At 44.2% G+C, this 144,179-nt stretch overlaps 1 long non-coding RNA gene across 1 annotated transcript; it reads right to left on the bottom strand.

The window, feature by feature from the left end:
- Positions 1 to 32,847: 32,847 nt before the first annotated feature.
- On the bottom strand, positions 32,848 to 113,842 carry LOC138302065 (uncharacterized). The gene is made up of 4 exons (XR_011205253.1): positions 113,806 to 113,842; positions 113,036 to 113,093; positions 68,721 to 68,804; positions 32,848 to 35,628 (listed from the first exon to the last, which is right to left on the bottom strand). It is a non-coding gene; the product is annotated as an uncharacterized lncRNA (long non-coding RNA).
- Positions 113,843 to 144,179: the final 30,337 nt, after the last annotated feature.

Here is a 144,179-nt window from a genome sequence, read left to right on the forward strand (position 1 = left end):
TATCTACATCCACAACCACCTCAGGAGAAGAAGGCACTGCAAAGAGGCAAACATCATCAAAACAACATCCACCTACCGCCACTTCTTCAGACATTGGCAGTGGTCTTAGTGTTTGAAACTTGACCACCCCAGTTTGGGACTTTTTTATGGTTAGTTAAAAGGAGCCAAACATTGCCATTTGCTCCATTTGCCGAGCAAGTGTTAGGGTTAGTTTGGTACAAACTACAGAACGGGAGGCCAAATGACCCATTTGAGAAAACACAACGCAATCCACAGAAAGGCGCACCTTAGTGGCCAAAAGCCTGCAACTGGTGTTAGTGAAGGTGTTGAAAGGAGGGAATCAGATCAAATCATCATGGAAGATAAAGGTGAAGAAGAAGGTGAAATTTTTGTTGCAGAGATCAGCCTTGTCCCCAGCAGTGCAGTATTATCGTCGCCCACATCAGTAACATCATAATGGCACAGGAAGACTCAGAATCAGGTTGAAACACCAAGGCAAGAACATACAGTGACTGCACCAGAGATGCACATTGAGCCTACCACCACCTTCTAAGTCACCTGCATCAGTGGCACCAGCAAAAAAAAAAAAGAAATCCAGGCTACTATTACTGCCATGTTTCGCCAGGAGGGGCAGTACGAACGCAACCATTCAATGGCACATTTGTACAACAGGAAGCTGGCTAAAATGTTAGCATTGGACCTCCTCCCTTTTTCTGTGGAAGGAGTGAGTTTTCTAGAATATGTGGTGGTTATCTGCCTGAAATGGAAGATTCCCAGCTGGACCTATTTTGCCAGAGTTGGTGTTCCAGCGCTGCATCGCGATGTACTGGAATTGGTTGGACAAGCTTTGCAGTAGAGTTTATTATTGGATTTATTTCCATTGACAATTGCACTACTATAGTCAAGGCCATGTCAGATGGTGGCTATTTCAGGGTCCTGTGTTTGGTATACTACATAAACATCATTGTACAGGACTTTATCGAAAAAGAACTCCAAGTCAGCAACTTACTGTTCACATGCAGAAGAATCTGCACTCATTTTACCCATTTGTTCGTTGAGGATTATCCAGCATGATAGTAGAAAGCCGGTTAAAGCCCTCATACAGGAGGTGCCAATACATTGGAATTCTACTTATTACATGTTACTGTTTGAGCAGTATAGATCAATCAATGAATATGTCATGCAAAGAGGGGATGCACCTGTAAAACACATGATCATTCAGAATGACCAATGGGACCTGGTCTAAAAGTAAAAGAGCTAGACAAGGTGGAGCTTCAATTACTATTGAGAGAATGGTCCAGGCCTATCTTGATGACCCAACAGAGGTCTATCTGGATCAAAACCCATTGGTGTATTGGTATTGAAAGAGGTGCCAATGACCAGTGCACAGTAGCCTGGCAGTAACGTATGTGGCTTGCCCTGTAGCCATGGTGTCTGCCGAGCGTGTGTTCAGTGCAGCTGGTGCGGTTGTCACAGTGAGAAGAACCAGTCTCTCACCCCAAAACATAGAGAGATTGACCATGATCAAAATTAATCAGCACTTTATACCGCCAAATTACAGCATACCTGAAGTACAACAGCGGGTGGATGAGGGTGATGATTGGTCAGACTCATGTCATGGTAGTGTGTTAGCTGATCAATTTCAAGGCAAACCACCAAAGTTTGAGGATGAACTCCACTTCCCTGACTAGGCCTGTCGCACCATAGAACTTTCTACTTTCTACTATTGATGAACTGCTTTGAGAAATAAAATAGCTAGCTGGGGAATCTAATTATTTTAAATTGTTTATTTCTGTCTAAATGACTAATGAACCACAACTGTTTCAGGCACATGTATGGCCGAATTGAATTTTGACCCGTGTGCATTGAAGAAGACCCCTAATCCCCCCCAAATCACTTCAAGGAAATTTGAGAGACAATGCCTGCCTCCATTCTGTGCCTATCTGTCTTTTTTGGCCACTAGCAGGACTACCCCAGATATTTGATTCACAAATCACTGGCCAATGTATGTTTCATTTCCTGAAGTGAAGAGGATGAGCAATGTGTCACTATGCTTGATTGGAACAGGTAAGTAATGCTTATGCCTCAATGATTGATATGAGAGATACTTGTTTCAATGTTGAGAATTGAGATGGTTCATGTGACTCATGTCTAGTGGTGGTAGATAGTGAGAGTGGGTGTTTATATTGTTTACATTTATTACACTGGCTTGTGTTTGTGTATTGATCGATTTACGATGTTGGTGTCACGACTACCTTAGTTTGATTCCCTCAGGAATAGATGATTGGTCCTTAGTCCCTACCTAGACTACCCTCAACGGATGAAGTTCTCCATTTTGAGACCCCCCGGGGGGAAAGAGGAAGGGATAAAAGAGGAAACTCATGGGCCAAGCTACTGCATCCTCTGTCTGATAAGACAATATAAATGCCACCTTGGACTTGTCTTCGGAAACAATTACTGGTCTAGACAAAAAATGCAAAGAACATTGGGCCACATGTATGATGCTTTTTGTACCTCGCAAACAGTGAATCTGGCTGTTTGTGACATGCAAAAAGCACTTTCCAATGCACAAACCCAGTTTTGCGATTCAGCAACATTGTTACTGAATCGCAAAACGGGTTTGCGACTCGCAATTAGGAAGGGGTGTTCCCTTCCTAATAGCGACTCGCAATGCGATGTAGGATTGTTTTGTGACCGTAAACGCGGTCGCAAAGCAATCGCAGTTACCATCAGTATCACACTGGTGGTAACACATTCGCAAACAGGAAGTGGTCCCCCTGGGCCCCCTTCCCCTTTGTGAATGTCACTGAAAACATTTTTTCAGAGCAGGCAGTGCACCAAACGTTTAATTTTTTGTTTTTCTAATGCATCTCATTTTCCTTTCAGGAAAATGGGCTGTATTACAAAAAAATAAAAACTGCTTTATTGAAAAGCAGTCACAGGCATGGTGGTCCGCTGTCTCCAGCAGGCCACCATCCCTGTGAGGGCCGCCATTCCCAAGGGGGTCGCAAATTGCGACCTTCCTCATGAATATTCATGAGGTGGACATTTGCGACCCCCTTGCGAGTCGCAATTAGTGTCAAGGACACTACCCTACATTCGGATTTGCGACTCTCTGACTCGCAATTTGCCAGTCGCAAATCAGAACTTTGCTACATGTGGCCCATTGTGTCAAAATAATTTGCACCTTATGTGGATCCCCACTAAAACCTCAGGCTGTGCAAGGAGAATTATGGGGGAGAGAGCATGAATCATTAGTATGGATACACCTGTAGTTTGTGGAGGACTAGGGACCTCTGAAAACACTTGTTCATTGGACTTGGGGGTGGCCACAAGCTCATCCACCCTTTATTTGATCTGTACTGTCTCTTGAGTGGATCTCCCTCAATACCTTGTTCTCGTCCACAGTGTTGTTTATCTGTTTTTGCAGCCCTTCCAAAATGGTAGTTAAGGCCTTTACATCAATTCCTCAGCCATTCTTCTGAAGAGGTAATCTATATTCCCAGTAAATACTGGGTGGCATTTCAATCTGTCACGATTACCTTAGTTTGATTCCCTCAGGAGTAGATGATTGGTCCTCAGACTCCACCTAGGCTACCCACAACAGATGAAGTTCTCAGTTTCAAGCAACCCCAGGGTAGGGAAGAGGAATGGAGTAAAAGAGAGACTCCCTCAGAGGTCTGCTTCTTCTTCAGCTCTGCATGTCAGACTCATCTCAAGTTACCTTTGAAGCATCACCTAAAAGGATTACAAATATAATTGCTAGGGACACACAGCTTTCTACATTCCTACAAACATTCAACTAATAACGTCTATGTTTACCTCTGTTTTTACTCTAAAACCCTTTCCCTGATATTTCTGAGAAATTAGCTTCTCTCTTATTTGTAAGAATGTCACTATTGGTAGTAGGTAAGTAAGTAGCTCAGAATGTTGTTCTTTACTCTTGTTGGTTTCTTGTGACTCCTCGCAGATTTATTTAGTCAGTTTATTTTACCTTCACTTTCTACGTTATTAATTGTTGCTCTATAGATAGATATATATATATATATATATGAGTTGTATACAACCTCTTGACTTATAAAGATGTTGCTTATGACTGCCAGCCTTTTTTTCCATTAGATGTAATCAAGCACAAATATCCTGGTACTCCTTGCACAAGTGTTTAAGAAACACCTTTCTCTGGTTCTTCAGTTTACTATGCCGTCTGCACTAGTTTTAATATATATTCTCAAACTTGCTCTGGTTTCTCATGCTCTAGCTCAGAAGGGATGCACCTTCCTAAGACTCTTGAAGATCTGCCCTATTACTGTAGAAAGATGCTATCCTCTGATTGTCGGACGATAGCACTGTTTTTTAGGAAAGACACTACTCTCATGCTCTATGAATATGTCTGAAGAAACACTATTTCCTGTTTCACTGAATGTTCTTATTCTCATGTGCAGTTAGAAGACACTGATCGCCGACTCCTTAAGTTTGTTTTGTCTTTCAAAAAGAATAGCTCCCCCGAATACTTTAAATCTTTTTAACAACTTTGAAAATGAACAAACTATTGTCTGTGACTTACTTGCGTCCTTCCTGTAATTGTAGAGTAAGCAGGAACTTTACTGGAATTTTTACCTCACGTAATGCGCTCTCTCAGAACACTACCAGATTTCAGTTAGAACACAGTTGAAGTGCACAGCACAGTATTAGTGCACGCGCATTAACCATCTTTACAAATCTAAAGAATATAAACACTTGGCCAGTGAACTTGTAACTGTACAACCTGGCGGCCATCTTGGATTTCTCTTGCTGTTTATTCCTTGCAGTTTCTGTTCTAGAATTCTAAGAACTATCTTCCAATAAGGACATCACTTTTCCACTGTGAATACTTCTTGACCATCAGGTATTTTGTTTTTCTTTTATGCCCTAGCAGCTGGTATGGAGTTGGACATAATAATCTTTAATAAGAGTCTAGAAGATGATGTAAAGATTCAGAGCGTGATTTGACAACTTAAACAACTGCCTGAAGAAGGAAGTTATCAACTTCATGAAAATCAACATGGATGATGTGAGGATGAGTTTAAGTCTAAGACGCCTACCCTAATCTGTGGGCTGGTGGTAACAAGTGCATCATTTAATTGATTTTGTAAATGCAATACTGCTGTCTGTGTCTACTGGCTGGGTCAAACTTGAAACCATGCGTTTGGGTGGGGAGTCTGTTGTAGAAAAACTGGAGGAAATAGACATGTGATGGACGATAATGCCGCATTATGCAGTGCTCTAGGCTCAATGTTAGGATGAGCATGACAGTTGAGAGATTGATCATCCCGATACATGCTGACACTTGTCTGTGATTGTTGGTGAATGATCGCACTCCTGCTCTGTCACCTCTGAGTCTTCTTGGTACACTACTCCTCGTGAAGGTTACCTTCCATTCCATTTTCTTGATTCCTCAATATCATGATAATCATTTCTGTTTTACAATCTGCAGGCCTTCTCTTCTTAGCACCATAAAACACATGCTTATCTTATCGGATTGCTTCAGGCAGGCACCCAAGAAGATTGACGGGGCAATCCCAGAAGATTGCAGATTCTCCATCTAATTTGCCAATACAGACTAGTATAGTTTTTCTTTCAATATTCGCTTTTTACAACTGTGTGTGTTAGCCCCAAGATTAATTATATGTATTATTTTGCAAACGTAGGGGACCAAACATTTTTAGGTATATACAACTTGGGTCTCACTAGGGCTTACAGAATGTAACATTATTTGTGTCATACATATTCATGTTTTTCTATTCCTCCCACAACAGGCTTCTGAAAATTTCCCAGATGAATATTATGTTTGTATAGTGTTTGTCTTTTTGTCACTCCTTCCCCATCCATTCATTCATCAAATCCCTAACCCTCTTCTCCTCGAGCTGTGTGACTTATTGAGGTGTTACTTAATGATTTACACCATTGATTAATCACACACTTGGTGGGACTGATGTGGTAGAAGCAACCTCAGCTCAGTGTGCAGGTTGTTCCATTGAGTTCACGTAGGCAGAGTGGAACCTCGCATCTGATGCCTTCACTGTTAGTGTGCTAGCATGCTACTATAAGACCTTGATGGTACCTTGAGAACCCAAGCAGCCCTTGATTCATCCATTCAGGTGAGAGAATTATGGAGTAATGTTTTACTTTTAGTTTAGGCAATATAATTGGCAATGGCGAATCTCTCCACCCCACTCCTTTTGGATCAAAGTTTGCAGAATGCACTCTAGAGACTAGAAGAGTGTTAGGACAAGGTTACCTAATCCCATAAATGATTGCTATACACTATCAGCAGATTTGTAAAACATACTGCGCTAAAAGGAATACACTATCAGCTCAGCTGATTTTATAAACACACTGCGTAAAGGCAACAGCCAAAGTAAAACACTCCAAAAAAGATTTTAGGTGTAAAGAACTGCAAATAACTATTTATTTTACCCTGTCGCTAACAAAAAGAATAAATACCCACCCATTCTACCCACAACTGGCCCACCCCATCCCCCAAAAAAAATTCCTTTCCCCAGCCAGTGTTCCCAAAAAAAAAAAAACACCTGTCAATTTGTCCATGTTGGATAGTAACAAAATAAAAGTCCCACAAACAAATTACCAACCTCTCCACCGACAACAAGTATCACCCTCCAAAATACAAAGTTAAAAAAGGGGCAGAGGAGTGCCCTAAAGGTGGGCAAGGATTCTTCTAAGGAGCCCCTCCACATGTGCCTGATGGGCTTCTAAGTGTGCCAGCCTCCGAAGGACATGGGGTTGGAACATGGTCTCTGAGGGAGGCAGCAGGGATGATACAACGCTAGGAGGCAGCTCTGGCACTTTGGCCGAGGTGTTGCTGGGCTGCAGCTGCTGGGGCCTGGCTGGGACCATGAGTACTGGCAGCAACTGCTGCTGCATCATCTTCCTCAAGGATCAGCAGCCGCTAGTACTCGGCCCGATTGGCCTCCAGCTTCATCCTCCACAGCCGGGCTGCTATTTCTGGCCATGATGGTGGACCAGCAGGAATAGCTATATCACGAAGGAAAAAAGAGAAATTGTAAGCAATGATCTGAGCAAAGCACTTGTCTAAAGTCATGTAGTGTAGTGGCGCAGTAGCAGTACATTTGGTGGTCACCTCAGGATATACAATTTTAAGGTGCTAACGGTCACAGTCATAATATGCACTATGAAGTACAACTATTCCTCTCTCTCCTTTTGTGCTAAATTAATGGTGGCATTGCTAGCTCAACTGGTGCCCTGGCCATACTTGTTACTGTCTGCAGCTGGGGCAGCTGTACTACAAAAGTATTTTATTCCAATATCCCTTTTCTTCTTTGTATCTGGACCACAAGGTCGATGAATACTAAGAAATAAACATGCCACATAGTATAATATAATCAATCATGCTGAAATCCTGTCTGCCATATGCAGGTGGGGGAAAAGCGATGCTCTGCAGTACAGGGAAAGGATTAAGGAATTGGAAATATATTGTATTTGGTGCACTCACATTGTCACAGACTATCCCATTCAGGAAAATCAAGGTACTTACTTATGGACCACTTTACTCATTGCCCTCATGCCCCTACTCCACCATACTTTGTAATAACTTTTTATTTCCAAAATAATAAATTTGATTGCAGTAAGGAAAGGAATCTTCTTAACGTAGGATAAGGCAGAGGGAATTAGGATGGGTAAGTAGAGTACACACTTTACAGATCAATAAATTCCTCATCATCATCATGTGCCTAATGTTTGGCTAATACTGTGACTCACTGTGGTAGGCAAATGTTGAAAGGGAAAAATTAGAACAGAAGTAAATCCATTATGGAAGCTATAATGAATTCTATTTATCACTTGACTTGAAAAATGAGCCGCAAGTAAAGATTGGATGATTTAAAATATTCAGACGTCAGGACAGAACTTAAGAAAGATTAAAGGAGTGAAGTACTAGGGAGTAACTGACACAGTGGGCACAGGGAGGAAAGGGAAACACACCTTATTTTTGCATTGTTTGACACATTAACTTAACTTAAGCTGACAGACGCACATTGCATAGCCAACATTGAAGTACTGATTCCGCCAAATTGAACCATGCAGCTGTTAGGTCATCATGGGTAGCAGTGGTGAAAGTCCATACCTATTACCTGCTTCGCTTGAAAAATACTGTGAGTCAAGTGAATATTCTGAAATACCATCCAAACCTTTGCATCAAAGCTTTGATAAAAAAACATTCCAAGCAAGTAAAGTAGGTGAGAAGAATGCCCCTATCCAGAAGGGCTTCCTTGTTTCTTCCTTCCAAGCATTTATCTTTTCATCATTCCAAATGTGTTCTTATAGTACTCTTATTCTTCACCCTTGACTTTGATACACACCATTTAAGATAAGCTTTACATTTTCTCATGCAATCTTTCACCAATCAAAACCATCCAAATAGCAACCATAGCTCTCTCACTAGCCTTTGACCAACATCAATTTACTCATTAACCACCCATGCATCCTTTCACCCATTCACCCATCCAAAAGATTTAACCTACCCGAGAAGTCTGTTCATCCACCCAGGCATGGAATCCTTTCACCCACACCATTTCACCCACCTGGGCTGGCACCCTTTCATCCATTCCTCATTCACTCATGCATCCTATCATCCTCCTCATCACCTACCTATATGATTATTATTATGTACCCTTTCATCCACACACATCCTTTCACTCATATTATATTTCACCCATCCATTCTGCTGCCATCCTTCTTTCAATTTTCTAAAACACATCATGGTTCAAGCTCATTTTATAAACCTTAGTCTGCTGAGTTGCAGATAGAAGAGGCCATTGCATCTGCTAAAGCAGGGTGTTGAGGAGCCAGTCAACAACACTAGTACACCCTTGTAGTGACTATATTACTAATTGTCAATAAGCAAACAATAGGACTTACCACCGCCCGCCACTGCCGCTGCAGAGACTCCCCCCTCATCAACTCCTTCTGGCCCCGGCACTGGTGGACAGTGCAGCTAGAATGAAGCATTACACAGCTTAGATGCCACATACTCCTCCCCAATTATTTTTTTTGTAATAGCAAAATACAACCACAATACATCACTATACTTCCGTTACAGATTCTCTTCTATCAAAATATTAGGTGGGCATTTTGTTGGTTGGCAATTTTTTAAAAAACAGGTAGTCAAGGAAAAAAAACGGTAATTGAGGGGGCAGAACTAACTATTGATGAATCTGAGTTTTTCAAGAGAAATAAAGGGGTGCAAGAATTGGTCAATGAAGGAGTCTTGGTTGGCTGTTGCAATGGGGCCATCCTCCTCATACTTCCAACAATGGTGCACGGTCATCAACTACTAGTACACTGATAATACATACACAACATTGGAGGGTACAAACAATTACATGACCATGTTCAAAAACAACTTTTTTCCCTTTTTTTAATGATTGAACTGGAGCCTGGATCACACAAAATGTGTAGAATAGCTTCCATGGGCATGTAATCTTCAGTACATGTGTTTTCTGAGTCTTACCACTACTCGATCAGCTAAGATACATGAGTGGAGAGGGAAAGCTCACTGACAAAGCAGAAGAAAGGAAGCTACAGACAGGCTAGTACAGCCAGACAGTTTGAAGTGAAGAAATTTGAAATATAGAAAATAAGTCAAGAGGATAATGCAGGGATAAGAAGAATTTACGGAATAGATAAATCGAAATGGAGTTGGAAAAAAATTAGGAGACAGGCACAGTAAAAGGTTTTTTAAAATGTGGAGTGGTAAAAGTTAGGGAAATAAATATTAGTATTAACAACAACAGGAGGACATACCTGGGCCGGCAGAATCATCTGCACCAGCACTTGTGGAGGGGGAGCACCTTCAGCTCCCTCACCCAGCTCGTCACCACTAGCCCTCTACCCATCTCTGGATGCTGGATGATGTAAGAAATAAAAATTAGAAAAGATTAGTGGTAGTGTTAATACATATTCTCTCCAAGAATAAGATTTTATTTTTTAAAGGGAAAGGCGGATGCAGTAACATTTCTACATCAGAGGTTCAAAGCGGCTGTATAATAATAATACTAGTATCATCGACCATCCTATTCCAAATTTCTTAACCCTATTCCAAATTTCCTAAACGACATGTTCTTAGCTATTTACTAATAAATTGCTATGAATGCACAGTTCTCATCTCATTCTCAATCTCTCAATGCATAGATTGGATGTGTGCAAAACCACTAAACATCACTGGGAAATTGCTTGGCAGTTGGCACTGTACGAGTTACAAAAAATAAAGGCACAGAGAAGTGAGAGAGCATGCAAACTCACTAATTCTAGTATTAACAATGACTATCTTAGATAGGGCACAGGAGGAGTCTCTGCATTACTTCTTAAATAGCCTAGGCAGGCGCCATAAACAAGTACAATTAGGTTGCGCCGGGCTCTTGACTGGATGACGATCACATAATATTATATTTGTAACATAAAGTTAACTTACTGCATGTGAACAGCATGCTTGCTATTTGGGAATAAACTATTAGCTTAGAACACAACTAATAATTTATTATTACTCACTGGGCCCTGCAACCTTGGAGCCTAGCAGGTCGAACAGGATTGTCTCCTGATCTAGAATATCGGCACACTGGTGTTTTAGCTGTTGCTGGGTGCCCCAGACCCCAGAGCTGAGCTGTGGTGACAGCCCGGCGCACCCTCTCCCAGCATTGCTGGTGCTCCAGGAGGCCATACCCAGACCCAGACCCAGGCCTGCTGCCAAGGCTGCAGGGCTACACTCCTTGATGTTCCTGCCACCCGCAAGGAAGGCAGCTGGCGCTCGTGGTTGGGGGTCTGATGCTGCTGCTCCCCTGCAGTGCCATCGTGCCGGGGACTTAGTAGGGAAGAGATAAGAAAGGATTAGGAAAAAGGAAGGGAAATAAGTTAAACAAAGAATTGAAAAAGCAAACAACGTGCAAAAGAAAAAAAACACAAAAAATTAGGAGAAAAGTTAAAATATAAAAAGAGAAAGAGAAAAGGTAATATAATAAAAATAAACTAGGGTTAATAGGTTTTAAAACAGAGAGATGGGAGGGATAGAAAGGGATAGAAAAGTAGGCCCCAGCACCAGCACCATAGCAAGCAAAAAAAACAAGATGGCCACACCCTTGCAAACCTTGTTGTGCCGTTCATGCTAGAATTCCAATGCGAGGACGTATTTCGTGTTACCAGTGACATTAAACGTCACACAAATGGGTGTGGCAAGAAACTCCGCTTACTAGTGGAATTCCATGTAGCGCAGAAGAGCTTTTTTTTTACTTCATGGAGTTGCGCGTAGCGCGGCTATGAGAACTCCGCCCAGTAAATGTACTTTTTGTGAATATAACTGCGAGTCACGTAACATACTTAGGGGGTCATTTTGACCTCGGCGGTCTTTTGTAAAGACCGCCGAGGGACCGCCGTGCGGAAGACCTTTTACGGACGGAGAGCCGCCAACAGCCATACTGGCGGGAGGCGGGGAAGTGGAGGTTGCTCCACCTCCACCGCCACGCCAACAGAACACCGCCCAGCGAATCACGTCCTGTGATTCGCCGTGGCGGTGTTCTGTTTGTGGTGTGGTGTCAGCGGAGCTGCCCCCATGGCTCCCGTCCCCTCCATAGGATCGTCGGACCAGGTAAGTCGATCGTCCGTGAGGGTACGGGGGTGGGAGGGTGTTGTGTGTTGTGTGCATGCATGGGGGTGTGTGTATGTAGAGGGGGTGTGTGAGTGCGTGTATGCCTGCGGGGGCGTTGTGTGTATGGGAATGAGTGCGTGTAGGTCTGTGGGTATGTCTGTATGGATGTGTGCGTGTATGTTTGAATGTGGTTGTGCGTGTAGGACTGTGTGTGTGGATGTAGGCATGTATGTCGGTGTGTGTGCGTGTAAGTATGTAGATGGTGCCTGCGTGCGCATCGTGTGGGTATGGGTGAAGTGATGTTGGGGGTCGGGGTGGGGAGGAGGGCCCTGCCACCTTTGGGGGGGCAGGGGTGGTGGGGGCATTAGGGGAGGGAGTCGGGGTGGGGGCGGGGGAGACCCCTATCAGTGCCAGGGAAGGAGTTCCCTGGCACTGATAGTGCTTACCGCCATGGATTTCATGGCGGTTCAAACTGCTGGAAATCCACAGCGGTAAGCCGGGTCCAAATACCGCCGGCGGTATAGTGGCGGCCGGCGGGCTGGAGACCCAGGTCTCCAGCCCGGCGCGCGGAACGGAGAACCGGCAGATGACCATGGCGGTAACCGCCATGGTCATAATTCCACAAAGTAAGACCTCCAGCCAGGAGGGTAATGCTGACCGGGTTTTTTATCCTATTTCCCACTTCCCACCTGGATAGATGCACTGGTTGTACTGATGTGGCACTTCAGTCACCTCATCTCACTGTGGACATCATCCTCAACAGACACTGCTAGCACTCCATCAATGTGCAGCCTGTGTGTGATGCCAGTGGCTGCTTTACCGATGTGTGTGCTCTCTCCCCAGGCAGCACATACAACATCTTAGTTTTCCACAGAACACCTATTCTACTCCTCTTTTTAGCAAGTACATTTGGGAACATGTGGCTCCTAAGTAAGTACACACCTTCAATATTCATAAATGTTAGTTATGTGTGTACAACAATACTAAATTAACAATACTCATACCATAAACATGACACTACCTGACAGTGCATGTAGCTTTCTATACATAGTGTTCAATACAGTCAAGAGAGGGTCATTTACAATGTTTCATAGTTTTACCCTTCAGGTGATGCAGCATGTGTGCTCTCTTCTCCTCTCCTCACACAGTTCAGATGTGTGACCGCTGTATTTCAGCGGAGGTACAATAGGGCCCACACAAGTACATGAGCCATCATTGATCGCACTTTTGGCCTCCTACAATTGTGATTCAGATGTCTTGACTGTAGGGAGGGGTGCAACTGTACTCCCCTTAAGTTGTGTGCAAGACAATAATAGTCTACTGTGTCTTGCACAACATTGCAGTAAGACAAGGCTTACACATACCTCTAAACCATAACCAGTGTCAAAATCCAGGAAACTGGGGTGTTGTACACAACTTTGGGAGGGTAAGCAGGTACATTGCCAGTTGGTTTATGTATTTTTATTCTTGAGCTTCTAGGTGTATTACAGCCTTTATGTGGTTTCAAAGTCTGTTGTCGATGGTTAGTGGGTATTTACAACCTTATCCATAAATTCCATATTGAGACCATTTAGTTAAAAGTTTGTCCATGCAAAGCATTTGTTGGATGTGTTTGTAGTCCCTCAGGGCTACAGAGTTAAGGTCTTCTCTGCCTTTGTGGATTTCAAGTTTCTCAAGTTTTGAGATATTCCCTCACAGAGTGGACATCTCTAGCATTCTCTACAATAGCCGTCATGATGAACCATGTCTATGCATTGAGTGAGTGAGATGGAGCCTTACAGGTTTGTAACCATTTTTTTTTGTCACTTTAATTGAGAAGTTTCATTGTAGAATTATAATGTTATAAAAAAAAATAAAAAAAATCATGCAGCCCCATGAGTTTTAGGTGTATATTGTTGTGCATGATACCTTTTAGGTGAATCACATGCTCTATAAATGCTAATAATAATAACAATAATAATAATAATAATAATAATGTTGTGTGCCTCATTTTTTCATTTTCACAGGCCGTTACAAAAAATGTTACATGAGTGTGACATAAAGTGAAGCGTTCACATTGGTCCACATTATGGGGGTCATTCTTACTTTGGCGGGCGGCGGAGGCCGCCCGCCAAAGTAACCCCGTCAGAACACCGCACGGCGGTCGAAAGACCGCTGCGGTGATTCTGAGATTTGCCCTGGGCTGGCGGGCGGCCGCCAAAAGGCCGCCTGCCAGCCCAGGGCAAATCAACCTTCCCACGAGGACGCCGGCTCAGAATTGAGCCGGCGTAGTGGGAAGGTGCGACAGGTGCAGTGGCACCCGTCGCGTATTTCAGTGTCTGCATAGCAGACACTGAAATACTTTGCGGGGCCCTCTTACGGGGGCCCCTGCAGTGCCCATGCCAATATGGCATGGGCACTGCAGGGGCCCCGCGGCACCCCCTACCGCCATCCTGTTCATGGCGGGTTTCCCGCCATGAACAGGATGGCGGTAGGGGGTGTCTGAATCCCCATGGCGGCGGAGCGCGCTCCGCCGCCATGGAGGATTCAGAAGGGCAGCGGTAAACCGGCGGGTGACCGCCGGTTTACCCTTTCTGACCGCGGCTGAACCGCCGCGGTCAGAATGCCCTTCGGAGCACCGCCGGTCTGTCGGCGGTGCTCCCGTGGCCGGTGACCCTGGCGGTCACCGGCCGCCAGGGTCAGAATCAGGCCCTATATGCTCAACAAATGCAAAAAGCTCACGTGGAACTTACTGATCCACTGAACTTAATGTCAGCAGTGGAGATGAAGTAGTCTCTGCTGCTGATCTAATAAGGCCATGGATGAGGAAACATCAGGAGGCATGAGCATATGTTTTTTGGACAGGGTAGTAAAACAGGTAGTATATAATTGATGTCACAAACTACCCTTTCTGTTAACCTCTAATGGGAATATGTAATATACCCTGACAGAACTGAACTCAGCAAGATAACTTGCTGTGCTGAATTTTGGGATAGGAATAGCACTCAAAAATACATATTTGTACTGGACAGGTAACATAAATATTATCTTCATGTGCTGCTGCTCTTGCGGCAGTTTAGCTATAATGCTGACAGCCTCGAACCATGTAGTAAGTATTTCTGTGTTCTGACCAGGAATGTGTCTGAGCAGTAAGGGGCACCTTCCTGCACCCAACAAAAAAGTAAAATAATAGTACTGTTTGTGTGTGTGCTCACAACACATATACAAATGATAAGTAATATGAATCAATAGCTGAGTGACTCCTCCTCTCTATTTTGGGGATGATTAAATACTTACTGACGAGGCAGATGGACATTGATATGTTAATCTGGGATTGTGGCAAAATACATGGGTGGATGCATGGGAACACCCCTGGTCCACCCACGAAAGTACTGCAGATTGTTAGTAAAGGCAAAGCATCTCTATGTGATCTTTGTCAAACATTTATTTGGTCACATTGGCATACAAGGTGGTGAAATAATCCCCTGTGGGGCACTGTAAATAGCAGTCAATGCTTGAGTCAGCTTGCATTCCCAATGCAAGCAAAATATCATCCTACGATCAAGTACACATGCAATGTGAAAGATTATCATATTATGTATGCATAATTGTGCACAGACATAATTTATCTTCCAGGTGTAGAGCATAATGTCCTGCAAGATTTGGTCATGTGCTACATTGCTCAACTGGGTTTCATGGCCCCTATGAAACTGGGGGTTCTTCGCAAGCACCCCACAACTAATCATCTTTATTTCACTCTTGATGAAGGGGTGACTTTTCATGTAGACGCTCAGCAATGTTAGGGGTAGGATAAATAAACAGAGCAGGAGGATGAATGAGGATGCTTCTCTGAGGAGAGCATGGCACAGAAGGACCTCAAAATGGCTAACTCCGTCTTCCTGAATGTCATTTCCTATATGTCATATCCTGTATGCCATTTCCTATATTGTAGTCAGGGTGGACATCAAAACAAGTACACAGGAATTTACATACATTAAATATTAGTTTGGGAATTATTATGAAACCCTCAACCTACATAAATAGGAAGTTTGCCTTTGTAAATATTGTGGACAATACTGACCATGTCTGTCAAATTCTAGAATATGACATGAAAGCCAAATCGCATCTAATATTTTTTAAAATCGCATATTGCTTACTTAGATCAAGGTAAAAGAATGTGAGTGATTACCTTATCTTTTTTAACTTTGTGCTTTGAAAGTACTCAACATCTACATGATTGTTCATTTGCATTTTTCAGTAGACCAGACTGGACAAGAGATATCACTACAGGACCAGGGGCAGACCAGTAGATTCTTGGCTCGTAGAAAGACACTTCTTCTCAACACCACCTGCAAGGAGGAAGAGAGGGAACAACACCCAGCAGATGTAGTGTGCCCACGTGGAGACTGATAAGACCATCAGAAAAAAAATCTGGGTGGAAGATGAGAAAGTTAAAGATGAGGGGCCTGAAAGGGACACCGCCAGCCAGGGGGAGGAAGAAGTTGGTTCTCCTCCTGACCCACAACATGACCCATTTGCAATGGTGTCCCCAGAGCAGGCCCCAACAACATCTGAGCCTTCACCTGCTCCTCCCTAAATCCTGAGGCCCCCATTCTGTGCAGGCTTCTAGCTGCACCTGCAACCCTACTCCTCCTCCAAGTGCCCACTAAGAAGAGCAAGATTTGAGGGAGACATCTGCCCTTGACACCACTAATGTCTGTGGCTGCACACCACTGTGTTCTCTTGGTGCATTCAGGAACTCCTGATGCTCTGAGAGGCACAGACTAGGCAGCTTGATTCAATCAATGTCTCCAGGATCAACTTGAGTGCATCTATGTTGTCTGCATTGTCTTCAAGACTCACTCACACCTACTGTTGTTGAGTCTTTAAGTTTGTCAGCCTTCTCTGTTTGGCCTGCTACCCCTTATGTTGTCTCTTCCAGTGGAATGCATAGTCCTGCACCAGCCATCCAAAATGCAAACACATCAGAGGAGGATTTTCACATCATAGTGAAAGACGAGAGTGAAGATGGCCAGTGACTATGTTCCCCTAAGCCTGGACCCTACTTGCAAGGGAACAGTGACTTGGGGGGACAGACATAGGGCCTGATTACAACTTTGGAGGAGGTGTTAATCCGTCCCAAAAGTGACGGTACAGTGACGGATATACCACCAGCCGTATTACGAGTTCCATAGAATATAATGGACTCGTAATACGGCTGGTGGTATATCCGTCACTTTACCGTCACTTTTGGGATGGATTAACACCTCCTCCAAAGTTGTAATCAGACCCATTGTTCTTTAAGTTAACTGTTGACTCTTGTGTTTGGACAATGTTTTAACTCTGGACTATTTTGTTTGACACCTAGCACACAGACTGGTTTCCCTGATGCTTCTTAGAGTGTTTTTAATATGTTGCTCCACCACATCCTAGTTCCCTTGCACAATCTGCCTGAAGACTTTATTTGTGTTTTTTTTATATATGTTTATGAATATTACCTTCACTAAACCTCTCTGTCATTTATTTACCATAATGTGTGTTGCATAAGATCTGGTTAATTGTGAATATGTAGATGCCTTCAATATTTTGCCTTGAAGCACAGATGACCCTACATGTCAACTTATAGTACTCAAAAACTGTTATATACAAATATGTTCCTACAAATAGATTAGTCATTTAAAAAACATCAAAATCAACTCAGTGTAGAAGCTTTGATTGGTGCACATATTTGTATTTAAATACATGTTGAGTTAAAAACATATTTACAATAGTCAGTGGGATGTCTCCTGTGGGGATGAGAATCTTTGTGAGTGTGTGCGCATTCTGGGTGCATGCAAAGTTTGTGTGCATGTTTGCCGGCTGTACAGGTTGGGGAGGTTTTGGCTGTACAGACGAGGTGGTTGTAGAGGTGGGGTGCAGGTGGCTGTACAGGTAGGGAAGAAGAGGCTGTGCGGGTTGGGGTAAAGATGGTTATGCAGTTGGAGGTGCAGGTGGCTGTATCAGTTCTTTTCAAAGTTTTGACCATGAAGTTAGACTTTGGAACATTTTCAACATGTCCTCCATCATCTCATAGCCAAGGCAATGTGCCTTGCACTCTCTTTCCTATATAATTTGATGACCTTGGTGCATCTTCGACATGTCTTGGCAACATTTGATAACATTGTCCAAAGCGTGTGTCTGCCTGTCCAACATCTGAGGGAATCTTTGTAGTGAGTCTGAATTTTCAGACAGAGTAGCCTGTAGTGCACTAATATCCTGCTGCACTTTGGTCTGCTGTTGGGAAAATTCCTCTCCCACTGACCAACATGAGCATCTGCCTTCCTCCTCTGGATGGGACTCCCTCTGATATGACCATCAGGTCAACCAGCACAGGGAGTGGTGGCACTTGGGAGGCTGTGGGGATGAGATTCATGTCTAGGGGATGCCTGTTCCTCACCAGGGGTGTTCTCTCCTTCAGATGTTTGAGAGTAGGCCTGGGATGCACATCCTTCGGAGGAGTTTGTAGGAGAATCTACACATCAACCTATGACGGGAGATTTGTGAGGCAATGATTGTTGTGTCAGGGTTGGTAGACTCTGTGGCTAGTTGGTTGACTGCTGGGGACTGCAATCTTCAGAAGGGAAGTAGGAGGTACAATACTGTCTGGGCATGAAGTAGCCTTCCATCTTTTGGTCAGTGGGGGAACAATGCCTTGCACCACCATCCAACTTTCGACCAGCTTCTGCTCATCTCTTTGCTTCTCATCCTCTTTTCATTGACCAATGCTGACCATAAATATTGCTCTTTGGAGGAGGGTCATATTATTTCCTAATTTTGCATGACTCCATACTCTGGTAGATGGTTCAGCTTCATCAAATGAGTCATTGTCCCCAGTACCTATAAGACTGATATTGCAACAGATAGATTATATATCATAGTAGTCTAATTGCAACAACACTACGAATTAATTCAATACATCTTCTCCTCTGTATTCGGTTACACGTGATATGTGGTTTGTGAAACTCAACATAGAGATTAGCAGTGATGTGATAAACAAACATATAGAATGCAAACTCAAACTCACCAACACCAGACTCAGATCTGTGTGGTTTGGATCTCCTTCGTGAGGATAGCTGCTGAACCTGGCTCCCCGAGGCTTGGATGGATGATGGGTTCATCGATCTAGCAGCTTCATGTATAAGTTTCACCTTCATCAGTTTTCCGCAATATTAATAAGTGGAAATGAACAGCATTTAACATGTCAAACCAAATCATACTAGTTATCATGTAAAAATCAAGTAATGGATGTGAAAAAACATAGCTAAGGATTGTATAAAATTACAGTACAACATGAAACACACTTTCTGTTAGCATATTTACGTACCATTTCTGGCTGATCACTGTGGTTGACCTGGCCCTTTATGTCGATCTACTGCAGGTGCATAGACTTATGCTCTAGCAGAATGATTCTTTCTGGCTCTATGTTGAAATCAAATGGAGCCCATTTTATTGATGTTTATATTCATATATGGACAGAGCTATGTATAACAATACACTATACAGGTATGATGGAAACACAATAATGTAAACTCAATGAGCCAGTTATAATTCATATCTCAAGTCACAGTAGAGGATTTACAAATTTGCTCAAGATGATAATAGAACATCGAATTTGATTTACATAGTATTCTGGGACTTATCCTGTGATTAAGAAAATGAATCATATAAGAGTACCAATCACTATGAGTGATATCATAAATATGAAGTGTCTTCCATAGTCACATTTTCTAATGGTTTAATGCATATTTACATATTGAATGGATCGTCATGCTTCATTTATTACCTGGCTCCCCAATACAACTGTCTGACACAGAGAGGCCTTTTTTGGATGAGATGTGTGGATTCAATATGGCAAACCAACACACTGAACAGCAGTGTTTGTCACCAATATGACTGAGGAGGGGCTCTTTCACCAAGGCTCTAGGCTGGTCTTTCCAACCTGTTTTTTTACCACATTCCAGTCACAAGGTTGTACATCATGATCGCATTTATCACTTGCTGAATGTACCCTTAGTTTCAACTGGTGAGAGGCACAGTGTACCAAATCATCCAACCTCTGATGGTAATCGAGAAACAGATCATCAGTAAAATTCACAAGGACAGCTGAAGGAATGCCAATAATCCTTATGATGATTAACCTTTTGTGGTGTTCATCCTATGCCTTTTTTTAGGGCGATTCTCATGCTGATTAGAACTGGAGGAACAGCAATCTGATGATTTACTTGATGCTGAAGGACACACTGAGTAAATTTTGCATTGTGCTGTTCTATTTTTCCAGTACATCTGATGCTTCAGGATGGTAACTACAAGGAAGTGCTTGGTCTATTTACAGTGCCATGCTTAGCAACCACATAGCGTCATTTTTTGAATCAGTTGTCCGATTCTAAAGATGTCTTGGCTTGGCTTGGTCCTTAATTCAGTCCCATTAACATAATTATGCTCAGAATTATCAATTGAACTTCTTTTGGTTCATTCTTTGGCAAAGGTAAGGGAGTGTCAGGATTCAGGTTATTGGAACATATACTTGAAATGTTCTCTGCCGCCATTCTAATCTGTTCATACTTAGCCAAATGGCTACTTGCTAGATGCTGACTGCATGTATTACTTAGCAATGTCTCAAATAAACGTAGCGCAAACACAAAAAGTTAATAACCCACTTCTATTGTCATACTCTGGCCTACTTGCCAAGACAAAGCAGTAGCTGCTCTGTAACAGGCAAAGCAGTGACTACTGGATCTAGTGTTGCAGAAAAGAATGCAATGGATCAATTCCCTGATCTGTGTACCCTTCTTTTTCAAGACAAAACAAATAAAGTGCTTATCCTAATTAGGCTTCTCAAGCAGAGTGCAGTACACAAACTTTGTCTGAGGTACAGGAAGGGTTTCAAACATTCATCATTGTAGGGCACCACATCATGCCCATAGTTATGTATCAGCTTCTATAGGGGTTTCACAATCAATTAAAGTTAGGCATCCACTGACAACAGCAGCCAACCATTCATCTAAAGATAATCACTTCTCTGTATGTAGTTGGTGGGTTGATTCACCTTCCTCACGTTCTTTTCATTTTGGTATCCCACATGAAAGACTTCCCTCTATCAGTACTGCATTGTAGCAGAGGACATTTTAAGCCTATTTTCATTGAAATAATTTAATAGAGCAATTACATCCAACTTACAGCCGTCTTTTGTTTCAGCAATCATCAAATCATCAATGTACTGAACCAGTAGTGAGTCACAAGGCATGTTTAAACTTTCCAAATCTTTGAGTACTTGTGAAAAAAATTGAGGAACTTACTGTATATCTTTGTGGGATCTACACTGAATAACAACTTTATCTTTATCTCTCAACACAAAACAATATATTCTGACAAAGAGGAAAAGAGAAAAATGTTTGATTCTTATAAATGTCTGTGATTCTGCATTCGCTGGTATTGTAAACAAAACTACTTCTGGAATAGGCCACAATACAACATGGAGTGTCTATATCATTGTTTTTGGGCAAATCCTGTACTATGCAGCATTTGCCACTCAGTTTCTTCAATGCCATTATAGGTGAGTTACAAGGACTTCCTAGTACTTTCTTTGAAATGCTTTGCTCAATCTTTTATCAATACAAAAATTTGATCTCCTCCTCAGCTTCATGAATAAAGCTGTATTGAGGATTGCAGGGATACACTGAATTCAGTTTAACAATGATCTGCACAGGCTCTGCACCTTTTATCAACCCAATTTTTTCTTTCTTATAAAATCCCAAACCTCTTTTTTCAAGTGTGCCTCAGGTTTGGAGCTAAATCTAACCTTTAGCTCTTGTGATTTTCTTTTAACGTCTATGGGGCAGATTTAAGAGTCCCGAGCTCCTCCATGCACCACCTTAGTGTAATTTTTGTTTTTTACGCTAATGTGGGCCAACGAGGCCAAAATAGTTGCACCAAATTTACAAAGTAGCGCAATGCATGCATTGCGCCACTTTGTAACCCTTTACGCTTTTTTATGCCTGTGCCAGGCATAATGTATGAAAAGGGGGTGTTCACCCATTGGGGGGAACAAATTGCGCAAAGAAATCCTCACTTCAGTCATGTCACTAATTACGAACTCATGATTATTAACACAAACCAAATTTTACCACGGCATTTGCTGACAATGTATTAATTTTAAATGCATATAACTTGGACTTCTTTTCTCTAGAGGTTTAGAATAGTAATGGTCTTACTGAGGGTCTGGTAGCACCTGTAGCAATTAAAAATGATACTGGATGGCCATTTACTTCTGCCACAAAAGGACCGTTCTGGGCTACCTTGAGCGTTGCACCAAGCATGCAGTTCTTCTCCCCTCTCAGGCACCTTCATTATTTTGACCCAGGCACATACATCAGTCCTGTAAGAAAGTGATTGGTGGTACAAGTTGTGGAAAATTATAGGTACTTACTGAATGTTTTTTTTAGATTTAAAATGTTGCTAACAATTTGCTGTATTTGTCTGCATAAGCTGTTGTAGAACTGGGGCTAGAGGCATGTTCCCATTGAGCTACTTTGCATTCTGCATCTTCTGCATAGGTGCCAGTAGGACTGAGACCACTGACTGCATCACCCTAGTCTGTGCCATTTGATTCCTATTATGCTGCATTTGAGAAACCATTTGTGACTTATTTTGAAACTGCTTCACACTAAATATGCAAGTTTGTTTCTAGTGACCTTCCGTTCAACAAATGTGACATGGCCCATTTTCTACATGTGCATTGTTCTCTACATTATTTGTGTTAAAATTACTAGTGAATCCTTTATCTCTACTAAAAGGTCCATTATTTCCCCCATGCACAAATTGTACACAATTTGGTGCTAGTGCTTGAAAAGCTCATTGATCACGTTTTTGAAATAACTTTGTCATGCCACCATGAACCTTTTATGCTGTTTCTATTTGTCATCATAACAATAACTGCAATACTTCTCTTCTAATGTTTCTGCTTGCAACACATTACACTCTGCTGCATCTGTTCAATGGTCTCTGGATGCAATTCCAACTCAATAGCCAAAACAAATATCAACATGCATTCTTTAACTGGGTCATTAAACCAACTGTGCTGCCTGTAACTCTGCACCAATCTTCCATAATATGTAAGCCTAGACTCATCTGAACTTGGCATTACTCTAATGATTTTCGACCAGTTGACTGGTTTCTGAGAAACCTTTCCTTTGAAATGTTATATAACCCTTTTAAATTTCTCCATGACAATTGGAGAAGGCTTGCTACTTGGGCTAAATCGCTGTGGTTCTTCCTCAGGCCACTGAACTATAGTCTTTTGTTTCAGCTGCAATCATCAAATCATCAATGTATTGAACCAGTAGCAAGTCACAAGGCAAGCTTAAACTTTCCAAATCTTTCTTGAATATTTGCGAAAAGATTGAGGGACTTACTGTATATCTTTGTGGGGATCTAGACTAAATAAGAACTTTGGGCCAGATGTAGCACACAGTTTGCATGTCGCAAACTGCACTTGGCAATGCACAAAACCCCTTTTGCAATTTGGTAACCTGGTTACCGAATCGCAAAACGGGTTTGCAAGTCGCAATTAGGAAGGGGAGTCCCCTTCCTAATTGCGAGTTGCAGTGCAATGCCAGATTGCTTTGTGACTGAACGCGGTCGTAAAGCAATCGCAGTTAGCATCCATTTCAAATGGGTGCTAACCCATTTGCAAAAAGGAAGGGGTCCCCAGGGGACCCCTTCCCCTTTGTGAATGGCATTAAAAACATTTCATTTTTTAGTTTTGTAATGCATCTCGTTTTCCTTTAAGAAAAATGGGCTGCATTACAACTAAAAAACTGCTTTATTTAAAAGCAGTCACAGACATGGTGGTCTGCTGTCTTCAGCCGGCCACCATCCCTGTGAGTGCTGTGAATCTCAAGGGGGTCGCAAATTGCAACCCACCTCATTAATATTAATGAGGTGGGCCTTTGCGACCCCCTTGCGAGTCGCAGATGGTGTCAGGGACACCATCCTACATTCTGAATTGCGACTCGCAAATTGCGAGTCGCTCTGTCTCGCAATTTGCAGATTGCAATTCAGAATCTACTTACATCTGGCCCTTTATCTTTAACTCTCACCACAAAACAATATAATCTGACATATATTCAGGATAGTCTTAAACTCGGTCCACATATCTTTAGGTACTACAATTGAAAACAATACATTTAGACGCTCTCAAAGCACCTTTTAAATAGTCACAATCGCTTCAATCTCTGTATACCATTTTTCTGTCTCCCCTCTAAGTGTTGAAGGGCTCTTTGTAAAAGTACAGAAGTCACTCTTTGACTAAGGTAATCGACAAATGCTTCTTTAGGCACTTCCCTTAATGGAAAGTCTTTCTCAACAGTCACTTCACATCTAGAAACACTAACACTGTAACTCTTTTTGAATTTCACTTTTCAACAATTGCCCTGTGATGGGTCGCTCCAACCCGACCCACACAATTCCATTGCTTGTGCTGCCTCTGCCACAACTGACCCGGAGGCTACTGGAGATACCGATGCTCTCGTTGGTTGGTGGCAGCAACCGCGGGAACTGCCGCAGGTTAAAGGAGGGGTTTCTCTTCTGCCTGGGAGAGAGGTCGTGGGCTGGAGCCGGAAGATCCCAGAACTTTTGGCAACAGAGGATCAGACGGATTGAGAGGACGCGGAGCCCGGTGTCACAGAGACCACCGTCAGGACGAGTGTGACGACGGGGCAGTCTGGAGCGGAGAAGCCCCAGAGAAGAACCGAAGATTGCTAGCTCCGGAGAGCCTACGCTTGAGCCGCCACGCTTCAGGAGAAGCGAGGCCACTCCAGGTACGGAGACACGAGCGGGGAAAGGAGAAGGGAAGGGAGGCGGGAGGTGGAGAAGAGTGGGGAAGGGAGGGGAAAAGGAAACGGGCACTTTGGGGTGGGGGGGAGAAAAGAAGCACTGATTTGGAGGGGTATGATAACAGGGACACAGAGTAAGAAAACATTATATAGAGGAAAGAAAAAAAAACAGACAGAAAAACAAGGCACCAAGAAGACAGAACAGACGCAAGAGAGAGAAAAGGGATGAAGACAGCAGAGAAGTCTACCTACTTAAGTTATTGTAGAAACCAATAAGAGAGAGAGAGACGGAAAACCACATACAAGAGTAAAGAAGACCTAATCAGGACACAGAAGAGGGAAGTGCAGGAAAGAAGCATTCCAGGAGAAAATCAGAAGAGAAAGAGCAAGGGAAAGAAATAAAGGAATCAAGTGGAAAGACGAGATAGGGGCAAGGAAGGAAAGAAGAAAAGGGAAAAGAGACAAGAAAGAATAACCCTAAACCTCTTCCCCACTTACCGTATCTATTTTTTTTTTGTTTTTCCATGCTCCCCGCGAGGTCCTGGAAGAAAGAAGAGAAGAAGACGAGCTAAGAGGTCAAACAAGAGGATATTACCACAACCAACCTATTCTCAACAACTCTTTCTCTAATACTTACCGTTTATACTGTTTCAAGAACAATAAAAGACAGTTCTCTGAAACCAAAATACTGCCGTCTGGAGTCATAAATCAGCCATCCTGGTACATGCCCCTTCTGGGCAGTCATGTCTATATCACTTCTTATTTTCCTATTTTTAATTTTATTGAGTAACTGTCAGATTCTATTTTAAAAGGTCAATCATCTGTTTCTGTAATTCAGTTTGTGTCAGTTTCATTCTAAAATTCTCTGAAATTCTGTTTATATTCAATTTCACTTTAAAGTCTTCAGTCGATTTTTCAAGCCTTTCAAATGCACAATGAGCATGCTTCAGTGCTTCTGCAACCTCAAATGCCTGTTCACCTTTCTTTTTTTCTAAGTTTTCCATTTAAGTTTCCTGTTTTTTTATGATTTTCAAAACCTCAGTAATTTTGAAATGTAATCTCCACCACTTCCATCTCTCTTCTGAAAGATGGACTAGAGATGTGTTAATCTCTGCTTATACTCGTCTCTCTTGCTCCCAAGTCTTGTCCTTGTGCACGATCCTCATTATATGGGGTAGTCTTGCATCATTCAAAAAATTATCTGTGAGCTCGTCCTCTCTCTCACTGTCATTTTCATTCTCTTAGTTTTCATTCTTTTTTGCATCTTTGATTTTATTTTTGTCATCTTTTGTTTTTTCAGTCTAAAATATAGGTAATCTCAGAATTCACACCCACACTCTCCAGAACATTCCTTCTCCAAGCCTTTTTACATATATGCACTCTCATATCCAACCAACAATTACCAGTTTTTTCAATCAGGCCTTTCACCATTTTGTTATGTGCTTTCTCATGTTTTACATAATCCCACTAATTCATTGTTTCGAACTGGTCTTGGCTGCAGTTTAATCTCAAACATGACACAATTCAAAATTTCTCATTTTTTACATCAAACATACTACACACACACAGGAAATTGGATTTGTTTTCCAAAAATTACAGCACTTTTTTGCCATTATTTAAGCCAAAAACACATACGCATGCATTGGTTGACCCGAATTTCATGGCCGGGTGGACCGACTGGAGGCTTGAATCTCTCCTCTATAAGCAGGAATCTGTAACTTATCCAAAAGCACACTGATTGTAATCACAACCAAGATACACAATATATGTGATACTAACAGAGCCAATCAAAGTACGACTTCAAAGCAAAACACAGCTACTTGATGTTAATAAATGTCAAAACACATAAACCTTTGTTTACCTGTCCGGACCCTGGAAGGCAAACAAACTTACCACAGAACAGAATAGTATGTCCAGGCACTATGAGTCACACTGAGATAGGTTTTCAACTAGCAGCAACCTGTCCTTAGTAGTAGTGGGTCTATGTGCACAGGACACACAGTACTACTCGGGATTAGTTTTCATTCATAAATATACTATCAAGGATCTCATAAAATCAAAATGTCTCTTCATCAAAATACATAACCTTAGACAGCTTTGTAGTTTTTAAAGTTTCTGCAATTCATGCAACATATTACAAAACAACTTTCAATTTTCAGTGCAAGCACATAACACAATATAATTGTCATTACAAAAAAACACATACAAACTCACTAAATCACATCACACCATTGCAAGACAACCCACACTTCACAACACCCTTAACTCTGGCAATATTCAATATACTTCCAGGTTTCTCCAAGCTCTGACACACAAAACCTTTACTAATTAGACTAATTCACTAAGGTTAATTATGTTAATAATATTAATTGACACATTCAATGCATTTTCCACCAAAAATCTGTTCATGCTGTAGTAGACCTGACATCCTTGGTGTGTTGTTGCCCCAAAATCTACCTTCCCCTTCTGTTTCCTGAGTTCATTTTTGTTGGCATTACGTCTCTGTAAACGTAATCATTGCTAACCTGTACTAGGTTGCTTTTGCTCCCTCCCTAAAACATTGTAAAACATTGTAGAACTGGTCTAAACCTGATTGACGCATTAAATTTACTTATAAATCCCTAGTATATGGTACCATAGGCACGCAGGGCCTGTAAATTAAATGCTGCTAGTTGGCCTGCAGCACTCATTGTGCCACCCACAAACGTAGTGCTTTCATGCCTCAGGTCTGCCACTTCAGCCTGTGGTGTAGATTAAAACTTTCATTTTGACTTGCCAAACAATAATTTTCTCAGGCTTAAACATTCCTTCTTAGTGCAAGGTAGGCCTTAAAGGGTCAGGAGGAGCAGGGAGCATTGCACATTTGAAAAGTAGAAGTGGGTTTAGGTTTTACATATCCTGGTAGTGAAAATTCCTAAGTTAGTTTTTCACTATTTAAAGGCCTATATTTCCCATTGCTTAACACTTGGTTACCTTATTGTATTTAACAAGTGCTGTGATATTATGTTTAGACTCAAATCCATTGCAATTTTAAATCCTCTTTTTTATTTATATTTTATGTATATGTATTTATTTTATTTCAGTCGTACTATACATTAAATAGTTTCTCTACAATGAAGCACAAAAGTGAGTAATAAACATAGCAATTTAAAACAGCTAGATGCCACATAAATAGACAAAAATATGGTAAATAAACCTAGTCATTCATAAATTTTCAAATATATTATTAAAAAAATAGAGGTATTTCCAATACAACCATTAGTACAAAAAATAAAATAATTATGGCTAAACATAGTAGCATCTTTTACATATTTATAAAAAAATAGAAGAATTTCTCCTTGTCCAAACATACATTTCAGAAAGTGCAATCATATACAGTAAAACAAATCAGCAAAGAACATGTAAAAAGATAAAAGATAGAGTCGAAAGTGCCAGTGCTTGAATCACCCGGTCTCTCCACAACTTCCCATATCATCATTCTGTGGGAAAAAAGCAGCACCAGCAGCTACTCTTATTTACTCAATTTATTATTCCTTTTTGCATAAGCATTGTCCAGTTGTCTTCACCTAATCATTTTAGCTTGCCATTGAATGAGTAAAGGGCACGTTGTTGATTTCCACAATTGTAAAATGAGTGATCAGGCAATAGAAACAGCTAAGTAAATAAACTTCTGTTCACTTCTCAAAAATGCCCCATCTTTACCCAAAAGTGCAAAAAGGGCTAATAATGAATCTGGTATCACATGTTCCCCTAACTGTGGACTTATAAACCAAAATTAATTTCTGTCCCCAAAATGGTTTTAAAACTGAGCAAGTAAAAAAAATATAGGACCAATCTCCTTTTCCACAGATGTAGTAAATCTAAAACATTTATAAGGGACATTAGAAAAACATTTGTGCAATAATTGGAGGCATAATAAAGCATCCATCCAGCTAATACCTCAAATGTTTTAAAATGTGCTGCTCTAAGCAATTTATACCCAAAAGGAGAAATATCTACCCCCCGATTCTGGGAAAGAACCTTATACGGTTTCAAAGCCTTAACAAATTGTTTAAAAAAATAGGTTAAGGAAATGAAAAGTACAATATTCTACGTCAGGGGTATAATTCTTCAGAAAAAGAGAAATGTGTGCACAACTAAGCCATAGGAGGAACACATTTATTAACCTGAAAAGCTAGCTGTTGCCATTCCGTCTATTTGTTGTTTATTATGAAATCTATTACTATAGTAAATCCTTGCCTTTTTCAGAGCTTAACTAGATGTTCCAGCACAATCAACCCCAAGCTACTACAGTTATGGAATGAAACAAAATTGCAATGAAATTGCTTATATTTTAGAACAATTTTATTTTTACACAAAATCATTTCTTTTAAAATTGAATGTTTATTTTGTGGCATATTTTGGAGTTTTTGAGAAGAGTGATAACTGAAGCCCTGACTCTTTTACCATTGCTTGTAAAGAATAAATTATCAGAAGAAAATTGTTCAATGCTAAAACTAGAACGAGAATCTATACAGACAGCTTGATAGTAAAAATAAAAATCAGGTGTGGCCAACCCCTCCTGCTCTTTATTTAATTGAGTATTGATCACTTGAATACATGTGCACTGATACTTGTATAGAAGCTTCCTGATCAAGCTATCACTCTCATGAAAATAGCTCTTATTAAGGGTAATTGGAACATAAGAAAATACAAATAAAATAGGGAGTGAACCAAAACTTCAAATAAATCATCTACATAAAGGTAAAATATGCCAGTTCTCTAATCATCTCTTAACTTTGACCAGCATTGCCCAATAATTAAACTAATTAATTTTTAAAATATCAGAAGTTATATACATACAAAGGTATCTAATAGTCGAATTGACACCAACTGATAAGTAATTGCAATAGGGATATCTTTTCTTGAGGTGTTTCTGAGAAATTGGATTGTCGGTTGAACCTGGGTGACCCCCTGCACAAGCAATAGCCACAATCCATGTCAGGGTGAACCACAAAATTAACTAAATTAACCTTTGTTTAACTGTGACATGGTTTTTGGTATTAGTGCTGAAAAGATGTCACTTAATATCTGCTTAAAGCTGTATCAGCTTTGTTTTTTATAGCTATCAAGCTGTAGATCTATTTCAGTAGGGCAGTAAATCCTGCGGAAGACTGTGCTGCATTGCAACTACCTACCTAGTTGTTCAGTTGCTGAATGTAAGCTGATTTGCCACAAATATAATATATGCCCTTTACCCTTTGGGCGCCCGGAAAGTAACAGATTAGTCCTGGGCAGCACTGCTCAGGTGCCGAGGACATAATTGTGAAAGCATTTCTCTTCCGATAGGAGGGTGGGGCAGGCAGAGAGACATGACAGGAAAGGAAAGCCATTTCCTTTCATGTTTTTTTTTAGCATTTCTGCAGCCCGACCACAAAAGATAAAACAATCGGGCTGCAGAAATGCCCACTAGACACCGGGGAGTTTTTTTTTTTCTTTATATACAATGAAGGGGAGCGACCCCTTGGACAAGTGTTGCTCCCCTGGGGCAAGCCACTAGGCACCCGGGCTCTTTTTAAAAAACTTTTTTACACATTGTGAGCGATCCATTAGGCAAGGGTTGCTCCCCTGGGGAGGAAATTGTTTTTAGGGCAGATTATTTTTATTGGGCTAATATGCCCCTAGACGACAGGGATTTTTTATTTTTACATCAATTTCACGTAAGCGGAGCAACCCCTTAGGCAAGGGTTGTGCCCCTGGGTTGGGCAAATTTATTTTAGGCCATTTCTGCCGCCCTTGGGGGTAGATCAGCATATTACTAATAGGCCAATCTGCCCCCGGGTGGCAAAAACCACTTAGGCACCAGGGATTGGTGTGTGTTTTTTGTTTGGGGGGCAGTCCCTGGGGCAAAAATCGCTCAAGAGTGACGTTTGCACCTTACTGTTGGCCATTTCTGCCCTCCATGGGGGCAGATTGGCCTATTTTCTTAAGGCCCATCTGCCCCCATGGGTGCAGGAAGCCCACCAGAGACCAGGGAAGGTTTTTTTTTTTTTAAAGAGGGTGGGGGTATGAGCATACCCCCAACTCAAATAAATGGGGACAAAGTTGTTCTTCCCACCTGCTGGGCAGATGGGGCAATTACCCCCGTTCCACTCCCCAGGAGGTCAGAATGCCTACTAGATGCCAGGGAATAAAAATAAATCCCAAATTGTAGGGTGGTGGCTACCAACCAGTATGAGCATGGTTATGCCCCCACCCCAACTAAAGGGGGTAACAGTCTTTCAGCTCTGCCCCCTGCACACTAAAAGATCTTATCCCAATGACAAGCAAGAGGAAATGTGATTATTTTGGGTTTTGGTTTCACATTTGCGCCATGAGAGCTTGTCTAACTCTCAAGATCATCCCATTTGAAATGTTAGGGGCTGCACTTTTTGGACTTTGGGACGCTGCCCTGTAGAAAAATCTAAGAGGCCTTGACACATCTGAAAACTAAACATCTGGGTGAGTCCACGGTGGTGTCCTTCACATGCACCGCACCATTTTCTTATCCACAATGCCCTGCAAACCTTCAACTTTGCTTGAAGTCACACATTTTACCCACATTTTTGTGGATGAACCTTCAGGAATCTGCAGGAATCCCAAAATCCCTACCACCCAGTATTGTTGCATCTATACTGATACAAATTCTGCCCCACTTGTCACCCTAAAATCATTTTTTTTTCAAACTGCCCTTTTGGTTCCTCCCTCAATTTTCACATGTTTTTGTCTCTTCCCTGTCACAGGCACTTGGCCCACCTCCACAAGTGAGGTATTGTTTTTATCGGCAGACTGAGGGGAACGTTGGGTGGTAGGAAATTTGTGCCGATGTGGTGATCCCACACAGAAATGTGGGGAAAATGTAATGTTTTAGCAAAATTTGAGGTGTGTTGTGCTGGGGAAGCCACGGAAGTCACACCTCCCTGGACTCCCTCGGGTGTTCAGTTTTCAGAACTGTCTGGGTGGTAGGTTTTAATAGATAGCTGCTGAACCCAGGACCAAAAATGCAGGTGCCCCCCACAAAAACAGGTAGTTTTGTATTTGATAATTTTGATGTGTCCACGTAGTGTTTGGGGCATTTCCTGTCGCAGGCACTAGGCCTACCCACATAAGTGAGGCACCATTTTTATGTGGGGGATTTCTGGATGGAAGGAAGGTTGTGGCTCCCCTCAGATTCCAGAACTTTGCAGCACTGAAATGTGAGGAAAAGTGTTTTTATTTGCCAATGTTGGTTTGCTGAGGATTCTGGGTAACAGAACCTGGTGAGCACGCCACAAGTTACCCCATCCTGGGTTCCCCTAGTGGTCTAGTTTTCAGAAATGGCTAGGGTTGCATGGTTTTCATAGGTGCCGGATGACCAAAATCCACAGCTAGGCACTTTAAAAAACAGGTCAGTTTTCTTTGGGAAATGTAATGTGTCCATGTTGTGTTTTGGGGCATTTCCTGTCGCGGGCACTAGGCCTACCAGCACAAGTGAGGTACCATTTTTATTGGGAGACTTTGGGGAATACTGGGTGGAAGGAAATTTGTGACTCCTCTCATATTCCAGAACTTTCTATCACCAAAATGTGAGGAAAAAGTGTTTTTTTGCCAAACTTTGAGGTTTGCAAACGATTCTGGGTAACAGAAGCCCCACGTCATCCCATCCTGGATTTCCCTAGGTGTCTAGTTTTAAAAAATGCACAGGTTTGGTAGGATTCCTTAGGTACAGACTGAGCTAGAGGCCAAAATCCACAGCTAGGCACTTTCCAAAAAACACATCAGATTTCAATGTAAAAATGTGTTGTGTCCATGTTGCGTTTCCTATTGTGGGCATTAGGCCTACCCACACAAGTGAGGTACCATTGTTATCGGAAGACTTGGGGAAACACAGAATAGAAGAACAAGTGTTATTGCCCCTTGTCTTTCTCTACATTTTTTCCTTTCAAATGTAAGACAGTGTGTGAAAAATACATCTATTTGAGAAATGCCCTGCAACTCACATGCTAGTATGGGGACCCCAGAATTTAGAGATATGCAAATAACCACTGCTGCTTAACACCTTATCTTGTGCCCATTTTGGAAATACAAAGGTTTCCTTGATACCTATTTTTCACTCTTTATATTTCACCAAATGAATTGCTGTATTCCTGGTATACAATGAAAACCCATTGCAGTGTACAGTTCCTTTACTGGCTCTGGGTACTTAGGGTTCTTAATGAACCTACAAGCCCTATATTTCTCCACAACCAGAAGAGTCTAGCAGATGTAACAGTATATTGCTTAAAAAAATATGCCATAGCTGCAAAAAGGTATTAAAGAGAACGTGGACAGAAATTGCTCTTTTTTTCACATCAATTTCAATATTATTTTATTTTAGCTTTTACTTTCTGTAGGAAAAGCTTGAAGACTGTATGCAAATGACCCCTTGCTGAATTCAGAGTTGTGTCTACTTTCCAGAAATGTCTAGCTGTCCTTGATGCGGCATTGGTTTCACACCCATTTCTGTCGCTAACTGGAAGGAGGCTGAAAGCTCAAAAAATAGTAAAAATGGGGTATGTCCCAGTAAAATACCCAAATTGTGTTGACAAATTTGGCTTTCTGATTCAAGTCTGCTTGTTCCTGAAAGCTGGGGAGATGGTGATTGTAGCACCATAAACACTTTGTTGATGCCATTTTCAGGGAAAAAAAACACAAGCTTTCTTCTGCAGCCCTTTTTCCCATTGTTTTAAAAAAATGAAATGTTAGCTGTATTTTGGCAAATTTTTTGCTCTCCTCCAGGGAAACCTACAACCTTTGGGCACCTCTATAGGATGCTGGAAAAAAAGGATGCAAATTTGGCGTGGGTAGCTTATGTGGATAAAAGGTTATGAGAGCCTAAGCGCAAACTGCCCCAAATAGCTAAAAAAAAAGCTCAGCATCTCAGGGGAAAAGTGCTGGCAGTGAAGGGGTTAACACTAACTTCTAGTGCAACAAAGGCCCTCCCTTTAACTAATTAGCTATGCTCACATTCACTCCATCCCACTACTTTGACAGTCTCATTTCCCTCCTCATCTTATCATGCATAAGATTTCTTTCTTGGCAACATCAACACTTAACCTTAGAGGTGGATCCTCTAGATTTCCATTACCCTTCCCCTAGATTCTGCTTTAACTCTTGTTCTCTCCTTCTCCTTGTCTTGTCTTATTCTTTTATTTAAATGTGGCTACAAAAAATATAACATCTTAACTGATCTTGCAAGTCAATTCATTCATGTGTTTGTTAGTAATGCTCCTGTTATTCACATAAATAAAGAATTTCATCATATACTCATGCTGATCCCTTTGTTTAACCCCCTTCAGTAAGCGATACACATGGTTAGTAGACCACAAATACATATTTCCATCTGTCACAATTAGTACAGCTTCTAAAGGCTTTTCATAATTAGCATAAAACTGTTTATTGGAGTTCTCCTGCTATAATAGATTCAGAAACACACTACAGGAGAAAGAGTAGGTCACAGCTAAGTGGAAATTTGATGATCCTTCCTCTGCAGAGGTTTGAAGGTAAGATAACACAAAACAATTCTCTACCTGCATTATTTTGATAATCAACATTATAACTATACATATTTCATAATGATTGGTATGTGAGATTCTACCTTCATGTATTTGCTTACTAATAGCATATTTTACAGTTACAATTACTGGCGCATGGAAAACATCTCACTCCAGTAGATGAATGCCTACCCAACTATAAAGCAGAAATGACAACTGCCAAAACTACAAGCACAATTACGTAGTGCTGCTGTACCATGTTAGCTCAAATCAGATCAAAAATAGGATCAGTATGTTGACTGAAGATGTTAGTCCTTCTACAGCTACCCTACTATCACTACAGTGTCTAACAATCTGTGATGATTTGTATTCTGCTTCAACTGGAGGCATAAGCCATTGTTGTACTCAGACAGTCACACTATCTATCTGTCCTCCTTGACATCGTCAACAGTGCACACGAGCTGAGTCCCCTTTGCTGCCTTGCTTAATCTATATCAGTCAGATGTTTGTCAGGTTCAATGTCAGTTCTTTCAAAGTACGTCCAATCAAGACCTGAATATTTGTGATGTATCTTTCTTTTCTGGGACTTTTAGTGACCACCAAGGTTTAGGCTCTTTTCACCGGTATCTTGTTGTTTGGAAAGCTCCTGTTCCTCTAATTCACATGCTTCTCTTATTGTCACTGGTTGTTTTGTAACTGCAAATAGTCTGGGTCATATAGTTTTTGTCTTTGGCCAAACCTCTTCCGTCAGTGCCAGATTCTGGGATATACTTGTGCTTCCTGACTCAGATGAAGCTTATTTACTTTCAGAGGAGGAAACACCCTCTTTCAGCATCACTTTTTCTGGTGCTACTGATCCAGGTTAATTCAATCAGTTCACTATAAGCTTTTGCTGTTTTAGAGAAGATGCAGCCAGAGTCCAGAGTATGATGTTTTGGTTGTACTATCATTCTGCACTCACCACGGTTGAGGTTCAGCTATAGGGGATGCTGAATTTTTGGAATGGTCTCCCTCTCCCTTGTCTAATGCCTCAGAAATCTAAAAAATAGATGTACTTATGGAATTAGTGGATGTTGTCTGCTTCCTCCTCTTCTCAAGTCACCCTCTGTGTGTGTGAGGCATGTATCCAGTTTGGCATTACAGCAAATTTCACAGAATTGTTGTTGACCTGGATTACCTGCTTTGGGCTCCTCCAATGTGCTTCCAAGCAAGACTTATAAACATGCTTCCACATGTGAACACAGTTGACAGGGTTCAGATCATGGCATGGAGATTCTTGCTCAGTTGAAGTACCACCATTAACCTGATGAGAGATACAACACACTACATAATCCAATCCCTTGCAGTATTTAAGAACCAGATCATCTGTGGTATTAACAAGAGCAGGAGTTGAAACTGAAGAAATTCTCATGGCTTTGTCCATCAATACCTCGTGAGGAGACAATCCATTTTGCTTGCATGGAGTGCTTTGAATGCTCATCAATACCAGAGGAAATGCATCCGCCCATCTGATTAATTTGTGAACGCAGAGGTTTTGGCCAATTTTGTCTTGATAGTCCTCTTTATTCTTTTGTCAGGACCTGAAGCTTCTGGCCTGAAACAACAATGGAATCTTTGGTCAATCCCTATGTACGTACATAACTGCATCACTTCATGCTTGAATGCATTTCCTGAATTTGATTGAAGCTAAACCAACATCCCAAAACTCATTATCAATTCACACAACAGTGGTTTGGCAACTGTCACCTCTCTGGTGGGATACACCTCCACCCAGTGTGAAAACAGGCATACAATCTGAAGGATATACCTTAAGTGATTACATCTGAGCACCTCCCAAAATCAATTTGGAGATGGTAGAAGGTCCACATAAGACTTATACGGCTCATGGTCCTGCAAACTTTTTGCCAACATTTTGGCCCTCATTCCGACCCTGGCGGTCATAGACCGCCAGGGCCGCGGGTGACGGAAGCACCGCCAACAGGCTGGCGGTGTTTCCCGCCGGATTTCCCCCGGCTGGGCGAATCCGCCATGGCATGGGGATTCTGACCCCCTTACCGCCAGCCTGTTTCTGGCGTTTTTTACCACCAGGAACAGGATGGCGGGAACGGGTGTCCTGGGGCCCCTGGGGGCCCCTGCACTGCCCATGCCTAGCAGACAGTGAAAAGCGCGACGGGTGCAACTGCACCCGTCGCACACCTGCAACACCGCCGGCTCCATTCGGAGCCGGCTTCAGTATTGCAGGCCCCTTTCCCGCTGGGCTGGCGGGCGCTATCTTAGGTAGCGCCCGCCGGCCCAGCGGGAAAGTTGGAATGGCCCCAGCGGTCTTTTGACCGCGGGGCGGCCAAATGGCGGTTCCCTCCAGGCGGGCGGCAACCACCGCCCGCCGGGGTCAGAATGACCCCCTTTGTTTTTGGCAAATTACATAGTGCTGGCACAGATTTTCTTCTATCACACAAAAGTGTGGATTATACCAGAACTGTTAAAATGCAAACACCATCCTGACTCATGCCATATGAGTTGGCACATGCATTTGTAATACCATAGCAGGTAAAATGAAACATGGATTCGTAGGTCTTCGATCACTGGATACCCAAATGTCACTAGCAGCCTTTAGACATCCTATCCATGCCCAACTAGCCTTTTCAGGCTCAGGCGTGGTGTTTTGTAATTCCCTCATCTCACTGGAAGTCTGTACAGTGTTTAGTAGCATGTTTGAAAAATGTTGTTCGTTAGCACTGCATGTTTCATCCATGTGAAAGACTGAAGAGTACAGCTCAAGCAATTTCATCCACATAATGGTTGTCTCTAGTAACCAAATATTTTCTGTACTTGTGTGTAGCACACTTTACCACAGCAATCTTCTTTGACAACTGAAGGGTTTCCAATAGATTGGAGCCACACAGCCCATGCTTTCTTAGTGGGCAAAAGGAGGTCTTGAATCCTCTCTGGGACCACAGCTGGCCAAAGTCATGCACAACACCAAATCCATACTGGCTGTCAGAGTAAAGGGTGACTTGAGAGTCTTCTGAAATACAAGTGACTCAGAAAAGTGTAATCAATTCTCCTACATTTGGAATAGTTACATGGCACAGGTAGGATGCTTCCATGGCCCCACATATGGTAGATATAACATATGCGGCTCTCAAAATGCTGTTTCAGTCTCTCAAACAAGAGCCATCAATAACCATGGTATAGTCAGACATGGTATTGTCAGATTCAAGGAGAGGAACATCCAGTTTGTCTGGTTTTGGCTTTGTGTATAACTAGGCGACACACAATCATGGTCTAAAAGCCCTTCTTCAACTCTGCCTGGGGTAGACAATAAAGAAGAAGCATTTAGGGTGTTGCACCTTCTTATCAGCACATTGTCTGGAGTCAGAATGTTGTTTTCATAGTTGGTCAGATGCGGTGTGCATGAGAATGTCAATGTAATGTGGCATCACCACAATAAGTGGATGACCCTGTTCAATCCTGTTAGTTTGCTATATGCGTATGCCAACTACTGTAAACCCCTTAAAACAAACAGTCAATGATGCGGCTATGGGATCAAGGTTGCTTAAAAGTAGCAAATTGGACATTTTGGGGGTCATTCTGACCCTGGCGGTAAATACCGCCAGGGCCGGGGACCGCGGGAGCACCGCCAACAGGCTGGCGGTGCTCCCTAGGGCATTCTGACCACGGCGGTTCGGCCGCGGTCAGAAGAGGAAAACCGGCGGTCTCCCGCCAGTTTTCCGCTGCCCTGGGAATCCCCCATGGCGGCGCAGCTTGCTGCGCCGCCATGGGGGATTCCGACCCCCTCACCGCCATCCTGTTCCTGGCGGTTCCGCCTGCCAGGAACAGGATGGCGGTGAGGGGTGTCGTGGGGCCCCAATGGCATGGGCACTGCAGGGGCCCCCCTTTGTATTTCAGTGTCTGCATTGCAGACACTGAAATACGCGACGGGTGCCACTGCACCCGTCGCACACCCTCCACTCCGCCGGCTCCATTCGGAGCCGGCCTCCTCATGGAGGGCTGTTTCCCACTGGGCTGGCGGGCGGCCTTTTGGCGGTCGCCCGCCAGCCCAGTGGGAAACCCAGAATGACCGCCGCGGTCTTTTGACCGCGGTACGGTCTTCTGGCGGTTCCCTCCAGGCGGACGGCTCCCGCCGCCCGCCGGGGTCAGAATGACCCCCTTTATCTGTCCACGCTTCAGTGTGAACACAAATAAAGCACACCCATCATGCTGATGGCAAAAGAGTATGAAGTCTTTAGTATGGTTTAGCATTCCAAGAGCGTGTCCCCAAAAACCATGTTTTTGAGCTCCTGCATGTTTATTCCAGCCCTGGGGGTCAATAACTAGTCCTGGAAGGTGCAATTTTAACCCTCCAACTCCATTCAACGATAGCTGGGTCTGTGCAACCATGAATTTCTATTTCAGTCTTCTTCACCTAGCATCTAGCATGTTGCTATAATATTTAGCATACTGTAGAATTTCATCAACATGTTTGCATTGCTAGGAGGGAGCACCATGTGTGATCTGATTGGTAATCTCAGGTTTTAGCCCTTGCATGAAGGAGGCACAAAGTCTCTCATATTGTCTCCAAGTGGCTCATTCAGACCACTATGCTCCCTGTACATCTGTATTAGTATCTCAAAGAATGCATTCACAGATTCTTCAGGCTCATGGGATGTCCAGAAATTCTTTGGCCAATATGTCTATTTTGGGGGAATCTTGGTATTGTAAGCAATGAATGCATCATAATTAGTTTTGACCAATGGTGATGGTGCATTTGTGTTCTCTACTCTAGGGGATTCCTGATTCGGCCAATCAACAGACCTGCTGAAAGGTCCATTGGAACTGCCACTTCAAGCAATACATCCTGGTCCTCCAACAAAACCTGTGAAATGGTCACTATCTTGTTTATCCGGGTGTACCATTTATCAGGATTTTTCCTCAATCTGGGAAAAAAAATTAATGAAGTGGAACAGATCTGCCCGAGACTAGAGAACATTTATATATGTATTCCTCACTGTGGTCTTCATTACAACATTGGCAGTAAATCCCGCTTAACGCTGCGGTGATGGTCGCCAACATACTGCCGCGGTGGCGGATATCCGTTCTCCATATTATGACAAACACACACCAATCCAACACAATACTGCCACATACACAAATCCGCCAGCCCAAAGGTCAGTGCTAAAGTGGTGGAACCAACATCCATACCATTATGCCAACAGAACAACGCCCACCACATCATGACCCACGAATCACCACGGAGGACATTCATTAGTGGTAAACCACTGGCGTTACACACCGGTGCGCTCAGAATGGACACCCAAATACTAAATTACACACCATTGGCCAATACCAAATACACACACCCACAGCACTATAAAACACACACCCACATTACCCACAACCCTTTACGAATACAAATTATTGCCACCAGACTGACACCAAGACCACAGCGACAACTAGACACATATATCACATACAGCCACACATTCCTCACGCACCCCACTTCACCCACCCAACCACAGTACCAAATACCCACACACTTACACACACCACACAACACCCATTTACCCACAAAGGAACCCCCGTTTCATAGATGAGGAGTTGCGCATCATGGTGGATGAAATAGTCAGGGTAGAACCACAGCTGTTCGGAGGACAGGTACAGCAAATCTCCATTGCCAGGAAGATGGAGCTATGGCAGAAGATCGTGGACAGGGTGAACGCTGTGGGACACCATCCAAGAAAAAGGGATGACTTCAGGAAGAGGTGGAATGACCTACGGGGGAAGGTACGTTCTGTGGCAGCAAGGCACCAACTCGCCATACAGAGAACTGGTGGTGGACCCACACCTCCTCCCCCACAGCTCACAGCATGGGAGGAGCAAGTCTTGGCATTACTGAATCCTGAGGGACTCATTGGAGTTGCAGGAGGACTGGACACTGGTGAGTCAACATTTACTACTTATCACCCCTCATACCTGCATGCCATCACAGCACCTCACTGTCACTCCCATCACTCGACTCCATTCCACACACTACACCTACACATATGACTAACCCAAATGCCAAGCCCTGCATGGCATACCAATGCATGGACAGCCCTCCAAGCCCTGCATGGGCACCCATCACAAAAGCATGCACAGCATGGAGAACTTACAATCCTACAATACAACACCATACACATACAAAGGTGGCAGGGCAACAACAACGATAGAGGGGAAGCTAGGGATGTACAATATGTCACAGACATGAAGCATAATACATCACTTACATCCCCACAGGTGCCCCAGCCAATCTCAGCGGAGAGGAGGTGCCACTACTAACCAGTCCCCCAACAGAAGATGCCCCCAGTAATGACAGTAACTCTGCACTACTGGTCAGTCAGTAACTCCAGCCCATTCCCAGTCAACCACAGAGCCTGCCCCATCAGCATCCAACACCACAGCACCCACCAAGCGCACCCACACCTCTGTCCCCAGGACATGTGAATCAGCAGTGTGCCCACCTGTACAGGGACCCCAGTCCACACCTCACACCCAAGACAATCAGGGACCTGGGGTCAGTGGCAGTGGTCACACCCTTCAGGGGACACACACACAGGACAACAGGGACACTGGGAGGACGCTGTGTGCCAGGGGGAGGACAAGCCCAGAGAATCAACTCTCCAGGAGGCACTCACCAATGTCCTCTGGGCCTACCAACAATTCCAGGACATGATGTGCCAGATCCTTAACACCATCAGGATATCAGGGAGGACTTGCAGGCTCTCAACACCACCATGATCTCCATACCAGGGGTGATGGCAGACATGGCCAACATCATGAGGAAATGGTCAGCACAGCAAAGGGCCCCTACCACTAGCCATTCTATTGACCAGCCCTCCACTTACGCTGCAGCAAGTGGTCAGGAGGCCCCACCACAGGACCAACAGGCCACCAGCACCCCTCTCCCTGCAGAAGGTGAACCACCCTGCAGACGTTCCCAGCGACCAAAACAGGTGCCCGAGACACTTGCCAAGACCAAGACCACCGCTGGGAAGTGAGACCCTCCTGAATGTCCTCCTTGTGTCACACACTTGAAAAAACTGTTCAGCAGCTTAATGTGAAGGCAAGTGCTAAGACATAAACAATTCAGTGGCTATAGAAGAAAAGAAAAACCTCATTGATAAGCTTGAGAAACTGGAGAATATTGCAAGGCAGAATTTTAAATGTGGTGAAGGAGCTGGGGTGGGTGACTGGAAGAATGTTGTGAATGAAGCACTGCCACGGGCCACCTCTACAGTTGATCTTATGCATGATCCTCTATCAGCAATAGGGTGATACTAGGTGTCCCCATGATCAGCTTAATTATAAAGAATCACAAGGAGGGCAACTAAAGAGACAGGTGATAAAGCCTGGCCACCTCTGCCTGATCTATGTTGCTATGTGAACAAACTTGGAGTTAAAAGTAAGCAGCTCCAGATTCTGCAATATTTAAAAGAAACTGGGGCACATATAATTCTGTTGCAGTAGACCCACTTACTGAAGTATGAGTGTAGAAATCCCATATTAAAACAGAGATGGATAGAACAGGTGGTGACCACTGATCAGGTGCATTGTACCAAAGGAGTAGCAATTGTTATTAGGGTGAATACAGGCTTTGAGATAGTGAGGTATGAGTCCGATGAGGTAGGGTGGTGGATGTTCACTAAGATTAAACTTCAACAAGATCTCCTCCCCTTGGTCTGGTGAGGGTGAGCAAGGAAGATAATTAAGTGATGAAAAATGGCAAACTCTGTCTTTAGCTATCTGTGAATGGGCAAACCTGGTGAAGATGTCAATATTGCCTAAGCTGACCTACTTGTTTGATAAGATCTCACTCAGTTTTGCAAAAGGGAAGCTTGTCCGGATTCAAGGAAGGGTAGCTACCTTTATTCTGGTTGCAAGGTTGTAAGGCTTTCTTGAAAGAAGTTAAGAAGGAGGCAAGACAAGGGTGGCTTAGCACTCCCCACTGTTCAGTTATACCTTTGGGTTTTCCAAGTGAAGAATTGTAGGATGCTGTTACGTATCCAGATGAAACATGTGTCAGGTCATGTACAGACAATGTTAGAGGGTTTAGCAATAGAGGTCTTCCTCTATTAATTTGGGGGTACTAAGTACTTTAAGCAAGTGAAGCTGAAGTACTTATGGTCGGCAGGTAAGTTGTGGTACAAATTGAGAGCATTAAAAGGTATCCTGTATTATAGTAAGATTTCTCTGATATGGGACTTTCCAATTTCCCCAGAGTGTATGACTGAACACCTTGCCCTTCCCTTCAGAGACAATGGGATAAGTGGATGGGGCAGGTACTGGAGGGAGGCAAGGTGCTGTCCTGGAAATGGCTGGAAAGAGCTTACAAATGAAGCCTTGTCAGGGGCTCAAGTAATGTTAGCCGACTGCATGGTTTAAGACTCAAGACTGAACTAGGTGTGAGCCAAGAATAGTGACAGTGGAGCTTGAAGATGTTCAGCCAAGTAGGAAGGAAGTCTCCAACTGGTATCAACACTTTCTAAGGGAAGCAGAGGAAAACATGTGTCCACCCTATCATACCTGGGAAGGATCTTGCCGTAAGAGCAGTTGGAGGAATTATGACATCTATCTTTGCACATGCTATGCTCCTCAGTTAAATTTGCCTAATTTAAAAAGAATCACTTGTTCACTTTCCTCGGAGTCTATTGGACCCCACAGAAGCTTGCAATATTCAGCAAAAGGGGGAGAGCTGTGAAAGTTTTGGCACAATGTGGGTAAAATGATATCAGATATCATGGGATGGAGTGCAGAGGTAAGACAAACTTTGATATTCTTTGATTTGCTGTGGAAAAGGAGTTGGCAAGATAAGATCAAACTGGATTACGCTAAGCTACGTTTTTACTTTATTCTGCTGGCAAGAAATAAAAAATATGTTGTAAGTGGTCCATAACAGAGCCTCCCACATGGCGCGAACAGTGGAGATCAGCAAAATATGTTCATGAATTGGACAAAAATTTAAGGGGAGGTAAAGGTAAAGCTCTTTTTTGGGGTCCCGTTGAGAAATAGCTAAGAAACAAAGGTGTGGTCAGTGATTATATCTCCAAAACCAGCAACATGATGAGAGTCCTCCTCCAAGAGGTGAGTGGACTGATTCCTGACTGCATTGATCTGCTGAGCACAAGGGCCAGCAACAGTGTATGTATCTGCTCACTTGGTTTGAGGACATCATTTTAAAAAAAAATACCTTGAATATTATATTATAAAGACAGAAGCATCTTGAGCATGGCTTCCTTAAAAGGAAGGCATAATAATACAAATATTATTTTGCATAGGAAGTAACATTATTATGCATAGTAAATAACATCAAAAATTAGGCTTCTATTTTGCTGGTTTTCTGAAATGGAAAAGGGCACAAACACATGCACACATTGAATGCTTGTTCACATAACATTAAACTGCACTTTCTTTTGGCAAATGTGAAATGAATGGCTACGCAAACTGGTTAGGTTAAGGAGTAAAGAGGCAAACTAAAGCACATCTAAATTAAACATTGTTTTACTTATCATTAAAATGTTCCACAACTTGAAATCCTTTGATTTCTTCTGGGTGCAAAATGGGATCAGCATTATAACATTTTCTGTTCAGTCTGAAAATCAAAATACTTTATAAATATTGCACAAATTTACAGTTTTGTCTAACCTTAGATTTCGATCTGAAGCCTCAATAGTGGCCACAGCTTGCTGGTATTTCTAAAAAACAAAGTTTGGATTCTATTCTTTGTTTGTTTGAGCAGAAGGTTTCAATGGATGCCATTTTCTCATGTACTACAACCATCTTTATTGCTCATCACTTCAGTTCTCACTGAAGTTATTTGTTTTCAATAAATGCAGAGGGTGAAAACAGCATTAATGAGAATCAATGAATTGGGTTACAAAGCAAACAGTGCTGGACTTAACTTTTATTCTATTGAGTAGTTCCACAGTGGGCTGAAGCCGTTGGAGAACAACTTTTAAAGCTCAGGGTCACTATTAGTGCCTCTGTGCTTTTCCCTAGTTCTTTGGAGTTAATTGCTGAAGGCACAGGAAGGCTTTGATAGAGGGAAAGACAAGGCAGGAAAGTGGAGAGAAAGAGATCAAATATGGACAGGAAAAAGAAGAGAATGGTGGAGTGAAGATGGACAGAAGTGAGATAGGGAGAGGTGAGAAAGGGAGAGGGTTGGTTTGAGCATTTTTGCCATAGCTGCTACCTGTTCCCCAGTCCAGTCATGATGGCGAATTGTGAAAGAGACAGAGACTGTTGTGACGCCTTGAAGCCTCGGAAAGTTGTGGGCATGTAGGCTTGCAGGCCGCCTTACCCCATTGCCTCCTTACTGTTGTGCCGCCCTCACTGCATTGCCACCTTGTAGGCTGGCAATGTGATGGGGGGTTGGAATTGCACAAAGCACAGAGCGTGGAGTGTTGTGCTATGACCCAGAGTGAGACGGATAGGGTAGGCAGATCAGGTAGGAGCGGCATTGTGGTGTAGTAGCAGCTATCGCAGGGAACAGAGACATGCTGTGCTGAGCCACCCATTGCCTTTCACAGTGGAGCTGTGGACCCTGTTGGGTTCTGCCACAGTCTTGGCTGCTAACTTTCTCATACCTGTTGTGGACCTCTCAGGACCTTAGGTGGGGCTCTGGAGTGTAGCTGAGAACAGTTGCAGTTGAGAGCAGTAGGATGGTGAGACAGTGGAGTCCAGAAGTGAATAGTGAGCATTACAGCCAAACCTTTTCCTGATTGACTACCTTGTACTGTTCTCTGAATTAATTGAAACTATTGAATTTATGTCCTAAAGAATTTTTGAGGTAATAAACAACTGTGTGATTATATGCAGTATTATTCAGGATAATAAGCCAACATAGTTGTTGTGGTTTTGAAGCAACCTTTGGCAATGTGTTGAATTTAAAAATACAGAAACAAAATTGTGAGAATAAATGCAAGAAGTCGAGAGTGTGATGCTTAAGCAGCATATTGTCAGTTTCTAGTCACTACTGCTGGAGGGGAGAGACAGGAGGAAACTGCTTGGCTAGGTCCAGGTGTGGTTTGCAAGCCTGCTGTGTGCTCCCCCGTGCTTGATCAATCCACAAATTAATTGTTGAAATAATCAGTCAAGGAGGTTGGTCAATGAAGTGGAGTAGATCGGAGTAGAGAGACTTTGTTGTTCTCATATTAGTTATAAGCAGTGTGGCGTGGTTGTAGTTTTTAGTTCCTACTGCCAGAGGGTTGAACTGAGAGGGAGAGAAGACTGTCTGGCTAGGGTCAGGTGTGGTTTGCAAGCCCCTAGTGTGTTCCCTAGCCCCTAGTCCAACTATCAGCAAGTCTCCTAGGTCTTTCGAGGTGGCTGAAAATAATGAGGTCTGGTCACTTTCGTGAGAACTCACAGCCACTGAAAAAGAGGAAGAAAATTAAGATTGAATGGCCAGACTGAACTATCAGCTCACCAGTAATTATAAAGGCCCCAACTGGTTCCTTATCCTCAAGCCCTTCAAATTGGCTCTTGAGCAAAATGACTAAGGCAAATATTCCTGAGTGTACAATTATTCAATCCTCCATTGTGGATTATTTTAAACATACAGGGTAAAAAATACAAGTGGATTTAAATTATCCAAGAACCTCAGATCTGAGTCCCCCTAAATAAGCTGCACCTACTGACCATCCCTTAGGCTCCCAGGATATAGTAGTTGGAAACAATTTAATAAATAAGCAAAACATTGATATTTAAGCAAAGAAGCAAATCTTAGATAGTGTTGAAAAGTCAAATATTGATCTAGGCTTTCACAAGATGATTGTAAAGGCGCAAGTCCATTGCTCTAACCTGAAGTCTTGCTCACTAACGTCTCCATTAACAAATACCCTACTTTCAATATATATGACTCAATAAGATCCCCCCACTTTGGTCCTGCCTGACACTAAAAGATAGGAGTACACCTCGTAACATTTCAGTGCAGGATTTATCTAACCTGGACCTAAGTTGTGAGAACACAGACATAGACCCTTTTAGTTCAGTTCCTTCTATAAGTTTCAAAAACTCAGATTCAAAACTGACTCTAACTCTGTTGAAATTAAACTTTGAAAATATATCTCTTAAAAACATCCTTTGAGAGTAAAGTTTAATAATGGTTGAACATATGACTGATCATAGGGATTTTATGAATAATTCAATTGAGTCTGCCAATCTTTCCTTTATGGTAAAATATGATACAATCATCTCTGACTATGCAAAGTCTCCTACGGAGCTTCATCAGGACCCTTCCCGTCCATGGAGAAATTTGCACCATGGAGGCAATAATAGCCGTCCTAAACATCCACTTAGATAAACTGAACATACAGGTGGAGTTGCTCTTTTTGTTGCAGGAATGGATTCCAAATTGCAAAAATTGAGTGCTTTAATAGTAAAAGTTCAATCTGATACAAATAACCAACTAGTAGCATGCACCTGTGCCCACATATTGGATAATATCTCAAATCTTCCAATGATAGTTGCTGCCCTTGTTGATGAAGTTAAATGTATGGCCACCTTGAAAAGGGCAAACCGTGTGGAAAATCGATGTCTAGGCCCACATTTGGGACAAAGTGCCTGTCAAATTCAGGACTCACCAATCATATTAATTGACCATCCAATGTCAATTGTTGGAAGCCTGGCAGAGGAAAATAAAAATACGGCCAATGTCAACAGTTTAATGAGTTGAAAAGGTATCCTCAGAGCATTTGTCATCAAGTGAGGCAATACAGGTGCAAAATATATTGATGTGTCCCAATCCGCAAACATGTTTAACAAAAAGGTTCAGAAATCTAAGAAATAAGTGATAACTACAAGGGTTGATGAGATTATAGATTGCTATCCTGTCTTTAACCCTAAACTCAATAATAGTTGTCATAAAGAGCCAAAATCAGTACCAATTGGTGTTGATTGTTCTAATTGGCACACACTGACTGGTACTAACCAGGCAAATGGTATTAAACCCCAATCCAGGCAAAAGCAATAGGAACGCAAATCCAAGGTAAGATGAAAAAAGGATCATCGCCCTCAGTAAATTATGTCAAATAAAAACATCTGATTTTAAGCCAAAATATTTGTCTGGAGAATTTACAAAATGGAAACCACATTGCATCAGTGCATATTAAAGTTAATCACAAACAAATGCTTGACATTACTTGTGGAGGGGATCATGTTACCCACTTGCTTATTTTTAGTCCAACAGGGAAACCTGAGTAGTTTAATATCAATCGGCCTGTGGCAAGGTATGGCCCATGACAACTGAACACACAAAGATGCTAGATTATTCAATCATGCTACTAATCATGCCAAGCTTATCTTCATTACAATGTATAAAACTAGAGGTCCCTACGACATCCTTAATCAAAGTGTTCTTCTAAAACTATGAGCATTGATATCGAACGTACACATTGAGGCAGTTCCATTTAAGCATGATCCTTCTAATACCTCTTGGGAAACAACCCAAATAAAATTGCAAAAAAGTATTTGCGGAGTGCTGTTCGCAGAGTGGAACACTGAAGTTAAGAAAGGTGACCTCTCAAACTACCCAACAATTCTGATTCCCTCTATGCGTTCAGGAAGAGAAGGGCAGTCTAATACCTAAAAGCAGCCGACTTTCCCTATATGAGATGCTACTGGCCCTTTCTTCAAATAGACAAAAATATCATGCTTTACAACTTCAAACTCAGTTTCTGAACATCGAATTTGTGAACAAACTGCTAAGAAAAAAACCCTAATGGAGAACTGGACTTGGCTCCCGTCTGCCCTATATAAACCAAAAGTGATGACTGATGTGTAGCTAGCTTTGACAAACATCAATTGCCCACGAGAATTTGTTCTTGGTGTGTGTATGGCGTTACAAGGCTTCTGGAAGATCCAGAGGCAATATTATTCCTTCAATGCTTTGGAATACTGATGCTTCAAGAAACATGGAGAGAGCAATGTGCTCCGATCATCGGCCACCCAAAATTTACTATCACTGCCACACATTCATTACATCAAAGTCAAGCTCCACTACAGCTCTATAATTGATTATGCCATCATTTTAAAAGCCTTGCTTGCTTTATGTATAAGACAACCACAAACCACAAGATCTAAGTTTAGATATGACTGTTTGACATATGCAGAAATCCAATGTTTTCTATCAAGTGGCATCTTGCTACTATTTGAACTGCTTGGTTTGGCAGGCTAGCAAATAAGAAGAGATAATGCAGGCAAATTAAAACATTAGTTAGATCTGGCTACTCTTTGGTTGCCACTGAAAACTCCATTGACAAATGGAATTTCCAAAGCAACTCCTTAATCTCAAAATTCAAAGCCAAAAATGTAATAAAGGATAATCTTCTTGTGAATTCTAACAATAAGTGGTATACGTCAAAGCTGTATCAAAAAAGAAGGCTCTGAACACATTGATAAGGACTGTCTCTCCTCAGAAATATATGTTTACTCAATCTCTATTTAAACACAATTTTAAAAGTTTAGGAAGTCATACAAGTAAGCATTATGGAATGGAAAGAACAACTACTACCAGGAGGAATGGAAGAAGTAGTTATCAGCAAGCATGTCAAATAACAGTAAGGCATTCTGGTCAATAATTAATTGTCTTGAAAACAATGCCAACAGGGCTAGTAATGCAAACATCACCAAAAATGCTTGAGTGGTTTATACCTACAACTTGTTTGGAACACAACTGGTAACTATTCTTGAATGAAGGTCCCCTTGGAACATTAAATTGTCCGAGAAACTTGGAGATTAAATGGGAAGCATTTCTCATGAAAACCAGCAAAGTTTGTTCATGGTAGCTAGGTGGGTTGATACATCATCTCACCTTATACAGAGCCATTAAAAAAAGAAGAAACAACAAAACTGGTAAAACGGATTGAGTCAAATGAGGGGCCTGGTCCAAATGGCATCCCAAATGCCATCTTTAGGGTGGATCGGCATCTGTGGGCAAAGATCCTGACTCCTATTCACAACAAGGTCATTCTGATGGAGTCCTGAGTCATGGTGAGGAAGTGCCTTGCAACCCATCTACGAAAGTGGCCCGCCAAACAACAACAAATAATTTCAAGCACTCTACTCTTGTGTTATTAAAAAGTACCAAGGTAAGTCCTCCACTCAGGTAAGTTTCTCTGTTTTTTCACTTGATATTTTCCCTAGGTTTAATAAACGAGCAGCATCTTCACACAAATCAAACTCATGTTTTGTCTGTCAAGCAGGTTTCATTACAGACTTCAAGAGGGCCAAATATATATGTGCAATGTGTAATCCATTGTTTTAAAAAAAGCAACAAATTCCAAAGTTGACCAGCAAACAACATCTACGGTCCTCATGAAATATTGGAAATGCATGATCATGGAGAGTGCTCCATAGTCCACATAGTGTTCCAAAGTAGTAGGCGGCATGGCCTTCCTGATGTTCCTGCAAACTATCAGTTTTCAGTTTTGACTGATGTTGAGACAAAAGTCTTCACCTGTCATCTTTTAGAGGGGATAGAAGAATTGCTAGAAGCAGTTAATTTAATTCCAATGAACCAATCTTGATTTCATAAGGGTCAGTCGACAACTACCAATTTGTTTGCCGTAATGCTGATGGATGAGAGTGCAATACTAAGAAAGCAAACCTGTATATCTGTATTGTCGATCTAAAAGCAGCATTCAACACAGTTCCTTAAGCCTTATTATGGGAAAAGTATGGCTCCAAAACAACTAGACCTCATCATCCTCCTTGATACGAACACCTGGGTTCAGGTTAAGCTGGGTGATGGAACTTGTCTCACACGGAGAATTGAAACATCTAATCACTTAAAACAAGAGTGTGTCCATGTTGTGTGTCTATCTAATATCTTCATGGTGGATTCAAATCAACACCTGGAAACAGAAATGTGACATTCCCCCAAACCTGCAAAAAGTCCTCTAAAATATCTACAAACTGCTGATGATGATACCATTCTACGCAGTCAAACACCCATAGACTTGCAGCACTGAATCAATTCCCTTGTTGAATAATTATCACATAATCTCCTTGAGCTTAAAATTAAGAAAACCAAAGTCATGTCACATTAGGCAACTACAGCCAGATCATGATCCTAGTAAACAGCACTCAAGAGGAAAACCAAATTGGTTAAACAATATTAGTACCTTGGTATTTTGTGTGATAATAAGATCCCCTTTAGAGAGCATTTTGATCGATTAAGATCCAAATTAGTTTCTTCCATTTTTGCCTTCAAGTCTCTTCAAGAGAAATGAATGTGCACTACTTATGATCATCTTGAAAAAATGATGTCAGGGTTTGCTAATGACGGGGTTATTTTCCATTGGAAAGATTCTAAATTATTAGATCAGCTGCAAATTAAGGACCCTAAAGTCTTTCTTCTGCTTTGCTCCTCAAGAATATTGGTCTGAGTGACATTCAATTAGAGTTTGGCCTCCAAGGGCAGGCTTTAGTGTGGCAGGCTGCCTTTTTAAAATGCTTAATTTCTCCGTTTTTATGTGAACCTGGTTCCCTTGCAAATATGTGTCGACAGGAAAACAACAATACTTCCTATACTGGTGTATGGAGGGCCTACTTATCAAGAGCTTATCAAACTTTTAGGTTGCAGTCTTCTAAGACTTTAGAGATGCATATCAACCGTGTTCAAACAGTCATAATGCAATAAGGATGTTAAGTTGGCCTGAATCAAGGTCACAATTGCAATAAGGAAAGATTAATAAAACATATACAATCATCATGTAAACCCAATGAAAACCATTATCAGAAATACAAATTTGGCATTATACTGTGATGCTCAGAATATCCCCTTGAGAACATCACAGTGACAATAACATTTGTAAGAAACATGGTCATGTAACCATATAGTAAGCCCCTAGAGGGCATTATCACATGAAAAGAAAATGTCAAGAATGAATGCACTGTAACCGTATATTTAGCCCCTAGAGGTTAAACTGCATTACACATTTTTAAAACTAGCAAGCCCACTTAGAACAGCCCCTAGAGGACACCACAATAAAAATAGCATTTGTAAGAAACGTGGTTATATAACCATATAGGTAACCCCTAGAGGGCATAACCACAAGAAAAGAAAATGGCAGAAAGTATTGCAGTGTAACCATGTATTCAGCTCATGGGGGGTGTAGTGCATTACACATTTCCTGCAAGGGATTTTTGAAAGGCAAGCTCATGTACAAGTGAAAGGGGTGGGCTTGAGATGGGCCTGGTTAAAAGCCCACAGAATTCTTACAAAAGGTCGAAAAGCGCTTGCATGTTTAACCTAACAAGTTCCTTATTGTTGGTGTTGTGTGTAAACTTATGTTTGATATCACACTTGTTCAACAATGCAAACGTGGAACAGAATCTGTATCACCTTCCCAGAGAACCACCAGTAGGTAGGTGTTAGTCCTGTCAGCTCTTGGCGTGGTTTCCCTGTCTTTTTGGCCTCTGACCTCCTGTCTTTGATCCTGGGCTGAATTTTGTTTTTGCTGGCTTTAAGGCTCTGGGTTCTTTACCACTGCTGACCGGTGCTCAAGTGCAAGTGCTCTCCATCTAAATTGTATTGATAATGTGTTTACCCATGATTGCCATATTTGATTTACTTGTAAGTCCCTAGTAAAGTGTACTATGTGTGCCCAGGGCCAGTAAATCAAATACTATTAGTGGGCCGGCAGCGCTGATTGTGCCACCCACATGAGTAGCCATGTAAACATTTCTCAGACCTGCAACTGCAGTGTCTGTGTGTACAGTTTTAACCTGCCATTTCAACCTAGTAAGTGCACCTAATTGCCAGGCCCAAACCCTCCCTTTTACTACACGTAAGGCCCAAGGTAGCCCCATGGGCAGGTTGAAGTGTATTTAAAAGTAAGACATGTACTGGTGTGTTTTACATGTCCTGTTTTCACTATTGTAAGGCCTATCACTCCCTTTGGGTAACATGGGGATTGCCTTGAAATATCATTTAAGTGCAATTTCCCATTGGGAGAAGATAGAGATTTGGAGTTTGGTATCTCTGAACTCACAATTTAAAAATACATCTTTTGGTGAAGTTGTTTTTTAAATTGTAAATTTGAAAGGCCACTTTTAGGAAGTGGGCATTTTCTTGCTTATCCATTCTCTGCCTCTGCCTGTCTGTGGAAAACACTTATGGGTCAGGATGACAGTTGGGCTGTTTGTGAATTCACTCTAGACAGTCATACAAAGGGATCTGAGGTGTGCCCTGCATATCCTGATGGATCTTCCTAAGCTAGAGTGATGGAAGAAGCTGACACTTCCACCTGAATAGTGTCTGCCCTTACACAAAACAGTCTCCAACCTCCTGGAGTGTGTCTTAGGCCAAGGCAGAGAAGGCAGGAAAGGCAGGGTCTTGTTCACTACAAAGACCTTCCTTTGAGGTTTGCCTACTTCAAAGGCAGAAATGAGTATGAGTACTGGACCTCTGAGATCACAACTTTAGAATCCTTCTGCACCACAGGTGTTCTGCCAGGAAGAAGAACTGGATGCTGTAGGAAGGACTGCCACTCTACTTGTTGCTTTGCTGTGCTGGTCTGCCACTTGCTGCTTCTGTCCTGGGAGTGAAAGGACTGGGCTTTGCTTTAAATCCTGATTCCAAAGGTTCTCCAAGGGATTCGACTGATCTTGCTTCCAGTCTCAGGCACATCAATGACTTCATCTGCCATCACATGGGCTCTCTTGCTGAGAATCCTGACTTGCCAAGTGGTGCTAAATCTAATTCCTCGGTCCGTGAGAGTGAGGTCCAGTGTAAGCATGAAGAAACAAGGCACGTCAACTCCAGAATAACTTTGTAACTTGTACCTTTGTCCTAATCCATGCCGCTGCCTGCACTGGAGCCGTAGTCCCTGCTGAGTGCATTGACAATTGACTGATGTAGCAGGCCCGACGCCAACACTCCTGCAACACCTGTGGCCCCATGGTGTGAATGCAATACCACAAAGTTGACACCTCACCTTTTGACCTGTCAGATTAATCTACCCTGCTGGATCGTAAGGAACCAACGCCGCCTCACCTCCCCTACTCATCAGTAAGGAACAGATGGCTCACCTCCAGGGTAGCAGTAAGGAACTGATGCCACACCGGCTCCAATGATGCCTCACCTCCCTGCATCTGTGCAACATCTTTGTGTCCTTGTTTTCCAAAGGTACTGCACCTGGGGGCCATGCAGCTATGTGGCTGGCCTGCACACACCCGCAAATGGTGTTGGACTGTTAGGAATGACTCTGTCAAGATGTTGTGATAGCTCCAGTTGGAGCTGGTGTGTTTCTAAGCGCTTTACTGAGATTTCATCTTTGAAAATGTGTATCTTTGCTTATGTATGTTGGATGTGTGTAGTTTTGGTCTTGTTTTCTCAGATAAATATTGGCTATTTTTCTAAACTGGTGTGGAGTACTTTTGTGGAGTTTTCACTGTGTTACTGTGTTTGTGTACAAATACTTTACACATTAACTCTGAGATCAGCCTTACTGCTCGTGCCAAGATATCAAGGGAGTGCGCATGGGTTATCGTAGCTGTGTGACTCCCTTACTCTGACTAGAGTGAGGGTCCCTACTTGGACAGGGTGCAAACCACTGTCAACTAGAGACTCCATTTCTAACAGTAATTATAGCAGGGAGCTAGTTTCCATAGAAAAAGTGTTATTTTTTTACTTGACTTCATCTTTGGCACCGTTTGAAGAATCTTTGCAAAAGTTTCCCAAAAACTGCCCTCAAGGGTCTTGTTGTGCATGGAAAGTTTCAAGATGATCCATCAAGTGGGGCACGAGAAAAAGGGGAGTAAAAATTGAATTTCCCATGTTAATTTCCATCGACTCTTTAGACACTCCTGCAGCCCAAACTGCTGGACAGAACTGGCAAGAAGGTAGCTTTTTGTCTGCAGATCACTCTTTTTTAATTTTTGTAATTCTGTTCAGTAGTTTTAGAAAATATTAAAGGGAAAATATATTTGTATGTCTAGGGCTGCGGATCCAGAGGGATCTCCTGCTGATATCTGATTGGCTGCCTACACTTCAAACAAGAAGTGTTGGCATCCATTTTGGGACTTCAGCTGACTTCAGCTGAGGCCCCAAAAAAACATAAAGAGAAAGAAAAAGGGGCAGGCTAACCCCCTAGCCCTGGTCGAGGGGTCCCTCTGGGACCCTGCTAGAACTGTAAAGTAGTTGTTTTTCTTTAAATCACAGAGAAATCAATGGCTGGATCTGTGGATTTTGCTTTGATTTAAAAAAGAAATGTTGTCTTCTATGTTGTCTTCTATGTTTCTAAATGCTTTTGCCCCCGGGTGGTCTAGATTCTGGGGGCATTAGCAAAACATATAAAGGAGGGTGGCACATGGGCCCATGCTACTAGGGCTTATTAAAGCCCTGGGGACCACCACATCCCAGGGACTGAAGGAACTACTATCATGGGGAGTTGCGGATGGGCCACCCTGGCCTCAGGCACAACCACCTCCCTGGGGCAACATTATACTTTGGATGTGGGGCCGTGTGGACCCCCAGGCCCCAGGACCGCCTACTCCATGGGGCCACAAAAACAAATAAAGTGGTGCACCGCACAGACCCCCCTAATCCACGGGGACCAACACCTCTACAGGGTTGCAGTAAAAAAAAAATGCAAAGGCGGGCCATGTGGCCCCTTTGTGCCCTTGGGACGAACACATCCCTGGGGCTAAAACAACATATTTGGGGCTCTGCTGACACCCCGGGCTCCACAGACCACCACCTCCCCATGGCTCACTTAAAATATGATGGGGGTCCATGTGGACCCCCCAGGCCCAGGGATCACCATTTCCCTTGGGCCAATAGCTTGCTTAAAAATATAGGAGAGGGTGCATGGCCCCCATCCTGGACCATATACAGCCCTGGAGACCACCAGCTCCCCAGGGTCATCCCATACTGATGAAAGGAGGGGAACCACATGGGGAGGGTGCATGTTATAGTTACCTTAGAGTATGAGCTATAGTTACTTGAAATAACTCTAACTATAACAGGTGAATTTTTATGGTTTTGTATGTTTAAAATCTGAGCCTAACTATAACACCCCTGTAACCTTTAGTTTATTACGTGAATTTCTATGTTTTTTCAAATTCTATTTCCTAACTATAACATCCCAGTAACCTTTGATTTTTTTCCATCAATTTCAGTTTTTTTCCATGTAAAGCCTTTGGCCATGCATGGCGACGGTAGCCTGTAATGCCTGGCCTGTGGCCAACCCCCTATAACCACCGAACCTCACACCACGCAGGGCGTTCAGCCGTGTGCAGCAGCCAGGCCCTATGGACATATTATATATATCTAGTTAGGACCCAGTGTGTATTGAAAAACCATTGTTTGATTTGGCTATATCTTTGGCGCCGTTTGACAAATCTTACTGAACTTTAAAAAAAAATAGTGTTCCCAATGGTCCTGTTGTACATGGGAAGTTTCAGAGTGATCTGTCAAGTAGGAGGCTGAGAAAAAAGGAGAGGTCATCAAAAAAGTGCATTTCTCATGTTAATTCACATAGGGGTTTTGAACACGGCTACAGCCCAACCCACTGGATGGAATTACAGCAAATTTGGCAGAAGGGTAGCTTTCGGTCCGTAGAGCATGCTTTTTATTATTTGGTATAAATCCTTTCAGTAGTTTTGTAGATATTAAAGGAAAACCAAATTTTTATGTTTAGAGGCGTGAACACTTCACAAATCCTCTGGATCTCTTGCAGATATCTGGTCCTCTGGCAACACTTCAATTAAGAAGTATTGGCAGCAATTATGGGACTTAGCTTCAGCCCAGTCACAAAAAAAAAAGCACAAAAAAAGTAGAAAGGGTAGGAATACCCTGAGCCTCTAACCATGGTCCACCTGGGATCCTGCCAGAACAAAAAAGTATTTAAAAAATAATTTTGCCTCCAGGGTAGGCCATGTCCTGTGGCCATACATATTTTTATTATTAAGGATGGGGGCACAGAGGGCCCCCATCCTAGCTCTGTTAAAGCCCTGTTAACCATCACCTAGGTAACTATAGCTTGTGCCCTTGCCACGCACTGCTAATTACCCCACATATTGCATCACTGATAACATCTATTATGAAATAATTATTAATATCTCCGTAAGATTTTGAGTAAAATTATTGATGAGAAAACTGTGCATGGCGAGTGCATGGTGAGGCACGAGTTACAGTTACCTTAAGGCACGAGTTACAGTTACTTGAGATAACCATAACTATAACTGCTAAATTTCTATGGTTTTGTATGTTTAGAATGTTAGCCTAACTATAATGTGCCTGTAACGTTTGTTTTTTTTAAGTGAATTTCTATGGCTTTTTTTAATGTAATTCTATTTTCTAACTATACCATCCTGTAAACTTTTTTTTCCAATGAAATATATATATATATATATATATATGTGTATATATATATATATATATATATATATATATATATATATATTTATATATATATGTGTTTACTAGATTTTACCTAGATTTACAGCCAGATTTTGCATTATTAATTTGTGTTGCTTTTTAAGAAAAAGCAGGGCAATGCTCTACCTTACTTCACTTTGCATCAGTTAGGCGTTCCATGGGTGTTGCTTAGATGTGTTTGTTGTGCAAATCCATATTTTCAAAGAGATGTAGACATGAGTTTGATGAAATGTTACGGTTGCCTGAGGTTGGCGTAATGAAGAGAAACGTCTATATTTCTTCCTTCTGATTCTGAGGTACACATTCAAAGAGGAAATAGCCTCAAAAGACAGGTTTTGTGTGGGAACTTACCCCTTCCTGTAGAAAATCTAAAGCAGACACCCTTACCCAAGGGCACATGAGACTACATTGGCACTAGACAACCTAAAGTGCACCAGTGCATGGAAAGAGCAGAACTGTGCCATATTTTTTGAAGATATGGTGCAGTTCTGCTCTCTCCAGATGATGAAACAAAGTGAGTCAACTTTGCTGGCTGAATTGAGTTGCTCTACTTCTTTGTAAATCTGGCCCTTAGGTTTAATTTTAAATTAAGTTGTTTTACTTCTCCACTTTTACTTTTCCTATTGTCTTCCATAAGACCTCTTTACTTCACATTGAATGGAGGTCTCCTGCCTTTACCCTGCCTCCATCTCTACACCTTCTCACCCTCAATACATCAGCTATTTAAGATAAACATTAATGCACACTAACTGCTCTGTGTCTGTGCAGTTTTGGAGGAGGAAAGAAGGGATTTATATTTCAGCGAGTGGGATAGCCATCACTGTTGTGACAGAGTAACCCATCCGCCAATATCGAATTAGATCCTGAATTGCAGCTTTCATGACTACCTGTTGTATTAGAAAGGATGAAAGGTAACTAGAGTACTCACTGCATACAGTGTGCAATCATAATTTTTTATAGAGAATCGAATTTGGGTCTAATAAGGTGAATTGTCTTCATTATCCTTTATTTAAGAACTGTGTTTTTGACAACAACAAATTATGCTATCATTCTTTTGTTTTATAAAGAGTATCATGCAGTAGATATTAATACTTATTAATTTGAAGTTGTATTGTCTCATGATTAAATTGCAATATATATACTCTCTTAGTTCATGTTTTGCAACAAAATGTAGTATTATTAAAATCTAAAAACGTGTCTAAATGATGGTTACTCTGGTGACAGTGAATATTTTTTCTAAATTATACCATCTGGGTTAAATGATTTCATAAAATATTTTGGGGCTGATTTACAGTTTGGCGGATTGGGTTACTTCATCACAAACAAGACGAACATCACGTCCACAGTATTACAATTTCATTTTATCATATGGAAAAATGGATGTCAATTCACCGAAATCCCGGCAACAGAATTTACATCAGATGCCCTTTGACCTCCACTTTTAATCACACACATATTTACACATACACACACATCCACACTTAAACACACACTTTCTTATAAACACACTCTGACCCACAAGCACCAACACAACATATATTTGAAAGCACTTTTTACTTACCTCAGCTGCCATGGAAGGGCATATTCCTGGTTTTGTACTCCATTTTCACTACACTAATAGTGAATAATGTATTATTCAATATTAGTGTTAAAAAAAACGACAGAAAACAAAGAATACTGTGCTTCGGGCACTGAATTTGTCTCCTCTGAGGCCAGGGTTCTCAAAGGCAGTGTCAGAGGTAGCAAAGGGCAAGCCAGGGACTCAGCTGCAGCCCTTGGCAACCCCTAAATGACGTCCATTTATGGAAATCATAATACGGCAGATAGCATAACTAATATTTCTCAAAGAATCAAAAATTGAAAGGATGCGGGAAAATCACCTAATTGTCACTCAGGTGAACTCCCTAGGTGAGAATGGCCTGAAAAAAATGAAATTACCACGATAATTGAGTGCGTTGTTCACAATTTAAATAGTAAATCCTCTTTTCTCGAGAGACACAAGGGGACAAATTAGGTGTCCTGTGGTACACTGCAGCATAAAATTGCCAATAGGTATGGTACTGGTAATTTTACGTGCAGGGATATTGATGCCGTAGTCGACACTACATGTAATCAGAGATTAAAAGGCCCATTTATTTTCCAGGTTTTAAGTGTGAGTGCCAACTTATTTAAAAAAATGAAAACCCAGGTTATAGTACGTTAACTATTGGAGTACCCTTAAAATAAATTTAGTTTTAATGTCTTGGGTGTGTGTTTGCAGCACACTTTTAATCAAAAGTCATATAATTTATCGAAGCAATGTAGTTTTCGTTCTGTAACCTAAAAACGTCTAATTTAATTTAACAGCAATGGACTATTAATCGCTAGCTTGTATGAAAAAAAAAATCAATGTCTATAAAAATATGCCACTCTAACTGTATTTCTACCTTAAGATTGCAGAGAGCAGACTGTAGGAAGTTCTCTGTTGGGAAGAAGTAAGTGTATTACATCTGACTCATCATTGAATAAACTATTTATCGGTGACGCTACAGCAATTTGAATTTGGCTACTATGAAAAATGTGGCCATTGGAACCAATGTACGCATGTTTTCGATTCAACAGTCTTAGTTGCAAACAATCATGGCAAAATCAATCTCCCTTTAGTGGCAATGCCGGGTGTTTTATTTTCCTATGTGTTCCTTTTAAGACTACATCTGCCTTGCCGCTAAAGAATGACTTTCAATTATCTGAACAAGTACATTGAAGAAACCTGTTTTTGTGCCTAAAAAAAGGCCAAGGAGGAAGGAGGGTTGCTAGGAGGTGATGGGCAAGGGTAGGCAGAAGGCAGGAAATAATGGGTGGCATGCGGGAGCAGAAAGGGAACATCAAGAAGAAAGTATTGAAAACGAGGGAAAAGAAAGGAGAAAACACCAAAAACGTGGAACAAGCATGGCGAAAGCTGTGAAAAGAGGGAAAAGCAAGGAGAAGACAAAAAATAGGGGCAACATAAGGAGAAGGCACACAAAAAATGGGGAAAAAGCAAGGAGAAAGCAGTGAAAATGAGGAAAAAGCATTGAGTAGGCACACAAAAGTTTTTGAGGGAAAGTGAAGAGAAAACATTGCGAACAAGGGAAAAGCAAGGAGAAAACACTCAAAAAACGGGAAAAAGCAAGAGGACAGGGGCAATAGCGATGCAGCAGTACTAGGAGACCTGGGCCTGGGCCCTGCCAGTAGGCAGTAGTTTGTTCAATTAAGTATGGTGATGTCAGTTTGTGCACTTTCTGAGTTCAGTATATTTGGTTGTCATATTTTGAGAATCAACTACATTCTGTATTCCAAGATGCTTTCTGATTTCATAATGTGGTCCAAAAAAACACAAGCTCAATTTCAGCCCTCAGTGGACGTAAAAAAAAGCAGAACATTAAAGACCAAATCTGATATCTTGTGCAAGGAGGTACACTCACATAGATCTAATTCAATATTCTGCTTCAAAGTGTATTCTTAGAGATGAAGTTGTGTCAGGAACTACTAAAATTAATTTTTGCAAGTATTCTTTTTACAGTGTCCATCCAGTACACATAGTTTACTCTTTGACTGCTGCACATTTAGCTGGCATAACAGCTGTATGTAGAATGCATGCACACAGCAGACTTCTTGTGATTGAGGGAGAGTTATTTACCTCCATGAGCTGTATTATTTAGAAGGTATACTGCCCTGGTATGCACTCAGTACAGATGAGGTCAGTGAACCTTATTACTGTTAACATGCTACCCCCAGTGCAGCTGCAATCCTGTGCTTGCCCTGGGGCAGTGCTTTGGAGAAATGCAGACTGGATGTTTGAAGTAGCTGGTCAAATATTTACTGTTCAAGAGGCAATGCAACCTGTTATTCAAAAGGAGACAATGATCCCTCTGCTGTAGGGTGCACTGAGTAATTGCACCTGCCTACAGAGTGTCTGCAGGGAGACCCCCCAGAACTAATATCTCTCTTTCAATGGGCACTGTTAGACTTTTCATCCTTTTTGTGGTCTCCCTTAACTTTTTGCCTCTGTTCCCCAGGTTGTTGATGTGTGCTGGACTCTGATTTTGCTGGTTTTGTTACTCTGGGCACTTTACCACTGCTAACCAGTGCTAAGGTGCAAGTTCTCCTTTACAAAATGTGTATGTAATTGGTTTATCCATGATTGGCATATTTTATTTACTGGTGAGTCCCTAGTAAAGTGCACTAGAGGAGCCAGGGCCTGTACATCAAATGCTACTAGTGGACCTGCAGCACTGGTTGTGCCACCCACATGAGTAGCTCTGTAATCATGTCTCAGACCTGCCACTGCAGTGTCTGTGTGTGCTGTTTTTAACTGTAAATTCGACTTGGCAAGTGTACCCACTTGCTAGGCCTAAATTTTCCTTTTCTTACTTGTAAGACACCCCTAAGGTAGGCCCTAGGTAGCCCCAAGGGCAGGGTGCAGTGTATGGTTAAGGTAGGACATATAGTAATGTGTTTTATATGTCCTGACCGTGAAATATTGCTAAATTCGTTTTTCACTGTTGCAATGCCTGTCCCTCTCATAGGTTAACATGGGGGCTACCTTTAAATCTGGTTAAAGTGTAGATTCCCTTTGGGAGTGGATGGAAATGTGGAGTTTGGGGTCTCTCAGCTCACAATTTAAAAATACATCTTTTAGTAAAGTTGGTTTTAAGATTGTGTGTTTGAAAATGCCACTTTTAGAAAGTGAGCATTTTCTTGCTTATACCATTTCTGTGACTCTGCCTGTTTGTGGATTCCCTGTCTGGGTCAGTTTGACAGTTGGGCTGGCTGCACCTCACACTAGACAGTGACACAAAGGGATCTAGGGTGTAGTCTGCATTTCCTTATGAGCCATCTGTGCTAGGAGGGAGGGGAGGAGTGGTCACTTACACCGGAAAGGGCTGTGCCTGTCCTCACACAATGCAGTCTCCAACCCCCTGGTGTGTGTCTGGGGCCTGGCCTGGGCAAGGCAGGATTTCACATTCAAAAGAGACTTTACTTTGATGTAGGCCTACTTCAAAGGAGAACTTGGGTATAAGAAGGGCACCCAAAACCACAGACTTTAGAACACTTCTGGAAACAAGAGGAACCTCTACCTGGAGAAGAGCTGAAGAGTTGAGGAGGAAGAGCTGCCCTGCCTGTGACTGTGCTTTGTGGAGCTATCCTGCAGTTGCTGCTTCTGCCAGAGTAAGAGGGCAAAGACTGGACTTTGTGTGCCTTCCATCTTGTGAAGAATTCTTTAAGGGCTTGATTTAGCGCTTGCCTCCTATTGTTTGAAGTCTCAGGGACAGCAAAGACTTCTCTCTACCATCACCTGGAGTCTCCGGAGAGATTCCTGCTCTGACAAATGGTGCCCTATCCAGTCCCTGGGCCCTTGAAAGGATTAGCTGGTGAAAATCCAAGGAAATCGACTTCGGACAACTCCGGACCGACGCTGCTGCTGAATTCAATGACGCCGCCTGCAACCGACTCAGTGATCTTCGCTGGAACGCAACGACCTTCGCAGGCCCGACATCAATGCAGCCCCGCCTAAGTCCGTGACTCCGTGGAAGTCGCTGCACCGTGTCGTGACCAACATCGCTCGAAGTGCACAAATTCAACGATTCGAACGGACACCGCGTATCCTGACTTCGCGCATCGGCTTGTTTTCACTCTTCACACCAAAGGTACTGTACTTGGGGGTCTACGCGACTCCGTGTCCGGCGCCACTGGTGTCGGATTGTTGGGAACGACTCCATCACGATGCCGTGTTAACACCTCATTGAAGCATTTTGTGTTTCTAAGCACTATTTTTGAGTTTGATTTTAAAAAAATCATAACTTGACTTGTGTATGTCAAATCTTTGTCGTTTTGGTCTTGTTTTGTATAGATAAATATTTCCTATTTTTCTAAACTGGTGTTGTGTCATTTTGTAGTGTTTTCATTAATTCACTGTGTGTGTTGGTACAAATACTTTATACCTAGCACTCTGAAGTTAAGCCTATTGTCCTGCCAAGCTACCAAGGGGGTAAGAAGGGGTTAGCTGAGGGTGATTCTCTTTTACCCTGACTAGAGTGAGGGTTCTTGCTTGAATACGGGGTAACCTGACTGTCACCAAAGACCCCATATCTAATAGGCACCCTCAAGAGGTGCACTCATTGTGCGCTACCTTTTCTGGCATAGTGTGTCTCCTACTAGCTCATTTGCCTCTGCTCTCACACCAACAAAGTGGCCCGGGCACAAAGGCAAATAGTTCCTCATCCCCACACAAATGAGGGACCAGCATCTTAGCATCACAGTTGCAATACAGGTACCCCAGCATGATCTTTATAACAGAAGGTGCTGCTCTAGTGTCTGCATCCCATTCTGTAATACTAAAGAGTTCAAATGTTATTGAAGCATGATGGTCTAATTTTCCATTTTTTTTTAGCATTTGTTTAGAACCAGGGAAATACATTTATTTATGTATTTATCTATGTATTTATTTCTTTTAAAAGTTTCATATAGCATGAACATGAGGATGAGGTCCATGAGGATAGGAGAATGCCTTACAAGGGTTCAAAAAGAGACATACAGAACCAACAAAAACAGAAACAAGATCATTTTTCGGAAGTAGCAACTACCTAAAAGTCTGGTCATAACATGCGTGAGATAGACATGGGTGCGATCAACGTGCCAAGACAGGTACAGGGAGAATAATTCAAGGGAACCAGGGCAGAAATGTGTTCATTAGTAGTATTTAACTGTCTTCTTGAAAGATGCAGTTGAAAGATTCAATCTGATTCAGGGGGCAAGGAGTTTCTCGGGGCTATGCCAAATGATCTAAAAGATCAGCAGCCACCAGAAAGTTACAGTTTCTGTGTGAGGTATCTCAGCATATTGAAGTATAGGGCTCTAGGGGTCACGCAGGCAATTGTTAACTGTATTCTTGATTCATAAAGGAGCCAGTTTAGAGATTTGAAAACAGGCGTGATGTGTTGTTTCTTTTAGATCCAATGATGAGCTTTGCAGCTGGGTTAAGAGAAGCGTTTAAAGGGGGAGTCTTAGAGCTGGAAAGTCCGCAAAGGGTTGCACTTCCATAATCCAACCTGGGGAATCACTAGGGCTTGAACAGCAGATATGAAGTCATTGTGTGGGAGGAAGGGTTTTATTTTTCTCAAGATGTTCAATTGGAGGTTTGCTCCTTTGGTGACTGCACTGATGTGCTTCCGCATGTGCAGGTTTTTGTCTAGAGTTATTCCCAGTGATCGTGCTGAATTTATAACAAGTTGCAAGCAATTAAGAGCTGTTGTTGCTTGATCTATTCTTCGATAATGGGTGTCCGTTTGGACGATGCAATTAGTAGAAGTTCAGTTTTGTGAGTATTTAGTTGGAGTTGGAGGTGGTTACATGTCAGCCAATTTTGGGTTTTTTAAAGCGTTAAGTTGATAGCTTCAGGGGAGGAGACTTTCAGGTACAATTATGTGTCATCTATGTATAGGCGATAGTGGATGCTGGATGATCTAAGAATCTTCATTAAAGGCTCCATGAACAGGTGATAGAGCATGGCTGAGAGCGGGATCCCCGTGGAGCCCATAATGTGACAGGAGTGCATCTAGAAAGGGACTGATTAAACTTGAGTCTTTTGGTTCTGCTGTGGAGAAACTAGGCAATCCAGTTTAGGACAGACCCTGATAAACCCATCCCATGTTCCAATAAGTCTAACAGGTTATCATGTTTGATCATATTAAATGCTGATAATAGGTTGGAGAGGATTAGTAGGAAGGATTTGTTCTGATCTAATATTTTTAATGCCTCATCCACTATGTGTGTAAGAACCGATTTAGTGCTGTGACAACGAAGGAAGCTGAATTGGAATTGGTCTAAAAGTTGGAATTTTTCGATGTGGTTAGAGAGTTGGACATGAACACATTTTTCCAGGAGCTTTTCCAGAGTCGGGATGTTGGAGACTGGGCGGAAGTTATTTAGGTCCATGGTATCTGCCGTCTGTTTTTCAAGATGGGGGAACCTTGCCCAGACTTTAGGCAGTCCAGAATAGTGCCTTGAAGTAGAGAGGCATTTACTATCTTGGTCCAAAGTGGGAATACAGATGATTTAAGCTCACTGAAGAAGTTAGGTGATAGAGGGCCGTTAAAAATGTTTGAAAGTTTTAGTTTTCTAGGGTTTTGAGAATGGCTCTTTCTTTGAAAGTTTTAAAAAGATTCCACAAAGCGTTGTTTTTTGGTGTGTGCCCAAGTGGACTTGAATGTCAATAGACTACAATGCCCACTCTTGGACCAACTATAACATAACATATAGATGCAACATTATCAAATACTATTTAAAAAAACTTGTATTATTTACATACAGAATGAAATTAATATATCCACATACAAATACCACTATCACACATTGTGCAAGAAGGACAGAGAAAGGAAGTGTCAAAAGAATAAGTGCTCCTGTTAAAGAAAAAAAGAAGTAAATTTCACACCTAATCTTTAAAATCTTAACATATTGAATCTTCCAGTATAGTTAAAGGAGTATTGAATCCCCAATAAAGTCCTTCTTTCATCCTAAAACCAAAACAGAAAAACACATCCAGGCTCAAAAATCATCGTCGACGTTTCAACCCACTCTGGCTCTCGAGCTAATTCCGGGCTCACCCACGGGTCTTCATCAGGACTAAAAAAAGGGGATAGGGGACCAACTTATTATGCTTCCATTCTTAGGGCCAAAATCCTCTTCAGTAGAACTTCACAACGTCTTAAATCCCAAACACATGGGGATATTCTCCTTTCTTCAAACTGCCACCAAATCTTCAAAAATACATCCTTGCTTATCCAGTATCTTCACTCTTTTCTTCATGCCAAATAATCTATCAATCTGGTTTGGTTGCAGAGTAGGTCCAGATGAGGAAGGGTTGGGTTGACTATCTAATTTGATCCGATCGAAAAGTTTTTGGGTAGTTTCTTAGTTGGATCTAGTTGGATTCTAAAGAAATTTGCTTTCAAACTTCTAATGTGTTTGTAGTATGTGTTCTGCAGTGCTCTCAATGCTTGAGGATTTTGAGGGCTGGTGAGGATCTCTATATACGTTTAGCTAGTCCCAGATTACGTCTTTCGGCATTTAGGCTCCCATTGCACCATGGTTTGGAATCGGATCATGTGCAGTTTTCATGGTGACCTGTTGTTACTTGCAACATCATTGCAAAGATAGTCAGATAGGAATAGTACAGGGGATTGCGATAGTTTAACAGAGAGGCTGTTACGGTGTGTGCAGGTAATGCCTCCAGCAGGTCTATTAGATCTATCTTGTGTAATGATATTGTGGCTAGTGGGGACTAGTATGTAAAGGGTATGTGCGGAGGAATCATTTAGCCAAGTTTCAGTTAGGATTAATAGGTCAACATCATGTGTGAGGATAAGGTTGGCTATGTCTGCTGTGTGTCAAGGAGCAAATCTGCAATTGATTATCATACATTTCAGATGAGGTTTGGAGTCAATGGGGGAATTCTGAGTGAGAGAAACATGCTTAAGGTTGTGCTTATTTATCTTCTTAGGTTGGGCCTAGTTTTTCTGTGTGAGATCACAGGAATAGATTGTATTTGACTCAGATTGTTTGTGTTATCAGAATGTGTTGAGTTACATGACAGGAAGAGGAAGTGGATATCCCTGTCGCATAGTGGATTTTTTTGTCTAATTGGCTAGGTGGGCACGTCGGGGTAGGATATAGCTCCCCAACTAAGGTAAAGATTCTTCAAAGAAGGTAAAATCATGTTGGATGGAGAGTGTGTAGGAAGCCTAGTGAGGTGGCTGGTGGATTGGTCATGATTATGACTAATCTTCCTTGGAGTCATGATTGAACACAGATTGTTATTTGCCTCTGTAGTGATGTAAATGAAGCTTTGTAAGTCTGCGTTGAGTTGTTGTAGGTTTAGTGAGATCTCATCAAGTCTGGATTCTAGTGAGTTATGAGGGAAAGTAGTTGAGTCTCGGAGCTAGGGGCAAGGACCTGGGAGAACCAGAGGCGGGGAGTGGGGATGTAGATGGAGGTAGATTTTATGTGTGCAGATGGAGAGCTCAAGAGCTGTCTGAGGGGAAGAGCTGAGGTCATATGGGACATGTTGCTGGTTGAGAATGAGAGTTTGGGTTTCGGGGTTGACCTCAGTTGACCCATGGGAGGGCTGGGGGTACAGTAGGGGTGAAGGTGTTACTTCTTTGACTTTATGGCTCTGGGATATCTGATGTGGATGTATGCTGAAAGTGTAGTCTAGTTTTGCACTTGATGGATAGAGGCTCGACCCTGATGGGTGATGGTGAATAGATCAAGTTGCATGCTGAGATAGGAGAGCCATGAGAGGGGGCGGATTCAGTATTAGTCACAACTTTTTTGATGAGAGGGAAAATGTCATTGAATATCTCTAGGTTGTGGTCTGATGATTGAATGAGGATAATCCCATTGTTGTAAAGGGAAATAGTTGCTTCCACTCTGTAAATAGATGAGGGGGTAATTGAGAGTTTTAGACCATGAGGAGTTTTCTTGTATGTTGTGACTGAGCACAAATAGCACAGGTCTTTCCTCCATTGTGCTCACCTTTTCTTGTAAAGAATAAAGTCATTAATTATAGCTCCTATATTTGAGCGAAAGCAGGGACAGAAATAAGAGTTCTGGATGGGACTTGAATAGTCTCTATTTTAAGTCCTTGGATGCATTTTTTGTTAAGTTGGGAAAGTAGGTAATTCCATAAGCGTTAAGGCCTGACAGCTCCAATTTGGTGTCCAATGCACTTATTGGGATAGTCTCCATGTCTGAGTGAGATGTAGGTATAGCAGAAGAAGGATGGACAGCGTACACTAGTGGGGACTAGGGTTCCAGGCTTATTCATATAGGGGTGTCAGTTGTTGGTACAGAGAAGACCTACTGAGAAATGTCTCAGTCTGCAGATAGGTACGGGAGCACAAGGAGTTGTAGCCAGAGGAAAGAGCTGACTGGGAATATGTGTTGAGTATTAGACAAGAGTGGTTTAGACCCTGAGGGAAACGTAAAAGATTGCTGGTTGTTAGAAGTTTTGGCATGTAGAAATTTTCATTACTTTCCTTGTATGGTTAAGATGTAAAATGATACAGAATCAAGCGTGGCAGAGAGGAGGAGTCAGCTTAGAACAAGCAGAAACTGATGAGTAAACTCATTAGAGGGAGGCAGCATCATGCATGCTGTTGTAGAGGTTTTTAGCTCAGTGAGAGTGGAGGATATAAAGAGTTAACCCAGTACCAAACCAATCAAAGATGGCCACCCCTGGACGTGCAGAGTCAAAGAGTCCTTTTTTAATTTTATTGTGGAAGATGAGTAGCACAGAAATTCTCCTTTAATTTCTGTGCATTGATGTGGTAGGAGTCCTGTCTGTTTCAGTTCTTTTTAAAGAGCGTGCTGCCATCTTGTAGATGTGATCTCCATGAAGGCAATGGGAAAGAGGCAACCCCAAAATGGAGTGGCGGCTCAAATGAGCCCCCCTAGTAGCCCAAAGAGCCCAAAGACAAAAACTATATGTGAAAAAAAAAAAAAGGATAGGGCACCCAGTCAGTGCCTCTGTGACAATGCCATCAGTTGTGTGTCCTGGGTACTTCTGGTTGCACAGGGGAATTTGGAATGCCAAAGGGGATGTAAGGCATTTCAAACTGACACCTTTGGTGTGAAGGCAGGATGCATTTAAGTGGGCAGGCGAGGGATAAGCAGGACACAATGTGTGCAGGCTGTCACATGGGTCGCAGTGGGTTTGAAGTGCAGTGGTGCTCCCTGGATGATTACTATGGGCACAAATCAGCCCATCAGACCGGTCTCACCTCTGCGCCTCACTGTAGGGTTGCAAGAGGTAGCGAGGGGAAGAGAACAGCGCCTCATGTATAATTCATTTGAATGGCGAGATGGTAAGAGAAGTAGAACAAAACCCACCAGAATCGGCAAACAGAGAAGCTAATGAGGTGATCTGGACAACAGGTAGGACCAAAGCATAGCAGGACTAGTGTCAAATCCAACCTCATTGGGGATGATAGGCCTCTCCCGTGGTCATTGGCAGCAAGATTTATTGTGGTTTACAAAACAGTTGTGTAGGCAGGCAGAGTGGCCACTGGTGTCCGATGAGGCAGTGAGAGCGGGTCTAACCGAGCTATCTTGCGTGGGCGTTGATAGAGTTCAGTCATTGGAGAGAAGTACCTTCCAGCATGGATGAGGTGAGAAAAAGCCAAGTTCTAAAGATGGTAGGGTATAAAGCAGGATATTCACAGATTAGTGATCCTAATAAGACCTACCGTGAGTGATGGTGGGCAATTTTATTAGTGGCTGCAGCAGCTCAGTAACTGGCCAGTTGGTCATTCCGACACGTGGGGTGTAACCTGCAATAAAAGGAAGGACAAAGCAAAGTAGAGAAAACAAGGTTAGAGCACTATTCTTTGTTTCTTGACCACAACAGTTCTACAAATAAAAAAAGGAGTCAAAACTTGTGAATAATCCAGTCATAAGTTTCCCCTGGTATCTGCTGGAAGTTCAAGAGACAACTTGCAAATTTTTAAAGAGAAAAAGAGAATTCAAAATAAAGAACAGTCACATAACAAGAACGCATATGATGTAATATGCTACCAGAGAAAAAACTGTGAACTGTTATCCGAAGCTCATGATAGGAGTGGGAATTTCTATCCCACAAGAACTAAAGGAGTACATTTCTTCTGTGAGTTGTTATAAGCATTTCTGTGTATGTATTTTCATTGTTCCATTGTTATTTGAACTAACATGTTTAGGCATGCCAGTGCTAATATAGTGTGTGTTTTCCTTCCCTTTAGTGGACTCTTCTGCACACCCCGAAAGAGAAACACACTTGGGGCATTCCCAAACAGGATAGCAAGCAAGACACCACTTAGAGGGCACAAGTCTTTGTCTCTTTTATTATTGTGTCCTGACCACCTTCCCTTCTAGGACAGCGCCTTTTTTGAGGGTATCATTCCTTGGTCATGCATTGTGATGGGAGAGTGTAGGGTCCAATATCGTCTCTGTGGACAAGTTCTCCAGGTGAGTGGCCAGTCAATATCGGCACAAAGAATTCCAGGTTAAGTGCAAAGTCTGTAGTGTGGAGTTTTCGCCTAGCTTTTGGATCCATGATAGGTACTCTAGAAATGCTGATACAGATTTGCTAATATTTCACTCCGAGAATCACAACAAATAAAACTGCTGCCAGACATGAAAGAGAAAGAGAAGAACTGCACCATACTTATAAATATATGCAACAGTTATTTTCTCTCCCAGTAATGGCGCACTTGTGGCTGCCTAGGGAGAACACAGGCACCCCTGCTTCATGTTGCAAGTGGCCTGCATTGTAGTCAAGATAAAAAAGACCACAAAAACTATCCTTGAGGCTATTTCCTTTTTGTATGTGTGCTGCAAAAGTAAGCACATTTTGCAATGAGTTAAATATGAGGAGAAATAAAGATATTTTTTCTTGTTACACCAACCAAGAGTCTTATCCCATGTAGGCAGGAAACATGTTTAGTCTCAGCAGACAGCTGCAATCATTCAACAGCATGCAGTAGCAACTTCTGGTTGGAACTTCCCTCTAACATATAGGGAGTAGAATAGCTTGGGAGGGGAAAATGAAGTATCTTGGCTCAGTGCCACAGCTAAAGGTTCAACAAAAAGCGCAAAGAGTGCTGGGGAGAGGGGGCATCCTTGACGCATGCCTCGATGCACTTGCAGGGTTCCTGCTATGCGTGAATTAAAACAAATTTTAGCTTGGGCCTTAGAGTAAAGATTTCACAATGTCTGAATGAATTGTCTAGGAAGCTTGAACTTTGCTAAAATTCTGAAGAGGACCTCTCATTGTACTAAATCAAAAGCTTTCTCTGCATCTAACATTATAATAGCCACTGGTTTGTTATTGTGAGAATAATAATCTATCGCCTGAATTTAAAAATTTGTATTAGTCACTAACAGCCTACCCGGAAGAAAGCCACATTGATCTTCATGAATTAAGTCTTCGGCAACTAAAGCCAGTCTTTGAGCTAGTATCGTTGTTAGAAGCTTGTAGTCTAAATTTAGAAGACTTATTGGGCAATAGTAATCAGGTGACTGAGGTGGCCTATCTTTTTTTAAGAAGCTAATCACTTTGGCCCTTGTGAGGGATGCAAGTACGTCTGCCCCCGAAGCATCTCATTAAAAAGAAAGACTAAACACCCGGCTATTCGATCTATGAGAATTTTACAAACTTCTGCCGGAAGACCATCTTCCCCACAGGCTTTCCTATTCGATGAGGCCATTATTGCCTCCTTCACTTTAAGCAGTGAGATAGATGATATAAGTTTTGCCCTTGAAGACTCGTCTACACTAAGCAGAAACACTGAATCCAGATATTGATTGATCTGATGAGCATTAGTTAGGAGCATGTACAAATACATTTTTGCATAGTGAGACAAAAAGACTCTTTCAATCTCTTCCGGATGACTTGCAAGCTTGCCTACCCCCTCATCAAAGATAGATGTGATAGTGTCTTGATGGGTTTTTAGTTTTTTCACAGACCCAGCCAGAAATTTGACTCCATGTTCACTTTTCCCATACCAACTCTACAGACATGTATGTTGATTGACTAACTCGCAAGATAAAAAGCAATCCCTTAGCTTGGCCGGGGCCTCGCTCCATCTTGTGAATGCCTCTGGGTCTTGGGAGGTCAGAAGGGCTCTCCATGCTTGGTTGAGCCCCAATTGGAGCTCCCTTACCTTTTACCTATTTATTGCCTATAAACACCTTGTAGGATATAGTTTCTACCCTTATGTATGCTTTGAGTGCTTCCCATATGAAAAATGAAGAGGCTGAGTCTTTATTAATCTTGAGGAAATCAGTAAGAGAGGTTTTTGAGAATCTGTGATTGCGAGGCCATAAGCCAATTGAGAATAGCAGTGAACTTAAAATGGTTGTTGGTGCCATTGATATTACAAGAGATAACCCCTAGTTCTCTTAGTGCTCTCCCTGACCCTTCTTTATCAGGCACAGTCATCTTGTACCAGAATCATTGATACCCCCATGCTAACTCTCCCTGTACAGGTTTTTTTGATTTGTTGACTGCTTTGTCATCTGTTCTTTTTTCCCACCCCAGTGCAAAACTCCCCCACCAGACGAGGGATGACCCCCCTTCCCACCTGTCATGGCCCCACTACACTGTGAACCACCCCCCAACCCTAGACCCCCCCCCATACTTTCAGAAAACAGAGTGCACTGTCATGGCAATCCTAGAGCCTTGATCTCAAAGAAGAGCAGAAAGACAGCATGACAGAGGAACAAAGGAACCAAAAAAAACACATAACGCACCATTATGAAATGTGCCCTAATACCGAAATACCATAACAATAAACATTCCCCCCAAACCCTTTCATTGTTTCTCCTTTAAAAGTTCTAAGAAGTTCTTTGCTTCCTGTACCCCCTGGAAGATATGTGCTTGTCCTTTATGGAACACTTTGAGTTTAGCTAGTTGCACAATTCCCGCTGGAGCACCCAGTCTCTTAAACTCATCTCTCCTTCCAACAAATTCATAACCCTGGTGGACAGCTGCAATAGACATATTAGAAAACACAAAAAACTGAAGCTGTCGCCAGAGTTCCTAATTTGTAAGGCTTGAGAGAGGATTTGTTCCTTGATCCTATAATCTCCCAAATTAATCAAAATAGTATGGGGATACTTTGAATTGGGGGAGAACGCATAACTGGTACACTATGTGCCCGCATGATTGAAAGATCCTCCTCAGTTCCTGCCTTGTCCGGAAGGATACACTTATAGATGAGATCCGAGACCACTCTGTTCATGGAAGAAGCTGCTTCAGTCTCTTCCGGGACTCCTATGAAGCTAAGGTTCGAGCGCTGAGACCTGTTCTCCATTTCATCCAGCTTTAATTGAAGTTCCTCGAGTTCCGACTGGATCTGAGATGATGAAGACTCAAATTGCTTTTCTGCATCTTCTATATTTGATAGCCTATGCTCCACTTGAGATACTCATGTAGAGAGATGGGTTAGATGGGTATTTAATTGACCAAGCTGGTCCTTGATCTCCCTACGAGCCTCCTTTTTTGATAGTTTTATTGCTCATAGCTCCTCAAGAATCTGACACATCAGTTCCTCCATCGAGGGAATACCAGTGCCCTACATATTGAACTGGCTGAGTTGGCCGGATCAAAAGTACTAGAGGACGAGCAGAGAGTCTGTGAAAGGGTATTAGTGTTAGATAATGTTGAGTTGGATGCAACCAGGCAGGGGCCTCCTGGAATGGAATTTGAAGCCATGGCAGGGAGTAGACCGCTGCCCATTGCAATTTCTTTATTGGGAGTGATTGCTCTAATTTCTCCTCCCTCTTCTAATTCCTTTAGTGTCCCTTTCAGGTTGCTGTTAAAAGTAGAGAACAAGGGGTAGGCAGGTTTCTCCTTAGGTTGAAGAGTGATTGTAGATAGAGGAAGGGAAGGGGTGCCTGCTGCAGTTGGAAAAGGCGAGGAAGTAGGCAACTCACTGATCAGATTATTCAATAAGGAGGTTGAGCGCTGAGATGATAATTCTGTGAATTGCACTGGGCCCCAGCGGTAGAGACCAGACTGGTGAGACAGGTGATATCAATTCTCTCATAGACCCCCTAGTTCTAGGTGCTGCGAGCTATGTCTTTCCCTTCTCGTGGCAGGAGTCAGAGTAAAAGTCTTGGATTTGGGTCCCTTTGGGATTTTCCCTATTGTGCGCGCTTTAAACCCCGGATCATGTGCCATGAGTTTCACTGTAGAAAAGAGTCTGAGGCAGTACGGTGAATTAAAGTGAGATAGGGTGAGGCAAGAGATGGTAAGAATAGACTGCAGGTGATGCAACTAGCGAGAGAGTCCTGCATTTGAAAAATAGGGGGACAACAAGCTGCATCTGCATTATTGCAAACTGCTTCCGTCACACCCCTATCCCCACAAACATACCTAATATGCTGCCTTGTGCTTCTATAATAGGCTAATTAGACACCTTTTGTCTATGGGCCCCATCGGATTTAAGATTAACCCCGCAGAATCACCAGAGAGCCTCTCACCTTGCAGTGCCTAATATTAAACTTCCAGCTTTTCTGGGCTAGCCACGCAACTAGCTCTGCAAAATTCAGCAGTATTTTAAACAACTATGGTTATAGGTTGTTAATTTAATGCGAGCCCTCCAGCTCTCCGACTCTTCAACTTGTAGAGGTAAGGTGCCTCCACATAAAAGAAAACAAAGTCTCCCACAGTGCAGCCCCTCATGCGCTCCTCAAGCTTTGCAGGGCCTTATAGTGCTAGTTGAGCAGCACTGTGTCCAGCCTGTACGATGGTGTAAAATTAAAATAAGTATCTTCCTCCTCTACCTTCCTTCACGCCCAATCTGCGGTGCCTGCTAGCTCCACATACTCTTGAGACTAAGACACAGACTTCCAGCCCAACCTGACAGTGCACACATAGCCCCCTTTACTTATCTCTTTCTTCTTTTTGTTTCTCTTTCTTCCTGCCGTGATTTGCACTCCATATTCCTAGGCCGGGGGGGACGTGTGGAACACGGTGTTTCAACGCGTCCAGAAAGAGGACTGCCGTACGAGTAAAGAATACTCCTTGCCCCAGCTGCTCCAGCCTCTCTGATAAACCTCACTGCACCGCTCATGTCTTGTAGTGAGCCCGGGTTCACCTGCTGTGAAACTGAGCGATTCCAAAGTGTCAACCGGATTGTCGCTCAGATGGACGTTGCGTTCAAAATGTGGGAGAGAGGCCGCCGAAGTAAGCCACAATGCGGCCGCGCGGCCACAAGCACAGTCCGTCTGCCATCCTGCTGGCTGCTGCTCTGTAGGGCTTTCAGTCACGGAGCATGACGGGAGCTCCACGTGACTTTGACCCTGAAAAAAACCAAAATGCGGATTCTGCTAAAATAATTAAATTCATTATTTTCAAAGCTAAAGGGCACAAGCGTCAGGCCTTTGGCTAAAATAAAGTGCCCTTAAAATGATGCTAAAAAAAACCTCACAACACCCTCGGCTTGGCGTTTCAAAGTATAGATGTCAGCATAAATGTATTAAGATAAAAATAAACAAAAATATGTACATAAATGGCTAAGTTGACATGCAAAACACACTGAAGCAGCCCAAACAAAACAGTCAATTTAGTATTGAGCAATCTTGTGAAAAAGCCGAATATCAGCTTTATATAAAAATTCAGAGTTGTTTTGAAAATCACCATTTATATCCATGACAATTGAATCAAGGAAAGATCCCACTTCGGCAGGTGGTAAATCAAAGAGCACTCATGGTCTCTCCAGCCTCAGCTCTAGCCAAGGCAGCAGCATTCCCTGTACTGCCAGATGTTAAAGTGCCAAGAGCCACTTGATCCATAAAGAGGGGGCTTATAGGAGGCTTCCCGTAGCAAACGCACCCTCAACGTGCATGTCTGGTAATATGCCCTCAGCGAGAACATCAACAGATCAGCATCCAATGAAAGTAAGCACCATGTAGAAAGACACAAATGCAGTGCACATTCAAAAAGGCACCAAAGGCAACACAACAGAAGCTGCACACATTTCTGGAACAGTCTAAATGATAAAGACCAGTTTCACTCCAGTTCATCAAGGAGTGATGCTCTAAAATACTGCATCATGCATTCAAAACACAGTTGCGCTGGTCGAAGCACCATCAGTTCTCCTCGCTGAGATGGGGTGGCCATTACAAATATAAAATAGCAACAGAAAAATGCCACCAATTAAGGCCAAATAAATTGGAAATCCTCCAAAACTGCCCAAAAATATTGAGTTTATGATGGAAGGTAAAATACCAAATATAGGAAAAAAGGTGCTGATGAACCCAGAACCAGCAGCCTTAAAGAACAGTGCAATCCCAGCAGTATTGGATGAGTTGAAAATCTGTTCCACAAGTTCACTGATGTGTCTAGGAAATTTGGTATTGAAAAGGAACTGTGGTGGTCATTATGAACACGGCGGGAAAGACCGGCGACCACCGTGTCGGCAATGAACAGAATCCCACCGTTGGCGATGAATGGAAACCCACCATTTAATGAACGAAAAATCCAACCCCACCAAAAATCACCAGCCTACGACTCCCTGCAATGACTGTCAGCTGGAATCCCGGACCACCCCACCCCGCCACCGCCGAGCACACCCACATCCCGCCCTCCAAATAATGATGCACAAATCACCTTGGTGGACAGTGGAGGCCGGACGACCATATGCGGCTGCGACCGCCACGGGTGGCAAGTGGACTCAGCAGCAAGAAGTGCACACATTGTATAGGCGTTTCACCCACACAACTGACACACATCTAGAACCTCATAAGACACCCCCAGACACCCCCCACAATCCCTTGCAATGAAAGCAGGATGAAAGAAGACGGAGAGCACCAGAGCCAGACAGCGAACGCCAGCATACAGGACACGCACACCAACCCACAAAAGAGCATCCCTACCTCCTTCCCACGGCCGACACCATTCCCCACACTCACCATGTCCCCCCCAAACATCCACGCTTCACCGAAAGGGAGTTAAGGACCATGGTGGACGAGATCTTGATGGTGGAGCCACAAATATTCGGGGCCGAGGTGCAGCACACACCCATCACAAGAAAAATGGAGCTGTGGCAGACCATTGTGATCAAGGTCAATGCAGTGGGACACCATCCACGCACCAGGGACGACATCCGGAAGAGATGGAATGACCTGCGGGGAAGGTCCGGGGCATGGCATCAAGGCACCACATTGCAGTGCAGAAGACTGGGGGAGGACCGCCACCAACACCACCCGACTACACTGACTGGGAGGAAAAGGTACTGGTCATCCTGCACCCAGAGGGACTCACTGGACTCATTGGAGGAATGGACTCGGGTAAGTGATCTACAATTACCCCATATCCACCACATCCCTCCTCCTGTGCACAGTCAACCACCCCTGCACGTACCCACAATGGCACGACACCCCCGACCACAATGCAACACCACACTGGCGCAAAATGCAATGTCAACCTCACAAAGGCACCCTGGCAGGCCACTGAAGTAACACCAACACAAAATAGCCCAGTCCTCTACACCCAAAGGTTAATACAGATGTAACAGACATGTCTATGTCCCCCAACAGACACCACCACCCATGCCACCCTCACGGACAGGACAAGGAGTGCCAGTGCCCCCCCCTGGGGACAGAGGCACCTCACAGCACACAGGTGAAGGATCCCTGGACACAGATGAGCAGGCAGGCCCCTCACTCAGTCCTGGACTCTCACCATGCAGCAGCCCTTCCCAGGAAACCACTGTCACCCCTACCACCCAGTCAAGACCAGCAGCCCAGGGCAGGCATACCCACACCAGTTTAACCAGGACACAGACTGGTGGAACACAGGTACAGAGGCCACAGTCTCCCACTCCCAACATGCAGGAAGGCGAGGGTCCCAGTACAAGTGGTACTGCCAGACCTGTGCAGGGGACACAGGCACAGGGGGCTAGGGCAAGTGCAAGGGTCGCAGTGGGCCATGGGAAGGCCACAGGATGGATGCAGCAAACCAGGACATGATCTGTGAGGTAATGGGGGCCATTACCTCACAACAGGTTGGCACAGATTGTGTCCACCCTGGAGAACAGTCAGAGGATGCAGCCGGAACAACACCAACAAGCCATGGAGCAATGGAAAGAGCACAATGCTACAATGGCCACCATAACAGGAGTACTGCTGCAGGTGGTCAAAACCCAGTCTGACACCCGCACAGGACAGGAGGCCCCCACAACAGCACCGGACAACTAGCATCAGATCACCCCAGCAGAAGGAGAAACATTCCAGGAACTACCCACACAGGAAACACAAGGTCCTACCATGTCATCCCATGAAGCACAACAGCAGGCGCCCAAACTGACCCTCCGGCAATGTTATGGCACTGGAACCCCAGCTAAGAACAAGGCCCCCTCCAACAATTAACTCTGCAACAACTGCAAAGCAACCATCCCACCCAATCACCAACCACACATTGCTGAGAGGCAAGACGAAATACTGTTAGACAAGATGGACCCATTAATACTACCAACAAGGCTGTCACCATGTTGGTCTTGAGGACACCCCACCCTTACGACTTCCGATCACTGTAAATTGCACAATTCACTCACTTCAACCAATAAAACACTTTTCACACCTAAAACACGGTCGCCTGTGTTAAATTGTGAAACAAGTGGAGTATGGAAGCAACTGGCAGAGAACAGCTTTATTGTCGAATCTGTGCACGATGGGAGTCCTGTGTGCCCATATGGTGGCAAGGAGGAAATGCGTGTATTTTTAGTCAGTACCATGCAGAAGTGGGCCATGTTTCGCCTATCATTACCACCCCCCCATATGAATGTTCACACTGACAGTAGTAGTCACTAACCCCAATGACAGGCCTAAGTCCCACACAGTTACTGGAAGTAGAGTTGTATCAGTTGGTTCCTGGAATTGACATCTTCCCCTTCCTCATCATCATCATCATCATCATCATCATCACTCTCCTCGCCTCTCTGAGGTAGCTGATCAGGACCTATAGCACCCTCCACCTCCAGGAGGGGGATAAAATGTCTCACTGCCATGTTGTGCAGCATGCAGCAGGCTACCACTATTCTACATACCTTATCAGGCCCATAGGCCAGGGAACCCCCAGAGATATGTAGACACCTGAATCTAGCCTTCAGGAGACCTATAGTTCGCTCTATTACCCTCCTAGTACGTCCATGGGCTTCATTGTAATTCCTCTCTCCACCTGTCCTGGGATTCCTCACTGGTGTCAGGAGCCAACACAAGTTTGGATAGCCAGAATCACCTAGAGAATGGTGCAATACAGAGTAGTCATTGGTATGACCCTTAGTCAGGCAGGCTGTTTTCTACAATGTGTCAGTTACTGACAGGCACACTTACCTATGATCCACCCTCTGTCCTGCTGGAGTTGTTCCATCTTCTGTGGCTCACTACCGTTCCTCAACACAAAGGAATCATGGACTGAACCTGGGAACATGGCATTCACATGCAAAATGTACTGGTCTGCAGTACATACCAATTGGATATTCATGGAGTGAAAGTTCTTCCTGTTTCTGTACACCTGTTCATTCACTCTTGGGGGGATGATCGGTATGTGGGTGCCATCTATGGCACCTATCACATGGGGTATTTTGGCAAAGGCATAGAATTCAGACTTGGTGGCAGGTAGGTCAGCACTTTGGGGAAACCTCACATAGGACTGCATATGTCAGACAAATGCGTTCAGAAATCTCGTCTCTACCATGCTGAACATTGGCTGTGAAAAACCAGCACCCATGCCCACTGTCACTTGAAATGACCCTGTGGCCAGGAATTGGAGTAGGGAGAGCACATGCACTTCAGTTGGAATGCCATGCTGATAACGATTTCCAGAAGTCAGTGCAGGATCCAGTATTGCACAAAGGTCCTGAATAGTTGCACGGGTGAGTCTGTAAGTTATTATGATCTGACACTCCACCATGGTCCCCATATCCACAAGTGGCCTGTACACCTATGGTACCCTTCATCGCCAAAAGTGTCGGTACCTACGAGGGGTTACAAAAAGGAGTGATGAAGACACGTACATAGGCATACTTCTCATCATTTGTGCACTGCATTGTTCATTGTAGTGTCTCGACAATAACTGCTACCCGACAGATATACATGTACATCATAAGGAGGGAACAGAGTAATTCATGTGTGCTCCTATACTGAATGGACAGAGGCTTAGGTGCTTCATGTGGCTAGTAGTGCCTGCATTGTGAGTAGTAATAAATTCTAGATCCGTAGGTGATGGCAAAATGTCTGCCCACCGTAGATCTGCCCCTTCGTTGTGGAAATGACCTCATACCGCTAGCGGTTGACATCACAGCGTGAGGCGGTGTTTACCGCAAGTCTCACCCTCATTGGCTAACATGGATGCCAATGGGGAATCCTGACGCATCATGATCGCCGGCGGAACATACGCGCGTTCATCATTGTTTGATCACTTGACTCCCTGATCTTGTGCGGACAGGTACTCCACTCTGTGTAGGGAAGGAACTGGAGAAGCTAGTTCACGGGGTCCAGCCCCTGTACGCGAAACTGTACGGACAGCCAGAGGTACAGGTGAGTCTGGGTTTGGGGGGGCACTGTGTGTGTGTGTAATGGATGGTGTTGAATGGACATGTGTGCACCTCTGAGCCTGCATGGGCCATGGTGCATGGCATGCTGTGTGTGACTGTCCTGTAAGTCTGAGAGTACTGTCCGTCCCATAGTGGACAATTAGCCAGCTGTTCCTATTGTGTAAGTGCCTGATCTCTGTCTCTGTCTTCCATTTCTGTGTCGCCCTTTTAGGTCAGCGCCCACCAGAAGAGGGCACGTTGCATGCCATCGCCAAGGAGTTGCGGATATTGGGGGTCTACAACCAGCTGAACACCCACTGTATAAAGAGGTGGGAGGACCTGTGGCGCTGGGCGAGAAAGATCACTGAAGCCCAGCTGGGGAAGTCCTCCCAACTTGGAAGGGGTGCCCGTCGGACACTGACCCCCCCTCATGTGACGGATCATGGCGGTGGCGTACCGAGACCTGGATGGGCGCTTGAAGGCTGCACAGCAGTCACAAGGAGGTGAGTACTTATTTCACATACTTCAGTCTGGAAGGATGTCTGGGTGTGCATTAGGGTTCATGCTGCTTACAGGCATGGACTTTGACTAGTGTCCATGTACTTTATGCTCCCCAAAGGGTGTGGGGGTGTCTTTGTCAGGTCTCCCATACATCGCCTCCTTAGGTAGTCCAGGGGATGGGTGTAGGGCAGTATTCAGGTCAGTAGTGAGGGGCATGGCCATGGGCATTGTGAACGGTGCTGCCTGTTGGGTGTGTCTTCTGGGTGAGTGTAAGTCTGGCCATTATGTACCTGCATTCAGCTCTTTACAAGGGGACCAGTGGGTGGGACGGCGAGGGGAGTTCCGCGGGGGAGGCTACTACCACAGGAGGTAATGACTCTGATACCTCCTCCGATGGGGGCTCCCGGGCAGTGGCGGACCCTAGTGCACACACCACTGCTGTGCCATCTTCCGCCACCCCCCCATTCCATCACTGCCCTCCCTTCTGCTCCCCACCGAGTTGCCCGTGCCCGCACACCCAGAAAGGTGGGCATCTCCTTCGCCCTAGGCACCTCCTCCCCTGCCCCAGTCAGCCCTGCTGCCCTCACAGAGGAGGCTATTGACCTCCTGAGAACCATCTCTGTAGGGCAGACAACCGTTGTCAATGCCATTGAGGGGCTAGTATCAGAGGTGCAGCAGACAAATGCCTATCTGTGTAGCATTCACGGTGCTGTGTCAGCCCTACAGAGATCTTTTCAGGCTCTGGCCTCCTCTGGAACGGCAGCCAGTTTCCCTGGCCATTCCGTCCCCCCTCCAACCTCCTCTACCCCTTCCAGCACCCCACTCCCTTCACCCGTCCAAGGCACACATTCAGACACCCAGTCAAGCACATCAACACACAAGAAACACACCTCAAAACAGAAGCACCACACCTCCCACCACAAGCATTCACACAGCCAACAGACACCTGCACACACAAAAACGTCCACTTCCCCCAGTGTGCCCACCTCTTCTGCCTCCCTGTCTGTCCCCTCTACATGCACACCCTCATGCACTGCACCTTCACTCACTGTTGCTGCTTCTCTTCCTGCACTCACCACAATAGCAGACAGCCATACATGCATCCCATACACCACACCTACACTCACCACCACTACTGTAGTCGACACATGCAGCCCACACACCAGACCCGCGGACACCTACACAAGATACATCCACACTAGCTGTCTGTCTTCTCCCACTGTGTCCACCCCCTCCTCCAAAAACACACAAAAGCACCAAGACACCCACCCAACAGACATCCACCACACGACAGCATACTGAGCAGTCACCTGCACCCACAACACACACACCTACACCACATACATCTACCCCCTCTGCCTCCACTCCCACGCCATCATCCATGCCCACCCTAACTGCTCCACAAAAAACTATTCCTCTCCCGTGGTGACCTCTTCCAACCCACTGGCCCACCCAGTCTTGTCCCCAAACGTGCCCACCTCCTTACCCTTTCTGCTCCTTCCACATCTCAGCCCACCCCTGTCCGCCCTTCACATTCTCGTGCCCCTTCCCCTGATAGGAAAAAGGCCCAGACTGAGCATGGGTCATCTAGCTCCAGCCATTCCATACAGCCCCCACCCCCTTCAGAGGACAAGCCCACCCCCCTTCCAAAAGAAAGTCAAAGGCCCACCCCTCTCGAAAATCCCCAACCCCACCACCCCCTGCCCTCCTTCCGTGAGGTGCCTGGCTGCCCATATGGTGCCCCATGGGGTGGAGTACCACACACTAGTGGGAGTAAGCTTTAAGGCCGTTGTGGTCCATTGCAATAGTCGACACACGAACTGGCCATTGGCCCTGTTTAGACTGTTTGGCTCGTTGAGCTTCATATTAAAGTCTTATGTGGCCTGTGTTTGGGCTGCACGCCATTCAACCCTGGTGTTTTGTTTAATTTGTTATGGGTGTGGGGCATTTGTATGTACTATGGTCATGTTGGATTTGTCTTGTGTCGGGTAAGTACCTCTTGCTGTGGGGTGTATGACCTGTGCTGCTGTGAAGGATTGGGGGGGTGTTGCAGGGTGGGTGGCAAGGGTGGGTATGTAACTGTGCCCTTTCCTCCCTTGTTTCATAGGTTGCAGTACTTACCGTTGTCGTCTTCGTCGCCGTTCTCGGTCGTGGAGGTATATGGCAAGGAGCAGGGCTGGCATGATCTGCAGCTCTCTATCCATGGCTGCCGCAGCGCGTCCGGTGTGTGGTTCCTTATATTTGGTTCATTTCCGCATGGCTTTGGGTGGTGGTGGTTCCCGTCCCGGAACTGACGGCGGAATGGTGGTTAATTATTTGATGGGCAGGTTGGGCCTTTCCGACAGCTTGTGGGCGGACTCTGCTGTCATCGGCGGGACTACTCTTCTTGCGGAGGGTGGTTCACGGGATGCCTGTGTTTTCTTTGGTTCATTATTTGGTGGTCCGGCCCGCTCCTCTGTTGGCGGTTTCTACCGCCACTGCCGGCGGAGTGGAACGGACCGCCATGTTCATAATGAAGGGCTGTATCTCTGCAGATGACCTCGCTACTTGGAGCATATAGGTCTCACGGGCAGATGTCAGCGCTACATGTTTCTGAAACGATTGTCAAAATTTACATGAGAAGTTGCAATAAGAGGCCTAATGTCTGCTACTTTTGTCTGTTGTGTGAGGGGAAAAAGCATGTTACTGCAACAAGTAACAATTTTGGAGGCCAAAACTACATAGATAATTCTGGCTTGCATCCCACAACAACCATCAGTGTTTATAAGCTCATAGCTTCCATTTGAGAGCACCTGGAACGCTGGTTGAATCAATGGGACAGGATCTCCCTTGAGATAAAAAGGCAAATTCACTGCAGAAGCATTACATGATCAGTGAAAGGACAGCTGTTTACAAAGCATTGAATGGCTCAGAGGTCTTGCATTCACCACCAGTAAGAAATACTTCTTTCATGCTATTGAAACATTTGTATGAAAAGGGTAACTCCCACAGCTCATGAATGCAGCTATCTCCTAGCCTTTCACATCTGCCTACTCAAAAGTGTTTCAAGCACAATGTAAACTGTAGTATTGAAATGGGCAACTTGATAACCCCATGAATTAACCATACTGCAGATGGTATTTCTGCCACAGTAAAAGGCAACTTTTCTAACTGTTCAGCATAACATGTTGTTTCTTTCTTAGCCATTATTTGTTGCTGTTGCGTCAAATTAAATGCTGCAAACAGATCTTTTGCTTTAACGTATTGCCATTGAACACAACCACTTTTCAATGTCTGTAGTGTCCAACCCTAACTGCATATTAGACCTAGGTTGACTCTGCCCATGTTGTATAGATTATATATAATTTTGCATAATGTCACTTGCAGAACTAATTATGCTATTAAGAATGTATATGCGGTCAGACAAGGTGCTAATCCCACTATCTTGTCAGAGAGACCACATCCTCGGGGCTGGCGCACGTTCCCAACATGTCCACCACTAGACAGCTCCAACGCTCCGATAGAAATATCACAGAGCCTGAGAGAGTCCAAGTAGGGGAAAAGGGTATTAGGTAGGGAACAGCTGGGAAGGAGACCTGTAGGAAGTAAAAGGTTAAACACAATATCAAGATATAATCACACTGACTTTCAATAGACTACGGTTCTAAGAGTTCTCATACTGTAACCATGGATAACCTAAGAAGTGACTATAACTTGACCTAAAGAAATCTAGGTACCTGGAAAAAAATCAAGAATGGGTTAACACAATGTTTCATATGAGCTTTTTATGAAATATCACATACTGTCTAGAATACGAGAACCTTCTAGAATAATGTTTCAGAACAAACATTGCATTTTTCCATGAGGACAAAAGGCTATCTGAATGATCACGCACACTGTTGCCGATCTGAACATCAAGTTTTACATGCTGGAAATTAATCGCACACACTGCCGATTCGAACAAGAATATGCAAATGCCAGGAAATAATCGCGCACACTGTTGCCGATCTGAACGTCAAGTTTCACATGCTGGAAATGAATCGCGCACACTGCTGATTCGAACAAGAATATGAAAATGCCATGAAATTATCGCGCAAGCTGTTGACGATCTGAACATCAAGTTTTACATGCTGGAGATGAATCGCGCACACTGCCGATTCGAACAAGAATATGCAAATGCCATGAAATTATCGCACAAGCTGTGGCCGATCTGAATGGCAAGGTTTACATGAGAGCAATGAATTGCGCACTCTGAAAGTTTCACAAGTAGGCCCAAAACTCGAGAATCTTTGAGAACGGGGTCGGGGGCCCAGACCGACATCCGCCTTACTGCCCTGCTCAAGGATCACCAATATAATGCGGGGCAGGCCTGGAACATCAAGGTAGGCTTCCGAAACAGGAGCTCAGGAAGTTGCTGCTGCTCTGCACCGGGACCTCTGCATAGTGAGCACGTGGAGCTGAGCCGGCTCCCTTATATAGAGTCTGGCCCAGCCCACAAACCACACCCAGTCATGCTGCAGGGAAAGCTTCTAGACAGTCCTAGAGAGGGACCACACCCTAACACAGTCAGTAAGCCTGCAGCAATACCTTGCAAATGAACAGTTATTGCAAACATCATTAACAGTGTTTTTCAAGGTTAACGTCTCCAATGCAAAAGGTTAACATACTGCATATAAACACAATGCATGAATTATGCTCTTGCATAAAGGCTGAGTTTTTGCATTTGCGTCGCCCGTAGAGCGTGCACTGTCCTGATGTTGACATATCTACAAGACTAATGAATTCTGTAAGTTTTCCTGCCGCCTTGACCAGGCAGTGGCTTCATGTTGCGAAGGTTTTCAAATTTCATTTTAAATTGCATATAAGAAGCGCTTTTTATGTTGTCTTCTGGGGTCTAACAGGAATCTGTTTGATTTTACAAGAGACTGAGGTGTTTTTTTGCAGTGCTTAGTGACGAACTTTTTAACCATTGCTAGCATAACTTTCCTTTCCTACACTCTATGTTTTCACAATACCTGAATGTTCTGATGACACTTAACTAGGGTCTAGTCTGCTCATTCTAAACCCTCCTGTGGAGTTTACAAAATGTGCATGACAACCATTTGTGTCCACTAGCCACAAAAACCACCCACCAGGACTTGAAAGTGTTCTATTAAATGTTCATTTCCCGATCCACCCATAAAGCTGTTCTTTAGTTGCAGTTATCTATTTTTGCCATTTGTAAAATTTTGCGGGACTGGTGATACTGGGGGCATTCAATTATTTCATTTTTGCCAAGCCTAGGCAACGTGTTTGCTGGACGGTGTCATTTAAAAATAACATTTGTAAAGGTATCAGCCATGATCTTACTAAAGTTTAATTCCCTCTCTTTGCTAATTTTTAGTTCCTCAAACACTCTTTAAGTCAATCAACTTCATCCAATATTCATAGCCTACGATAGCTGACCGCGAAACAAAGGAATCAGAATAAATCCATTTTGTGTCCGTTAACAATACATTCTGTATTTCTAATAAAGACAATTCAAAATAATAGGGTCAGAATTCCTAACATTATGCCCAGAAAAATATGTAAACTTTTCCATGTATGTTTTAGAACTCCCCGAGAGTGGGGTATGACAATGTTCTAATTGTGTATAGTTAAAAACAGTCTTTAGGGTACTTTCTCTATGAATGAAACGGTGTCTATAATAATTATAACAAAACATATCACCATAATTGTCTTTTGTTTGGTAAATATCTTCACTTTCAAATACAGTGAAATACCCAAGCTCAGAAAGCATAAAATCAAGTGTTTTTACACCCCAGTCATCAGAAAACAACCCCAGGAGATATCCTATCATTCACTGAATGTTTGAAAACATATGTAATATGTAGAATCTCTGTCAGGCCCAATGTATCTAAACATACTTATACCAAACAATCCCATCAAGAATTGGTATAGCTGAAATGTTCACTAGGGACAAATCTTGACGGACCTTATGTGAGAAAAGATGCAGTTTTAATGACCATGTATGAGTAAGAAAAAGACAATGATAACCCCAATCCAAAGGAGAGAGGCAAGTACAGTTAGTATGAGCCATAGATAGTTCCATGGATGAATAAGATAGTTAATTTTGAGCCAATTTGTCAGCCTACGTGTTCTTGACGATGGTGTCCCGAAGAAGTGGATGAGTCAGTGAAAGAGTCTCTGATGTTGGCAAAATACCCAGAAGCAGTTTGTGCAAAAGCTGGAACCGTGTTTGGAAGTGGAGGACTGGCAGAAGTCTCCCATGGGGCTTCGTAGTAAACAATTCCATCAGTTTGAATTGAATTTGAGTAGTATTGCTCATTGTTTTGGACATTTCTTGTTGCAGATAAAGATAGTGATACTAAACAGTGATCATTTTCCACCCTCCCCAAGCTTGGGGAAGTGTCAGCATTCCTGCTTTAAACCTATAGAGAAATATCCTAGTCTGTAGTGAGAGTGATTTGGGAACGAGCCGAGAGTCTAGGTCTGTTGTATAGGATTGGCCATATGGTATCACAGCCACAACATCTGGAACATATATTTGTGTCCTGAATAGCACCTTATATGGGGTGTGCTCTCCCAGAGACCTTCTAGGCAGATAATTAAGTGCTCTCTGGACTCCATGCAGGTGATAAAGCCAACTACAACCCTTGCCTAATACTCTTGTTGTTAAAGATTGCTGTAAAACTCAATTCTTCCATTCAACTGCACTGTTACACTCGGGATGGTAGGGGGATGAGAAATGTAGTTGGACCCCTTACGAAGCCATGCTAACCATGAATACCCTTGAGGCAAAGGCAGGGCACTTCCAAGTGGGAAGCCACAACTGCATATGTACCGATAAAGATTCACAAATCTTTAATAACAGTTTGAGTGTCAGCTGATCATTGTGGCTATACCTATAGGAATCTGGTGCATGAGTCAACAGCGACTAAAATGCATTTGTGTGCACCATCAGGTGTCAAAGGGCCACAATAGTCCAAATACACACATTGTAGTGCTTTGTTTGAAAGAAGAAGGGGTGCCTGTAGTGGGCGTATGACTGTGGAACTTATTATTTGCAGACAGATGTCACAGCAGAGGATATACTTGTTTGTGTGTTTATATCGCCCTGGACGCCAATAGTGTTTTTGTAGTAAAGAAGTAACTCCCTCATGCTGCTTTTATTAGCTCAGATCTTTGTGCTTGATTGGGGATCACACGATCACTCACTCCTGGTATTGTCACGAAGGCAGTATTCAGACAAATTGTGCAATAGTAATATTTGGCAGGATGTGCTTTTGGTAATGGCTTTCTGTCAGCCGAAGCTTACACTGCAGTCAGTGTTTCATCATCCCCCCCTCATTCATCAATGAGTAATTGCAGCAACATAAGCCATGGCTACTGCTGACTTGGCCACTTCATCAGCCAAGCTATTGCCTGTGATGTGTATTCCTACATGCTGATATCCCAATGTAAGAACTGTATGGGCATTACACAGCATCTCTTTCAGATCTGCTACTTTCCTCCACAGTAACCTGTGTTTGATGGCATTGCCTTTTGAATCTCTGAACCCATTCTGATGTCCATAATGCAGGTATTCATTGAAGGACTCAACATAGTAGTACGAATCATAGACTATTAATGTTAGTTGTTCTAGATCCTTGCATTCCAGTGCCATCTCCAGAGCTTTGAGCTCCACTAGTTGTACAGTACATTCCCCTAAGATCTGTGTGTACATATTTCGTATATGGAATTCACCATCTTTCATGTATCCTCTCACAGCCATGCAAGCGGCAGAGTATTGCTATTTAGTGGTTGGACTGAACCATCAGTATGCATATTTTGTTTTTATATTGATCAATATGCAAAGTGTTTGCTAGGATTGGATATTCCATTTCATACTGAAGGAATTCTTGAGTTTGTAATTTTGAGTCACAAATGTAATATACATCAGTGGCTCTCAGAGATGTTGTCCATTGGATCTAGCTTGGATGTAATGTTTTTGTTTTTAGAATGCAGCGCTTTGTGACAGTTTCAAGGGCAGGGATCGGAGACATGACAATAATGCTTTTCCCCTGAGCCACAGGTCTCTCTTTAATGACAGCCATCTGAACAGCAGCCAGAATCTTTTCTGTGGGAGCAAAGCGTTGTTCTGCTGTGGACTATAAATGTGATTTGTATGCAATAGGGATGGTATCACCCTCAATAAATGTTACATCAGCGAAACAACTAGCACCAGCAATTACTCTGATGACCAAATGTGTTTTGTTGTCCCTTGTATGTGTTTTGCTGCAAGCATGTCTTGTTGCAATTCTCAGAGAATGCTTGTGTGTTTGACTGTTCAATAATTGCTTGAAAAGTTGTGGCATATTAAACAATGTAACGGTTTAATGCATAATCTGTAAAGCAAGTTCTGCCAAGGTTTTAAACACCCAATAGGGACTGGAGCTTTTTTGTGGTATTTGGTGGTTGCAATTGTGCAAATTTTCTAGAAAGTGGGGAGCTAGGCTATTTCCTTCATCTGATATTTCATATCCCAAAAATAGGCCACCTGAGAAAGGCAATTTTTGCTTTCTTAAAGTTGAATTTGTAGTCAAATTTGGCTAACCCTACAACAATGCGGGACACTCATCTTAGATGTTGAATGAGGTCATCATCTGTAAGGTAGATGTCATCTACATAGGACTACGCTTCAGGTTCAATATCCTGTAAAATGTATGTCACAGATGCTGAGAACAGACCAGGACTGTTCTTATACCCTTGTGGGAGGCTATAATTTTTTGCTGCAAGCCTAAAATGCTAAATGCAGTTAGATCCCTACTTTCAGATACTATATTGGCAGAAGAAGCCATTCAGAATATCCAACATTATTTTGTATTTTTTGCGCATTATATTGCTAATAAATGCTGTGCTCTGTGCATTTTGAATAGCAAGGGGATTATTCATTGGTGAGACGCAGGGCTCAATTACACCCTGGTAATCTCTCTCACAGGTGTTTTAACCTCATGCTTAATAGGATATTGAGGTTGGGGCTGTGATTGAGAGCTAAATGAAATTATGCTCTGCATTGTGAAAGAGCTTTCCAACCCCAGCTCCAACGTCAACGACATCCCTCCATCCCAAGAACTCTGCGACGCCCTGTCCACCTTCTTCTACCCAAAAATCATTGACATCCACGACAGCCTCAACACCACGCCCACGACAGACCCCACCCCCGTAAAGTCCAACTGCTCAAACCGCATGACCACCTGGACTAACGTAGACGACTCAGAAACTCGCAAGATCATGAATTCCATCCACTCAGGATCTCCCTCAGACCGATGCCCCCACCACGTCTACAACAAAGCCGACTCTTCCATCGCCCCCCAACTTCGAAAAGTCATATACCTATCCTTCGAAACTGCGACATTCCAGGAAAACTGGAAGCACGCCGAAATCCACGCCCTCCTTAAGAAGATCAAAGCAGACCTCAACGACCTTAAAAACCTCCGACCGATCTCCCTGCTCCCCTTCCCGGCGAAGGTCACCGAGAAGATCGTTAATGCTCAGTTAACCCACCACCTCAAGAGCAACGCCATCCTGGATCCCTCTCAGTCTGGTTTCAGGCGAAACCACAGCACCGAGACTGCCCTCCTCGCCACCACAGACGATGTCAGACAGCTAATGGACAACAGCAAAACATCTGCCCTCATCCTCCTGGACCTATCCGCCGCCTTCGACACGGTCTGCCACCGCACTTTAATAACCCGCCTCCACGAAGCCGGAATTCAGGAAAAAGCCCTCAACTGGATCTCCTCTTTCCTCTCCGGCCGAACCCAGAGAGTACGCCTCCCACCCTTCCACTCCGAGGCCACCAACATCATCTGCGGCGTCCCCCAAGGCTCCTCTCTGAGCCCAACGCTGTTCAATGTCTACATGGCTCCCCTCACTCAACTGGCCCGTCAGCACCACCTCAACATTCTCTCTTACGCCGACGACACCCAGCTCATCCTATCCCTCACCAATGACCCCCACACCGCCAAGACCAACCTCCATGAGGGAATGAAGTCCATCGCCGAATGGATGAGACACAGCCGCCTGAAGTTGAACTCTGACAAGACGGAGGTCGTCATCCTCAGACGCACCCCCTCCGCCTGGGACGACTCCTGGTGGGCCACCTCACTGAGAGCCCCACCAACACCCACCGACCACGCTCGCAACCTGGGCTTCATCCTTGACTCCCCCCTCTCCATGTCCAAACAGGTTAACACAGTCTCTTCCTCCTGCTACCACACCCTCTGCATGCTCCGCAGAATCTACAAATGGATCCCGACAGAAACAAGAAGAACGGTTACCCAGGCCCTCGTCAGCAGCAGGCTAGACTACGGTAACGCACTCTACACAGGCATCTCAGCAAAAAACATACAACGCCTCCAACGCATCCAAAACGCCTCCGCCAGACTGGTCCTCAACGCACCCCACCGTTGCCACATCTCCCATCACCTAAGAAACCTCCACTGGCTTCCCGTGGGCAAGAGGATCACCTTCAAGCTCCTCACCCACGCACACAAAGCACTCCACAACGCTGGTCCAGCATACCTGAACAACAGACTCAACTTCTACACCCCTACCCGCCAACTCCGCTCCACCAACCTCGCCCTAGCCACCGTTCCCCCACATCCAGCGTAAGACCTCCGGCGGCAGATCCTTCTCCTTCCTCGCCGCCGAGATCTGGAACACCCTCCCCACCTACCTACGACAGACCCAGGACCTACACACCTTCAGGAGACTTCTTAAGACCTGGCTCTTCGACCAGTAGCAGCCCCCCCCCCCCTCAGCGCCTTGAAACCCTAACGGGTACGTAGCGCGCTCTACAAATTCTTTGATTGATTGATTGATGTGGTAGGGAGAAGCTTTATCACAACCAACATGATTGCGATACAGCTTGGGGGCTTGTTCCAATGCCCAATCAAATGGGAATGGCTCTCTTAACTACAGGAACCAGGGGTGAGAAAGGAGGCTTAATGTGGGACTTCACAGTCAAATTCTGGTGGCCACTCTTTTTCAGCCAATAAAATGTCATAAATGCCAGTTAGTTGTTTCTAGAATATGATATCAATTGTGCACTCAATGTCTCCCTCTAATTATATTTTAATTTTATACACCTTATTGGGAGGGGAGATACTCATGTCCAGTTTTGACTTCTAAGAAATTGTCAGTTGCTTTCACCTCCAGATGCTATTAAAGATTCCGACAAACTATTGTTACTTCTTCTGCAGTCTAGCAGAGCCAGTGCCCACTTCCTGTTTTTCAATCAAACTTTCATCTTGCAGAAATAGCTGCCACCTTCTTTTTAGATATTGTGATTTCTGTTGTGGAAATGTATCTTCTTTTTTAACTGGAACTTCTGATGAGCGTTGTGAATCTTATTTTGGTTTCACGCACTCTGTTTTTTATTCTGATTGCCCACCTCTCTCACTATGTTTATCCGGTGAGTCCTTAAAGTAATAAGATTGGTGTGTATCAGCATATTGATATCTATCAGGAGTTTTTATATTATCCCTATTCCTTAAGTTATGGTGTCTCTCGGGGGTCTCTGTACGTGGCAATTCTCCCCCTATCTTTTTAAGATGTTTGTATTTTTAGAACTCTCAGCTGCTTGCATGGTAGAATCCTTATTAGATTTACCTTGTTATTGTGGTTTAGTATATCTGGCTCCCAAACTATCCCGACCTGTAATTGAATAGGTTTCGGCAATAAGTTTAGGCAGCTCACGTTCTTGATCCTGTCGAGGAACATCCCAGAGGTAGGTCTGTTGTATAGGACTGGCCATATGGTGTAACTTGACATTAACAATGGAGATAAAGCGGTTTTCTTTTGAACCAGGCAGTGGTGGCAGAATAACAGTTCTGGTACTGTGTATTCCCAGGACTGGAATTGGTGCATGATATGAAGGACCAATCTACTTTTTCATAGCATTCCTTTATTGCACTAGATCTGCAACTTTTGAAATCTAGTTGGGAGATGTTATTGATGCATCCCTTATTCCCAAGGAGGAGGCACAGGCAGCCGAGTTCTCATCATGGAACTGTTGTAATTCATGCAAGACAGTGACACGCTCATTTATGTAAAGAAGGTGTGTCTGCCTCCTCCGCGCCACAGCCACAACATCTGGAACATATATTTTTGTCCTGAATAGCACCTTATATGGGGTGCGCTCTGCCAGAGACCTTCTGGGCAGATGATTAAGTGCTCTCTGGACTCCATGCAGGTGATAAAGCCAACTACAACCCTTGCCTAATACTCTTGTTCTTAAAGATTGCTATAAGTCTCAATTCTTCCATTCAACTACACTGTTACACTCGGGATGGTAGGGGGATGAAAAATGTATTTGGACCCCTTACGAAGCCATGCTAACCATAAATACCCTGGAGGCAAAGGCAGGGCCCTTCCGAGTGGGAAGCCGCAACTGCATATGTACCGATAAAGATTCACAAATCTTTAATAACAGTTTGAGTGTCAGCTGATCGTTGTGGCTATACCTATAGGAATCTGGAGCATGAGTCAACAGCGACTAAAATGTATTTGTGTGCACCATCAGGTATCAAAGGGCCACAATAGTCCAAATACACACATTGTAGTGCTTTGTTTGAAAGAAGAAGGGGTGCCTCTAGTGGGCGTATGACTGTGGAACTTTTTATTTGCAGACAGATATCACAGCAGTGTGTTTGTATAGACCTGGACGCCAATAGTGTTTTTGTAGTGAAGAAGTAACTCCCTCATGCTGCTTTTATCAGCTCAGATCTTTGTGCTTGATTGGGTATCACGTGATCACCCACTCCTGGTATTGTCACTAAGGCAGTATTCGGGCTAGTTATGCAATAGTAATATTTGGCAGGATGTGCCTGTGGAAATGGCTTTCTGTCAGCCGAAGCTTACACTGCAGTCAGTGTGTCATCATCCCGCCTCATTCATCAATGAGTAATTGCAGCAACATAAGCTATGGCTACTGCTGACTTGGCCACTTCATCAGCCAAGCTATTGCCTGTGATGTGTATTCCTACATGCTGATATCCCAATGTAAGAACTATATGGACATTACACAGCATCTCTTTCAGATCTGCTACTTTCCTCCACAGTAACCTGTGTTTGATGGCATTGCCTTTTGAATCTCTGAACCCATTCTGATGTCAGTAATGCAGGTATTCATTGAAGGACTCAACATAGTAGTACGAATCATAGACTATTAATGTTAGTTGTTCTAGATCCTTGCACTCCAGTGCCATCTCCAGAGCTTTGAGCTCCACTAGTTGTACAGTACAGTCCCCTAAGATCTTTGTGTACATATTTTGTATATGGAATTCACCATCTTTCATGTATCCTCTCACAGCCATGCAAGCGGCAGAGTATTGGTGTTTAGTGGTTGGACTGAACCATCAGTGTGCATATTTTGCTTTTATATTGATCAATAGGCAAAGTGTTTGCTAGGATTGGATATTCCATTTCATACTGAAGGAATTCTAGAGTTTCTAATTTTGAGTCACAAATGTAATCTACATCAGTGGCTCTCAGAGATGTTGTCAATTGGATCTAGTTGGATGTAATGTTTTTGTTTTTAGAATGCTGCCCTTTGTGAAAGTTTCAAGGGCAGGGATCGGAGACATGACAATAATGCTTTTCCCCTGAGCCACAGGTCTCTCTTCAATGACAGCCATCTGAACAGCAGTCAGAATCTTTTCTGTGGGAGCAAAGCGTTGTTCTGCTGTGGACTATAAATGTGATTTGTATGCAATAGGGATGGTACCACCCTCAATAAATGTTAAATCAGCGAAACAACTAGCACCAGCAATTACTCTGTGACCAAATGTGTTTTGTTGTCCCTTGTATGTGTGTTGCTGCAAGCATGTCTTGTTGCAATTCTCAGAGAATGCTTGTGTGTTTGACTGTTCAATACTTGCTTGAAAAGTTGTGGCATATTATACAATGTAACGGTTTAATGCATAATCTGTAATGCAAGTTCTGCCAAGGTTTTAAACGGCCAATAGGGACTGGAGCTTTTTTGTGGTATTTGGTGGTTGCAATTGTGCACATTTTTCTAGAAAGTGGGGAGCTAGGCTATTTCCTTCATCTGATATTTCATATCCCAAAAATAGGCCACCTGAGAAAGGCAATTTTTGCTTTCTTAAAGTTGAATTTGTAGTCAAATTTGGCTAACCCTACAACAATGCGGGACACTCATCTTAGATGTTGAATGAGGCCATCATCTGTAAGGTAGATGTCATCTACATAGGACTACGCTTCAGGTTCAATATCCTGTAAAATGTATGTCACAGATGCTGAGAACAGACCAGGACTGTTCTTATACCCTTGTGGGAGGCTACATTTTTTTTTTCTGTAAGCCTAAAGTGCTAAATGCAGTTAGATCCCTACTTTCAGGTACTATATTGGCAGAAGAAGCCATTCAGAATATCCAACATTATTTTGTATTTTTTGTGCATTATATTGTTAATAAATGCTGTGCTCTGTGCATTTTGAATAGCAAGGGGATTATTCATTGGTGAGACGCAGGGCTCAATTACACCCTGGTAATCTCTCTCACAGGTGTTTTAACCTCATGCTTAATAGGACATTGAGGTTGGGGCTGTGATTACGAGCTAAATGGAATTATGCGGTACGGAGAAGCTTTATCACAACTAACATGATTGTGATACAGCTTGGGGGCTTGTTCCAATGCCCAATCAAATGGGTATGGCTCTCTTAACTACAGGAACCAGTGGCGAGAAAGAAGGCTTAATGTGGGACTTCACAGTCAAAAATCTGGTGGCCACTCTTTTTCAGCCAATAAAATGTCATAAATGGCAGTTAGTTGTTTCTAGAATATGATATCAATTGTGTGCTCAATGTCTCCCTCTAATTATATTTTCATTTTATACACCCTATTGGGAGGGGAGATACTCCTGTCCAGTTTTGACTTCTAAGAAATTGTCAGTTGCTTTCACCTCCAGATGCTATTAAAGATTCCGGCAAACTATTGTGACTTCTTCTGCAGTCTAGCAGAGCCAGTGCCCACTTCCTGTTTTTCAATCAAACTCTCATCTTGCGGAAATAGCTGCCACCTTCTTTTTAAATTGTGGTTTCTGTTGTGGAAATTTATCTTCTTTTTTAACTGGAACTTCTGATGAGCTCTGAATCTTATTTTGGTTTCCCGCACTCTGTTTTTTGTTCTGATTGCCCACATCTCTCACTATGTTTATCCGGTGAGTCCTTATAGGAATAAGATTGGTATGTATCAGCATATTGATATCTATCAGGAGTTTTTATATTATCTCTATTCCTTAAGTTATGGCGTTTCTCGGGGGTCTCTGTACGTAGCAGTTCTCCCCCTGTTTTTTTAAGATGTTTGAATTTTTAGAACTCTCAGCTGCTTGCTTGGTAGAATCCTTATTAGATTTACCTTGTAATTGTGGTTTAGTATATCTGGCTGCCAACCTATCCCGACCTGTAATTTAATCGGTTTCAGCAATAAGTTTAGACAGCTCACGACCTTGAGCCTGTTGAGGAACATCCCAGAGGCACATGTGCACTGCCATTGCTACTGCTTCTCCTTTAAGGTTACTTAATATTATTGAGGACACTGTGGGAGAATTGCCCAAATTGCATCTCCAAATCCAGAGCCGAACAAACACTTCTGGAAGATTGGCAAGTGTTGGCGTACTATGTGCTGTGGTACAGAGTGCGGCAAATACCATGCCCCGGGTGGTGCACTTATCTGCTGAGGGAACCATCCCGAATGGCAAGCACCCATTGAGAATTCAGTAGAAATCATTGGCATCCCGTATGGGGAAACACTGCTTCCAGTGCATTTATTTTTTGAGCAAACCAAAACAGAATTTCCTCACACTATGTGGGTACTTTACCCATAACCGAATGCACTGTCACAGGGTAAATACGTAGTGTGACTGCGTGCGATTGTGCTGGAGCATCCCGTAATAGATTAGTATTTAATGTTTGCATTACAAATTGTACTAAGAGTCTAAATATTGCTATAAGCTTAATGTATAAGCGGTGAGCCTCAGCTACCGCTAAGGTGTCCATATTAGGCTGTAGGGGTGTATGTGGCCAATTGTGGCCAGGTAGGACCTTCATTACTCAGAGGACCTAGCCTAACATGAAGTGTTGTATGTGGTAAGATGCCACCAAGCCAGTTTTGGTGGTCTTGAAAGGATAAAGGTATTTGTATGTATTCATATGCTCTCAATTGTGCAGGTGCATTGCCATGTGTATAATGATGAAATGTGTTAGTATTCCTATCAGCTGCTAGAAAATGAACCCAAGAGTAAAACATTCTATTCCTCTATAAAAGAGGTTGTTTTCTAAGGATCAGAATTTATTTTTTGCAAGTGGCAACACGCAGCATTCAAGACTATGGCCCTCATTATGAACCTGGCGGCAATCACCGCCGACCGTTGTGGCGACGGTGAACAGACGACAGCCAGTGGCGAATTATGATGCCAAAAAGACAAACCTGCAAAAATCCTGTAACCTCCACCCACCGCCAAAGTCTACAACAGCAGAAAGGCAGTACACCCCACCCCGCCACCACCATGCAGACAAATCCTCTGCCCACCAAATAATGATGCACAAATCAGTGTGGTGGATAGTGGATGCGGAACGGCCATTGGTGGTACGTACCGCCACAGCCAGCAATGGGACCCAACAACAACAAATGCACACATTGGCAACTTTGAAACCCACACACCTGACACACATCCACAATGCTATAAAACACTCACATACAACCCCACAATCCTTTGAATCGCCAATAGCATGAATGAGACTGAGAACACAACACGCATACACTGAACACAACATAACAAAATTCACATGCACAAATACACCACCAAAACACACACAAACCCCGGGCACCCTCATTAGCCACACACATGACCATACAACAGCACCTTCACCAATACACCCACAACACACACCATGGCACACCCTTAGCACACCTGCTTCACAGATAGGGAGCTAAGGACAATGGTGGACGAAATACTCAAGGTCGAGCCACAAATCTTCGGGCATAGGTCCAGCACACACCCATCGTCAGGAAGATGGAGTTAAGGCAGACGATTGTCAAAAAGGTAAACGCAGTGGGAAACCATCCACGCACAAGGGACGACATCCACAAGAGATGGAACGACCTGCACGGGAAGGTTCAGTCAATGGCATCCAGGCACAACATTGTGCTCCAGAAGACTGGGGGAGGGCCCCCACCTACACAACACCAACTGGGAGGGGAAGGTACTGGCTATCTTGCACCCTGAGGGCCTCACTGGACTCACTGGAGGACTGGACTCAGGTAAGTCACAATTACTTCATATCCACCACACCTGTAATGCATGCACCACCCCACCCCTCCAACTACCTCCAGGACCACTACCCCACCCTGGCCACAATCACTACATCCAGTCACCCTGCATGCCCAAAAACCTAGTAACAGGCCCACATCCCTCCCCCTGTGCACAGCCACCTACCCCTGCAAGGAATCACAATGGCACTGCTGCACCCACAATGCACCTCCACATCCCATGCAAAATGTAAGGACAACCCCACAATAGGTCCCTGCATGGCCCGACAGGGGAATAAACAGCACAAAATAGGGCAGAGCTGTGCATCCTTATTTGAATTAGTACATGTAACAATGGTGAACGAACTACTCAAGATCGAACCACAACTATTCGGGGCACAGGTGCAGCAGACACCAATCGCCAGGAAGATGGAGCTATGGCAGACGATCAACAAGGTCAATGCAGTGGGAAACCATCCGTGCACAAGGGACGAGATCCGGAAGAGATGGAACGACCTGCGCGGGAAGGTGAGGTTAATGGCATATAGGCACAACATCATCGTACAGAAGACTGGTGGAGGACCCCCACCTACACCACCCGACTACACTGGCTGGGAGGAGAAGGAGCTGGCTATCCTGCTCCCGGAGATCCTCACTGGACTCAATGGAGGACTGGGCTCCGGTAAGTCAACTTCAATACCTTAACAGTCACCCTACCTATAATGCATGCAGCACGCCACCCCTCTCACTACCACCAGGACCCGATCCCCACCCAGGCAACAACACCCACATCTAGGTACCCTTCATGCCCATAATCCCATAAACAGGCCCCCATCATGCCCCCTGTGCACAGCACCCACAATGCACCTCCACCCTCCACACAAAATGCAAAGATAAGTACACAAAAGGACCCTGCATGTCACGACAGGGGAATAAAAGCACAAGATAGGGCAGAGCTGTGCATCAATTTCTGAAATAGTACATGATACTTACATGTCCATTCCCCCCTACAGGCACCACCACCCATGCAACCCGGGCAGAAAGGCCAAGGAGTGCCAGTGCCTCACATGGAGACAGAGGCCCCACTCAGGAGACAGGAGAGGGATGTGTGAAAAGTGAGGAATACTCTGGCCCGTCACACAAGCCTGGACTGTCACCCTCCAGCATCCCCACTCAGGATACCACTGACAACCCTACCACCCAGCCACCAACATCAGCTCTGGACAAATGACCACACACCAGTGTCTCCCGGGCACAGACTGGCGGTCCACATGTACAGAGGCCAAAGTCTCCACCCACCAACAAGCAGGATGATAATGCCCCAGTGCAAGTGGGGCTGCCAGACCTGTGCAGGGGACACAGGCACATGAAGCAAGGGCCAGTGGGAAGGCATCAGTGGCCCGGGGGGAAGCCAAAGGATGGATGCTGCATCCCAGGAGGTGATTTATGAGGTCCTGGGAGCATACCACCATACACAGAACAGGATGCGCCAGATCCTGGCCACCCTGGAGCAGAATCAAAGACTCCAGATAGCACACCACCAAGAGGCCATGGAGCAATAGAAACAGCTCAATGCCACCATGGCCACCATTGCATGGGTGCGGCAGCACCACTACCCTAGCCAGCCTGAGACCTTCACCCACCTGCAAGCCCCTACCGCTAGCCAGGACACTGCCCTGCCATCTACATCTGCATCCACTACTGAACTGGAGGCACTGCCAGAAGACACACAGGAGCCCAGCACCCCACCCCTAGTCTTCTGCTGCCTGTAATTTCGTAATTTCGAATTTCGAATTGAATGTTCCTTTTTTATGACTATACTTGAATCTGCTGATAAGGAGCGCCGAGTAAAGGGCTCCGTGTTTTTTTTTCGCCGCTAATATTTTAATGGTATATCTGCTCATATTTTAACTTTAGTACAGCGCTTATCACTGGCTGCAGCGGAGCGCCTGGTAAAGGGCTCCGGTTTCTTTAATCATTGTACTTTTCGCGTGTGCTGCTTTTAAATTAAAACCACACTCTGTCTTTCATTATTTCATCGCACCTTTGGATTAGTTATTCTAATCTTTGAATCGTTCCCCTTACCTGCACTGCGTCCCCGATCCACCGCCAATTGTTTGGATTGTGTTGAGGGACGACTGGTGCAACAGGAAGTGATTAACCACTTCCGGGTTGCTCATTAATTGGAAATTCCACAGCTGACTATTTAGTTTAAATTCAGATGCCTCCCGCAACGCGCAGCGGACGCGCCGTTGGCGCGCCGAAGGCGCGCCTAAGGCAAGCCCGTCTGCGCCCGTCCGTGACCGTCCGGGGCCTGGGGCCAGAACCCCTGCTCAGAATTCTGTTGCTTATACACGTAATAATCTTTTGATCCTACGACCTGTTCCCAATCCTTTTTGTTCTCTCCTTATCCCGGATATAGCCCCATACAGCTGCTCTTGCTGCAGCTTTACTCTTTCACCACCCCTTTATTTGAGCTCCCTTCGTTACGAGTCTAGCCGAATTCCTCTTCTGACTAACAAGACTAACTTATCTCTTACCCCCTTCACTTTCTTCAGCTTAAACTGTCGCTCACTACCTAAGCATAAGGACGATATTCTGAGCATTCTCACGGACCGACAACCTGATGCCCTTTTCTTAACCGAAACCTGGCTCAATGTGAGTTCTGGACCCGATATGGCCTATGCACTTCCCCCCAATTACACCTATCTTGGAAGAAATCGCATTGACCTAACTGGTGGGGGTATAGCTTTAATTTTTAAAACAGACCATACATGTAAATGGGTAGATCTGGATTTTAAAAAACTGTGAAGCCGGGTTTTTTAAACTTTTACTATCACCTAACTTCACTCTTTCCGGGGCCCTCATATACCGTCCTCCTGGCCCCGCTGGTCCCTGGGCATCGACCTTCCCCGAGCTTATTGCTCCCTTTTTATTAGAAACCACTAACTTTCTGATCTTAGGTGACCTGAACTTACATTTTAATGATATATCCTGTACTACGAGCGCTACTCTTTTAGATAACTTAGCGGCATTAAATGTTTTTTTACACAACTCAGGCCCCACGCATAAGGCAGGATATTTATTAGACCCTATTTTTTCCAATCTTGCTACGATTTCATGTAAACAAGCAATTCCCATTCCATGGTCTGATCATTTTTTGGTGGAATTTTCGATTGTACCAAAACAGGGTCTGACTCTTTCCTCTTCCTCCGCCAAATCCAGCACTTACAGGAATTGGAAAAACTTAGATATTGATATTATGAACTCGATGTTGGGAAAAACGTTACCTTTAATCACGAGTATAAGAGATGATGGGGTCATTGTTGATTGGCTTTCATTTGCCACTGATGAATGTCTTCCATTATCAAATAAAAAGAACAAACAGGGCTACCAACATCCTCCTGCCCCTTGGTTTTCAGAAACCCTTAAAATAGAAAAAACTAAATGCAAGAACTTGGAAAGGAAATGGCGAAAAAACTATGACCCAGACAGAAAAGCTACTTACAAACTAGCCCTTCTTAATTATCACCGATTATGTAAGATCGCGCGCGCCAAACACGCCACCGAGATTATTCTACAATCCCAGAATTGCCCCAAAGTGCTGTTTGAAGTAGTTCAGGAACTCTCTGGTGGCTCTCGCCTATCTAAGCCCCCTGACTTTGACTCCAAGAAATGTAATGATTTGGCGACCTTCTTTGTGGATAAAATTGACAAAATTTATGCTGAATTCCACAATGACTCTAATCATGCCAGTATTATCACTAAATCCCAATCTACTCACTCTTTACCTTTTCCTATCATTCAAGAAACAACCCAAGTCAATCATTCTAACTTACTCAATGAATGGCTCTCTATGGATCCTGCCTCTTTCTCTAATATTCTCACAAGCATTAAAACTGGTTCCCCGCAAGATCCTATCCCCATCTCGGTACTTCAAAAGCTTGACCCCTCCATACTTCTCTTCATTATGCAGTTTCTTAACTTGTCATTTACCGAAGCTTATCTGCCGGCATCATGGAAGCATGCAATGGTTCTTCCTTTACTTAAGAAAACTAACTCTGATCCTGAAATTTTCTCTAACTTTCGCCCAATTTCTCTTTTGCCTGTTTTTTCCAAAATTTTGGAAAAACATGTTAATTTTCAATTATCCCAGTTTGTAGAAACCAATAACATCCTCCACCCTTCCCAATCTGGTTTTCGTGTTGGCTACTCAACTGAGGCGACCTTACTGGGTGTGACTGAAAATATCCGCCAACAAATTGACAAAGGAGAAACTGTAGCTCTTATCCTATTGGATTTAAGCGCAGCTTTTGACACTGTATCTCTCTCATCTCTCCTAAAAACTCTTAATACTAAGGGCATTGGCGGCAAAGCCCTTCTGTGGTTATCCAGTTTTTTATCTAATAGGACTTTTCAGGTTTTCTCTCATATAGCTTCCTCTTTGACTCATGCATCCCCTTATGGAGTTCCCCAGGGCTCCATTCTCAGTCCACTACTCTTTAATATATATGTCAGTCCTTTGGCGAGCATAGCAGAACAAGCTGGTTTAACTATTTTTTCTTATGCCGATGACACTCAACTTATTTTTTCACTCTCTTCTAAAGAAACCGCTAACCCTCCCTCTTTGCAAATGGGACTATCTAAGATAGCCAATTGGATGCATTTTAATAAACTCAAACTTAATGGAGGTAAGACAGAACTCCTCATTTTTGGAAATAAAAAATCTCTTTGGGGCCCCCCCAACATTGGCCCTCTGAGTTGGGTGCCCCCCCTATGCCTTCCCTCTCTGCACGTAACCTAGGCATCATAATTGATGATCAGTTGAATATGAAAAAACAGGTGACCAAAGTAGCTTCTACCTGTTTCGCTATCTTAATGTGGCTTCGCAAAATTCTCTGGATGCTTCCTATGGCTGCCCAGAGAACTGTGATCCAAGCGCTAGTTATTTCTAGACTGGATTACGGAAACGTGCTCTATTTGGGTGAGAATAAAGAAGCGCTACATAAACTGCAAGTTGTTCAGAACTCGGCGGCCAGGCTTCTTTGCCAACTTCCCAGAATCACTCCTACTTCTGGTGCACTTCGTGAACTTCATTGGCTAAGAATTGAGAATCGTATCAAACTTAAAGCCCTATGCTACATGCATAAAATTAATACGGGCCTAGCTCCTAGCTACCTTAATATCCTAGTCCAACAATACTGGCCCTCTCGTTTACCTCGATCCTCTAATCAACTAAAATTCCAGGTGCCCAAATTCAGACGTGCCAAAATGGGGGGACGCTCTTTTGCTTTCCTAGCTCCCTCTCTCTGGAATTCTCTTCCCTCTTACTTGCGTCATGAAAGGGTGTTCATTAGATTTCGCAAAGAGCTTAAGACATGGCTCTTTAACAAGTAATTGCCTAAGTTGCTCGCCTGAGCCTGCCTTTGTCTTGCATTGTCTTTAGCGCCGGGAAACCTTCGGGTAGCTGTGCGCTATATAAAATCAATAAATAAATAAATAAATAAAATAGCCCTGCAGCCGAGCTCCAGTCACTCAAACGTGCCCTCAGAACCAGACATGGCACTGGAACACCAGCCAAGACCAAGGTCCCTGCTAAGAAGTGACTCTGCCCTGAACTGTCACCCTTGTGTGCCAATGTGTTACCTTGATGATCTGCCACTACCAACACACCATCTACCAATGGTCACATGGACCAAAACCCAGAGCCACCAACAGCTGAGCATATGCACCAGAGTATGGATATGCACCATGAGCCCACTCCTTATCACTGTGCAAAGATATACCAAATTTGTGTCACTTAATAAAAACACATATGCACTTAAATCGTATGTCCCTCGTCATTATGAGTTAAAATTGTGAGTGTGTATCAATTAGACAGTCAATTACATATTCATACCTTTATTGGAGGAGGGGATTCCACGCACTGTAGTGTCTGAAGTAAGTTACATTGTACACAATATTGGGTTCCCTGGCACATGCCACTTCAGTACTCAGTTAACAGTGTCAATGACTATAGACACCATATTACCAGTTGCGTGAGGCAGACTGAAACTATGCATTGAAGACAACAGCATCTTTGAACAATACCTTAGGGCCACTGGAAGTATAGGCAGATGGATCAGCTGAGTCCTGGAGTTAAGATCTTCCCCCTCTTCTTCCTCACCATCACTCTCATCCCCTCTCTGAGGTTGCTGGGCTGGTTGGACAGCACCCTCCTCTTCTAGAAGTGGGATAGCTTTCCTCACAGCCAAGTTGTGCAGCATGCAGCAGGCCACCACTATCTTACACATGTTGCCAGGGACATAGCACAGGGATCCCCCAGAGGGATGGAGGCAACGAAACCTAGCCTTCAGGAGACCTATAGTGCGCTCAATCACCCTCCCAGTAAGTCCATGGGCCTGATTATAAATCCTCTCTGCTTCTGTCCTGGGATTCCTCACTGGTGTCAGGAGCCATTGCAAGTTGGGGTAGCCAGAACCACCTGCAATAGTGGACGTAAACAGAACCATAATGAACATATTGGCTGCCTGTGAGCTATGTACAGAACCATACACACTCATCTATGAGCCATCCTCTGTCCCCTTGTAGTTGTCCCATCGAGTGTGGTACACTGCTGTTTCTCAGGACAAAGGAATCATTGACTGACCCTGGGAACCTGGTATTTACATTTGATATGTACTGGTCAGCAGTAAACATCAATTGTATATTCATGGATGGAAGTTCTTTCGATTCCTGTACACCTGTCCATTCATTCTTGGGGGTCTGAGAGCTATGTGGGTTCTATCAATGGCACCTATCACAGTGGGATGTTAGCAAAGGCATAAAATCCAGACCTGATGGCAGGAAGTTCAGCCCTTTGGAGGAACTGGACATGTGTCTGCAGGTGTTGGACGAATGCATCGAGGACTTTTGACAGGATGAGGCTAAACATTAGCTGTGGGACCCCTGCACCCATGTCCACTATCACCTGAAATGAGCCTGCAGCCAAATAATGGAGTACAGATAGCACTCGCACTTCAGTAGGGATGGCATGCTGATTCCGATTACGCGGTCTCATTACAGGATCCAGTAAAGCACAGAGGTCATGGATTGTAGCACGATTTAGTCTATAGGTGACAATGATGTGACGTTCATCCATGGTATCCAAATCAACCAGAGGTCTGAACACAGATAGGGTCCTCCCTCGCCACATGGGTCTGTACTTTTGGGGGAGGAAAGAACACATATGAAGGGCACACATACACCTGCAACACATGATGTTACTGTATCAATTAATGTGTGACACATAGGTTACACACACAGATGCTAAGTAATAAGTACACCGTCAGGCAAATGCACGCAGAGTCAACTCTTTTGTGATGGCGTAGCAGTGTGGACACATTTACAAAGATGGGTGCATGTGAGGATCAGAAACTCATGTCAACAAGCAACTAAGTTTGGAGACTAGGAGGTCCTGAATGGGGCCCCTGGCCAGGCTGTGATGACGTGGGGGTAGCAAGATGGCAGCCTCCTGCCATCCAGGTTTGAGGGAGTGGAAGTGACATCATTCCGGTGGTGGTAGTCGTCATGGCGGAAGGCGGTGTTCACCGCCGTGCACCCAATCATTGGATTACGTGGTTGTCAATGGGGAACCTGGGCCTATCCTGTTCGCCACCCGTGGTGATGGTGCACATTACCGCGGAGCATACCTCATGTCGTCAGACCCTTGACACGTGACTCCTGATTCCCGTGCAGGGCAGTACTCCACTGCGTGTGCTGCTGTGTCCTGACTCTGGTCCCTGAGATGGCACATATCACAAGGGAACAGGCACCGGCCCTCACCACGGAGGAACTGGAGAAGCTGGTGGACGGGGTCTTTCCCCCAAGTATGCCAAGGTCCCCCAAGTATGCCAAGTTGTATGGGCGACCAGAGGAGCAGGTGAGTTTGTAGCTGTCATCCTTGGATGTGTGTGATTGTGGCGGATGCCTGTATGCATGTGTGTTCGATTTGTGACTGCCGAGCCGTAGACTGTCTGGCATGTACTATATGTGTGTTGATAACATGGATTTCTACAATGTCCATTCCATAGGGGACAACATGTTATCTATATTAGGAGCACATACACTGACATATGTTTTTCTGCTCTGTGTGTCCCATGCAGGTCAGCGCCCATCAGAAGAGGGGACTGTGGCAAGCCATTGCCAGGGAAGTGCGGACTCTGGGGGTCTCGAACCATCGGAGTACCCACTGCATGAAGCTGTGGGAGGACCTGAGGTGCTTGGCCAGGAAGACCAGAGAGGCCAAGCTGGGGAAGGCCTCCCAACGAGGGAGGGGTGCCCGTCGGACCCTGACTCCCTAATGGCCCGCATTCTGGTGGTGGCCTATCCTGATCTGGATGGGCGCTTGAAGGCAGCACAGTAGCCACAAGGGGGTGAGTACTAACACTGTTGTAATACTTCTTTGATGGATGTGTTTGGGTGCTGTGGTATGTATGCTGTCTAGTGCCAGGCACTCGGACAGGTGTGTTCCTGCAGTCCTGCCCCTCAAAGAGCCCGGGATGGTTGAGGGCATGCTTGGGGGGTCCCCTTTCTGTAATCTTGGATGGTCTGTGGGCTCATTGACTGGTGAGTGTATTCACTGAGCATGGTCTCCCATGGGTGTATTTCACACAGTTTATCAGGTCTGTGTTTCCTGTGGGTAATGTGGTGTATTCTGGGGCCACTAGTCAGGGGCACAGTCATGACTATTGTTGTAGGTGCTGCATGTAGGTGTGTGATCTGGATGGGAGTGTGTGTGAGCCAGGGATGTACATTCATTCAGGTATTTACAGAGTTCTCCCATGTTTTGTCTCTCCACCCCTGTGCTCTTGTGTCCTTTGTGTACATCAGCATCATCTGGCGAGGGAGCAGTAGCACCGGCAAGTGGGGATGCAGTGGCCCATGCTTCAATGGAGGCAGTGTTGGCGGACGCCAAGGGGATCAGTGGGTTGGAGGGTGAGAGGAGTACCATGCAGGAGGCAACTGTCACTGGTGGTAGCGACTCTGATACCTCCTCCGATGGCAGCTCACTGGTTGTGGCGGACCCTACTGGGCACACCCATTCTATGTCATCTTCTGCCACCCCCAATGCCATCTCCACCCTCCCAGTTGTTTCCCACCCAGTTGCCTGTGTCCACTCACCCAGGAGGGTTGGCGTCTCTTTCGCCCCAGGCACCTCATCACCTGCCCCAGTTAGCCCTGCTGCCCTCACGGAGAAGGCTATTGACCTCCTGAGGACCATCTCTGTAGGGCAGATAACCATTGTGAATGCCATCCAGGAGCTAGCATCCCAGATGCAGCAATGCAATGCATACCTGGAAGGCATTTAGCGTGCCATGTCAGGCCTACAGAGATCTTTTCAGACTCTGACCTCTTCTTTGATGGCAGCCAGTGTCCCTAGTCTTTCCGTCCCCCCTCCCACCACCTCTTCCCCTTCCTGCACCCCACCCCCTTTACCCATCCCAAGCACATGTACAGACAGCCATGCACACAGATCAACACACAAGAAGCACATAGAGAAACACAAGCACCACATTTCCAACCACAGGCATGCACACACCCAAAAACCAAAACAGAGACAACAACATCCACTTCCCCCAGTGTGTCCACCTCCCCCACAATCCTGTCTGTCACATCACCATGCACACGCATTGCACCCTCAGTCACTGCTGCTGGCTCATTCTTGCAGTCACCCCAACATCTGACATCCAGACATGCACCCCAGACATCACACCTGCACTCACCACAACTACATTGACAGACACTTGCAGCACACTCATCAGACCTGCAGACACCCAGACATCATCCATGTACACTGGCAGCCTGTCTTGTCCCACTGTGTCCACCCCACTTCTTCCCAAAACACTCACACATTCACAGACATCCACATAACACACATCCACCACACATCAGCATACTTTACAGGGACCTGCGTCCACGTCTGGCACACCTACCCCTGGTACAAGCACTCCCTCTGCCTCCACTCCCAGACCTTCCTCCAAATCCCCCCAACTGCCCCTAAGAAGCTTTTCCTCTCCCGTATTGACCTGTTTAAACCCACTTGCCCACCCAGTCTCATCCCTAAATGTGCACATCTCCTTACCCAGTTCACTCCTTCCACGTCCAAGTCCACCCTAGTCCGCCCTTACCATTCCTATGCCCCTTCGCCAGGGAGGAAGAAGCCCAGTGTTGCCCCAGGTCCCTCTTCCACCCCCTGGTCCAAGCCCACTCCCCCACCTTCCAAGGCCAAGCTCAAACCCCCTCTACCTCCCAAACCTAAGCCCAAGCCCCCCCTTCCAGACGTAAGCCCCCACCCCGCCACCCTCTGCCCCTGTTCCCTGATTTGTCTGGCTGCCCCATTGATGCCCCCTTCAAGTGGAGTACCCTGTGCACATGAGGGAGTCACTTCCGTCCTAATTAGGGCCTTCACTGTTTTTCACAGGGACTGGCCAATGGCTTTATTTGGACAGTACATTTTTTACAGTTAATAAATTGCAGTGCCCAGTAGTGCTGTTGGCACATTATGGTGATGTTGTTTCAGCGTTTCACTGTGGGAGTGTGGTGTGCACATGAGTGTACTTTGGTGCAGGTCTTTGTTGCCTTGTGTCAGGTAAGTACATCTTGTTCTGGTGTGTATGGCGTGGGATGGTGCGAGGGTTTGGAAGTGCTTTGCAGGGTGGGAGGGGTGGGAGTGTAACTGTGCCCTTTCTTGCCATGTGTACTAGGTTGCAATACTTACCGTCGTCGTCTTCGTCGGTTGTCACGGTCGTGGAGGTATATGCAAGGAGCAGCACTGGCATTATTTCCAACTCTCTCTCCATGTCTGCGTAAACAAGTTGTGTGTGCCTCCGGTCAGTGTTTCCTTTTATTTTGTTTGTTTCCGCCACCAAAGCGTGCCAGTCATTCCTGCCCCGGAACTGACAGTCTTGTGCTTCTTTACTTGGTGGACAGGTAGTTCCTTTCCGCCGACCTGTGGGTGGCCTCCTCCGTCCTCGTCGGCACTACAATGATGGTGGTATGTGAATGGACTGCTACTTGTTTTTCGTGTTCTTCATTATTTGGCGGGCCGTACCGCCAGCTTGTTGGCGGTAGTTACCGCCACTGCCAGTGGGGTGGTGTTTACCGCCATGTTCATAATGATCAGCAATATCATGAATGATGCTTGTTATCCACTTTTCTAAAAATAAAAAAAAATGAAAACCTGAAGATAATAATATATTTTCTTCTGAGCCAGATCTCCATGGACTTTATGAACAAGGTACAGTATTCATAGACTGGTTTTCTACCCTTGATCTGTATTGTGCTACCATTGATACCAAAAAAAGGAAGCAGAGAAACATGCTTAGAAAAACCTTTTATCGTGGATTATTCTTATTGGTCAACACAATAAATCTAGTTTTCTGTATGCCTGGATTTTCACCAGCTTTTCAGAATTGTAACAAAGAGCCCACACTTTGACAAGGTATAATTAAATTTCCAAGGTGGAAAATGTATTGAATAACCTCTTAAAACAAAGTTTCTATGAAACCATTGGTGCAAAAACATTAATGTGGGGATTTCATAGAGACCATCCTCATTACACTACTAAAATGCTTTTCTGGCATTTTGATTGTTGCCCAGAGAACATTTTACATTTGTGTTGGAAAATGGCTTATTGGTAGGTGCAGTTATGTACCTACAGCTAATAATAAAGCCACAATCACACGCAAGGTTCTGTCATGGTCTCAATAAATTAACCCTTGCCCAACACTTGGGCCCATATATATAATTTTTGATGCAAAACTGCGCCGACGCAGTTTTGCGTCCAAACTTTTAGCGCCGGCTAACGCCATTTCTTTGCGCCACTCAGGCATCAAATTTATACGTTGATGCTCGGCGTCCAAACTTTTAGCGCCGGCTAACGCCATTTCTTTGCGCCACTCAGGCATCAAATTTATACGTTGATGCTCGGCGGCGCAAACCACTGGTGTGAGTAATTTTTTTTTACAGCAAAAATGACTTTGATGTGGTTTACGATGTCACAAACTGGATACGCGCCTTTTTTTGACGCAATTGCGTCAAAAAGCGGCGCAAACACAGCTAAATGTGCAAAGGAGAGCCAAAATGGAGCCCAGAAGCTTTGAGAGACCCCAGGAAGATGACAACCAACCAGGAACCAGCCAGGAGGACCCACACAAGACCCAGGAGAGGGAGAAGAAGAAAAGGAAGTGTTGGTTCAGTGCAGAGGAGCAGGAAATACTGGTGAAAAAGGTGACGGAACACCAGCAACAACTTTTTGTCACCTCTAAATTGCCAATTAGTAGGAGAGAGGCAATTTGGCAACAAATTGTTGACAAGATAAACAGTGTGGCAGAAGTACGGAGACCAGTCATCGAGTGGAAGAAACGCTGGAATGACTGCAAGCGCAGGACCAAGGAAAAGATGGACAGGAACATGAAGGCAGCACTGCAGACTGGAGGTGGGAGTCCAGCACCGCAGGAGGCCCTGGACCACATGGAGGAGATGGTGGCAGCTGTCATCCCTGAGGAGATAGTCACAGGGATTCAAGGACAGGACAGCGCAGACTACCAGGAGACAACACAGATGCAGGGTAAGTGGCATGGGGAACTACAAAGCCTAAATGTGAACTGTAAGCGGGGGGTATACCTACTACACAATGCATGTAAGTCATGATAATTAGGGAGTGGAAAGGGAAAAGGGGCACGGCACGGGGCCTGGGCTGTTCAGAGGAAACCTGGGGCACAGAACAACACAACACCACCAACCTTTGCATTGCGGTATGCTGCCATGCCAAGGATGTTGGAAAGGTAAAGCCAGTCCCAGGATGGTAGGGTACAATGTAAACCTGACCTGCTGTCACACAACAGCTGATATTCTCCCTACATGAACTATGGCTCAATTAACAGTCTCAGCCCATATCCGCAAGTGGAATTTAACATTGACAACAGTTGCCACTACCACCTCTGCTGTGTATGCAGGTCAAGTAGCTAATGGCAGCTACGTACTCATGGACAAACACACCCAAATTAGAGGGTTCAGGATGACAACGTTATCAATCCCCTGTAATCAAGAAAAATGTGCTAATCCTGTCAAATGTGGATGTCCATAGTCGCTACAAACATCAGCCATTGTCATAAACATTATGACGTACACAGCAGTAATGTCATTCCCATGCTGTACATCTCAGGGTCCACCCTGTGCCTGGGTCACAATAGCTGCAATGACACCATGCAACATACCAACTGTCATACTGCTCAGACAACAGCATTGAGGGGACATATGTTTCCGGCTAGTGAAACACACCCGCACAGTCAGAAGAGAAAATGGAACACTGCTAGGACCATCAGTGCAATCCAATGTAGCACACATTCCCCAACATCAACATTACACACTACCAAGCCATGCCAACGCTATACATAATATATGCTAGGTCTCAGCAACATATAGCTGGATGTGAAATATCAGAGACTGGGTCAGTTCCAGATTGTTAAGTGTGGTGCAAGTGCCATCAGAACACCCACAGCCAGTGCAAGGCCTCACCATGAGAATGGAAGTAGAGGGTTGAGTTGTACAATAAGGTGGCAACATACAATTTGGGCAGAACCTACACCTAGAGGATGTGACGCAGACAATTCCCTAAACTGCCCACACTACATGTGACATGCAGGTGGGGCATGGGCCTGTTAGAATGCAAATATTAGTGACAGGAACAATGAACGGGAACCCAGATTACAATGTTCCACTAATAGGAAGTCAGTGATGTCACATTACAACTGCCACAACACAGAAACACTAATTGTACTATATCTCATTGCAGGGGACGATGGCTCTCCTGGGAATATGCCTGTCCTGGACTTCCCTAATGACATGGATGACGAGCTGACAAACATCAGCCAGCAGACCCTCCAAGATGTCCTTGCAACCCTCCAGACCCCACCTTCAGTCGCAAGGAGGAGCACAGATACTGCAGCCATTACAGAGGAACCACCCCAATTGTATGACCTGTCAGCTCCAACCCAACTGAGGACTCTGACGACACTGGCACCAGCTTTGAGAGGACTGTAGTTTGAGAACAGCGTGAGCTGGCCAAGGAGGTGCGGGTGGGGATGCAAAATATGGCAGCCAGTCTGAAGGGGGTGCGTTCGGGCTTGAGGTCAACTGCAGAACAGGCAGCAGCCATGCAAGGGCGAACATCAATCATGCAAGAACTTCAACAAAGTGTGAAGGAAATCAGCACAACAGTAAGGGAGTTGACACAACACCTCCAACAACAAACCTTTCACTGTGTGCACAAATGCAATATTGACCCCCTTAGGGCCGACCTGGCTGCCTACCACAGTGATGTAGCTGCTATCCTTATGAACCAACAGCTCCTCCTTGCTGCAGTACTGCCCTAAAAAGCCCCACAGTTGGCAGCTACCGGGATTTCTGACTACACGTCTTCAAACACTGAAGTGTGTGTTGCCCCTTCACACTCACCACCACCAAGGGCAGAGGAGACGACACAAACATCAGAAGATGAAGATGTGGAACAGATCACCTTCACCCGTAAGAGTACCCGGTAGCACTAGTCCCTGCTACATGGGCACTTATAACCATGGTCCTGTGCTTTGTAACATGCCAGTTTTGCAACAGCTGCTCACAAGCACTGTTCTCCAGCCCACTGTTTACCTTGACACTATGCTCTGTGATTGTCTCCCACTACCTCATTGGCAATTCATGTCCCTCTGCACTGTATGACACTTCACCCCAGCATGTCCACTGACATGTCCTTTTGCACTTGTGCAGTATCACAATAGAAGGCGTCACACTAATGAACTCACAATCCTGGACTATGTAAATATAGCACTACAGCACTTTAAAATAAATAGCACTTACACAACCACTTTGTCTCTGTGTAATGTGACACATCAACCGTAAGGGAGATTAGTGATGTTTGCCTCATGTCAATGCCCATAGAATGTCAATACAACTGCCCTGAAAGATTGTGGGCTGATAGCTATGCACTGTGATCCTAATAATGGGTGATATAATAAGAGTAAATGGCGCTGCTTGTCATATGTCCAATATATATCCAAACCACCTGATGGTGCACTTAGAAGAAGATCACCCTCTGCTTCTTTAGTTTCAGTGACTAGTCACTGATAATCAGTTACATATATATAAGGCACACATCCAACATCCAGTCCATTAAATCAGTGTCCATATTTTGATTCCAACCGCAATTACGCGTTTCTTTATTCTTTAGATCTTGATTTTTCAATGACATGGTATTCAGTCATTGACCAACATCCCAGCCAACACGTGTTTCGTCAGGGGTGTACCCCATGACTTCCCCAGGGCTGTGATCAATACATATATAGTACGTTTTTTCATCAAATAAGCCACAACAACCATCAAAAGATTTTCTTATTTGTGTTCATCCCTCATGCAAAGAGTGGGTACATATACATTTAAACACTCCATAACAGTCTTTCAAATTACAAATTATAGTGTGGTCCCCCAATGTGCAAACATACAGAAATTTAAGTTGTAATTAGTATTAACTGAATAATTGACTAAATAAACTAATGTGAAAATTTATGAAGAAATAATACAAAATGAAGAAATATCTTAATTATGAATACTAAATATAAATGAGGAAGACAGCCCTCCACTTTATAATCAATACCTGCTTAATCTGTAATTAAAGATCTCTTGACTTTCTTGTAGCTGTCATTCAATGACTCCTAAAATAAAATCCATACAATTAAGTTATCCCATATATTTCCAAAACCAAAGAGTCACAACCTTAATATATACAATATTAATATATGAAATTCTCCATCTAAAAATGTTCCCCCTCTCTTACAAAACGCCTTCTATCACTGAGAAACCTGATATTATTCTGTCCTCATATCATGCCTCCCATATTCAGCAAATCAGAAAAGCGATGCAGCTCTCGTCGTTAAACACTTCTCCGAGAGTCTACATCTAAACACCAGCACGTATAAACTGTTAATTAGCCCGAGCTATTTTTAAATTACTAAACTTCCTGCACGCATGTTTCACGGGATTTAGTCAAACTTAATTTGCCCAGTACCGATACCCCCGAAACCTCTCGTGTATCCTCTTTCTTAATCGCGCTGTCCTCCAAAAATAATTTTTTAACTGGGAAACCATATAAACTTCAAAAAACCATAAATTGCTTATCACATTCTATTGCGCTATCATCGCAATATTATTATTTCAGTCCGTGTGGACTGTTAGTCGCACCCGATCACTTTCCACTTTCAGAGTTCTCCGCAACTATGTTGTACGGGAACCTGCAGAGCCCTTAAACTAACTGATGCCGATACTCGGGAACTTCTCGTATATCTCTATTGTTAGACACGCTCACCTAAAAAAACAAATTTAAACTAGGGAAACATATATTTTCTCATGGAACCATAGATTACTTACCGCCTTGCTCCTACCGCATTGCTGCTACCGTCTCGAGTACGTCAATGTTGTCATTTTCAGTCCTTTGTCTAATCTCCCTTTTTATCTTCCAGTTCCACCATAGAAATAAAAATAGGACTGCCACTGGACCATACTTCATCTGCCATGTTGATAGTCCAACTTAACTATCACTATATGTTATGTTGATCCTATATCTGCAAAGTCCACTTACCATGGCTCTGACAAAAGTCAAATACTAATCTCATTCTAGGAGAACAGCACTGTTCTGTGTAAAGTACTTTTATTTTTCTCTCATCTACCTAACTCAATTGAATACTTATATAAATACAAAAACCTATATATTTGCACATTGGTACCCAGGGTCACCTATAATTACATAATGCCTTCAGTCAATACCCACTAAGTTAAAAACCATCATAGAAACAAACATATTAGAATATTACACATCAAAATAATCAACCCCCTAAAAAATATTCCAACTCTGAGTCGGTGTTTAGGCCTTTTTCCACCGCTCGCAATCTCATGATCCACATTGCCTCCCTTCTTCTCAATTGCAATTCCCTATTCCCACCCCTATGGTCTACAGGTACATGCTCGATGCCAAAAAATCTTAAATTTTTCTTCACATTGAATTTATCACATATCTTTAAATGTTGCATTATAGGATATCTCTCATCCTCCTGTTTAATCGCCCGCAGGTGTTCTCCAATTCTTACTTTGAAGGGGTGAATGGTACTTCCCACATAGAAACGCTCACATTCGCATAATATTATGTAAATCACATATGATGTCAGACAAGTAATATTTGATAATATCTTGAATTCATGGCCATCACGGTCCATTAATTCCTTCTTAGCATGCCAGGCCCAATTACAGACCCCACACTGACCACATTTGTAAAATCCCCTACTTCGTTCCATTAACCAATTATCGGTATTGGCACTTCGATGATAACTTGTACATAAGAAATGTTTTAATGTTCTCCCTTTACTACATTTTATCTCGGGCCTATTTGTAATAAAATCCGCTAATGTCTCATCTTGTTTTAAAATATTCCAATATCGAGTTAATGACTTCCTCAAGATATCAGAGGATGCTGAGAAATCCATAACCATAGTAACCCTACCTCTGAGTTTATTGGTCTGTTTCCGTAGTCTTAATGTATCATTCCTACTCATCCACTTGACTTGTCGTGTGGCATTCTCAATCACCTGTTTCTGATAACCTCTTTGAATAAACCGTTGCTGCATATCCTGGATACACCTATCAAAATCCTCAGTTTTACCTTATCATTTCACCATATGGAATTGCATTTATCTGATGTTTGGGATGTGCACTTGTGGCATGCAGTACAGCATTACATGAACTCGGCTTTCTGTATAATTTACTATGAATTCTACCTTCCGAAATAAACAGTTGCACATTCAAAAATTCAATTCTCTCTGTACTATAACTCCTCCAATTGTAGTATAGACCCCGTCCATAACATTAAGCAATCATCGATGCACCTCCCCTAGATATTTCTTCATTTTGTATTATTTCTTCATTAATTTTCACGTTAGTTTATTTAGTCAATTATTCAGTTAATACTAATTACAACTTACATTTCTGTATGTTTGCACATTGGGGGACCACACTATAATTTGTAATTTGTAATTTGAAAGACTGGTATGGAGTGTTTAAATGTATATGTACCCACTCTTTGCATGAGGGATGAACACAAATAAGAAAATCTTTTGATGGTTGTTGTGGCTTATTTGATGACAAAACTTACTATATATATATATTGATTACAGCCCTGAGGAACTCATGTGGTACACCCCTGACGAAAGGCGTGTTGGCTGGGATGTTGGTCAATGACTGAATACCATGTGATTGAAAAATCAAGATCTAAAGAATAAAGAAACGCGTAATTGCGGTTGAAATCAAAATATGGACACTGATTCAATGGACTGGATGTTGGATGTGTGCCTTATATATATGTAAATAACTATGCACTGTGGTCTGGATTGTACTATCATCTGCCCTTCATGAGGATTAATTCTGAAGTAAATAGAAACATTACAGTATAATGCTGTGTTGGGCAGAATAAGTCTTCTTCAAGGGATGTCTAAGCAGAAAATCATTGTCTTAAAATTTTCTTCGAGACAATCTTTAGGTATGTGACATTTGACTCAAAAGTTTAATCACACACACCATACAGCAGGAATGGATGTGTCCGAGTGTACGTACAAATAAGTAACCTGGTAGTACAATGTAAGAAATGATCGTTGTGAGTTATGTATACTATACTACATGAGATTATACCATCAATCATCTTATCAGGGTTCACATAACCATCAGGCTGCGGGCAGACGTACCACAGTGTCCTCAATACCAAAAGTGGTCTCAAAGTATGACAGATTGAAAACATATATCCAAACGTAAAAACACTTTGGGAACCATAGTAACCTTGAGTGGTGGGTGCAATGGATAGCAGATTCCTAGGGAAGTAGCTTTGGTGTAGCTGCCAATGTGACAGCTCAATTGGGATTTGGATGCTGGATGGAACACAAATGCAAATATTAAATTGACACTGTTCACCCACGCCAAGGCCCTGATCCCCAAGCATATGACACATACTGTAAAGGAGTACCTAAATATTTATTTAACTGTAAAAAAGGATAATAAAACTAGGGGAAATACCTTAACTAACCTAACCTATCCTAACTACACATTACCCACAACTGGCCCTAACTACCCTAAGCTAAACTTACTTATCACATTTAACTAAACACTCTAAACATCAACCCCCCACCCTCCTTATATGACGGGACACATGGAGGACAACATATATTAACCTAAACACATACTATCTTATACTAAACAAATATATATTTTTGGGGATTTTTTTTTTAATACACAAAAACCTCAACATTATCCCCCAAACAAAAAAACACATGTAAAAATATCATGCCCTCCACCCCTCAACCAACTAATACTAACTAAACTAACAGCCTATTCTAACCCGACTCTTAGCCCCCTAAACCCACTAAATATAAGAACCAGGAAAGAGGAGGGAGGGGAGGGAATCATGGCTGAGGGTATCAAAGTCACAAGTTCGCCCTCCGCAGGGATTTCTTAATCCCACACACTCTCTTGTTTATTTGGGACACCTCCTGCTGCAGCCTGTCCAGTCAGCGCAACATTGGATGCATGTCACATTGCATTGCACGAAATTCCACATTGTCAATGACTGCAGCAGGGGTGGTCTGTGTGACAGTTGTAGAGGGTAGTCCAGTTGCTGGTGCCATGCTTGGAGGGAGAGGTGCAGGGGCTGCTGTCAGTGGTCCAGGAGCTGAGGATGTTGATGGACCTGCAGTGGTGGCTGTCATCCTTACTGCCACCTGGGTCGTAGTGGTGGTCCTGGTGGTGGTGGCTGTTGTGGACACAGATGGGCCCCCTTGGGCAAATGCCCTCCACACCCCTGAGGCTCTCTCATGGCGATAACACCGTGCCGTGTGGCAGAACCCAGACTCTACATCCAGAATGTGGCGGTAACGCATCGCCCTCCTCTGAAATTTACAGATCTGGTTGGCATCCATATTGGCCAGATAAAGCCAAACATTAGTTACATCATTGTGTGATACAGCTATTGATGATAATCAGAAAATACATCTAATGTAGCTGAAACAGGCCATATCACCGTACAGATCACAGATTCTCCCTGAGGAATTACATGCCAACGCAGCCTACACATGTCCTATCTAACAGCACAGCAATACTCAAAAAGATGTGTACATACTTAATTGCTCTAAGTATCATTGTTCTGACATTAGTCACATAACAAATGCTGCAAGTCCTCCACATGTGACAGGCCAACTAATGACTATCTTCTGGATGACAATCAAGGGCCACAAGATCTGTGATTTGTAAATGGAATTGCCATGATGGGATGCTGTTGCTAATCAAGAGTGGGTATCCTAGATTGGAACAAATGAATTACAGATTTACATGTCTGTGTACTACACTTGGATCCTCACACCTAGGTACACATATTTCATAACCTGTGCCTCGGGGGGGGATGGACAAGCAACACACATACTTTCAAACATCAAGGACAGCCACAAAGCTTTGAACAGCTGTACATGGGTTTAGTCAGTCCACCAACAGGTAAGGAGGGTGTCCAACTAGGAGAAACACAAACATTGGACAATCCCATCCACATTTATGTTTGTAATTGCAGACAATTGTCAACATCATTGGAGACCACCAATATCTGTCCTAAAACAAGCAGATAGATGCAAGCACCCATCTGGGCATGAGCTGCATGCACACCTATGACATTGTACTCAAGTGCCACATACATGTGGCACATGTGGAGCTAGATGCTGCTAGGAAGTCAAACATACAGTCTAACATGTTCATTAGTGAACAGAGAGGCTCAAGTCAGTGGGTAATACTTTGGCATCCCTATTCTGTGTGATTCAGGGTATGACTTGCTGACTAAATCAGGAAAATGGCCCTCTCCAAATTTTTCTTTACAAGAAATGTAACAACAAATGTCACCCTATTCACATGGCCATGCCTACAGGGCTGCAGTACAATCCCAAAATATGACTCTACGCCACTGATTGCCCAACTCAAATATGGAAAAACAAGTCAAACTCCAGTCAAGTTACATATCAGATCATGTGCCAGCACACAACAGCTGCAAACACAACAGAGAACTGAAATATCAACACTTACTGGATATGTCTGGGTCCGCAAATCGAGCCACTTCTTCAATTGTGCAAGGGGCAGGTCCACCTGTAAAGCATGGAAGGGTGAAATGTGCTCATTGTCTGTGCACTGTACAACACTTTCAAGTAAAATTACTGTGTGTGGCATTATATCTGAAAGTCCAGCCCCTCAGGCATGATGATACTCCAACATACATACCACTGCAAACATGCATAAACCCTGTCACTCCAGTGAGTGATACACACACATATGTACACATGCAGTGGCCCTAACTATCGTGTGGTGACAAACATGATTCCTCAGTTGGTTGCAGACTCATTTATAGAGTGTACTCCATTTTATCATTTGTTGTAATGAGAGACATGCAAAGCCGCATTCCTGGTGCACTGCAATACCAGTCACTCAGGTATTGTGACTTGTGCATCAAGGGAGAATCAGTTACTGTGTGATGCTCATGTGGTTTGAGTTAAGCTCATGATTTATTATGCTTTCTATGGTCCCTTACATGTGGGCCTGTGTTGTGTGTAGGTTACTTATGCTACATTCACAGTGTCCCCAGAGCCACATATGCCCCCTATGACACCATAATGGCAGGGATCCTGTGCATTACTTGATGACAATCTGACGCTAAACATGGATTGGCAATTTATCAAAATTATTACAACAAAGAAATATATGCTGACAGTGTATATTTTGGTCATCCATGACAGAATGCGTGGGCATAGGTGTAGTAATTGCACCTGAAATGTGTCACTCATTGCCCTGTGTACCCATATTGGGTATTGGAATTCACAGTTAGCCACATTCATCATCTTACATTTGCCAAGTTGGGGGATCAGCAAGTATACAGCAAACTGACACTGTCCCATTATTGAAACATGGTTTAGCAAATGTCCTACTGTGTCAATCATGATGATGTAGGTTTGAATTTGTATGTACCTTCGGAATGGCAGCAGTCACAGGAATGCTGGTCTTCTGATCTTAGCATACACCCATGTCTGTGATAGCCTTCATACTGGGAAGTTAGCTATTGTACATATGCTGCACTAGATCAACAGGGGTGTACCAAAAGTAAAGTAGCAAAGTATTTGGGAACTTCATATGTATGATGGAATTGCTCAGGGGTCCCTTGCATAACATCATGCAAGTAATACATTGTGACCATGCATTCCCCAACTTCAGGTATCCCAGGATGACCCAATAACTTCTGAGAAGTGCATGGCGAGAAAAAGTAACACAGATGGCAAATGCATCAGCTCAGTTCCAGCTATTGTGCCCAAGACCAATTTAAAACACACAGGTACAATGATCAGAGGGCCAGGGATATTTGTTATCCCTCAATTTGTATCATTTGCTTCATGTTTTACGCTATAGCTATGGAAAGTAGCACCAAATTTTTAGATATGAACCCATGTGCATTACTTTGGCATCCATTCCTAATTGAATTGCGGCACAACCAAGTCAAACTATTAGCCTAAGATATTACCTGAGGTTAGGAAGAAATTTGTACGTATGGTCCAGAATACCGTCCAGACATGTAATCAAAATAATTGGGGAACACATTAATTCCTTGCTTTGGCTCGTGAAAAACATCTCTTTCCTGGTACACTCACAGACCATGGATAAAACGTATGTTTGAGCTGCTTTAACATAATCTATTGACGTGAAAGTAGCACTAATTTACAAGATCAATTTGTGTATTTGTAAGTTTGTGCAGCTGTTGCGTCAACAAATGACGGTAATGTGTAGCAATTTTTGTATAACTCAGGGCCACTGTATGTTTAACTTGCATTCCACATGTCCAAAAAACATTGCCTGCAGCAAATCAACAAATCTGCTACTGTCACTACAGAGCATTTAAATGTGCACATTACTCTAAATTGTACTTGCCAACAGGGCCACCAATCATAACACCCAGGTGGTCCAACAGGTCTTGCTCTCTGGCAACAAGGTCAGCCCAGCAGTGCTTCAGTTGGTGGTCGTTGCGGGGTGTATTGAAAATGCGATGCAGATGGTACAGCACCTTGGACCACCTGAGCCTCCTTGCCTCCGTGTGATACCCCTGTACCACCCTGCCACCTGCTTCAATCATCCGGGGGAGGAAGTGGCACACCAGCCAAATGAATGCCCCCAGCTCCTCCTCACCCATTCTCCCCAGACGTGGCCTACCCAACATGACAGATATAATAGTACAAATAAATGGTACAGAGGAAAATAATGGGAAAGGAGGGAGGAAAATGAAAGTAAAGTAACCCACAAACAGCCCAACTATCCCCAAATTAGCAATACCCACTACAGACTCCCAACAGTACAAAGACAAAATTAGGCACCAAATAAGACAAATACACACTTACAATGAACAACTGAGACAATTACAAATAAAACAGATGACAAATAGGATGACACACAGGAGACAAAAGCACAAATTGGACAGACAAAACTCTCAGCACAGCTATACAGACTGCAAAGTGAAAGTGAAAGTACACCCACTGTACCATTTCTGTAAACAGGATATCCCATTACATCACTTCCTGCCTCAAATGCGGTGCGTTTTTATTATGATGCGTCAAAATATTATGACGCTTACAGTCTATGCGTCAATTTTTGTTTTTACGCAAATGCTTAAACATTACCCTGCATCCATAGTTCCAAATATTTTGCATTATTAACCAATTTCATGGGGTACAGTGTAGGAATTACCGCTCGGGGCCAATGGAAGTATAATGGCTGTAAGTGTCATTTGTCAACGCATATGCGACGATTTTTGATGCATATGCGTCTTTTTTGACGTGTTTTCATAAAAATATATGTCTTTTACTGTGTTTGTGTCATTTCTCACATTTTCTAAAGTACATGACAGCTGTAACCATACAGAGATAGGCTGTTTGCACCTGCATTGTGTATTCCAGTGTTTGGGCACATGTGACAGATCACACTACTGCAGACCATGATACTCATGTTGTTGACCCGGATGAGCACTCTTCACTGACGCAATAGATACCCAAACTTTTTGAATAAAAATGAGTATTACCCAGGTTGAGCAGGTTGTGCATCAATAGAGGATAGCAAGGCTATGCAACGTAATACATTAACTCATTGCCTGTGTGTCAATGTCTGTGAATTGACTATTTCAATTTTTGTTGGACATCTGTGTGAACGTCACAAGACGTGCTATCATTAATGTGCTTGTATGCATGTGTTGTAAATGTGGATAACCTTCACAAACTTTTCAGTGTAGATATGAGTCAGGATATGTGTTTGTCATACACGTAGCATCTAATGCTGTGTGAACTGCACTTACTTTTGTTTTTGGGACAATATATCTCCCATGACAAACTATGCACAGGATAGATAGAGGATGGTTGATAATGGCAATGAGTAAGCCATCACATGTACAGGAACGTTGGATACCACATCCTGGTAACTTGTTTGTATACTAGCCATAAGTCAGTAATTTGAAAATGCTATGTAGACACAGTGTTTGTGGCACAGAGTCGGACAACAATCCAAAAATGGGTGGCAGTGGAGGACCAGCAGACCAAGCTGCATGTGTTCGCATATTTTCAGTGGTTAATTGCACAAAGGTGTCCGGTTCAAGTGTGTGGCCATGTGTACCCGGTGTTATTATTGTCCTCTATGTTGTCACTGTTATGTGCATGTCTACTCATGAGTCTGTGGATCCATTCCCTGCATTAACAGAGTATCCTTCAAAGCAGAATTGATACAAAGCCAAAGGGGAATCAACAACACAGATTGGGATATTAGAGCTGTGGCACTGCAGAGGTTTTATGAGGCTGACAACAGGGTAACCTTGGTGTGCTCACAAACATAATGGATCAGTAAATAGAACCGGGCAGCTTTCATCACAACATTTGTACACAGGGTAGTGTTGAAAATTCCCACTGCAACAGGGAACATCAGTGCCTCGGTGCTGATTAATCTAACAGCTAGTCACCATGCAACAACCATCATTGGGTTGCAGCCAATGTGAATCTGTGTGTGTACCCTGAGGGCACAAACATATTTTGTCCATTCATGCACATTAGCAAACATTGTTTTTTGTGCTGGAGGCACCATTCCCAATCCATGCATACAGCCATAGTACACTATCAGTGTTTGTCATTCATGCATACATGAAACACAGGCAAGGGATAGTGGCGGGATTAGGCTATTTGAATACATGTCCCAGACCTTGATACCATATGTAAACTGATTAAACTACACAATATATTTGTGGATTAATCGTATACCTACCAGACACAATACCCCAGGAGTAAAGTGAGGGCATGGAAAGCAACTATGAGATAAATGTAGGCACAGGGAACCTCTACTGTAACACAAAGACAGGTAATATCAGGCTAACAGGATGCACGCTCAGTCAGGAACTAACATGAACAAGGCAAATGCACAGTGAGCAGACTCAGACTGGAAAAAGCCTGAACAACACTGTGGAAAATGAAAACTGTATTTGTGCTGTCAGCTGCAACGTTACACAATAACCCAATGGCTGTGTTATAAAAGTGGTTTATACTGCAATGCACAACAAGGATATATATAAAATACAGCTTGTAAGCAGTTCCATGCAGCAGCAATGGCAGTGCAGATTCAAATGGCTGGTCTACATGGAAGTGCTTACAGGTGTGTGCAGCTTCAGTCTCTCAGAAGTCCTGTAGGTGTGAATCCAGTTCAAAGGACCAACAGTACCTTTCACATGGGAAGCAATGGACAGGTGATTCCAGGCCCTACAGACTACCAGGCAGTGCATTTTGCGACCTGTAGTCCATGCAGTCCGATGAACTAGACTGAACACTATGGTGTGTGTAGATGGTGGATTATCAGGGTACAAATAGTGCTGTTACTGGGCCACCTAGAGAAGCAGGTTTTTTACTTGTCATTGATGGTGTCTTAGTTGTGTGCCATATGCTGCAATGAACCATGTTGCCAACATGGATGTGTCCCATAGTTGTGTGACTCTAACATTGCCCTTCAAATGTGAAATGAACACCATATATGTGATTTACACGGTGTGTGAAGTTGAGTGTACATTCATACCAAACAAATGTGATATGGCTTTTTCAGTGTCCTAATCTGTACTACTGCACTGCTCCATGAGGCTAAACTCAGATTGTGATTCCTATGGATCATGTGATGCATAAATAATTACCCAGACCATGATTTAGTGATTAGATTAGGTGTTTAATGAGATATGGTAAGAAAGTGGTGATGGTGACTATAGTTAAAATAAGTTTTGTATAATGTGTTGTCTCTGATGCAATCCTGCAGCAGTGTTTGGATGGTCCCCCTCATGTTGATGGACAGCATCCTCCTCTTCCTCCTCTTCAGGCATTTGTGGGTCTGGTTCATAGAGGGGAATGTTCCTCCTTACACATATATTGTGCAGGATGGCACAGGTCAGAATGATCTTGCAGACCATTTCCAGGGACTATAGGAGGCTGCCTCCGGTGATGTCGAGGCACCTGAATCTTGACTTCAGGATGACAAAGATCCTCTCTACTATGGTGCGTGTCCTGCGATGTGCCTCATTATAGGCACGCTCTGCTGCAGTGCTTGAGTTTGCAAATGTGGTCATGATCCATGGCTGGATCCCATACCTGATCAGCTGAAAGAGAAAATGAGTGAAAAAAATTGATAGGGTTGCACTGTGATTATCACTTTGCATGGCAGTTGTTATCTTGTGTTGCCTGTTATTCATCTGTGTTTGTGTTATTGTGTGGAATCTTAGGCTTCTAGGATGTACCATCAGCATTAGGATGTTTCATTATCTGAACTGGTGTTTGGCTGATTGACCGGATGTCGGCGGTATTTTTGTAGACTTGCAGTACAGTACATTGTGTACTCCCATGCATTATGTCATGTGAAAGAGGTGTCCATGTGTCTTAACTGGGGGTGACATGATACTCCCATACAGAAAATCAATTCCACAGTGGTGGTAACACAGTTGCATCTATATGGCCTGGACATCCCATCCAATTTAACATATGCAATAGAATTTGTGACAATGTACAACACATCTCCATAAGGTGGCAGCACTGAAGTGTTGACAATTGACAATGCACAATATCCCATGTGTGACAAGTTCTATGCAAACCTATTTTTCTGCCCTCACCGAGTTGGCTCATGTTCAAACGTGTACCTACACTACTGAACCTGGTCCACGTAATGTGGCTAACTTGGTTGTGGGGGTGAAGGTTTAATTCTGAGAAAGGTCCATATGCCTGTACATCTGTTGTGTAAATGTGTATTTGTCTCAATCCGTATGTGTAGCAATGTGCATTTTACAATATTGTCACATCAATATGTGTTCTTAGCACAGTCCACTTGCTTGTTGGTAGTGGGCAATGTCAGCCCAGGAGTGATGTGAGATGTTGGTACAGCCTCAATGATTCCATGTCCCATTCATTAGAGTCATCATCATCATGCTATGTGTGTCATGGTGTTTGACCTGCAGTGAAACACATTGCATACCCCTTACACAGTTCATATTGGTTGGAAGGGTGTGTGATTGAGTGTTATTGATGTGATGTTGGAAGATTCATCTTCCAATTTGTACTGCCAGTTAAGGCCATGTCATTGTCACTGTGTGGTATTAAATTGGTCCCTTGTGGCTCTGAAGTGGCACCTGTTGTTATTTGCAACTGTCATTTGTCCATAGGTGTGTATCCCATTGAATCAGGATGTCAAACATAACTAGCAGTGTCACAACCTCAGTGTCTTCCTTGCCACGTGTCAATGCAGTGGTGTATGGGTTCTGTGTCCTACAGGGTTGCTGTGCTGTGTGTATATAACTGGGTTTCTGTACTTACCAACAAGTAGGCCATTCCCATATTGTCCATCCTGGAAGTGTTGATTGATGTGCTGTGGCAGAAGATGAATGAATCATGTACACTCCCAGGATACTTTGCCACAATGATGGTGATCAAACCCCGGTGATCCACAATGGCCTGCACATTGATGGAGTGTGTGTGCTTCCTATTGCAGTATAGATGCTCGGTTGCAGCAGGTGGCACAATCTGTACATATGTGCAATCAATGGCACCAAGCATGTGTGGGAAGCCATTGATTTGGTAGAAGCCTTATTTGGTCTCCTGCTACTTCAGCTGTGTGTTGGGGAAGCTGATGTGGCAGGGTGTGAGGGAGATGATGGCATCCAGTACCTTGGGTAGGAAGGCAGAGAATGAGGGCTGTGAGATCCCGGTAACCAGGGCACCAGTGGTTTAAAAAGAGCCACTTGCCAACATGTGGAGGACAGCTAGCAGCTTGGTCTCTGGTGGAATTATGTGGGGTTTCTGCAAGCTGGGTGCCAACTGTGGCTCAATGTGGCACAGCAGCTGCTGTATGGCTTGCCAGTTTAGTCTGTACCTCTGGATGATGTCATGTTCCCTGAGGCCCAGAACGGATGTCCTGGTCCGGAATATCCTCTCCTGCCTTCTGCGTTGCCTTTGGAGTCCCTGCTGGTGTGGTGGAAGCTGCTGCTGTTGGTCCTGTGCTCTGCGTCTTCGTGCATGCTGGATGAATTGCACCTCCATGTCTTCCTTTTTGTGCTCTGCTGTTGCTTCTGTGTGTTTTCCTTAAGTACTGGTGTGTTTGCCCCATATTAATGCCTGCCCTGACACAGACTTAAATTTTTTACGCAAATCGTGCTGTGCGCCATTTTCCGACTTCGCCTCCCAGCCATGTGGCATTTTTGTGCGGTTGGATAAATATGGCACACGGGTGTTTAAGTCATTTTTTGGACGGGAACGCCTACCTTGCATGTTATTAACGCAAGGCGGTTTCACACATCCAGAAAATGACGCACATGGAGGAATTTTGGCATTCGCAGGCTCGGGCGTCAAAGTATAAATATGGTGTTAGGTTTGCGCCGAATTTGCGTCAAACTTTTTTATGCAAATTCAGCACAGACAGAGTATAAATATGCCTCTTGGTGGCTTGGCTCACGAGCAGTCAGGCTTAACTTAGGAGACAGGTGTGTAAAGCTTTTAATATCACCAGAATGGTAAATAAGTAAGACAAGACACACAATAAAAATCCAACACCAATTTGTAAAAATGGGAACTATTTGTATCTTTAAAATGCCATCAAAATGACAAAACTCCAATGCAGGGAACCTGTGATATGAATTGTTAAGGATTAAATGTAAAAATTAGCTTTCTAGCCCCAAAAAATGAAAAGTAATAACAGCAGCTATCTGATCACCCTTGTCAAACATTTGAGGCCACGGCGATGGAGTCCAAGTGGGATACACTGAACGGTAGGCCTCAGTCAAACTTTTGGACCTAGTCACTTTCTGTAGCTTTTTCTGTTGACATTGAAAGGGTCTCCTTGTCAAGCTTGCTTGCAGTTTGATAATGGTGGCTTGACAAAGAGCGATACATTGGTCAACTCCTGGAAATCTGTTCGATGACGAAAAGCTCCAGAGCTTCTGCTGCCACACCTGAAATACAGGCCGGGTCGCGGTTTGACAACGATTTGGTCGACTTATGGAACTTTTGACAAATATTCTGCAAATCATTCAAAAATTCTGCATCTTCTTCCAGAAAGTTCCTTTTGAGGTCTTGAAGTGTCCTCAACCACAATCCAAGATTCCAGAAGCTCTGAGGTGCTCCTTAGGAAGTTGGGACTACAATTCCCACAGTGCACCTGGACAAATCGTTAAAAGTCCACTGGTCACTTGGGCTCTTCTTGCAGGAGTTGAGGCAGGTGACTTTTGGTAACTCCTTTATACCTGTTGCGTCTAGGGCATCCACTCCTGAATACTTTAGAAGCTGGGCAAAGTCCTTTTTTGTGAATCCCAGAGTGTGCAGCAGGAGCTGTCCTTATGAGTGCAGTCCTTCTTGGTGTAGTCCTGGGGTTCAACAGGGCAGTCCTTCTTCTTCTTGATGTCCACAGGCAGGGATCGGAGTTGCTGGACAGCTCTTCCACTTTTGTCCATATTTTTTGGCTGCCTGTCAAGGAGTCACCCCTGACCAATGAGGTACAGGGTGCCCACCTCTAGGATGGTCATTTCCTGGGAAGTGTGGCATGTTTTTTTTACTGTAAAGCACTGTATCTTAAAAATCCAAAATGGGGAAAATGCCTCCTGGAGGTTTAGGACTGGCTAAGCCCACCCACAGGTATGGCTAACTTGCCCCTTCACTCCCCTTCCAGCTTCTCTCTAATCTAATTAGAGGGGCTTCCACCTGGCTGGGGGGGGCAGGAAATGGGGGAGGTCTAGATTCTGGCCTGAATTTGTTTCCCTCTTGAGGACCAGTTTGGCTACCCAGCCCACTTCCTGCTCTGGCATCTGCTGCTGCAGATCTCTTCCCACCAGATGTCTTCTTTGTCTCATTGTAGGACACTTCACACCTTATTAAGCCAGCTTAACTCAGCCTGTGAAGGGCTGACCAATCAGGAAATACTACTACAGGGCTGATTTTAGGTAACTTTAGGAAAACAGTTATAAAACTACTTTCCTAAAATTATTATGATAAATCTAACCTTGGCAAGTTGGTGGATGTATTGTAATGATTATTTTGACACCTTGAATTACATTTTTAGGTCACTCCTATCAAAAGATAAACTTTATTAATATTAAATAAAGCTTTCCTATGTTAACCTATGTAGCTAATGTACTACAGTGGTACTACGTGTATAATGTACCTAATTATCATTAAACTGCATCGTATTCTTGGTGCACCAAGGGTAGACCTTAAGGATGACTTTAAGGCTTTAGGAACAGTTTTAATTTCAAAGTCCAATTTGGACATCGTTTTATTTAAAATGCAGCCTGGAAGGCAGGGCTGGCTTCTCAAATGACAGCAGGCATGTTGGACATGACCCTTCTTAGGAGATTTCCCTGAAGCTTTTTACTTTTTCCTTCGTTTTTTTTTTTTTTTTTTGCTGATTCTCTTTGCAGGGCCTTAGGACTGTGAGCACATTACCAATGTAATGCAGTGGGAAAGTGTGGACGCCCTTCCTACATATGTCAGGAAGGGCCCCTTAAATGGTTGGTTGAGGTACTGTACCTAGGAGTGCCCTGTAAAAAGGCACACCACATAACCGGGCTGGGTACAGCCATGGCTACTAGTGGGATGTTGCACTGAATGTGCCACCAACCCCAATAGCCTGCAAAGTATGTACCTGGCCTGACAATGCAGGCCTGTGGAGGCGCAGTTGCGCTGGTGCTCAATTTTGCACTTCTATCTCCGTATCCAATCCTGAGAGGGTCCTATGCTACCCTGAGAGCACTTCATGAATGGCACAGCAGGAGGTAGACAGAAGGCTGGGCAGGCAAACATGGATGTCCCATGCCCCAATAGTGAAGACTCCCCCTTGGCTTTTCCGTACCTAGAAGTTCCGCTCTTCGGTTTTGCCCATTCTCCCAGCACCCTTCCTGAATCGTGTCTGGCCTGGGCTAATAGCAAGCTGCTGTGTGGGACCCTGAAGTGTGCTCTCAAAGTGCTTTTTGTCTTGCCCCCTGTTTACTGGTGACATTAAAGACATCCTGTGAGGGGACCTACAACCTCTACCTGTGCCATCTGGAGAGCAGTGCCCTCCTAAGTGCCCACAGTGCCTGCTGTATTCCACCTGGTAGCAGTGATGTGAGCCTGGAATTAATAATTGTTCTTGGAGATTAGATTGCGTTGTGTGGACCCCTTAAAGTACTGCCCGCATTCAAGGAGTGTGGTCCTTCATTGTGGGTCCTTGATACGCATAAGAGGCCTGTTGGTGGTGACCAAATTTACAAGTTGCGGGCCCCATGTGGCCCACTTCATCGATCATGCTGCATTTCTCTCATGCGATGCGCTGACTGCATGCTCATTGCATGCAGTGTCCAATTCACAGGTTGTGACCCTTGGAGGTGGGGGTGTAACTGTAGCAGTGCCGCATTCTACCTCGTGTGGCACCACTAAACTTGCACCTCTGTGTGAGACTGGAATAGTTTGCTGCGACTCAAGTCATCGTGCACTAGACATTGTGCCTCAATCGAGGGAAGTACGGAATTGGTAATTCTTCATGTGTGACCGGGATTGTCTGGTGTGACTCAAGGCATTGCACACCAGAAGCTGTGCCTCATTCCAGGGAGGTACTCAAGCCATAATGTACCAGATGTTGTGCCCCATTTCCAGGTGGGCGTGGAGGAATGGGTTTCTGTACTGGAGTGTCCAGTTTGGATGGATGCTATTGTGAACAGCATGTGTCTGACAGTGACCTTCCCCCCATGCATAGCAGAACAGGGCTTGTGCTGGAAGGCAGAGACCTGTGAGTGTACTTCCCAAGTAGGGGCCAAACCTCCATTTGTTGACGGCTACCTAATTAGCCCGTTATCTATTTTTTCCCTCCCCCTTTCTCCCACGTACCCTGAATAAGTATGAGCCTGGCCGTGATCAGCCTAGTACCCCGGGGAAAGGTTTCTTTCATCTCAAACCCATGGGGGTGGAGCAGTAGGCGTTGGTTGAAGGGTGGAGAAGGGTTTTGGCATATGGAATCTGTGAGTACAGTAACAACTGACCTGCCGGATATCAGTGCACCGCCTTAGGGTGTTGGCCATGAGTGTATGCACGTGCGTTCTATAGGAACCTGTGTGGGAGTATGTGGGAGTGGCTGTGATCAACTGCACCTGTGTTGCAGTGCACGTTGTTTCCTTGCCAAATGATTGTCATGGTTGACATTGGTTTTTACCCCTGCACCTAGGCCCACATGGCTATTTAAAAGTGCTGTAATTAACAGTGTATTCACATTGCTGCTATCGTTGTGAACTGGGGTGCACCCTATAACTGTGTGGTATTGAACTAGAATAATTGCTAGGGTGCGTCTCGTGCTGATAACGTTTTGCACCGCATGACGGTGTTGGGAGGGAAAGTAGGATTTTTGCCAAGTGTACACATTGCTGATATTTTCTTAACATGGTTAGGACTAGTACTGCTAGTGTTATTTCTGAATGTGATTTATGCCCAGAAGTACATGATTTACATGTCGTGTTAGTTAGTGTGCTTGTTGAAAACAAATCTTTTTTACAAACACAACAGGGGAAGTATCCTTTGTGATGCTCAGTGTATGTATTGTGTAAGAGTGCTGTGCCAATGCTTTACACATTGCCCCTGTGAAAAGCCTGACTGGACAGTGCCAAGCTACCCAAGGGTGAGCACAGGCTTTATAGTGAGGGTAATCACCCACCCTGATGTGAGTGGTAGGTTCTGCCTGGCTTCGGCCATGCCAACTAGAACGTGCCACCTACAACAAGACACCACAGCAGTGCACCGTTAAGTGCATTAAATCTATCAGGCCTCTTGGGTCTTACAGGTAGGTTGTCAGTGCCAATTGCAGTTATACCTAATTACCATGTACTTTTTTAAGCAGCGCCGCAATTGGCCTGAGTAGTTAGAAATGCCTCTCAGGGAGGGAGTGGGGCACTGTGCTTGGTCTCAACCCGGGTGTAAAGTACAGCCAGGTGGAGAGTTTCTAAGTGTGCATGTCAGTTTGGCCAGCCTCCGACGGCCAGTCAAACTGACATCCACACTTAGACATGCACCACCACTCCTCCTGCACTTGTCGACATGAAGAAGGCTGGCCCCCCCCCACCCCACGAAAGTAGAAAAATAGTTGGATAATAAAATACTTTTATTATCCCTTTATTTTTCTGCTTTCGTCAGCGGGGTGATGTTCCTCTGACATAGCCGAGGGGCCACCACTGATGGAATTTCCACACCAACACTCTTTTCATCTATGATGTTTTTAACTTTTTATGATATAACATTTTTTAAAGTATATGGTCTTCCGTTTTTTGAGCTGCATTCAAACTCTGAAACAGAAAGTGACGCTGGAGGAAATCAAGGAAGCAGTTTCTGTATTCATTTGGAGAAGAAAAAGTTTAAGCAAGATGTGGCCTTTTCTTGATGGTGAACAAAATGCATCCCTTCATTTACTCTGTTCACATTAATAGATCACTAGGTTGCTTTTTCTACCTTCCAGATTATGAGCCTGATTTAGATCTCAGCGGATGGATTACTCAATCACAAACATGACGGATATCCCATCTGCCTTATTATGATCTCCATAGGATTAATTGGATCGTAATACGGTGGATGGGATATCTGTGATATTTGTGACAGAGTATTCCCATCTGCCCATATCTTAATCAGGCTGTATGTCACTTCCAGTTTCAAAGGTTTAAAGAAAGGACAAAAAAAGGTTGAAAAATAGCTGAAATAAAGCAGATGCCGGAAGCATATTTTGACTAGTAAATCAGGCAGAGGTTTAAGGTTATGACACAAAGCAACATATTTTGCTATATTTTGCTCTATATTAAGCACATAGGCCCTCATTACGACCCTGGTGGTCAGTGATAAAGAGGCGGTAATACCCCAACAGGCTGGCGGTAACTACTGCCAAATTATGACCATGGCAGAAAGTTCTCAAAAAGACAGCCAATGTACCACACAGACCGACAGGGCGGAAAGAACAGCTACCACGGCGGTAGCCACCTACAGCCAGGCAGAAGTCAAAGTTCCGCTCACCATATTATGACAACACAATCTGCCACCTTTTCCGGGGCAGTACCAATGACATCAAAAGCCTGGCATAAACTGATCTCAGAAGTGAAAGGACACAGGGAAGAACCACGCCTCCATGGAACCCGGACTGCATGTATTTCCGATGATATTCTATGTTATGCTCCACCATGAACACCAACGCCGGCAAAGACGAAGACGGTGAGTACTGCCACATAGCACACAAGGGAGGGGGGAGGAAAACAACAGTGACACACACATGCACCATACACACCCACACACACACAACCAGCTGCACAAGAAAAGAAGATAACTCCCCTAAATGGGCTGAATAATGCAAGGACAAAAATAATTTACCAAAGTGAAATAAGATCAACACGGTATAAATAATAATATAGTCAATGTTACAGATATATACAAATGTACAGAACAAGGGACACAGCCCAGTACTCATTTTGCATGGGCAACATGGCCACGGGCCAAAGTCCAAGGCCCCACTTGTCACCTGCATCAACACGGAGAGGACACTGCAGAGGCATCAGTTGGTAAAAGGCAGGCACCTCAGGGAGAGAGGGGGACACCTCAGCTGGGAGCTGAAACATGACCACTGGTTCTGGAGGGGGCAACATGCCCTGTGCTTGGTCCTGGGGAGTGCAAGGCCACAGTCTCTCGAGTGGGTGTCTTGCCCACTGGTTCTTGAGGGGGCAACATGCCCTGTGCTTGGTCCTGGGTTCGTGATACCCTGGCCATACATGCAGGATGGGGGGAGGGGTAGGAAGAGGTCAGTGGTGGATAGGAACCGTTTTTTAGGGACGTTGGGGTGGGAAGACGGAAAAGGAATGGGAGTGGATGGTGAGGGCATGTTTGTCGGAGGTGTCTGTCTGCTGAATTTAGTTGCAGGTGCATGAGCTGAATGCTGTTGTGAGGTGGATGGCTGTTGGGTGTCTGAGTGTTTGCATTTGTGTACTTTAGAAGGGGGGTATAGGCACAGTGGGAAAGGTCACAGGAGAGGTGTGCATGGATGTTGTGGAGCTGTCTGCAAGTGACATGTGTTTTCTGCTTGGTGTGGTGATGATGCTGGTAGTGGATGATGATGTAGTGCATTCAGGTGTGACTGTTGGCTTAACTAGGTGGGAGGTGGAGGAGGGGGAGACAGTGGAATTAGTGGATGTTGTGTCTGCATCTGGATGGTGTTTGTGTGAGTGCCTGTGGGATGAGGTGTGGTGCTTGTGTTTGCCTTTGGCTCTCTTGGGTGTTGTCTTGTGTGCATGCTCGTCTGCCTGTGTGCTTGGGATGGGTTAGGGTTGAGGAGAATGGGACAGGGAAGTGGAAGTTGGAGGGGGGACGGTAGAAACAAGGACAATGGCTGCCACCAGAGAACAGGCTGGAGCCTGGATCGATCTCTGTTGGGCCGCCAATCCAATTTCAATGCCCTCAAGGAATGCATTAGATTGTTGCATCAGGGCTGCCAGCCCCTGGATGGCATTCACAATGGTTGACTGCCATACAGTGATGGATCTCGGGAGGTCAATAGCCTCCTCACTCAGGGCAGCAGAGCTTACTGGGGCAGGGTCTGAGTTGCCTGGGGTGAAGGAGATGCCCACCCTCCTGGGTGAGCGGGCACAGGCAACTTGATAAGGGGCCGCTGGGAGGGCGATGCTGGTACAGGGGGTGGAGGCTGTACCTGTAGCTGGGGTGGTCACAGAAGTGTCTGCCACCACCAGGGAGCTTCCATCTGAGGAGGTATCTATGTCTGAAGTGTACCCTCCAGTCTCTGCCATGGCGCTCTCCTCGCCCTCCGTCCCACTGGTACCCTCAGCGTCAGTGGACTCTGCCTCCTGGGTCCTGTGGGATGCAGCTCACTCCATCGCCGGTGCCTCTGCTCCTCTGCCAGATTATGATAATGCACATAAGGACAGGATGACAAAACAAGAATGGGGGGAGAGACACAGAGGATCCACTGGGCCAATGGCTTCACCAACACCACCGTTTGCGTACACAGCACCCTCACACACAGGGAACAGGCCTACGCACTATGCATTGCACAACCACTGACATTGGTGGCCACCAAGGCATAAGGAGGGGCACACACTGCCAACTGCAGCACACCTGGGACCCACGCAGCCCTGGACAGTAGTGGATGCCTACGAACTAGGTAGCAGAATTATCCCTTCAGAACTCTGGCCACCAGGGAACCTATGCTGCATTGTTAGGCCTGGCCTAGGGGCACCCGCTGACATACATCCACCACCCGAATACCACCCTACCACGTGTAAGTTGTAATGATGGGCAATGCACAGATCCCCTTGTGGCTGCTGTGATGCCCTCAAGTGCCCATCCAGCTCTGGATAGGCCACCGCCAGTATGCGGGCCATCAGGGGGGTCAGGGTTCGACGGGCTCCCCTTCTTCTTTGGGAGGCCATCCCCAGCTGGGCCCCCGCTGTCTTCCATGTCCAGCGTCTCAGGTCCTCCCACCATTTGCGAAAGTGGGTGCCCGAGCCTGCCATAGACCCCTTTTGTCCGCACCTCCTTGGCGATGGCACGCCATATACCCTTCTTTTGATGGGCGCTGACCTGCAGAGGCAATACAGACAGGGAAATACCATTAGACAATGAGCCCAGCCTATTACACATATGGCCCTCCATACCCATTTACATCACCATTGGCACACACATAGCCCAGCACACAACCTGTATGCCGCCAAGAGGACTTCCACCCGCCCCCTTACATGAGGCCTTCACACACACTACTCCATACATTCATGCCACATGCATTGTGCCTACAGTTTACTCACCTGTTGGTCTGGAGGCCCATACAATAGTCCGTACTGGAGTGGGATGCCATCCACCAGTCTCTGCAACTCCTCCGAGGTGAAGGCTGAGGCCCTTTCCCCAGTCACACGGGCCATGGTAGGTTTCAGACACAGGTAACAGCAGCACATGCAGTGTAAGTCCGGTCCTATGAAAGGTCAGGTAGCAAGTGAGGAATCAGATAGAAAATGGCGGTCACGCCCGCGTCGGTGCATACCATCACCGCTGGCGTAGATCACCATTGGCCACTGTACCCCATGGGGCCCAATGTTAACCATTTAGGAGTTGCACTGTGGTTCCCAACGGCCTCCCGCAACGGCGCACAACGTCAGCGGAATTACCTCACTTCCACTTGTCCCTCCACACAGGACAGGCGAATGCCATTTCAAGGGGTCAGGCCTATGGCATAATGCTGCATCACAAGAGTTATTGCCACATACTGGATAAATCACACTAACCCATTACATGTTTACAGAATGCAAACTACTGTTGTAGCTCCATTGTTCAGGTTGTGACCGGCTCCTCCTTAGGTACCTACCACTGCAGATGAATAGGAGATGTAGACATACCCCTGTGTACAGACCCCTGGTGGACTTGGCTACACTGGAGGACAGGCACATTATCCTCACCTATAGACTTGACATGGCCACAATCACAGAGATGTGTGCCCAATTGGAGCCTGACCTGATATCTGCTATCCGTCACCCCACTGGGATCCCCCCTCTTGTGCAAGTGCTATCAGTACTCCATTTCCTGGCAACTGGTTCTTTCCAAGTGACAGTGGGCTTGGCAGCAGAAATGTCACAGCCAATTGTCTCAGACGTGCTGACAAGAGTGTTGTCTGCCCTGATAAAACACATGTGCAGCTACATTGTTTTCCCCCAGATTGAGGATTTGGCCACAGTGAAGGCCGAGTTTTATGCAATGGGACATATCCCCAACATAATTTGGGCGATTGATGGAACACAAATTACATTTGTCCACCCCCGGCAGAATGAACAGGTGTTCAGGAATCGTAAGAGTTTTCACTCCATGAATGTTCAAATGGTGTGCATGGCGGACCCGTACGTCTCCTGCGTCAATGCTAAGTATCCAGGGTCAGTGCATGATGCCTTTGTCCTGAGGAATAGCAGCATCTGAAATGTGATGGTCCAACTACAGAGGCACAGGGTGTGGCTAATAGGTGAGCCCTGGTTCCCACTCTGTAAATGTTGGTGTATGGGTATGGTGTGGGCCATATAGGATAGTGTGTGGCTAAATGTTGTCCCTCAATATTTGCAGGTGACTCTGGTTCCCCAAACCTATCATGGCTGCTGACCCCTGTGAGAAATGCCAGGACAAGGGCAGAAGAACATTATAATGAGGCACATGGGCGAACCAGAAGGATCACTAAAAGGACCATTGACCTCTTGAAGGCCAGGTTTCGGTTCCTCATTCTAACAGGTGGATCCCTGTGCTACTCACCCACGAAGGTCTGTCAGATAGTAGTGGCATGCTGCATGTTGCATAACCTGGCCCTCAGACGCCATGTCCCTTTTCTGCAGGAGGAGGAGACTGGATATGCCCGTCTGCCAGCAGAGGTACTGTGGACAGTGAGGATGACGAGGCAGAGGATGAGGATGAGGACAACAGAACATCTGTGATCCGGCAATACTTACAATGACACACAGGTAGGACAGTGTAACTTTGGTCTTTAGTTGTAATGTGTGTGGCAATGGCATGCTGATATTTCCCACTTCTATACCCACTTACTATTCTCTCTGGCAATTCATTTTGCAGATGTTGGTGACCGAACATATACTCATGGTGTGATCATTAAAGCCAACTACAGATCAATAATCTATGCTAATGCAATGTACAGTTTATTTGCAATGATGGTACCTGTTTCAATCAATACATCTTTTAAATACATGACATACTAAAAAGAGATTTTGATCCAAGGGTGTTTTTTGAAGTGCTAACATATAAGGGGAAGTGCAATGGGATAGGGTGATGATGGAGGAAAGTCCAGGGTATTGTTCCAGTCGATTTGTAGCACAGGTGCAGTGTCCATGTGGACATAGGAAGAGGAGCAATGACAGTTCAAGGTGAACAGATTGACTGAGTGGGACACAAGGGTGGCAACCAGGAGAGTCTCATTTCCTGGTGCAGGTCTTGGCAAGTGTCTGTGGCCTCTGTTTGGATCACAGGGAACATTTGCAGGGTGGTTCACCCTCTGCAGGGGGAGGGGCGCTGGTGGCCTGTGAGTCCTGTGGCTGGGCCTCCTGGCCACTAACGGCAGCGGAGGTGGAAGGCTGTTCAGATGTCTGGCTAGTCACAGGGGCCCGCTGGTGTGAGACTGCCTCCCTCATAATGTTGCCCATATCTGCCAGCACCCCTGCTTTGGAGTTCAAGGTGTTGTTGATGACCTGCAACTCCTCCCTGATCGCCTGGTACTGTCCCTCCTGCAGCCGCTTGTTCTTCTGCATGCTGTCCAGGATCTGGCCCATCGTGTCCTGGAATGTTGGTAGGCTTCCAGGATCTCAGAGAGTGCCTCCTGGAGAGTCGGTTCCCTGGGCCTGTCCTCCCCCTGGTGCACAGCACTCCTCCCAGTTTCCCTGTTGGCCTGTACCTCTGTCCCCTGAATTGTGTGCCCACTGCCACTGACCCCAGGTCCCTGATTATCTTGGGGGCGAGGTGTAGCCTGGGGTCCTTGTAGACGTGGACACACTACTGATTGACGTGTCCTGGGGACAGAGGTGTGGGTACTCTGGGTGGGTGCTGTGGTGGTGTTTTCTGATGGGGGAGGCTCAGTGGTAGTGTGTGACTGGGCCTGGGTAACTGGCTGTCCAGTGGGCCCTGAAGGGCCAAGTAGGTCATCCAGACCCTGAAGACCAGAGTCCCTGTCATCACTGTGGGCCTCTTCAGTTGGGGGACTAGATAGCGCTGGCTCCACCTCTCCTGTGACATTGGTTGGGGTACCTGTGAGGATGTAAATGATGTGCTATGGTTTCTGGGTCTGACATATTGTACATCCGTGACTTCCCCTCTATGGTTGGATTTGCCCTATCAGCTTTTACTTGTGCATGTTAGTATATGATTAGATTGTTAGTTCTCTCTGCTATGCATGCTTTAGTGACGATTGTCCATGCAGGGCTGTGAGGGGGGTCCATGCATTGGTACAGCATGCAGGGCTTGGCATTGGGATGAGTGAGATGTGATGGTGGGGTGTGTGATATAGAATGGAGTGAAGGGTGTGAGGGTGAGGGTATAAGTTGGCATGCGGGTAGGGGGGTGAAAATAGTTGACTTACCAGAGTCCAGTCCTCCTCTGACTCCGGACAGACCCTCAGGATGCAGAGTTACCAAGACTTGCTCCTCCTATACTGTGAGTAGTGAGGTAGGAGGTGGGGGTCCACCACCAGTCCTCTGTACAGCTAGCTGGTGTCTTGCTGCAACGTACCTTCCCCCGTAGATCATTCCACCTCTTCCTGATGTCATCCCTAGTTCATGGGTGCTGTCCCACAACGTTGACCCTGTCCACGATTCTCCACCATAGCTCCATCTTCCTAGCAATAGATATCTGCTGCACCTGTGATCCAAATAGCTGTGGCTCCACCCTGACAATTTCCTCTACCATGACCCTTAGATCCCCCTCTTGGAAATGGGTGTGTTTTTGTGGTGCCATGGGTGTTGTGTGAGGTGTGTTGGTGAGGGTGTGTTTGGTAATTTGTTGGGGTGTGTGATGTGGAGTGCATGAGTGGTGTATAGGTGTGTGTAGTATGTGGCTCTAGTTGTGTCAGTGGTCTTGGAGTCTCTCTGTTGGCAATGGTTTATAGTTGTAAAGAGTTGTGGGTAAAGTGTGTGTCTTATAGTGGTGTAGGTGTGGTGTGTTTATGGGTGTCAGGTGTGTGTTATTTGAATTGTCCAATGTGGTGTTGTTTTGTCTGTAGGTGTCCATTGTGAGAGCGGCGCTATGTACCACCAATGGTTTACCGCCGTTGAATGTCTGCTGTGGTGATTCGTGGGTCATGATGTGGTGGGCGTTGTTCTGTTGGCATAACGGTGTGGGTTTTGATACCGCCACTTTATCACTGACCTTTGGGCTGGCGGATTTGTGTGTGTGGCTGTATTCTGTCGGATTGGTGTGTCGGTGTCATAATATGGTGAACGGATTTCTGCCGCTGCGGCAGTAAGTTGGTGGCCGTCAGTGTGGCAGTAAGTGGGATTTAACACCAATGTCATAATGAGGGCCATAATGTGTGCCTCATTTTGAGATTATTGTCACTACGTATGTGGAATGGTGAAAGATTTAAACAGACTAGTTTAATTATTCTTCATTGAAAAATCTGCACTAATGATAAGAACCACATTATTCTTTTTAACTTTAATCTTATTGAAAATCTCAAATATTAGCCATGGTGTAATCAGGTTTTAGCTAAAGGAGACCATAGAAAAATATTTCTCACCATACAACAGATAATTCATATTGCAGCATATTTATCAATATCTTTTTTGGGGTGGGAGATAAATTCCCCTCCACTGGCGGAGATGGCAGAATTTCACCCACTCCCTGTTGCGCTTAAGTGGGGTTCTGGCTAAATTCTGCCAAACACCATGTGGCAGAAATTATTTTCATGTGTATCTCGCAGAAGGTAAGTTAGTGAGCTCAGGGAAGAACTACCGGTCCCTAGCACCTTTTTCAAGGGGATATGATGGAACCTGGCAAGATATTCCCAATGCAGGCGGTAGTGGGCAATCACAACTGGTCACGGTGAGAAAGCTGCGGTTTGAGTAAAAAGTCCAATCAACTTGAGAAGCAGCTCCCTCTGGCATTCCTTGTGGTGCTGTTGCACTGATTTGTCAGTGGGGAACACGCTCCCAGGAATAAACTTCAGTACAAGCAGCGCAACATGCCAGTTTCTGCCAGTTTACTGACGTCTGTGAAATCCTGCTGAGTTTTCATATAACATGGAATTTTGTGGCATGAAACTTTGTGAGTTCCGTCCACCCCTATCTATAGAGCATACGAATTAGGACTACATCCATTTGGTAGATTTATGACATAAGAGACATTTTGTTCAGGATTAGGTCATGGTTCAAGGGCAACACACCTACTAGCAAAAGAATGTTGAGAATGTCCATGTTGTGATCCATTTGATAATCATTAAAGAAAGATTTATTTTAAAAATGAGCAAATACAGATTTCACCTTAGTTTTCTACAATGGCTTTGTTATAGACCATTGTCAAAATTACTGAAAATAAAAAGTGATTGAGAAAAATCTGGCATGCACAAAATAATGTGAATTGACTGTGACACATGAAATAAGGAAAATGCACACACCATGCTATCTTGTGGACAGGTTTGTACAGCTGTAGAATGTAATTTTCTTTTGTGAGATGTTATATTCATTATATAAATGTGTTTTATCTACAAGATGTCCCCATGTATGTGTAGCAGCATGTCTACTTTAATAAAATATTAACACAAAGCAACAACATCTATATTCAGCAATGAAAAAATTGTTAGCTAATGTGACATTAAGGTTAGGCATTATTCATCGCCATCTGGGCTCATGCTAAATAAAGATATTACTTGAATGTTCTTCGCATAATGTAAGCACTTGTTTTAATGGTATGCTCGAAACGAGGTGAAAGATCTGATAATTTAAATTAAATTATATGACATATGAAAAAATCACTTATTTAAAGTGACAATTAATTTTCAACACTTTCTTTGATTAACGCTGATTATATCTCATGTTGTAACACTTGTGACATTACAAATCATGGATGATAACTTTAATGGCATCACACACAGCCCTCCACTGACATATAACAGAATATCATTGGTGACTTCACACTTCAGGATTATTGATAACATGAATCACAATGCTAAAGTGATCTTTTAAGTCAAGAGAAACACTACTATAGGAAAACATAAAATAATACAGTTTCTAACATGGCAGTAAGTATTATTAGTACTGCTGGATTTTCACAATACTGTATTAACTAAAGATTTTGTTGTACATGGATTGTGCTAGTTCTCCCACCAGCAAATACCCCTTACCATCAGACACATAATGGTGGTGTGTTTTTTAAATAATTCAGTAAAATCGGAAATTTCACCAAATGTTTGATGTGTATCTCGCTGGGCCCCTGTGCTGTTCTCGTAGCTTTCAAGTTCCTACTTTATTGCTGTACATTGAACAGTGGTGTCTTTTTATCAGGATCTTCAGGCACAGCCCTGCCTCATGTGAGACACCAATTAACTGACCCTTGCCTTTGCTTCAAATGACTTAGCTGATCATTGTTCATGAAAACACAAGTGTCATGTTGTAGTAAGCTGGCTCTGAATATACCATATCAAAATGAGATATAGGCCCTCTTTATGACATTGGAGGCAAATGCTGCCTCCGGCGACAGTCGGCAACATACCATTGCCGTGGCTACCAGCCCCCAACTGCATTATGACCGTTGGCTGAATTCCACCAAAAGGCTGGCGGAATTCCGTCGATGGTCATGGCGGCGGATGGTGGTAAGGTGGCGCTGCTGCCAGCATCAGTGCCACGCCAGCAAAACACCGCCGACCGTATCATGTTTTATGGTACGGCCAGGCAGTGTGTTGCTGCGTCCCGTCTTCTGCCGGAGGACCCCCTGCAAGCAGGTAAGTTGGGTTCTCCAACAGGAGAGGGAGTTAGGGGTGTTGTGTGTGTGGGGGGGTGTGTGTCTGTTTTTGTATGCGTGCGTGTGAGTCGCGTGGAATGCTTGCGTGCATGACTGAATGTGAGTGTACGTGTCTGTTGTGTGTTGTGAATGCGTGTGTGCAAAAATGTATGTTAGTGTGTGTTGCGGTGTGTGGGTATTTATGTGTGCGTGTGTGGGTGGATGTGAGTATGTGAGTGTATGTGTGCACGTGTGGGTGTGTGGATGTCGGGGGTTCTGGAGGGGGAGGGGGAGGAGGACTCTGGGGAGGGGAAGGGAGGAGGCGGAGACCCCCTATCAGTGCCAGAGAAAGAATTCCCTGGCACTGTTAGTGCCTACTGCCATGGTTTTCGTGGTGGTAAGATTGCCACAAAAACCATGGCGGTAGGTGGGGTCATAATCCCGAGGGTGGGATTGTGACGCCCGCCGGGCTGGAGGCCGAAGTCTCCAGCCCAGCGACTGTTACCACCCTGGCAGACAGAGCGGTACATTGGCAGTTTGGCTTGAGCCAAACCGCCAATGTCATAATTTGGGAAAAGGTACCGCAAGCCTGTTGGCAGTACCTTTACCCAAATTACCGCCATCCGCCAGGCTCATAATGACCCCCATAGTGTGCACAGAGTCCAGGGGTTCCCTAGAGGTTTGACAGAGGCAATGATAGATAATACTAAAGCTCTATTTGTGGTAGTGTGGGCGGGAAGTTAGGCTTATCAGAGGGTAGTGTTAAGCATTTGTTGTACACACACAAGCAAAAGAAGAAACACACACTCAATGACTTAACTCCAGAGCAATAGGTTTTTATATAGAAAAATATATTTTGTTTATTTCTAGAACCACAAGATGCAGTTTGCAGGTAAGTACATAAAATGTAAGATACTTTGCGTAGTTATACTTAGCACTTTGAATGAAATCAACAATGTATACAGTTTTTTTTAAATAGCAAGAAGCTATTTTAAAAGTGGACACTGCAATTTTCAACAGTTCCTGGGAGAGGTAAGTAAAACACAGTTTCGGAGGTAAGTAACAAACTTACAGGTTCAGTCTCCGGGACATAGGTAGCCCACTGTTGAGGGTTCAAGATAATCCCAAGCACCCAGCACCAGCAACACGGGGCCTGTTAGGTGCAGAGGTCAAACAATAGCTAAAATAACGTGTGCCCCTATGGAGACAGGGGGTACTCTGGTTCCGGTCTGCTTGCAGGTATGTACCTGCGTTGTCGGAGGGCAGACCAGGGGGGTTTAGATGATCACTGAAGGGGCCCCAATTAGGCACCAATCCCACACCCTCAGCACACAGGGGCGGCCAGGTGCAGAGTGGAAACAGGGCGTCGGGTTTCCAATGGAACTCTATGAGGGGTCCCTGGGGTCACTTAGGCGCTGCAGACAAGGCATAGGGGGGCTTCTCAGGCAAGCCACCAACTGGATAGGGAGGAGGGACCGCCTGCTGGTCGTAGCTGCACCAGTGGTCAGTTTCTCTCGAGTCTGGGGGCTGCGAGTGCAGTGCTTGTCTAGGCATCGGATATCTTTGTCCCAGGCAGTCCCGGTCAGGGGGGTCCTCGGGACTCCCTCTGCAGGCGTTGTCGTGGAGGGGTGGAGAGGTCAGCCCAGGGTGGACACTTGGTCGGAATTGCCTGGGGATCCTCTTTGGCTAGTTGGGCCACCTGGACACGGACCGTGGGCGTTGAGTGCAGAGTGGTTTAGGACTCACGCTTCTGGAGTGAGGTGGGAGTCCTTTAGAAGCAGTTTCTTCTTCTTCCTTGTTGAACAAGTCCGCTGTCCACAGTAGTTTATTGGTCCTCTGTGATGCAGGTAGGCTTCTGGAGGCTTTTCAGGGGTTGCTGGACCTGAAGAATGCATTGCTCTTCTTTTGCAGCTTTTTGATGCAGTAGACGGGCCGGTAGGGCTGTGGTTGAGTCAGTTGTTGTCTCCTTCTCTTCTCTACAGGGTTTTCAGTTCAGCAGTCCTTCTTCTTTCTTGAGGCCGCCAGGAATCTGGTAAGTTGGGTTCAGGGAAGCCCTTAAATACAAGATTTAGGGGTGTGTTAGGGTCAGGGGGCAATAACCAATGGCTACTGTCCCTGAGGGTGGTTACACGCTCCTTGTGTCTACTCCCTTTGGGGAGGGGGCACATTCCTATCCCTATTGATCCCTGTCCTCCAAACCAAGATGGAGGATTCTGCAGTGAGGGAGTCACTTCAGCTCTGGACACCTTAGGGGTAGTCGCAGCTGACTTAAACACTGTAGGGACATATTGCTCATGCAGCTATGCCCTCACCTGTGATATAGTGCACCCTGACATAGGGCTGTAAGGCCTGCTAGATGGGTGGCTTACCTATGCCACAGGCAGTGGCTTGTGGGCATGGCACCCTGAGAGGGGTGCCATGTCGACTTAGCCTTTCTTTCCCCACCAGCACACACAAGCTGCAAGGAAGTGTGCATGTGCTGAGTAAGGGGTCCCCAGGGTGGCATAATACCTGCTTTAGGCCTTAGAGACCTTCCCTGGCCACAGGGTCCTTGGTACCATGGATACCTTTTACAAGGAACTTAGCTGTGTGCCATGGCTGTGCCAATTGTGGGAACAAAGGTACAGGTTTAGGGCAAGAACACTGGTGCTGGGGCCTGGTTAGCACGGTCCTAGCACACTGTCA

Source organism: Pleurodeles waltl, chromosome 6 (assembly GCF_031143425.1).
Source record: "Pleurodeles waltl isolate 20211129_DDA chromosome 6, aPleWal1.hap1.20221129, whole genome shotgun sequence".
Taxonomy (NCBI): Eukaryota; Metazoa; Chordata; class Amphibia; order Caudata; family Salamandridae; genus Pleurodeles; species Pleurodeles waltl.